The sequence below is a fragment of the Diadema antillarum genome, unplaced genomic scaffold (genome assembly GCF_040938485.1).
Source record: "Diadema antillarum isolate AM-2024a unplaced genomic scaffold, OU_Dant_1.0 seq00001126_RagTag, whole genome shotgun sequence".
In the NCBI taxonomy this organism is placed as follows: domain Eukaryota; kingdom Metazoa; phylum Echinodermata; class Echinoidea; order Diadematoida; family Diadematidae; genus Diadema; species Diadema antillarum.
Genome location: NW_027271940.1, coordinates 314,981 through 459,159, shown reverse-complemented (window position 1 = coordinate 459,159; position 144,179 = coordinate 314,981). Strand labels below are relative to the sequence as shown.

The 144,179-nt window shown below is 39.2% G+C and overlaps 4 protein-coding genes across 4 annotated transcripts; 3 read left to right on the top strand and 1 right to left on the bottom strand.

Moving 5' to 3' along the window:
- The first annotated feature begins 727 nt into the window (after window positions 1-727).
- LOC139743972 (lysosome membrane protein 2-like) lies at window positions 728-13,832 on the top strand. Its single transcript, XM_071654439.1, has 12 exons — window positions 728-844; window positions 1,201-1,358; window positions 1,987-2,128; window positions 5,898-6,101; window positions 7,285-7,426; window positions 9,012-9,081; window positions 9,711-9,892; window positions 10,396-10,514; window positions 11,085-11,158; window positions 11,864-11,915; window positions 12,766-12,963; window positions 13,743-13,832. Exons 1-12 carry the CDS (start codon window positions 728-730, stop codon window positions 13,830-13,832), a joined length of 1,548 nt encoding a protein of 515 aa, XP_071510540.1.
- A 25,406-nt stretch (window positions 13,833-39,238) lies between these two features.
- Window positions 39,239-52,991, bottom strand: LOC139743971 (multifunctional protein ADE2-like). The gene is made up of 7 exons (XM_071654438.1): window positions 52,985-52,991; window positions 47,688-47,876; window positions 46,895-47,073; window positions 45,123-45,330; window positions 44,599-44,768; window positions 43,795-44,131; window positions 39,239-42,187 (listed from the first exon to the last, which is right to left on the bottom strand). The coding sequence occupies exons 1-7, from the start codon at window positions 52,989-52,991 to the stop codon at window positions 42,018-42,020; spliced, it is 1,260 nt and encodes a 419-aa protein (XP_071510539.1). The 3' UTR covers window positions 39,239-42,017.
- An 8,357-nt stretch (window positions 52,992-61,348) lies between these two features.
- On the top strand, window positions 61,349-70,217 carry LOC139743987 (amidophosphoribosyltransferase-like). Its single transcript, XM_071654453.1, has 7 exons — window positions 61,349-61,548; window positions 62,737-63,004; window positions 64,135-64,375; window positions 64,713-64,943; window positions 67,146-67,273; window positions 67,879-68,100; window positions 69,951-70,217. Exons 1-7 carry the CDS (start codon window positions 61,349-61,351, stop codon window positions 70,215-70,217), a joined length of 1,557 nt encoding a protein of 518 aa, XP_071510554.1.
- An 8,277-nt stretch (window positions 70,218-78,494) lies between these two features.
- Window positions 78,495-137,859, top strand: LOC139743997 (putative Ras-related protein Rab-33). The gene is made up of 2 exons (XM_071654465.1): window positions 78,495-78,794; window positions 137,332-137,859. Exons 1-2 carry the CDS (start codon window positions 78,573-78,575, stop codon window positions 137,815-137,817), a joined length of 708 nt encoding a protein of 235 aa, XP_071510566.1. The 5' UTR covers window positions 78,495-78,572; the 3' UTR covers window positions 137,818-137,859.
- The last annotated feature ends 6,320 nt before the right edge of the window (window positions 137,860-144,179 follow it).

The following is a 144,179-nucleotide window of genomic DNA, read 5'->3' as shown; positions in this document are numbered from 1 at the left end:
GTGCAGAGTGATTTACTTCTGTGTGCGAGATGGTTAACGCCTGTCATTCTCTCCTGTGACTATCAGAATTTGTGATTACCGAAGCAGGATAGAGTAAATAATAACACAAAGAAAACTGATATGGACAGGTATGCCTCGATGATTTGACTGAGTGTATCATCAGAGACACTCGATTTGGAGTTCGATTTTTAGATTTGTTTGCTGGCACGTGCAGTGTGAAGAAATGTTCATGTAGGAAGTGAGTTGGTTATGACTTCAGTGCGTGACATCAGTAATGACAACAACGAGTCGGCAACGAAAGCTTCTGAGCAGTTAACTTGCATACGGACAAGGACCAAAATTCGTCTTCTCAGATATCAACCTACACAACCGTATACTACAATTAAGTAATCATGTGCTGAAACTGGCAGTGTTCTGATTATGGGTGGCATAGCAGAGACAAGTGTTTGTTTTCTGTACTGGAGTCTAAATCGCTAGCACCTTCGGAAACATTGTTGTAGAGCACCATTGTTTGGTGTGTTTTTTCCCCAAAATAATCTGCATTCATTCTATCGTTGATATCACGTCGCAATATAATGAACGCTGTATCTACTTGCTACGTGTAACACTGCCAAGTTACAAACTGTCGGACATCGCCAATGTACTGATACTACCCTCAAATAAACAACATAAGGTAGTTTTTGTCAGTCTATGCATCGCATGATCCAGGCCCTACCTACGGAGGACTATGGCAGTGTCAACAAAGAAGCTGGTGTCATGGACGGTAGTGGGCACTACCATGACAGTTATTGGTATCGCCTTGATCCCGTTGTCTGATTTCACCGTCCGGACAATCTTGGAAAAGGTATACGAGGAATGGCCACGAGCCTTGTAGATCTATCCTATGTGCACCCGAAGTGTTCTGACTTATTACGGTTTAAGATATTTGACAGAGCAACAAATGCTTTCGTTAAAAGTAAAATCGTGACAATACTGGTGTTTCATGTAAAGGTTAGATTTTGTTTATGCTGTTTTCGACGGCATATTGATAATCACTTTTACTGTTTTCAAGGACCTAATGAACAATTGAGTAAAACGCATGCAACAATAATTAATGACCATTATGATCATATGGAGCTACAACACTCCCATGAAACTACTACATGTATACTGGTAGTATATAACAGGTTTAGTCTTACCTCCACCTGTTCTCCCCTAAAGGAGGAAATCCTGGTTCCCGAGGCCATGGCGTACCCGCTGTGGAGAGACGTCCCCTTGCCCATCTACATGCAGTTCTGGTTCTGGAACCTCACCAATCCCGAGGAGTTCCTCCAGGGAGGGCCCGCTCGGCTGGAGGAGTTGGGACCCTACAGCTACAGGTACTGCTGCATGGGACTCATGAATTGTCGTATGCAGGTGAACCGAACGAGGGAAAAGATCCCCTCCTATAGTAAAGGAGACAGGACTGTAATGATTGTCAGGGTTGGACAAAATCTCTTGCATGTTTGTCTTTCTTTATATCACAGATTTCAATTCAATATTCAGTTCAATGAAATAATACTTTATTTCCATCAAACAAAAATTAATAGATGATACAAAATAAGCATCAACTCATATTGTTGAGCAATTGGAAAAAAAGTACAAAATGTACAGATAATTGCATAACAGGGAATTACATTTCACATGATTTGATTTGACAAGATTTCAATTAAGTTCACTCTACTCCAGATCGACTTCTTTTGACATTACTTGCCATTAGAACATTTGAAATGATGTCATTAGAAATCTCAAATACTGCCATGACCAATAAGCCTATATAGGAGAAAATGTTTAGCAAATGGATCTATTAGATATATGAAATATATAAAACATGTTATAAATTTATGTTGTCAAATGTTGATTTCGAAGCGAATTAATAAAGAAGAGAAAAGGAGCAGGAAAGAGGATCTCCTTTCATGTCTCTGTTGTAAGATGATTAATCATCATCCATTTCTGTTCCTTTTGAAGAGAGTATCGGCCGAAAACGAACATTACCTATCACGACAATGGAACAGTGAGCTACATGAACCTGAAATCTTTCGTCTTCGATCGAGATATGTCAGTCGGACCCGAATCGGATACCTTTGTGTCGATTAACGGTCCCGTTTTCGTGAGTACATTCCTCAGATTCTAATTCCCACTTTATCATTTATGTTTTTAGAGGTAATGATGACATTAGAAGAAGGAGCGTTTGATTTATTCAGTCGTCCGAAAGTAATAAGCATAGAGAGTGGATGGGAGAGGGGAAAATGGAATTGTATAATTGACAGTCTAGACGAGTGTGAGAGGGAGAGGTAGCGAATGGCAGCAATTTACCCAAAACGGGGCGCTCAGTTGTACCAGAGAGGACAGCATGAATTGTGATGCTGTGGAACATTTTTGCCCTTAGTGTAAAGGGACCAGCATGAATGCAGGCCCGTAGCCAGGATTTTTCAAGGGGGGGTGCGGTCACTAAAAAAACGGACCTTCGGTACCAATACCAATGATGACACACACACACACACACACACACACATAATATATATATATATATATATATATATATATATATATATTCTTTGGACGACCGAACTACAAAAGTTGTATAAGAATTTGCGCGCGAAGCGCGCCGCAAATTGTGAATTTTGACTGTTTTAATGACGTTTTAAAGTCTCGAGGAAATTTGTATTTTTGTCTGTTGCATGCAATCGCGTTACGGTATTTCATCTAAGAAATAGTAAAAACTCATTTTGCCAGGAAGTTGCAAAGTTTAATTGTGCTCGAGACTCTGCGCGCGTAGCGCGCCGCAAAATTGAGAATAGTGATTTTCCTGGTGTTGTTTTAACTTTTATTTTTTCTATTGTATATACCCACGTTAGCAGGCCTGAAGCCAGGATTTTTAAAGGAAGTGGGGATTGCGTTAATTAACAAAACGGTCCTTTGATACTGTCCCGGGAGGGGTAGCGACAATTAAAAGGTGGACACCATGCTCATACATGGACTTTCAAAATGGCCCCTAAACGAGTAATGATCATATGATTTTTTCGGGCCTTAAAAACAAGTATTCCTTAAATGTTTCCTGCACCCTAAAGAAGTACTTCATCATGATTGAACAATATACCATTTCCCCAAATTTCGGCCTTTTTGATACCCTTTGATTATATACGCTCGTACATCACACTTTCCATCTAATCCGTGAGAAAAAACGACCCCTATTACGCGTTTTCTTTAGCGAGTATGGTCACGGGGTCCACCTTTCAGTTGGAGTTTTCCATCCCATTGGATGCTGTTTGGAAGATGAAACATTCACTTTACTATACAGTATATCAGCCGTTGGTATGCGAGTTTGTCAAAAACGAAAATAAATAAGAAAATTTTTGAAACAAAATGAATTGTAAATGTGAACCATTTATATTTTGCCTCCTTGTGGTAGGATATTTCCAGCATTTCCGAACTTTCAAATAATCATTTTAGATTTAATAATATTAAAGGTAGTAGATCCGATTCGCAAACATCTCCAATATCAGTCAAATGTCATACTAACCATCATGCTAAGAAGGTTTTCTTTGTGAAATTTGGAGGTCAGTGAAATTCAAAAATTAAACATCCGTTAGCCATTGGAAGAAGTTGAGTGCAAATTCAGACCTCAGGCTTAGTGCTCAGATGTTTTCCTATTTGATTTGATCTGTCTTACTGTGCACACTAAGATACATACTGGAATGGTTATTTCTTATTTATTAAATTATAGTAGCATATTTGGTTACTAGCTGTCTCTAGGCATTTTCGAATTTGGGCTGCAAAGAGATCCACTACCTTTAAGTTAGAAGAGAGATAAGTAAATAATGATAAAATAAACAAACAAAAAAGAATGAGTTTCTTTTGTAATACTATCTGACAAACTTTTTACTTTACCATTTTACTTCATAGCTCAGCACTTTCCATTCTCTCTCATACCCTCTTACCCATTACATTTAAATGAAATACAACTAAAATGAGTTTGCGTGCCTGCATAATACTCTGGAAATTATAAGTGAGAATGTTCTTAGGTTTTGGCTCACTTTAAAATGAGAACCAATAGAACTGTCACAACATGAGAAAATGTATAAGTAATAATCAACAGTACATTTCCGAATTTGGCCTGCAAAGAAATCCGCTACCTGTAAGTTAGAAAAGAGATTAGTAAATAATGATAAAATAAACAACAAAACAGAATGAGTTTCTACCGCCGTATCCAGAACAGAGCCTGAAACGGTGCAGGCTCAAGAAATCGTTTGTACTAATAAGTCTTGAAGTACTGTGTGATACTGTTGACTCAGACTTCTACAAAGCTGTAAGTGAGAATTTTAACCCAATCCGGCTCATTACCTGTGTTTTTTATGAAAAATATGAATAAAGAATGTAAATTAAATAACGACGCGTCACAATGCAGTCTAACGCTCTCACAATGTTATCATACATAGGGTTTTTCCCTGACTGTTTTTACTCCGGAGCTCTTGCAATATTCAGGCTTTTGTAATACTATCTGACAAACTTTTTACTTTACCATTTTACTTCATAGCTCAGCATTCTCTCTCATACCCTCTTACCCATTACATTTAAATGAAATACAACTAAATTTAGTTTGCGTGTCTGCATAATACTCTTTGGAAATTATAAGTGAGAATGTTCTTAGGTTTTGGCTCACTTCAAAATGAGAACCAATCGAACTGTCACAACATGAGAAAATGTATAACTAATAGAGAACTGGAGTAAGACAGGCCTTTCATTTTGTTTTGTCTCTCCTGATCGTTCGTAAGAAATGCTAATTCATGACCACCTTTTCACAATTTGATTGGAGCATGCATTCATAATGGAAAATAGTTGACATAATAATCTATCCCCAGGCATTATCATGCCAACATGTACTTATATGTACATGTACTATATCTTTGTGAGACGTAGATATAAAATGTCTCAGGTTTTCGATTATAGTAATTTCGAGGAAATTTCTTTAATTTTTATCATATATGTAAACTTGAGGCTATTAGATTTTCATCCACTTACCTCTGTTCCTGTGAAAAAATGCAAGTGTCAACCTCAATGTCATCCACGAATCGCACGTACTCAGGCGGCCAGTGGAAAAAAAAACACCGGTCACACGCGCCAAGGGCCATGGCATGCAGTGCCAATATAATAATAGCTCGCACAAATTGATACATAACATGATTTTGTGTTTGTGTGCATGGGGACGATCCGATGGTTCATACAACAAAAGGGTTTCGTACAATTATTTTTAACATTGTTAAACGTACTCGTCCACATTTACGTAGCATATAATGTGTCTTTATATTTATTTGGATTGTTATCTTGAGAATTGCTACAAACCGTTATTATGAAAAAGTGGACCTTTCAGAATTTGGGGGGGGGGGTGCGTACGCACCCGACGCACCCCCCCCCCCCCCCCCCCCCCTGGCTACGGGCCTGATGAATGCCGTCGTTGGTCAAACTGATCTTTAGCGTGACCTTTCTTCTCACAAATATTTTAGAGGAATAGTTAAGACTCAACGCAGTCCTTGCGTGAGTTAAATCAAACCTTTGTGCGTGTGTGTGTGTGTGATTGTGTGTGTGTGTGTGTGTAAAGTGCTTTTGTTTATCGTGTCCAAATTAAACAATTTTGTTAATTTGCACAGTAATACAATACATTGGAATAAAATTAAAAAACAATGATATCATTGGGGTAAAAAGTGTGTGTGAATGTGTGTGCGTGTGTTTGTTTGTTTGAGTGTGTGTGTGTGTGTGTTTGTGCATGTGTGTGTCCATAGGAGCATAATGTCTCTCACTTTATATAATTGTGATGCAGGTGTATATTGTGAAGTGACTCTCTCTCTTTACCCTATCCCCCCTTTTTCTCTCCCTGATAGACAATTGCCTATTGGTTGAGGAACCAAAAGGATCCTGTCCAGCGGATCTGGGAGCTCGTCCACGCCATCTCCGAGGCGGAGCTGATCATTGAAATCCCGGTGGGTGGCTTCGTGTGGGGCTACTCCGACAAGTACCTGGAGCTCGCCCAGGATATCCTCGGCGAGGAGAGGGTGCCATCCACAAATTTCGGTGTACTGATGAGTGTAAGTCTGCTGTTCTCACCAGTGCTCCATGCCAGCCAGAAAGTCAGTCGTATTACGATATTAGGGATTGTGGTGGCTCAGTGGATTAGACCATGAGTCTCATTCATGAGGTCCTTGGTTCGAGTCTGCTCTCAGACACAGTGGTGCCCTTCGGAAGTTTTTTTAATGCTCATTGTCCCGTCCAAGGGCCTCTTGGTTGTTTTTTTTTTATGTATGTCCGTTTATTACAGACCGCGTATAATCAAATGTCCAGACAAAACAAAAAAGAGGGAGAAGAAGAAGAAATTTTGACAGTCGGCATTTTGCGTTCAAGACGTGTCAACACTTTTTAAGAGTTTCTTTCATTAATGGTTTGCCTTACTTTATGCATAATGATGCAAAAACCCTGTGTCGACGGTTGAGTCACACTGTCGGCTGTATTTGTATACAGTTCCTTCCCAACCGTGGCTCGTGTCACCGTTGACTTAGATTTTAAACTTAGTGGAATGGTTTTCGGAATGCAGAACCATTATCAATTTGTTTCCAGCATTATGAGTGATTTTGCCATATTTTTCATCTATTCGTGTGTTCATTGACAGCAGGTCGCAGGTGAAGTGCAGGCCCATTTTAATGCCAGATTTACGAACTTTATGATTCACTTGCAGAAAAGTGATTCTACCATCCTCCTTGGTGCACGTCAAGAGTTCGACACCCATGAATCATACAGCCCACGAGTCATAGAGCCATTAGTTCGACACTCAGCAAATAATTCACCTGAGGCCGACACTATAGGCAAACAAGGCCCACGAGTTCGACACTAAGCAAACAAGGCCCACGAGTTCGACACAGAGCAAATAAGGCCCACGACACAGACACATTAAGCCTCGTGATGAATGTCGAACTCGCGAGTATATTTTACTCAGTGTCGAACTAGTGGGCCTTTTTTTCCTTGCATATTGTCGAACTCGTGGGCATTGTTTGCCTAGTCTTAAACTCGTGGGCCTTAGTTGTTTAGTGTCGAACTCATGGACTGTATGACTGGTGGACTGTATGAGTCATGGACCTTTTTTTTTCAATGTCCAACTTGAGGGCCCTACGACTCATGGGCGTCGGTCTCGTCGGATGACCTCTCCTCCTCATCACTATCTGTGCATAACATCAAGTTGGTGATTTTCAGACCTTGATTTTGTTTTTCTCTGTGCAGTACAACAATTCAGACGATGGAATTTGGACGGTGTACACGGGAGAAGATAACATCATGGACCTGAACAGAATGGATATGTGGAACAGAGAGAAACTTCTGCCTTACTGGACTACAGACATTGCCAACGCCCTCAACGGCACTGGTGAGAGATATAAAGCAACCAGTCGGGTGATCTTGCGCATGAGTGCAAGTATGGCCGAAAGTAATGATATTGGTTCAGAAATGCTCAATCTTTTACTTCCTTTCATTTGATTATAGTTGTATGAGATTGTTCTCCATAGGCCGGGTATTCTTGCAAGAATGTTGCCTTGTGTGATTTTACACTGATGTCTTATAGTATTTTGTTTCCCTTGGAACGAATATTGTTTGTCCCATGCTTTAAATAATTCATAAGCCGATTGCATGCCAAACCTATCACACTCAGACTATGAGCTTTGCGTATATTATGTGGTGCATAGTTGATATTCTGATGGCATTTTAAGATTTAATTTCTGAAATAACGATAAAGAGGGTACCATAGTGATGTAATATTACTTAAGACAGCTTTAGCGTGATTTTTTATAACGGCAAAGTGCAACGTTCAACGATCACGGTTTTTTTCCAATATGAAGCTTTCCGTCATTGAAAAATCAAAACGCCATCTTTGAAATACACATTGAAAAGTACAGAGAGGAAGATCGACATGAGACGAGCTTACTTCATACCATCTTTTTGTTTTGTTTTGTTTTTTCCAATAGAAAGCATGCAGATAATCATTGCTAGTTGATCTGGCTCCCTGGGTGTCGGGTTGGGTTGGGTACGTTGAGTTATTATATCTAGTTATTTATGATGGTTTTTTTTTCTCTCTATCTTCTTCTCTTTCTCTTTTGCAGTTCTGTTTTTAATTGTCCAAATATAATGAAGTCAAAATGAAATGCTGTAAGGGAATATGGTTTACATGGAAACTTCAAATGTATAAATTGTGCATTACCTGTATATATTTGTGAGTTAGGTTTTGATGTCTGTAGCCATTTCAGAGTAGACAAACATATGCAATGTACAAAGTATTATTAATGTTTTTTTTTATAGTTTTGTTATGTACATCGTAGGAAATTACCTCTGATATTTGAATGAAATAAGAAAGATTGGTAGTTACACGTATCTTAAATTGTCACTTATAAAGAAACAGTTGTTTTGTTTTTGTTTTTGTTTAAGTGAATGCCTGTTAATCAAATTTGTATTTTTTTTACATTGTAAACTGACTGTTTTGGGTGCACCAGGTGGGTTGGGGAGGATGGCCTGTGGGCCCAAGTCATTCAGTTGGCACTTTCCAGACCCGGGCTGCCCAACCTGTTGCACCCTTACCACTCCAGTGTATGTTTTGATTTTGAAATATGTATTATGATATTTGTGAATGAAAGCCGAATAAATAATAGTAATGATAATCTAAAAAGAGAACGACAGAATGAATTTCAAAATGGTCTTGACCCGGTATCTGGAAATCGATGTACATTTTTGTCTGTTGAAGGAAAGACGAAATTTCATGGAATAGAGGAATCAATTATATAGAACAAATTTTCATGTAGGTTTTGTCAACATTAATGTCGTAATAAAAACGACGCAAAGATCTAGGCACGGTAGGCTTAGATTCTTCCAGAAAAATCGCACACAGAAAACGAATACAGGCCATCCAAAGATTAAAAAGGATTTTTGACATGTTTCCGTGCCTATACCTTTTCACTACTCAGATGGTACTATCATGCATCCATACGTCGAAAAGACTGAGGAAGTTTATGTCTTTTCTACATACGTCTGCAGGTAATGACGTTTTACAGAACATTACTCCGCCCCTTGTCGTGTTGAGTTGTGTTTGTGCTTACAGAGGCAACGTCTTTAGATTGTTAATAGAGTGCTCCTTGAAGGTAAACTTGGCAACTGCGCCAAGATTCCAGAATGGCAAGAGCACGAGTACATATGTATTGTGTTTTGTTTTAGATGCATGGAGTCATGATGAGCAGAGCAATCCACATTTTAATATTTTGGTGCGTGTGGCATCCAATACTTCATATCGTTATATCAGTGTTACAAACTTCAACACGCAACAAACATGTCGTTTGAAAACTATAGTAAACTTTTATTAGAAGAAAGAGTGGCATTCCGATCATCTGCAGACTTTTCATGTCAACGCTTTACGCCAAACTTTATCATTGTTTATCAGATGAATTATCCAGCAGCTACTGAGCAACTCTGTCATCCAAATTATGAACACGGCAATGTTATTTCGTTATATAGATAATGCACATATCATTATCACAGATATATTGATCACGTAATCTAGATTTTGCAAGAAAACATTCGACCAAGAACTGAGCTTTGTGAACTTTTTGAATGTCATCCATCTAGGATTGACTATAATACTTTGATGTCACGTGTATTTCAACACACAGGTCCGGCTTTGTGGTCTATGAAGGGTACCGAAATTTCAGAGGGGCGTGGCTGTACCACTTTAGTGCCCCCGAGTACCTGTATGCCAACGCCACCATCTTCCCACCCAATATCGACTTCTGCACCCCTAACCAAACAACTTGCCCCCCTACTGGCCTCCTCAATGTCAGCGAATGTTATTTCCGTATGTAAAGCAGTGGCATTGGAAAATAGTGTAAAATATGTAAAAAGTCTGATAAATGTTCTTCTTCTGTATCTCGACAGTGAAATGCAATAGATATGAGAGATAGCTTCCTCGGGCAATGCAATCTTCACATTAATCTTTATTGCAAAGAAGTATGTGAAAGCCTACATCTCTAATTTGTAATGATGTTTGCGGCGCAACTCGCAGATTTCAAAAAATTTCACCCCCACACCTTGTACTGCTTTCTGTCATTGTGTTGTTGTGCAGTATATATTTTGGAGGCAAAATAAAAATGTAAATGATGGATAGGTAATAGAATGTTTAAAATATGGTTTTGACTATTGAACACTTATTCATGCTGCCTTAATTTCACAGTTTTGCATCAACCATACATAAAACCTGTTTAACATCCCACCCCTCAGCCACACACAAGTATAAACGGATTTGTAGTCATATACTTGTCGAATACTAAATATCGATCATCTTGCATTTCAAACCAATAGAGGCCCCAGTGTACCTATCATCACCGCATTTCCTGTACGGGGATGAAAGCCTGTTCGAATCGGTTATCGGCATGAAGCCTGACAAAGACGAACACGAGCTGGCAGTTGACATCGACCCGGTAACTATTATGATACACATGCAGGGCTTCTACTAAATCTACTTTCAAATTGCTAGAGGAGGCTAACCCATCAATACGTTTCCAAACTTCAGTGATAATATCTTTTTGTTATGTGGTTCTAAAGTATAGTCTGGCATGGTTTACAGTAACAGGAACGAAATGTATATCGATAGAATTATGATTATCGTCATCATCGTCAATTTCATTTCATAATCATTAATACTCCTTCATTTGTTATCATCACTGTCATCTATATTAATGTCATTCTAACCACTAAGAGTGATTATCATGAATGGATTTAACACATGGTGATTAAAGATTTACTTTTTAAAAAAAGCAAGGTACATCCCACAGCCCATATCCTACCAAATTAAGCCCTTTTATTTTCCCCGACTTCCTTTCTTCAAATGTTTATAATTATATTTCGTGTTTTTTTCTAGTTGAAAGGTGTAACTATACTTCCAAAAAAAAAAGAAAGAGACATCCCACTGCCCACTCCCACTAAATTAAGCCCTATTTCCCCCTAATTTCTGTGCTTCAATATTTCTTATTGTTTTTTTTCTTTTCTAGTTGACAGGCGTTACTTTTCGAGGAGACTTGAGGGCACAAGTCAACATGAAAGTCGGACCTTATGATTTCATAGAGTGAGTCTTGTACACAGGGGGAATATCGCAACATGTTTACATTAATGTTTCGAACCAACGGCAACAAACAAACGAACAAACAAAAGCAACATTAATTGATAATACGGATGATAATGATGATAACTATAATGATGATGATAACAATAATACACGTGTAAAAATAATAATAATAATAATAATAATAATAATAATAACAATAATAACAATGATAATAATAATAATAAGATGATGAAGAAGAAGAAGAATAATGAGGATGATAATGATAATGATAACAGCATTTATTTCTCCTGACATCACATCAGCCGATCAGCACTTATACTACGTACAGTGTATATATGTGAATATTTGGACTGCTAAAAAGGAGATTCTGAGTTCGAATCCTTTCTGTTACGTATATCCCCTTCCAGCAGGTTGTTTTAACCGGTAAAAGTAAAGGTTTTAAATCTTGTAAAAGTTTTAAATTTTGTTCGTTGTGTTTAAGATATTACAGGGCTATTTAATGAACAATTATAAGACAGAGAAACACGGGGCATTGTGTTGTTAATAGATTGCAATGTCAAATCCTTTTTTTAATTAAATCAAGTTCTGCCAGAAAATCTCTACAGGTTGGTAGAAGCCTGAATCTCCTATTGTAAGTTCTGCAGTATTTTTATGTTATATTATGTATTGTCAAGCTGTTGTTGCTTTTTTCATGTTGTTTCACAGGGGTGCAGCAAACGTGAGAGAGATGTACTTCCCGCTGGTTTGGCTGAATGAGGTAAATTGCCCATCATTGTTACTTTGTTTCCATTTGATGTGCCGAAAATTTCCGTCATTCCCGTCTGTGCCGCATCCTCTCATGATAGTAAACACGAGTAAATTCAATTTAGTTTAATTCATTTTTTTTTTTGTATTAAACGTTCTGAAAATATTTCGCAGTTGCAGGCATATAATAATGAACACCAAACAGGAAATTTGGGTATAAGAATAGATAAATAAGAGTGAAAGACATGGATACGGTCACAAAGAATGAAAGAACATCCTTATAGTCAGGTCAATTCGTGCAGAGTTTAGAAATACGGAAAATTTCTTGAATTATGCATAGTACGCCTATGTTGCTATATTCATAATTATCTATAGTAATATTGATACGACAATTTCTTCTGATCAGACCGTACGTTAAATATCTGTAGCGAGAAAATCTTCACTTGGACAGGTATCGGCATTATTTTGATCTGGAATGAAACTCATACACACTCCGATACAATTCAAGATTACATTACGCAACACATCCAGTTTGTCGTAGTAGTATTCTAGGAAAGGATATTAATGATTAGTGAAGTGCTTAAATGAAGTGATATAAAAATAAGCTATTTTATGATAATATGCATAATTTCTTCCTTATATCCATTATATTTTCCATATCAAATTTACATTTTACAATGGTTGCTGAAAAAGTGCAGCGAGAAAGCGACAATGATGCAACTCACCGAGGCACTCTCTAACGAAAACTCTCGTGAAAAAAGGGACAGAAACCTGCTCTAGCCGAAAAAGACCCTTTGCGAGAATGCACTCCTAAGACACGCTGACAAAAATTTCCCATTGACTCACTCACTATACACTTGCAGTCGGCGGAGTTACCCGAGGAGTACAGCAGACTGTACCGTAACTACGTCCAGATCAGCTCCTATGTCGTGCTCGCCGTCATTGTCCTGCTCATCTCCGTCGGTGGCGGGATCCTGGTCGGGATCGCCAGCTTTCTCGTCTGGCGGAGGTATTGGAAGAAGCCGGCAAAGAAGGAAGACGAATCCATGAAATCAATGGCAGTGAGTTTTTATAACTTTTCTCAATCTGGCAATTAGTCAACTCCCCTTTTTATGAATGAAATATCAAGCGAATGACAAGTAAAATAATAAACCCGATAGACTAGTAATTTTGTGTCGTGGCTACTTCTGGAATGTTGGGGTTGGAATAAGTTCCCCTACAAAGGAGTAGGCCAAACCCTCCAGAGAAGTTAACTCTGACACCATGGTAACAACATGCACTCGATCTACGCGGTCGCAAATGCTCTATTTTGAGTTTGGTGACAATCAGCACACATATACAAATCTGAAATGAGTGGCCTCTAACTGTTATATTATGTTTTACATTATAACACCCTCATCTGAAAGACGCATATTCACCTTGATATAAACATTTGCACATTTTATTTTATTTTATTTGTTTATTTATTTATTTATTTATTTATTTATTTTTTTTTTGGGGGGGGGTTCAGCATTCCTGGTTTAAAACACTTTATAATTTCATATTTCTGAAACATTTTGCTCTGTCTTATAAGTATTTATTAGACCATCGTGATGGTCATGGATGATGCTGAAATGCAGTTAGCTTGGCTGCGTCAAAGCGGCAGGAGACAAACGTCCTTTAAGCAGACTGTTGTTTGTTTTTTATATATAAAAAATTATGGCAGTAATTAATCTCCTCAGTATTTTTCTTATTTTAATCATTGTATTGAATGTTATTTTGCATCATTATTATTATTAGCATTGCCACTGTTATTCTCATTTTCATTATTGTCATTATGATTATTTCATGTTCATTGCAGACTGACCAGGGAAAACAAGCAGAGGTTGAGATAACAAAGAGGACAGCAGACAAAAGTATCCAGTGTGGCGAAGCGTTGGATAACACCTAATCAAAAATAATTTCATATCTTCGTTTTTACACCTTGTGATTGTTATGAAAATAGTTTATCTTCAGGAGCAAGGTATCGTTCGGTTTGAAAGCCAAAGTCTTCATGAAGCTTCATACATCAATGTCAGTAACAAAGAAGTATGTATGGGACAAGACAACTTTACATCATTGCGCAAGTGTGCATTTCGTTATGAGCCCACGAACATGACGAAAACATCATTTTAAGCACGCAATTTATTTCACCATGAAGAGAATAGTAAGTAGTGATCATTCTCTAAATCAGTGTCATTGACAACAAGAAATATATGATCTTAGTATTTTTGTTTCTCGAGACATCTATATGTATGATATATTTTTGATACGTGTATATAAATATATGAATATGCGTGAAAATGATGATAATAATGATAATCATGGGGGCATTTCATCAAGCATTTTGTCTGACAACTTGTCGGACAAATTTGCTTTCAGCCAATCAGATGCAAGGATTTCAGTAGCTTTTAACAGTTTGTAAGACGAAATATCTGACAAAATGCTTCATGAAATGCCCCCCAGGAGGAGAAGAAGAAAAAAAAAAAAAGGAGGAGGAACATAATGATAATTATGATACATCCACATTATTTCCTACTTCATCGTGTATATAAGTGTTCAGGGCCGGCGCAGTGTTTTCCAAAGTGTGGGGGCCACTTCCGGGTTTCATGAGCTGACAAGCAAAAAAAAAAAAAAAAAAAAGGTCCACAGCTCATCTCTCCCCACTTCTCCAGAGAAAACACATAACCATACCGCCGCCATACTTCAAGATCTCCATCTATTTCTATTTTAGTGCCACTTACGTACTTCCGGGTTGAAAAAAGTGTGGGGCCCAAAGTGTTGACACCTTATGTATTCCTTTGTATGGCGCACAAAAAGTGTGGGGGTCCGAGCCCCCACGGCCCCCACGGCCCCCACGGCCCCCACGGCTGCGCCGGCCCTGGTGTTGATAAAAGACACCTTTTCGTTAAAAATAGCAGATCATTATAGCTGGTATGTGCAATCAATATTACAAGAAATATGCGTAATGATAAAATGTTTTCACTTGTCAGATGTATGGTTAATTATCTAGGAAAAATACCCCAACTATGCAGTAGAGCTATGTAATTCGCCATATATACCACAGAACACTGACAACACCGCATCAAAACACACGACGTGTAATCAGCGAGAAAAGGGCCGGTGGTCATAAAAATTCAAGTGGAGAAGATAAGAGGAAAATAAACGTGGACAAGAAGGAGAAGAGAAGAAGGAGAAGGAGGAGGAGGAAGGAATGAAGGAAGAGAAGCAGAAAAAAAAAACAAGTAAAAGAAGAATATAATAAAAAAAAGAATTAAGGAACACACTTATATCAAGAGAGATGTTTAAAAGGTAAGGGAAAAGTTCATATAACTGATGGAGCCGTGCTATCTTTACGGAAATTGATTTTTGTTCTTATCTGTGTTAAGATTAATAAACCTATGTGTGATGGTATAATCTGATTTTTTGGGGAGAAATAATGTGTCTTCTAATTAATTCCTTGAATTTTAGTATCTATTGAGAATTAAGAAAATGAGAGAGAGAGAGAGAGAGAGGGAGAGAGAGAGAGGGGGGGGGGCGGAGAGAGAATAATATGGGTGTAAACAATCAATTCAGTAATTCTTCTCGGAAGGTATTCCAGCTAAATGAATTGAAACAGGAAACTTATACGTTTTACATTTTATGTGTACGCATAATAATTATTTTACATGTATTATGTTTGTAATCGAACCATGCCCACCCCAAGGAGTGTTAGTCGTGTAGATCTACATGCATTATAATTTTATACAGACATGCAGAGCAATATCAATATGAAGACATAACGATATTATGTTCTCTTGTGTATTGTGTGTGTGCGCGCGCATGTTAATCATGTGTGCAGACCATTTTTTTTTTATAATGGTAATGGTAATGGTAATGGTTTATTTAAGAAATCATTTGCAGCCATGGAGATGGCTGAATTGTAGAATTTTGTACAATATCATTTCATTTTATGATAACATACATAGTCATACAATCATTCTTCGATCAAAATATAAAACTACACTATTATATATATATATATATATATATATATATATATATATATATATATATATAAACACCTGATGACCAAAATATCAAAATTAATCAAATACACTTGTACACACATACTGAAAAAGCTGTGAGAAAAATTTAACATAATCTTCATGTCACCATCATATTTCAATACACAAACTTATAGACTAAAATATATCAAATATACACAAATCATTATACTTCTCCAAAAACTTTCAAATTTTGTTTATACGTGTACTGAAAAAAAAATGAGACGGCAGTGATGACATAAGTAATATTAAACACTTGCGTATAGAGGCGGAGAGAGAGAGAGAGAGAAACACAGAAGGGGTAGGAAGGAGATAGCAAGAGAGATAGAAAGAGACGGAAGAGAATACTTGGAATGCGCACAGAGAGATATGAAATAAGGAATATATTTCTTTTCAATCTTATATTTCTATTCAAATCATCATTTCAATCCAAATAATCTTTTGACATTACTATCTTTTTAACAATATCATATATCGTTAATGATCAAAATTATACAAAAACCGAAATACCTTATAGATATAAGGGGGGGGGGGCTACCCACGCATATGCAATAAACATACAAACAAAACAACATTCATTTATATTTCACATTTCACTTATTCTCATAACAAAATTATTTTCTGATAATGATCTGATTACATAAGCTCAATCAATATCATACAGAATCTCAATTCAACTCATTATCATTATTACAAAAAAAAGTATGTGTGTTACAAAAATTGCACCATCAGAAAAGTATATATATATATAATATTGTCAATGCAGAAATACAGATCGGCCGTCATAAAGCAGTAAACAATGCTATGAGGTAGACTTTTTTTCGGGGTGGGGGGGGGGTGGGGGAGGGCTGTACAATCATAATCATTCAGTATGTACTCCGTGTGGTTTCCCACTGAAGGAGGTTCAAGAGATGGAGTTCCGTCTGGCTATCAAACAGCTGTCAGTTTTCTATAGTTGGTATGGGTGCATAATAGAATTTCAGAGGTGAGTTTGTGCCTTCGATGATCGGGGTTCGATGCCGACTTCTTAGCAATTTGAAGACTCATTTTAAACATAATGCCCGGTGTATTTTGCTTTTCAAATAAGATGTAACCTAATGATAAAACAAAACAAAAGTCAATTCCTTCCTGAAATGCGTGCAAAAGTGTAAATCTGATGAGCTGTGTGAAAGGGATTGAAATAACAGCCCTCCTAAAAGCCAATTTTATTACTTTCTGATCACTTCCCACTAATGCAAGTTACAAACTATATAGGCATATGGCATAGTTCTTCAGAATTTCATAGGTTAGATTTTTGTCCAGACGTATCGAGTCGAGTACTTTTGATTTTTGTTCCAGCAATATCAGCACATTTTGTTAACCATCTATAAATGAACTGCTTATCTTTTCATAAGTTGGAATGACGAAAAGTATTCCCATTACAAAGCCATGTAAAGAATTTGATCAAAGACATATGAAGAATTTGATCTCAAAATGGATTAAGCGCCATTTAAACATAATTTATAAAAGTGAGTCAATCATCGGGGTCCATCATCAAATAGAGCAAAAAACAACAACAAACAGACAAAAAAAAAACAAAGCAAAAAAAAAAAACACCTTCCCTGTAAATACCTCACCTGTATCGAACATGGAATATTCTTGAAGTAACGAATACAAATATTCCGTATTTCTAATTATCTTCTTCTTTTTCTTTTTGTCTAAGTTGACAGCTTGTGTCACAAATATCTCAAATTAACAAGAATGGGCTGAACTCGTTTTTAGATCAGACTCTTCATGGCCAAAGAGTATAGAAGCAAGCAATACTCGTTGTTCATGGCTATCTTCCTTGAGAGTTGCTGGTCCTAATGATACATGGATAATGAATCAGTCAAGGTGCCGCTGGTCTGTGACGCAGATCCAGTTTGACGCAAACTTCAAATACTTTTTAGTGGCAGCATCGAACATGGGTTCAAACGGATTATGACTCGATTTCTTGAACCTCCTTTTGTTTCCGAAGTACATTTTGTACTACATGAGTATCAGTATTACCATTGATATTTAAAACTCACGCCATCGACTTTAGCTTTAATTGGTTTCCTAGAAGAGAGCTCTAGAGGGCGACATGCCAACACCATCGAACTTCTATTTTGTGGACGCGCTCTTTCCGAACAACAATCAACCGGCTGGCCATATTACACAGCCCCACATATAGTCACAGCCGTTGGTTCGTGAGCAGCAGGTTCCGCAGCATGCACCACCGCAAACTGGTTGTTGGTTGTACACACGTAGTTTTGAGGCTATAATCAATAATAGAGTGTGGGGATTTATCGCTGCAGTGTGGTTGCTTCCCCTGTCGAGGTAAGTATCATTTCTTGACAATGGCCTGAATGAAATGCGTGAAGTGAAGGCTGGCTATTAAAGTATTTGCTATTCATGCGACTGCAGCTGAAACTGAGTGTTGGCAAGAGGGCAAATAAACAAAATTTCTAATTCTGATATGAGCTAAAGACAGTAACGTTAAAGTTTACTTTGTCGTTATGCCATGCCTATATGCCTAGCCCTTGTAATAAGGCCTTGTAGTTGTAAGATACACTGGACATTAGAGTAGCTAGTAGTCAGCAGATGTTTGACACTGTAGGGTAGAAGTATGGTAGCCCTATAGGTTCTAGCCCCTTCTGAAATCTCTCTTTGATGTTATTTGGGAAGAAGAACAAGTGCCAAAAGACTGGACAAAAGGCATCATTGTCAAAATACCCAAGAAAGGTGCACTAAACGACTGCAACAATTGGCGAGGGATAACTCTCCTCCCAGTGTGTAGTAAAATTCTGGCCAAGATTATTGTACAACGTATATCAGATACTGTAGATGGAGCTCTTAGGCCAGAACAAGCAGGGTTCAGAAAAAACAGGGGTTGCATAGATCAGATCTTCACATTGAGAAACATCATCGAACAGTGCACAGAATGGCAACGAACACTGTATGTTAACTTCATTGACTTTGAAAAAGCATTTGACAGCATTCATAGAGACAGTCTTTGGCAAATATTACGACATTATGGAATTCCAACAAAAATTGTGCAACTCATCAAAAGTTTCTACAAACATTTTTCCTGCACTGTTGGAAATAGCGACCTTTACTTTAAGGTGGAAACGGGTGTTCGGCAGGGATGCGTGATGTCTGCCATTTTGTTTAACTTGGTCATTGACTGGACAATGAGACGTACAATGGAGGGATCGCAGAAAGGAATCCGCTGGACTCTCTTCTCCATGTTGGATGACCTGGATTTTGCAGATGATCTGGCTCTGTTGTCACATTCGCATAGTCACATTCAAGAGAAGACTAACCGTCTGTCTACATTTGGAGGACAGGTGGGACTGAAAGTGAACCAAAGGAAAACGGAAACAATGATTCTTAATAGTGACAACCCCACTCCAGTCAAGGTCTATGGTGTCAACCTTCCCAGAACAGAGCAGTTCACATACCTGGGCAGCATAGTATGAAAGGATGGTGGAGCAGAAACTGACATCAGGAATAGACTGAACAAGGCAAGAAATGTTATGAGAAGTATGAACAGTATCTGGAAATCACAGCAGTACACCTTGAAAACCAAAATGAAATTGTACAATAGCTGCGTGCTGTCAACCCTTGTGTACGGATCTGAATGCTGGCAAATGACCAGATGCGATGCTGCCAAGCTATCAGCATTCCACACCACATGCCTGCGTAGAATTCTGCACATTTATTGGCCCAACAAGATATCCAACTGCTACCTCTTCTTACAATGCCGCACTGAGGACCTGGAGACTCTAATCACCAGGAAGAGATGGAGATGGATTGGACATGTCTTAAGAATGGATGCAAGCTCCATCCCCAGAGTGGCTCTTCGTTGGACACCTGAAGGGAAAAGAAGACGTGGTAGGCCCAAGCAGACGTGGAGAAGAACAGTAGAAGGAGAAATATCAGATCACAGACAGTCCTGGGCTTCTCTACAGAGGATGGCCAGCAACAGAGACGGGTGGAGAGCCTTCGTCGCTGCCCTACACGCCAGGGGGCGTAAAGGGTTGACCTGACCTGATAGCCCCGGAGACCGCGCGTGTGGCGGCTGTCGCAGTTAGGTAGCCCTACTACTATCATTGTTACATATCGACCACCTTCTTTAAACCGACCGCGTATAATTCGGGCACTGAACACTTAGTACTCACTTCTCTGCGCGCAAAGCACATAAAAATGGATTGGCTTTGAATGTAGATGAGGATGGTGTGGGAAAATGCGATAATTCACTGTTCATTAATGGTTTTAATCAAGGACAAAATTTCGAATGAATATTTTCATTGAATTGTAATGACAGCACAATGTAGTGTCTATGGAAGTTTCTAAAAGGCTTCTAAAAAGCTTTGTACTACACGGTGTTCAATACAACTCGATTTGCGTGCATTGTCAATGCAAAAACAGCGGTCGATCCTAATAACGCGATTTACCGCGGGGAGCTGAAACGAGGCCACGCAAGTTCATCGGCGATATTTTTGCACTGAAACTTCGAATCGAAAAGGGAACAACAGCATTTGATAGAGCTGGATTTTCTCAATCACGTAGGTCAAGTTTTTTATGTGAATTTCAGTGTTAAATATTCTTATCAAGCAAATACACATTAGGCGGTCGATGAGTAGTAGGTCCAACCCTACCTACTGGCACTGCAATTTACTTAGTATATAGAATTGTTTACAAATTACAGTCTCCAAACTCTTTATCTATGAGTATGACATGTTACTGAATTGATGTAGAAATCTAGATCTATCATGCATTAAATGTAGACCTTCCTATCCCAGCTACTGAGCTAGCTTTGTTTTTTAATGTCAGTTTAAATCATCTACAAAATCTTAACTATCACTTTAGGTAGTACTAGGGTAGAAACCGGGATTTGAATAATCTACAATGTTACAAATACAATTAGCAGCCTGGCATGTGTTTTGAATTTGTCAATCATTGGCTCCATTAGACCTTAGTCTCTTCAGTATGTGATAAATGCTGCATTTAGTACATCTACTTTATTTCCGCCCCCAGATCTCGACCTCAAGAGCAATACTCGTATCGTATTGTCAAACTGTACCATGTTCCATGCCAGTGGAAATAAAGACAGCAGGAGCGGCAACAGCAGCTCCAGCATTGGTTCATCTTCTCGCACATTGTCGGAGGACAATGACACGCCCAGCAGTGATGACGAGATCCAGACCATCCTAGGATCATCTGATGCATCAAAGGTGTCCTCCATTGTGCTGGGTCAGAGCTCAAGTTCTCAGGGGAGGATGACTAGGAGCTACGGAAGCACGACCTTTGAGAGTGAAGACGAAGAGACAAGCCGCTACTCAACCGCTTACACCTCATCCTTTGGTAAGAACTACCCTACTTGTGTAGCTTCCAAGTCCTACAACTTCTTCCACTTGCGTTTGCGGTGTGAATTTTTAGCCCTGTTCATATCCACTTTCTTCAATTTCACCCCACAAGTTTCTCTCAGCTGTCAAATGCCTGGGTGGTGACTGGTGAGACAGGGCAGAGGTTGAGAAACTTTTGGTTTAAAAATCATTTAACTTAGGAAACGCCAGACTTTCTGTGGATTCTGGTAGTAATTCTTCTAAAATGTCCCCCTCCCCCCCCCCCAACACACACACACAACCTCAAAAACATTCTGTCTATGCAGATGCTCTGATATGAACTATGTACAATGTTGTTCCTTGTTTTTAGGACCACTAGTCAAAAGCTTCACATACCCATTTAGTGATGCAGATCTCAAATGCAATCCTGGCTTTCCAATCACCTGTAATTGCTGTCTATACTTGCGAGGGGAAATACATTGTGTAAAATGTGATGTGGAAATTCCATGTAGTGTAAGCATTTACTTGGGTTAAACTGCTATACATCAAAGTACTTACTCCATTTGTTGCCAAATTTCTGGCCATGTCAATGTCATGCTTGTTTCTGCAGATTCTCGACAACAGTCAGAGACGTTCTACACAGCAACAAATCGAAGTGGTGGTACATCACAAATAGGAGCTAGTTCAACACCATACAGCGATACATTTGACACAGAGAGCTCGAGTACCACTTCCTGTGAGAATTCGGTGACAGTGAGTTCAAACTTTTTTTGCAAGAATCTGATGTCATGCCACTGTATTAATATGTTCTTGAAATTCAGTGCAAATAGCCAACCACAAGCACAGTTGTTTTATAATCCTAATATCATGATGCAGACAAAATGAAAAAAAAAAAAGTTTGCAAGCAAGCAAAAATTTAGCGCTGAGCTCTGCCGTGTTATTAAATCTTTTATGATGTGCGATATAAGACTATTTTATCAGATTTTACCACTTATGCAGTGAACTCAACACCGATCCAGTTTGAACAACGAGGAGACAGTTTCGAGGCATCGTTTGTGAGCAATGATTTTCATGTTGTCGGGCTTAAACTAGGGAGGATTTTAAGCTATGTTGCATTGTATGACACATACATGTCCCAAGTGCATAGTGTAGTTCAATTGTGTTTTAAAATGTATATGTCTAACAAAACAAAGAATCTTATGTTTTATTCAATCCTATTCTGTTCTTGGAATATCACACACACTAGGAATCTGACTTGGCAGACGTTGATGCGGAGAGGCGCTTCTTGAGGTTGAAACTTCGCTTGCTCAAAAAAGCCGGCAGAGCAAAGCCACAAAAGGAGCAAGAGGACAGACCTGTTGATGTAGAGTTTGATAGTAAATGCACCAAGTTCATCAGTACCCAGCTTAATGCTCTGAAGTACAGGAAAGGTATGTTATACAGTACCACCATTACGTCTTACTGACGGCTTACACAATGATTACTGAACAGACACGCTAATGACCAGCATGTAAGCTGTAAGCTGACATGCTTGGAAACACCGGCCAATCTGTAAACCATCGTGTTGGACTACCGGTTACGCGCCCGGCTTTTGTTCTTGCGCAACACAATAAAACCGCTTTCAAAACGGAAACAATACAGAACTCCTACAAGTACGTAGTAGATATTTCTCTATCAATTAGAAGCTTGCACCTTTGATGTCTCTGAATGTAACTGGATCTTCATGGAATTCTGATTTATGAGGGCATATACCTGGTAATGAAGAGTTTAGGACTCCTACAGTGTACAATACTTGCTTGTATGTTGATGACACCAGGCAATGAAAGCAACTGCTATGGTGACAAGAAGTGAAAAAATTGGTGTTGTCAGTGCCACTGCAGTAGTGGAACCAAAATCGCTTATTCTCATTCTTTTATTGACCATGAGGCATATTAAGAGTAATAATGATAATACTGATTAAAAAACAAAAAAATCATGCTCTTGACAGTCTTACCTGAAGGTTATGCTTTTATATTTCTTTTGCACTTGTGTCATTGATGGCCAGAGAGCTTCTATCATACCAAAGCTCTGCATTCCCCCCCCCCCCCCCCCCCCCCCCAGCACATGCAGGTGAACACAGAACGTCAAGGACAAGTCGTGTGAGGAAGCACCAATTGTTATCGGAGAGCAAAGATTCCCCGGCGTCCCCTGAAATTGTGTCCCGAGGTGTGGTGGATAGACTCAGGATAGAGAACCTGCTATGCAACATGAGGAAGGTATGATTGCATAGTTATCTTTGCATGATGAGACAAAGTCATCGTCATCTGCTATTCACCAAGAAATGAAGATGATGTGATAAAACTGTACTTATCATACATGATATGTTTGATCATGACCATTCACAAGTTGAATGTCAGCATGAGGAATTTGTCACTTCTCAGCTAGGTCTGAAATTGTCAAGTTTTTGCTCAAGAATCTCTTGATGCTGTAGTTAGGAATTTGCAATTTCTAAACTAAACCATGAAGACACTCTTGTTGCCTAGCAAAAATTGAGTGTTGTGTTGTAGATGAAGGCTGCAGTAAGGGGTGCAGACTTTATTCTATGTAATACTTTCTTTTATTTGATATACATATGCACTATTGATGTGTGAAGGTCATATTATGCAATTCAGCCTGCAGTTAAATGGTGCATAGAGGTCTGAGATTTATGGGAGGGGATTCATTTTTCATTGGTTTTGCAAAGTATTCTTTTGCATCACTTTTTTTTTTGGTCGGCTTTTTACTTGGAATACAGTGCATTTCTCTCAAAACATAGTGTATGTATAATTTAGAGTTGGCTTTTGTATGTATCAGTATTTTCTCTTGCAGGCTTTAGATTGTCTTGAACTTAATGATTCCCATTAATCGATTGCTGATGAAGTGATTCTTTCTATATTTTGGGGAGTTTGATGAGGTTCTTTATGTTGTTTTTCCTCCCCTTCCAGTTTTCTGATGAACCAATGCATGAGCCTGCAAGATGTGAACATTGCAGGTAAGTGGTGGTCATTTTAATTTTTTAAGTTTAAAAAGAATATTCTGATTTGATAAATATAGTCCTTGCAAATGATCTGCTAAATGGACACCAGACAAAAAGTATGATATATCATCTCATTCTTATACTGCAATTCTTGTACAATACTCAGATATTCATTTCCAGATCTCAAATGGATAGTAAAAAATAAGAGTGTTCCAAACATGATGGAATGTCACATAAGCACACCAGTGGAGAGTTCTTTGCTGCTGTAATTTTGTGACAGAGCGATGCGGAGTGAATTCGATGAGAGGGACTTCATCCGAGAGAAACAGACACTGGTGTATAACAGACTCACTGAAGAGAGATACAACAAGCATGTTGTCGCCTTTGTGAGTATCACACATTCAACCCAGCCCCTACTCTGTCCAATCATTAACCCAGCCCCTACTCTGTCCAATCATTAACCCGTTAAGGATGGACTGATTTTGATACAACATGCATTTCCCATAGACATATGTCAGGGTGTACTCAGGACTTGTCCTTAACAGCTTGAACAAAGGCAATCACATGAATCATTACAAAAGCCCATGGTATCTCTTTATAAAGAGTGCTGATACAATAAACCTTCACCTAAATGAAGTAATTTTGCTGTTTCTTTACACATTATTGCTTTCAACCTCTGATATAATGAAATTCCGCATTGCAATGTTCAAACACTGGACCAGAGAAGTTTGATAAAAGAAGAGTCCACTGTCTATCCCATATATGAGCTTTACTATGAAGTTTGGACATCATTTTCTTGTCACATGAACTTGTGAATGAAGGTTTAGAACATGCATATGATCTGGACAAATCCCGGCAGGAAGTGACTTTCAAAATTTGAATCATGATGTGAGCAGAGTCATAGCCATGGTCTATAACATGGGGAATCTTCAAATGTTGTAACCAAGACATTTGTCATTATACCAATCAGCATTGAGGTAGCCTTTGTGTGTGCCATAATATTGAATAATTTGTTTTGGTGGTGTAACATAAAAGCTAATGCATTGTAGAAAATCAAGACTGCTCAAAGCAAGTAATGAAGCCAAAAGGCTGAGAGCAGAGCCATGCAATGTTCTAAAAGATGCAATTCCTCCTCCCCCCCCCCCCAAAAAAAAAAACAACAACAAAAAACCAACAACCAAGGTTGTAGGAATGTAAATGTCAGTTAATGTTTCTTCCCTTTTGTTTCTTGGCTCATAATCAGGACCCTCTGAGCCAGGTGGGAGACCTAGCTGCAAACCTGCCCAAGCTGGGTGATGACCCACAGCGGATATGGGACAGGCTACTCCAAAAGGTTGTGACGTGATACGGGGCTGGTCATGAGAACATTTCCTTTGACAGATGTGCAGATGATCCGTTTAATATCCTTCTTTAGAGTGCACTCATGATATGGTGGATCAGACCTATGTGATTATAGCAAATGTCTGTAAATCGAATCAGGATGGAAATCAGGTTGGCAGAGATTGAAATTTTTGGATTTCTTTTCCTAAATGGAGTTGTACTCTTTCAGTGGACACAAACAAAGTTTCCTGATCTTGCCTGAAACTTTTCCCCACCAGATTCCGTGGTCCTGATAGACTTTTGTAGTTTTTGCACAATCCATCAGGTTTTCATGTGCAAATGGTTGTGCTTTTTGTTGAGCGTACTTCCTCATAGAACCATTTCCGAGATGGAGGATTAGCTAGTTCCATTCAGTTATTGTCCCCGCCGAACGAGTTCGAGCAGGGGACTATGAAACGGGCTCCGTACGTGTGTGTGTCCGTGTGTCCGTCCGTCCGTCTGTCCGTCCGTCCGTGTGTCCGTGTGTGCGTCCGTGTGTGATCAAAATCTTCAATTTGCTACTTCTCTGTCATTTATGAGCCAATTTTGATTCTGTTTGCTTTATATGATAGCACTACATGGGAGCTTTGAAACTTCTACACAGAATTTCAGTCGTGACCTTTGACCTTGACCTTTGACCTATATTGTACATTTTGCTACAAAATGCTACTCCTTCGCCATTTCTAACCCGATTTCGATTCCGTTTGCTTTATATGATGGCACTAGGTGAGGGCTTCAAAACTTCTACACAGAATATTGACCTTTGACTTCTTTGACCTTTGACCTTGATTTTTGACCTGTATTGTACATTTTGCTACAAAATGCTACTCCTTCGCCATTTCTAACCCGATTTCAATTCTGTTTGCTTTATGTGATGGCACTAGGTGAGGGCTTCAAAACTTCTACACAGAATTTTGACCTGTGACTTCTTTGACCTTTGACCTTGATTTTTTTACCTGTATTGTACATTTTGCTACAAAATGCTACTCCTTTGCCATTTCTAACCCGATTTCGATTCCGTTTGCTTTATGTGATGGCACTAGGTGAGGGCTTCAAAACTTCTACATAGAATTTTGACCTTTGACTTCTTTGACCTTCCACCTTGATTTTTTACCTGTATTGTACATTTTGCTACAAAATGCTACTCCTTCGCCATTTCTAACCCGATTTCGATTCCGTTTGCTTTATGTGATGGCATTAGGTGAGGGCTTCAAAACTTCTACACAGAATTTTGACCTTTGACTTCTTTGACCTTTGACCTTGATTTTTTACCTGTATTGTACATTTTGCTACAAAATGCTACTCCTTTGCCATTTCTAACCCGATTTCAATTCTGTTTGCTGTATGTGGTGGCACCAGGTGAGGGCTTCAGAACTTCTACACAGAATTTTGACCTTTGACTTATTTGACCTTTGACCTTGATTTTTGACCTGTATTGTACATTTGCTACAAAATGCTACTTCCGGCGGGGACATATATTACGCACCGCGTAATTTCTACTTTTCCTTGTTTTAACCTTGCGGTAACTATGCAGTACATGACATGCCAATTTACTTGTATTCACTGCGTGAAAATGAATATGTGGGACTAACTCAACTTCGAGGCAGCCAACAATGATAATTGAAGAGTTGAAAAAATGAAATGACAGATTGTGTCTTAACTTAATTGTCCCAGTGATAGACCTATTTAAAGAAAGTACAACATAACATGGCTTAAAATGCATGTACTTTAGTTTTGATATATTCTGCACTGTATTGAGTTTTAGCGATGCCGCCGGCATGATTACAATCCTGTGTGATTGAAAGAACAAGTTACACTGTTTCCTTTTTCTTTTTCATCCGTATGGGTGTGTAGATTTATGTTGGTGTGTGACCATATCCAGGCAACCACCCCCTGGACAACTACCCCCAGACAATTGCCCCTTTAGGTAGGACAAGGACAACAACCCCCAGACAATTATCCCCTAGGATAGCAACCTCAAGTAAATTACCCAATTACCATACCTAAGGACAGCTACCCTACCCCATTGGAAGGGATTCACCTTCCCCGCTTGTGTCACTACCTTACCCGTCGGGGCATGGAGGGTAGTGGTCATCCGTGAAAACCCAGCTGTAATAAACCTTCGATAATAGGATGCAAGTCCAAGAAAGGATCACACTTCTGAGGTATTTGTGGGTCTCCGCCATGTCTCAAAACACGTACGTTGGATCTTTTCTTTATCCACTGCCACGCCATCTTCTGACACTACATGTCCCATATACCTGCGGTATGCTACTTCCCGATGGAGGAAAGCACACTTTTTATCCTTCACTTTCTGTCCATGGCCATGCAGACGTGACACTACTCGATTGAGACAACTGATGTTCCCATCCAATATCTTTGAGAATATGAGTACATAATCCAAGTATAAAACATGGTCTAGGGCAATTACCCCGGACCCTTCCCCTGACCCTAACCCTAATCCTAATCCCGAACCTAATCCTAACCCGAACTCATACTCTAACCCTGAACGTAACCCTAAACCTAATCTTTACTGTAACGTTGTCACTAAACCAGTATTTAGTTTTAACCAGTATTTGTGAGGGTATTGCTGCACCTCAGAATAGGCCAGTAGATCGATGGTGCCTTACAAATGCTGTACTTTCTGCTGTTGTCATACACGGCATTCCTTGATCACTGGTTGCTGAATCGTACGATGATAGACCGTGGTCATCGCTCTTCTCCCTCCTTTAACGCTCCAAGGCCATGCGCGATGTCGATGTCGCTGGCAGTGATGGCGGGATAGATCCTCTGGGCTATTTGTAGAGCGATTTTCGCCGGCTCCTCTCCCTTCTTTTCAAGATTCATCCTGCGGTTGTACTGCTCAAGGTCAATGACCTGGCAGCTCAGACCCTCGACTTGTTTTTGCAGAGCTTGGTTTCTTTTTTCGAGTTCATCGTTGTCTTTCGCCAGCTTCTCCGTTGTCTTCTTCATTTTCTCAAATTTTTCATCGAGAAAAGATATCGAGCTCACTATTCCCGCTTGCCCTTCTCTGACCTCCTTGACCACCGTTTCTAGCAGAGATAGCTTGTTGTTCAGTACACGGGAGAGGTTTGCGATCTCCTCTCTCAGCTCTGAAATCTCAGCTTCCTTTTTCTCTCCATCTTTCTTGCTAGGGGCCGGGGTGGTAGAGTTGTTTGGCTTCTTTGGCATACTGTGTGGCGTCACAATGGTGATGTTGTGCTGTTATGGAGACTGGAGGCACAGTCTTGTTATTAGTACTTATTATTATTGCCTCCACATTTCTGTCTGGATGCTGCACTTTCTGGAGCCTCCTTGACCAGCTCTATATTGGTGCCTGACACTTGTATTGGCAACAGGACTGGCGGTTTCTCATGTGAGTAGAACTCTATTGGCCGTGTGTTAGTACGTTCCTCAGTTGGGGTATACTTCATCATCTGGTTAATGTGACGGCAAACAACTCTACCATCATCTTGTTGTACGTTGTACATGACAGGGTTGATGACTTTGGATACTCTTCCATAAAGCCATGTTGGACCTGCTTAAAAGTTTTTGACCATTATATGATCATCAACATGGAAGACTCTTTCCATGCTTCCTCGATATCCCGTCTGATTCATTGACGCTTGCAAATTCAGGGATGGCTTATTTTCACATGGAATCTCATCGTACAATTTTTTTGAGATAATAGTCCCCACCGATCCTGTGTCAATGAGCAAGTTTGCATTAACTTTAGCTCCTAAAAGCTTTTTTTCTTGTCCTTCTGACCACTCCCATTTCACATTTTTGTCCAGTAACTCTCTGAGTGGTGCTGTTTTGTCAGACAAATTTGGGATGAATTTGCCAAGGTATTTGATCATTCCCAGAAATTGCTGCATTCCAGCCTTGTTAGAAGGAGCTTGCAAGTTGACAACAGCTTCAACTTTGCTAGGGTCTGGTTTGAGACCATTTGAAATTATGATGTGACCCATGTACTGTACTCTACTTTCAACTGGTTGAATTTGCATTTATTTCTGTTCAACCAGATTGTCCTTTCTGTGCACCACTGTAGGAGTATTTCAAGGATTTTTTCATGATCTTCTTGGTCTCAAATGAGAACCAAAATGTCGTCCACAATCACTCCTACTCCTTCAATGTAACTAAATGTGTCTGTCATAATTCTTTGAAATAGCTCTGGTGCTACATTGATGCCAAAGGGTAGTCTCTCAAATTCACAATGCCCAAATTCTGTATTGAACACACAGAATTCAGAACTGTTTGCATCTAGCTGTATCATCCCGTATCGGCAATGGGCATCTAGTGTTGAAAACACTTGTGTGCCTGCCAAACGATCGCATATGGCTTCCAAAGTTTGCATGTGATAGTACTCCTGTTCTAGTGTACTACTGTATAAGCTGTTATTTTCATGAGTATGTGCATGTTCTTATCGGAGAGCACCTGTCCCTTTCTGTCGAGAATGGTATCAATTCTGGCTTCAGGGTTGGTGTATGTGGCCAGAAATGCCTTTCCCATCACCATTGCATCATGGTGGTATTTGGTTGCTGGCAATTTGACTATTGGAATTAACATAATTCTACATCTATTCAGAGAGGAATTGAGAGAAGTCTAGCATTATCATAGCTGAAAAATGACATTTCTGTCATCTTTGTATACAAAGTGAATGGAAAAATTAAAACGGGGTCCCACTTAATTCCAACTACCTCGTTAAAACAGGGTTTCCCTGTATTCACAGTTAGGATAGTTTGTACAGTAGGCTACTGTGCAATTGTATTTTTACCCAACACGCAGCTGTGTTGTGAAATGCTTTCACTTAACCTTGCAGGAGTGAATTGTGCACATTATAATACCGTTACGTACCTCACTTTGCATTCGCACATATGCACATATCACAGTGATATGTGCGTAGAAAAAGCCGCATGACCTGGTCTTCACTAGTTTCCCGAGTGATGAGCAACTGAGCTGGCACAATGTGTACCACTCTGTTGACTCACTGCACAGTCCCAAGCATAGTCACCCATTTCTCCACAGTTGTAGCAGCGAATGTGTTCTCCATGTCTTGGTCCGTATCCACGACCTCGCCCTCCTCGTCATCCTCAACCACGGTAGCTGCCGCTGTTCAATCCGAACTGTGCCATGCTACCTATATAAATGAGTGATGACGTTTTCAGCTAGAGAAGCAGAGCACTGCTCTCCAAATTCTCTTAGTCTACCCTATGTTTCCATGCTGTCGGACACATTGACTAGTCTAACTTGTGTCCTTGTGGGGTTATTTAGCATCTTCATCCCTCTAATGACTATACACCTCTACCATGTCTCTAGCCTCCTCCAGCGATGAAGGCTCCCGCATGCCCACAGCTACGGACAGTTGCTTGTTGCCAAGCCCTGGGATAAAATGGCAAACATAAATCGCTTTGATTGTCTCTGAGTTGGCTGTCGGGTATCCCTTTTTACTATTTTTTCTTATATCAGCCACATACTCCTCGATACTCTCATTCCCGTGCAGCCTCCGTGATTCTAACCGTGAGAAGAAAGAACTCCCCTTTTGTCGATTGCCGAGGTTTCCAAGGAGTTTTCCAAGGAGCTGTTAAGATGAAAGTTCTGAGAAATCTTGGAGCTGGAATATGTAATAAGCAGCTTCTTCCTTAAAGGAGCATGAGACTAAGAGTCTTGATCTCTTTTCTTCCTCTCCCCATCCACTGCATGGGGATAATCTCAGAAATTGATGTTTGAATGCTTCACATGATGTGCTGCCTTCAAATGGTGTCTGTTGTGGAAGATGCACATTTCCCACCACGTTGGGGCTTCCCTGCGCAGGCTTATGTGACAATTTCAGTTGTTCTATTTCTTCCTTCAGGATTATGACCGCCTCCTGGTCGACAGTATCTTGGTGCTTCTGCTTTTTAGTTTGTGGCGTTTTGCTGATGAAATCGTATGTGTTTCGATGGCATGTATAAGTTCTAATCCCACCGCTACTCACCAATGTTGCGTTCTTAGATATGGAGACTGGAAATTAGTCATACAGACATTGAGTCAGTTCAGATGCTGGAACAAACATTTATTCACGTCTTTGCTCCGAGAAGGCAAAGCTCAGACTCTCCTTCCAAGTTGTCTACCTTTGCCTTGTAAAGGCACTAATCCTTGCACAATCTTACAATGGGCTACCGCCGCCCTCCATAGAATGAATAGACTAGTGCAATGTTAAACATCAAAAGCTAAGCTATACAACAATGGGACAAAGGGACATAACACAGGATTATCACCAGGGGTGCCAGTGATTTTCTTAACTCCCAGTTTATATTGGGCTGGGTGGTCAATTACTGGTAATAGGATGTTGAACTTGACTGTAAGCTAGCTGCAGGAGGACAGGTCATAGACCTTAACAACACATCTGTATGGGTTGTCGTCATCAGATTTCACCGATTTCATCGGTGTTCATGTGTAGGCCGATGGGATTGGGTGCGACGTTAACAGCCGTCTGTCCTGTGACAGGCAAATTTTTAACTTTGTGTCTGTCAGTCGTCTTTGTTGGACATCGACCAAAAAGTGAAAGTGATGCAAAAAGTCTGCACCAAGTATCGGTTTCGCCATGTTGGCAATTATGAAGACCCATCTGAAATTACGGCGTGAACCCACATCGGTTGTCAACGAACGTTGCCCATATGTGGCTAGTTGAGAGCTGTTAATGGCTCGCAAGTGATAAGAGGATAGGAACACCGAAACTGTGGCACAATGTCAGTCAAAAATTGTCATCCTGTATCGCCAGTGACGTAGAAGTGGCAAGTTTTGCTATGGGAACCAGGCGGGGTTGTCGCGCCTACCCGCTTGTCATGTCGTTTCCCTTGTACGAACAAGGTTGTGTACATCGATGAGTGTTAGCACCAAATTGGTTATGGTAAAAGCATAACGCCCAGTGCATTAGCTCCAGGCTGATCAATGGACGCTGCATTCGCCCCTGGGCCTTGCTGGCCATTGTGCTGCAATGGGGTTTTGGCGCCCCTGCCTGTCGTGCTACGACTGTGACTATGTCCACGCTGCTGCATTTTCTTGATGCTAACCATCAGATCGATCAATACGTGCTTTACCTCAGCTAGCTCGCTTGTTAGCTGTGCCAGTGTCGCTGGAGGCACAACCCCTCTTGAATTTCCCCCACTGCTGCTAATGGATGCTATCATTGGAGGAATGGCTGTCATTGCGTTGATACCCGAGGCGGTATGATTCGATCAGCGAGTTCGGCCAATTCCTGCAAGGTTATAGCGTCAGAGGTGGATGCCAGAATTAGTCTAACGTTTTGAGGAAGTCTCAGCAAAAACAGTTGCTTTAGAATGCCCTTTTCTAACTTTTGGTCACCTATCAGCTGCTGTATTTTCCTGAGTAGCTGAGAAGGCTTATGATTGCAGAGTTCCTCCTTGGTTAGGAGTTGCTTCTTTTGGCACTGTTCGGATTCAGACATGTATGTTATTAGAGTTTCTTTCGGTGTGGTGTATTGATTGACAGAAGGTGGATTAACAATATAGTCACTCACATCTGTCGGCCAGGCCTTATTATCAAACTAACGGGGTATGTACTGCTCCAAGGTCTTTGAGGATTCTTTTCCTCATGTTGGCATTGTTTGGGATGACAACTCTTGGTCCCTGTAGGATAACGTCATCTTCCACTGTTAACTCTTCATTAATTCTTGTATGTGAATGCCTTGACATTTCCGTGAACATTCTTTGTGGCTGGCCATCCTTCTTGGATATATCTCTTCACCTGGGTAAGAACTTTGTCTTTCCTGGTAGCGCTCTTTACTTCCTGTGCATTAACTGGGCTCGTTTCGATATCAGTCAATAGGTTGATGTGTGCCCTTTGAGTTTTCTCCAGCTCTGCCAGATCTGGATGATAGAATGAGCTTCCCTCTTCTGGGATAGGCAGGCGTGACAACGCTGCGACGCATCAGCATTTGGTGATGTTTTCCGTCACGATGAACAATGTCATAGCTGTATGCTGACAGAATCATATGCCATCATGCCACTCATGCGGAAGCCATCAGACTTGCAGGCTTGTCCTCTCCGAAAAGTCCTATCAAGGGCTTATGGTCTGTGACGATTGTGAAATGTCGGCCATGCAACTGCTTGTGGAACTTTTCAGACCAAAAATGATCGATAGGCCCTCTTTTTCGTATTGTGCATAATTCATCTCACTGGCCTTCAGAGGGCGAGATGCAAATGCAACTGGGCGTTCCTCGATGACCGTCTGCATCTTCTTGGCTAATTACAGCACCGAGCACATACGGGCCTGCATCTGTCTGACGCAGTAGTGGCTTCTCAGGGTCATAATGTGTTTGGACACGATTCTTCTGCAAGAGATACTTGAATCTTTTAAAGGCAGCTTCTTCCCTTTTTTTTCGCTGCACTTCCCCGTACATCACCAGTCAGAACATGCACAGCCACACTGTCCACAATCATTCATGGGACTGTCACATGATGATTCTTCAATTCATATCAAATCAATATCACTATGTCAATTCTTTATTGATCAGCAGTCATTATGTTACCAAGTATTTAAATAATCACAATTGACTTTTCATACCAACCAGATTTATGCATCTTTATCCCGATTACCACTGTCCAATATCTGTGCCAACTCCACGTCCTTGCTTGTCACCCCGCAGCCTACTTAACTTAGCTGGCAGCAAACCACCAACCATTACACAACCCCTCTCTTCAGAATAAACTCATCCTCTAGTGCTCTATTCAAGATAAACATACATCAACTGATATCCCTTCTGATTGTAATTGTTCCAATACACCTACTGAACCGTTATCCTCTTATTATTTATTTTTTTACTTTAACTTCAATGCTGAACAGACAACTTGACACAACTCATACATCGAAGTAAACAATAAACAACTCTGAAAACATTAATCTACTCTTCACGGCAGCTCTATATCATAAGTCCCATTCTTCAGTATCAAGTCTGTACACTCTTCTATAAGGGTAAACAACAATCTCAGTTGTGAGGCGGTAATTATCACCTACAGACTCTTTCTGGCATCTCCCCCTCAGACCCTGCTGCTCCTTGTCTCTCTTTGCTTGCATCACAACCGAGCGTATGCTGGACTCTGGTGATCCTGCGAAGATAGACAACGGAGTCTCTTTCCTGGTCTCCCATGGGGACAGTTCTCTTTCGGTTTTCCATTCTTGCCGTTCCTCTCCTTTGCTGGAAGATCCACCATCAGGGGTTTGGGACTTTGACCCTCTCTTAGCAGAACCACTGCTCGCCCATCGCGACTGCTCTCCTTCGGTGGTCTCTTATCCGGCGTTTTAGACCTGGATGATCTCTTAGTGTGGCAGTGACGCATCTTTCTAGGATGTCGCTCAAGATCTTACTTCCTGTTTGTGCTATAAGAGCACAGCCGGCACTTATGGCTGCGGTCTTGGTGATCTCTGTGAGAGTGATCCTTCAGGTCCCTCACGTTGTGGAACTGGTTGTGGAACTGGTGGTGGCACTGAGTGCATCGCATCCATACATCAAGCTCCTTATCAGCTTCATTCAGCATTCTCATACACTCTTTGATGACCTGCAACTACTTCTGGTGTCACAAATCTGATAAGCAGTGACGTCATCTGCTAGCATGTAACCTTGTGCAAGCTATGTATGCACAGTTTATCTTTCTGGAAGATCAGGTTGGCTTCATCGAACAAGGGTACAGTGTTGTTCAGAAAGAGGGTTTCACATGAGGGTCAGTCATCATCTTTACTACATGCTCGAGTTTGTACTCAACTGGTAGATGTCCAGTTGCTCCTGCAACTTGTGGCTTTGTCATTTTTGCAGCTGATTTTGTAGTTGATTTTGCAGATTACTTTACAGGAACACATGAACTTCCAGACTTTGTGAAGAAGGGGTTGGATATTGCAGAAGAATCTGGTGTGCCCTTACTGGTGACAGTACTTCTAGCAGAACTTCATGCTTTTGGTCGAGCATGCACACAAAAAGTTCCAATCTTTTGACTGTATTGGATGCTTGCTGAAACCGAAGGAGCAGTAGGCCTCCTCATGGCAGTATATGCAGCAGAACTTGATACTGATAGTGCTGACCTGCATGGCCCACTTGAACTGCCAGTCTTTATAGAGGACACAGTTTTTTGATGGAGGAACTTGTGTTCTTTTTTTGGCAACTGTGGCTGAATTTGCAGATGCTTCTGCCAGAGTTTTTGGTTTCTTTCTTTCTATCTCGCTGTCTTGTATGTCTCTCTGTAATTTTTTCCTATTAGCCTTTCTTTTCTCTCTTTCAAAGAATGGAAGTAGTGCACCCCACTATTCAGGGAGTCAAGTGATGCTCTGTCCAAGCAATAACCATTATGTGCACATATGTTTGATGATTTTGTGATGTGGAAGATTTGCATCTGATATCAATAAAGGAGGATTTGAACTCTTACTTTCTCTTGCTGCTCTTTTTAAGTAATAGTAAATGTAAATCAGCAATTCCTCTACTTTGACATGTAGCTCTTGTGCTGCTTTTTTTCTGCTGCTATGTGCTATGGGCGGCCTAAACTGAATGAAAAATAAAAACAAAATAAATGAGAATATGGGCGATTGATAAAAATGTCAAACATTGCTACAGGTATGATATTTTCCAAATCAGAATTTAAATATGTGTATCTGCCTAGCATGAGAAGAACATGTAATGGGAAGGCTGGCCTTTGGAAATCTTGACATGTATTGTGTACATCTTGATACTCAGCCCATGTGCAGCTGAAGAATCTCAGCTGAAGAATCTCAGCTAACATCAGAGTTAGGTGCATATTTAGGACTTGAAAGAGGAGGGTATCAAAACCTTTGACTTCATGATTCCTAAATTGTTTCTTACTTTAGTATGAACACACCCTGCAACGTGGTGAATCTGTATCATCCATTGTTGAGTTATTTCATGACTTCTATGACCTTTATGACCTCTTTAACATCATCATCCCAAATTTAATTTATTCTTTCTTCCTTATGAACACACGCTGCAAGTTTGGTGCATATCTGTTCATCCATCATCAAATTATTTGAAGATCAAAGTTATTTCATGTCCTTTAAACCCTCTGACCTTTGACCTTTGACCTCATGATCCCAAAATTCAATTGCTTCTTTCTAACCTCATTGTGAACACACCCTGCAAGTTTTGGTGAAAATCCGATCATTTGTTGAGTTATCGGGAGATAAAGCCTTTATGACCTTATGACTTTGACCTTTGACCTCACGTCCCAAATGTTTTCTTTACCTCACTATGAACACACCCTGCTAGCAACCCTATTTTGTGATAATTTGTTTATCTGTTCTCGAGTTATCTTGAACACATACAGATAGACAGACAAAGAGACAGACAAAGATATTGTACCAAAATCATAACATTGGCCTGCCGTAGGTTTCACCTACTGTAAGAGGAAAATACAGTATGTTTCAGAACAGTCTTCACAGAGTTTTACATTTATTATAATGCTAATTGTTGTAGCTAAAATCAAGCTCTTCCTTTTGCGCAGGTGTAATGTGCAGTTTGACCCAGGAAGTAAAGGTCAACTTTGGCATGCTTTTATGTATGCATTTCCCTAATTTTCCTATTTTATCTTAATTTTTTTCCTATTATCCCTTCTTTTGACTTTTGTTTCATTAGCACTTTTAATCAATCCCTATGCAGTCATTCTTTTGCCTTTCCTTAAAGGGACGCAGTCCTCACGAAATTAAAAAAAATATGTTGTTGTTGGTACCTCCAATGAACTACTTTCATCAAAAACAAACTTTCAAATCACCAAATAAGCTCGTACATTTCGGTTAAAAAAGTGTGACTCTGCAAATGAGCAAGTCTTGGCGGAGAGTCATACGTCATCGATGCACAACTCTTTCCAGCGGTGTTCTGCTCGTCATCCCTAGTTATTTATAAATACATGTTTACTATTTATTTTTATATTAATTGTATATATAAATAAGCTTGAAATATTTTATTTGAAATAATAAAACCACATATTGTCACATTTTATGAAAAAATCAGATATGATCATTTTGAACACTTAAATTGGTTTTCTGAGGCACAGCTGTCAACTTGAGAGTAGGGCATCAATGACGTTGCACCTTTTGGCAGGCTCTTACACGATCGCTTGCAGGAATTATTTTTTAAAAATCGCGTACGGAGACAATTTTTGATGTCCACGCGTATAAATTGGTGAAAGGTTATATTTTTTACTCTTCTTAATTATCAGTACAGTGAAAATCTCAGGACTGCTTCCCTTTAACATATGTGTGTATCTCTCCTCATATAATTCATTTCATCTTCTCTATTAGTTAAAGGGACTGTACAGTACTGGTTGAGGTGGGGATTCATTATTTGAACATTCCTAAGTGAGATAATGAGAAACCTCTTATGAAAATATGAAAGAGCATGTAATTCTAAGAAGAATTCAACATTTATTTGATGAAAATTGGTTTTCAAATGGCTGAGATATCCAAAAAAGTGATAATAATAAAAGGCGACAGGCCACGCCTTTTATTAGGATCTCTTTGTTTCACCTTGTTTTTGGATATCTCAGCCATTTCAAAACAGATTTTCATCAAATAAACTTATTTGATACCTCTTAGAATTGCATGCTCTTTGACATCTCATAGAGTGGTTTCTGAATATCTCGTAAAACATTAAAAGCTAAATCCTCACCTCAACCAGAACTGTACATACCCTTTAACTTGTTTTTCCCCCTTCTGTTATATCTTCATAATGTGCAATATTTTCATCTCTATCTTTTCGCGTCATAAAACTTTGCATTGCTTCAGCTCACTGATTTTGTTCCCCCCATTCTTTCATGTCATTTTCATCCTTGTAACATTTTTCTATTAGTTTTCCTTTCCTTCTCTTAACTTTACTTCTATCATTCCACTGGTATATCTTTATGTTCTTCTTTCTCTTTCCTTTCTATTTTTGCATGTTTGCTCAAAAGTACCATTAGTTTGCTTCTGCAAGACTATGACATTACTGTGTGAATGAGACAATGTTATGAAGATGTGTAGACAAGGTGAAGATTCATATACATACATAAATACTATTCATAATCAATACAGTGTCATACGTTTTCCATGTATGTAACTGCATCATACATGTAGCTGAACATGTTCACGCAGTGTATATTCAAGGGTGAGGTCCAAGTGTACAGACACGAGGGTTTAGAATATGGGATGTAACAAGTAAATAAGCTAGACCTGCGACCTTATACATGTAATGAGATATCCCAGTACAATGTAATACCTTTGAAATAATGTTCACAAGTGTGCACAACCCCTCTCTGTATAAGAATGTGCAAAGTATCGGGTTGTTGCAATTTTGTATTTCTGAGATTTGTACGAGTTTTTCAAAATGTCTTTGTTGTGAAATACATGTATAATAATAAATAGCAATAATGCCAAAATGAAAATGTCTAAATGAGGCCTGTATAAATCTCTACCATTATTTGTTGAAGCACAAAAACAGTAATGATTCACACCCACATTAACAACACAACATCTCAGTCAAATCAAAATAACAACACAGTGTGGAGAGTTTGCTGTTGTAGATCATTAACCCACTGTTCTTTAGTCACATACAAAAGTCCAATGTTCATGAGACAACACGGTGTCATGAAGTACATACAGGTGCGATGAATTAATCTGGAAACATACACAGATTTGTCATTCTGACAATATCTTCGTTCTGTCAACATTTTTAAACTTTCTCTGCAACCCTCAGCCTCACAAAGCACATGATACCTGTAGAAGAATTTACCCAGAGGCAATAAAAGTGATTAAAAATACATCAAATCAATAATATCATGTATATTTTTGTAAGGAAACCTGCAATTGACTAGTTTCACCTCTAGCAAAAATTATACAGTAGGACTCTTGGAAGTTCAGTTATATTCAGCTGACAAGTTGTATTTGGAGCCAGTTAATGCATCTGTCTGGCCTGATTGAGTGCTGTTCAGCATTCTGCACATTTCTGTGACTTTACAGCAAACATGCATACACAAAGGAATACTGCGACATGTGCAACAGCTTAGTATAATTTAAGGTGGAAAACAAGTACTGTACATTGTGTTGTGATTGTGACATACCCAACAGCTAGCACGACACTGAACTTAGATTTGGTACAGTGCACGGTTCTAACGAAATTCCAGTCATAATGAAGTAGAAATTCGGGCCATAACGTTGTTCAATTTATGTATTTTTATTGTTTATTTGTTCGGTTATAACGAAATTTCGATATAATGAAAACTGCCGGTCCTGAGGACTTCATTATAACGGGAGTCCACTGTACAGGTAGGTTGGATTAGGTTGGATCATTTTAAACATGTAATCTGACTGGAATTTCACTGAGTAATTGCTTTTGGTCAATGCTTCTTTCAATCACACAGCTTTTCATTTCAGGATAAATTCTCCTCCAATTTACAATTCAATTCATTTCACTTCACAAGCGTTCCTATGGAACCACACTCGACACAAATAGCACTATGTACAATCTTGTTTGACGTAAATAAAGCAGTTTTTTCTGCACTTTAATGCAAAATTACACTGGGATAACATTCCCTCATTTACTTCTCATTGAACACATTCTCTCTGCCTTCCGTATATTTTGACATTTGAAACCCTGTAACACCATTTCAAAGATTACAAAATGCATAATTCAGAAAAAAAAAATACACGAGTAAAATGTATATGAAAATTAGTACTTTTGATGTTTTCTTTTGTACATCTGACAAAGAACAGAATGATTAATCCAATTTAAGAGGGTCACAGATAATAAGATAACATATCAATGTTCAAAAACTTATTTGAATTTATTAATCTCATTGTGCTGGCAGTCCAGGATTTCTTTCATTCTTTCCCATTTGAACTCACTGGAATGGCTCTTTAAACTGCTAAAAAATATCCCTTTTCCTTGAATAACACATGTAAGTATTTCAATGGAATTCTGCAATAAGCGTTGATGGTACCCTAACCATCCTAAAACTGTTAACAACACGTCACATAATACACCACCACCACCAAACAAAGCGACAAAAAAAAATAATCCTAGAAAGGACAAGAATAAACACAGTAGAATAACAATATCCCACTTCTCATCTGTACAAAAATATTTCCAATCCCACTAGATGCCACCATAGCCACTGGTGTTTGTGCTTATTTCAATTGATCAAGTGCAAAATAAAGACCGACTTTGATGATGGAAAATAAGAACACTCCTGAAAGAAGGCATTCACCTTGTGGAATAGCTGTAGGAAATGTATTTCCTTTCTTGCTGTCACCAATACTGGTTTCCAGCCCATGACCCATTTTGTGCCAGGGACCTGGCAGTGTGTTTGGGGTTTTTTGTGCCAATTATCACTCAAAGCACACATGGGCCCGAATTCACGAAGGTGGTACAAATGAAACCATGGTTGAAACCATGGACAAAAACCATGGAGCGCCAAGTGTCGCACGGAATATTTCGTTACGCAATCAGTCATTTCGTCGATGAAATGATCATTTTTTAACGAAATGACAACATTTTGTATCTAAATGAACATTTTGTCCACGAAATGATAATTTCATTAACGAAACGGTCGTTTTGTCGACAAAATGACCAATTTCTTAACGAAATATTCCGTGCGACATTTGGCCCTCCACGGTTTTTGTCCATGGTTTAAACCATGGTTTCATTTGTACCACCTTCGTGAATTCGGGCCATAGGGTTCAACATACCGGTACATTGTAACAAACAACCACTCATCAGCCACCGAGAGGTGTTAGCCAATCTAGTCTAATGCTAGGCATGTGAACTGTTTAACAGACAGCAACTGACATTTGAAAGGAGTGATCAGGTTTTTAAAGTACTGTAAATACTCCAAAGCTAATAGTCAAATAAAAACAAAAGCACCAAACAAGTAAACATGTAAGGTAAGACATAACTTCAACCATTTCAGAGAGTTTAACTGTCACATATTCATCCGCACTCGCACTATATTTCAAAATCTACTTTTTTGTCAACATTTAATGTTTAACAACTTCACTGGACTCCTTTGGTCTTAAAATGCACCCCTCCTTGAGAGACTTGCCAAACTTGGCAGTTGCAAACTTGCAAAACTCAGTAGTTAATGCAATGTCAAACTTGTTATGTTATTTATTCTGAGCAAGAGTCCATAATGACAAGGGTAAAGAGCTCTGGCAATGATGTGATGGGATACACACAAAAAGTACATACATTGTGCAAGACAGTTTGAAGAGAAGAGATTGTCTTTCGAAACAGAAAATTGTGACGGGTAGCAGGAGATGCCATCCCATATCGACCTTTACCACAGCTCAGAATAACAAACAGATCTCATCCCAGATTTCTACTTGTCCAGAGACTCTTGGAGTTTCCTGTCCGATTCCTTCAACCCAATCCATGTGTTGAGCTGGCGGGCACGGATCCGACCCCAGACGACGTGATTGGTCATCCCCAGGATCTGAGCTGCCTGCCACGCGGCCCCTTCAGGCGACAAGGTGGTGGTGCAGCCAAGACCTGGGTATTTGAAATGAAAAAGGGGGCATTGATTCCTTCAGTGGGTCTGGCCTGCCACAAACATCCACTTCATGACGTTCTTTATATCAAATTTTTGGTGTTCAATTGCTCTTTTATTAGAACAGCTTTGTGAAAACATCCCTATGTAATGATACGGTTTATCACAGTTGGATGTAAGGAAAAGCCACGTGATAACATCCCATCGTATCATTTTGAGTCATATGATCACATTGACCTGCACATTATCAGCTCACATAAACATCCATTTTATGTCAAGGTATTCTTATCATGTCCTATTGTAACATGCAAAGCTACAAAACATGTATTTATACTATGCTTGATATGTCTTGTCTCGGTACCTTGTAAACATAGCTCTATGAAAACATCCTTGTGTGGCAAATGGATTTGCTAAGTTCTACAGAGCACATTGCCTCTAACAGAAAATCGAAAGTATGATACAAAGAGGAAACAAGGCCGATTTTCATCCTTTCTTCATAAGTACACTACCCTCTCAGTCCTCTTTCTGAAAGCAAAACAAACCATTACTAGTACGGAACAGGGCATTAGCTCTGCTTTGGAAGAGAGCCTGAGGATGTCATTGAATCGTTGAGTACAGTTAAACTCGCATAAGTCGATCTTCTCGGGACTGAGCAAAACACATCGACTTAGGCGAGTTTCGACTTGTGCGTAAGTCGAAATAAAATCGACTTACAGTTACACCACGCATACACGTGTATAATGTACATGAATGTTGTCTACTTTGGAGCTGAGAGCTGGAGCGGTGTGCCCGATATTTGCCCTTCAGCAAGACGCTTTATCCACTTTGAATATTACCTTTATTCATTTCCAAAATTAAAAGCAAACATCTGACATTTCTTCTCGCATCTTATGGAGCCGATTGTTACCGCTGTTCATTTCCAAAACTGAAGGCAAACATCCGGCTTTTGTTGTTGTTGTTGTTGGCACGGCGTGCGTTTTTGGTGACCCCGGTCGCATATTAACCATTCGCGAAATCGTGATACGATTCGCGAAAAGACTCCGCTAAGTATATAAGGCATGGATCGCTACACTCGGCAGAGGCGATACGTCGTCCTTTCACCAGGTCTGGGTAACGGAAACCCAAATCTCGCGTGAGTTCTTGCATTACTATCGTTAATGTCAACGAAACATCGTTAATTTGCGCTTTGGATCGTTACTCACCATTACTACAAACGTTAATTTTCCAGATCGTTAGTTTGCGTTAATAACGATTCAGGTGAAACCGCTTGTGTAAATGAAACGTTAAATGTTTTTAACGCAAAGTTTCTTTTGGTATATACTGTATGTAAACAAAAACTGGCGTCTCATGATTTTGACAGTGATTTATTACACAATAAAATCTTATTCGACTTAGGCACAGTGAATTCAATGGTTTTTCCGTGAAAGTGTTCTTGGAATTTCATCCACTTAGGCGAGTATTTGACTTTAAAAATTCGACTTGTGAGTGAATTAATACACGTAAGTCAATGGGGAAAAATCGGGACTTTTTAAAATCTTCGACTTGCGCAGTTATTCGACATATGCGACGTCGACTTAGGCGAGTTTAACTGTAGTTTGAATTCACTCACCAGATGGCAGACGGAGAGAAGACCACACATCCTGAGGTCCCCAGTCGGCCTTCACTGGCGGGCAGTTGATGACCGGGAAGGTGGCATTGCCCGAGAGAACTGGTCCAAGGCCATTGCTCCTCCCAGCCACGGCGACGAAGACGGCGGGGATCCCCAGCGACTCGTAGTACTTGAGAATCCGCAGAGTCTCCTCCGTACCCTTGTGGGCAGAGGTCACCCGCAGGTCGCAGTGGATGCCGAAGGAGACGCATTCGTTCTTGATTTTCTCTCCGTGGGGGAGGTCGCTGGCTGAGCCCATGAGCACAACGACCTGGGCCTTGGGTGTGGGGATGAAGTCCTGCAAGGTGATGCATGATTAAAGTATAGATGGATGTGGGCTACATGAATATTGATCTACCGGTGTCTTTGCATCATGACTAGATACCAAAGAAACAATAAGTCTAGGAAGGTAAGGCAAATTTGACAAAGTTGGTAAATAAGTTTACAAGTTCACCATGACCAACTGTAGTCTCAAACTGTGGCCGGAAACACTAAATGTCCCCCTGTATATTGCCTCCCAGCCAACCATTTCATTTCATCTACATGACATTCCTTGACCACCATCTACTTTCACTTGCATCTAGTCCTTAAACATCCACAAATTTCCACCAACATCTGTGTTGACCACATACTGAATATTCAAGTATATTCATTAATCTACCACCCACTAAACCTAATTTAGGTCATTTTTTTTTACATCCAATTAAGACTGGCATGGTGACTTTTACCCTCCACCCCCCCCCAAAAAAAAACAAACAAACTTACATCCAGTTTGTTGGCAACCCACTCAAAGTTGCGCTTGACCTGCAGCAAAGCCTCGTCTGTCACCTCCTTGAGATTGCGGTAGACCTGCTTGTCCACCATGAGGCGTTTGTCCCCAGCTGGCCACAGACGCCACGAGTCGCTGTCGATGATGTCTGCCAGAACGATCTCTCCTGAAGGTTAACAACCAACACAAAATTACCACTCACTTAGACAGAAAGACTTTTGTTAACAAAAGGCATTTCTTTTAGTACTATATTTTTTTTGATAAGTGCCTTAACCCATCATGCTGAAGTACTAATCTGATAATGCCGATGCCCTTTCATGCTCTCATCATTTTCTTAGTATGTACACAAATATCTTTTTGCTTCCTCAGACCTATAGAAAACTTGAGAAATAAAATGCCTCCTTCATCCTTGATATGCATTGTGTTCAAATCTATTAATTATTTGCTAAGTGAATTTCAAACCCTGACACCATTATATTTACTAGGTCTATGAAAAAAAGAAAAGAAAAAAAAAGCTTGCCTGTCTCTGCATCCACACCAAACTCAATCTTCATGTCGATGAGTGAACAGTCGAGGGCAGCCCAGGCCTTCTCCAACACCTCAAACACTGTGACGGTGGCCCTCCCCATAATGTCGACCTCGTGGGGCCCAATGAGTCTGCCACCGGGCTTCATCTTTGACTCCACAATCTGGGCGTAGGACCATTCTGGGTCACCAGCCTCATCATCCTGGTGTGGCACAAAAGAGAAGAGGAGATGGGAAGGGAGAATGTTGAAGGGTTTCTTCTTGATTCCTCATTTTACAGACAAATCTTCTCTTTATCAAGCCATTCGATGAAAAGTCTAATCTGGTCACTAAAATACTGTATACACCGAATATTTTGCGAGGTTTTCTATTTTCGTGAATTTCGTGAACCGGGTACTATTCATGAAATTAAAGACACGCAAAAATATTGACTCTGATCCCGACGTGAATGTGATGTACATCGCCATGTCTTTTGTTGGTCACATTAATATCACAGAAACATGCAAGTTATGCTAAGTCGAGACAAAGGTGCATTCCAATGTCTTTTATTAAATATTTCAGTACTTTAGCAATGATTGACAGATGAGGTCATCTCAAGAATATTGGTTTGGAAGGATTTTTTGTGGGCGTTCCCTAGTAATCTGAAGAAAAATAGAAGAAAAAAATTGTAAAAAATATATGGAATGTTTCTAGATATTAATTTCACTGCAAAAGTGATGTTGAGGGTATCATAAATCAACATGCATTTGGATTTCAGGGCCCCTTTAAAGAGCTGACTCCCCTTCCACATACACTACGCCAAACAATATCTTATTCAGTCTTGAATAAGACAACCATATGATTGTGCCAATTTCCTGGCATGCACAATGTAAAGTGCTTATTCAGCTATAAATGTCAAGAAGGATAAAACACAATGGCTGATATAGACATACTGGTATCTAAATGAGCCTGATCACATTATCACATTGAGCAGGTAACACTAAGGAGATAAATGACAAAGTCTGTCATTGAGCAGGTAACACAAAGGAGATAAATGACAAAGTCTGTCTGAAAGCTGGACCATTATATCTATTATCATAGAAGTGTGTGCTGTTCTTAAATTTCTGCTCTATCTTTCTTTCTTTCTTTTTTCTTAAAGAGGAAGAGTTAAATATGTTGTGATTTGTCAATGATTTTCTGGGTACATTCCCATAGTCTTAGGGGTCACATGAGCCCACTTGAAAAGTGTGAATCCCTTTTTCCTGGTGATGATTCCAACCAGTTTGGTTGATCAGCTGAGTTTTCCTGATTAATGTGATAATATGAAAAAGCTTTTGTGTGATGCATGACAAATACCCTATTACAACCAAAGTGCATTTTACAATCATAAAGAGTGACTTATATGTCATAGAATGTTAACACTTTTTGTACTAAAATTTGTGCCAAATGATAGAGCTGCAGAGTGTCCCTGGTTCTACATGAGGCTCACTGAACACTTGAATATCTTTTCATGTCCTGACAAGAGGGTACACAAGGCATCTTAATTTGGAAATTATTTTCATATTGAAAGGCTTGTTACACTGCATGATCGCTAATTGTAACCCGAAGACTTAAATATGTGAATGTTGGCAGCCCCAAAATTATCCAAATGATCATATACAGGGAAAACTTGACATAACAAACACTGCTAACCAGATATTGGGTATAATGAGGAAATCTGTTGGGTCCCGACCTCTTCAATTTATAGTGCTTCCCCTGTACCAGTAAAAGCAGAGAAAGCTGACCCACCTTGTAGAAGTACTCTAGCTTGGGTGGTGCAAAGCGGTAGCCCTCGTTGACGCCAGGATTCCGCTTCAGGAAGGATCCCGTGGCGATCCGTCGCGTCACCCACTCGATGGGAATCATCTCGCACCGCCTGGCGACAAATGCAGTGTCTGTCTCCTTGCGGACAAAGTGATTCTTGATGCCTGTATTGTTGAAGGTTTATGAGAGAAGCCGAGGAACATTCCTACCATTTTTAAATATTATTCATGTACATGGATATCACAGGGAAAATAAAAATAAGTCACAGAATAAAAGAGACCATAAGCCTCAGTACACAGAACTATGATAATGTTGATACATGGTCGCCTCAGACAAAAAGATTTCCAGGATATAAAAAGTAGCTTTAGATGTTATAAATTCTTATCATCATAGCTCTTTACACATATGTGATCACCATAATTATCCTTATCACTACTGAATTATCATTATCATCACAAATAATGTCATCACTACTGGAGTATATAGCAGTCATATCTATATTTCATTTCTACATGAAACATTACAAACATAAAATTCCTAATTATCAGAGCAAATATAAGACATGTGAAAGTATTAGAGAGGCAGCAATTTTCAGGACAAGGATATTCTTATACAATTATGCAGTTAAAAATGAGCAGGTAAATGCTTAGTGTGAAGTAAAACATTTAAAGAAGCAAAGATGGATGCCATGTGATAGTAACAGACAGGAACAGATTTGGTCACAAAATGACCCATTTGATAATTTTGGGGACTTCATGGGTCAGAGGTCACGACTCACCAATCAGGCTGAGGAACTCAAACACTTTGGAAGTGGTGGCAGTGGAAATGGCTGCTTTGCCCACCATTTGGTTTACCATCTGCGCATTGTGGGCGGTGATGCGGTCCTTGGACTGCAGGAGCACCTCAAAGTTGGGCAGTTCGTAGACAATCTTTGTCTTGCCCTCATTGAGCTTCTTGCCTGGCTCAGCTGAAAGAAAGAACACATGTGTCCAGATTAATATCCATGGATTAGTCAGTTCAGGCTTCTTGCTATTTTACACGCACAAAATCCATACATGTGCATAATCAATTATACAACATTACAAGTTTGGTAGTATACAGATCACTCACTATCACTCCATATGACAATGAAAGCATTATAAAAGATTTGATTTGTTACCTCTCTTTTATCCCTACAAAAATTTACTAGATTTCTCTTTAATCAGGGAGGTTTTAGAAAAGGAGAGACAACTCCTGCTCTCCTTTGAAGTCATGCGCCGCACCGCTGAGAAGTTATGCGCTTAACTACAGGTGGAAATCAGGTGCTTTGACAAAAGAGAGCATCACTAATCGGGACTAGCGCTCTCACATCTAGAAATACTTGCCCCTACTGCATTTCACTCTCTCTCTTTCAATGTGATGGCAACAATGAATTTGTGTACCTTGAATTGGAGCAGCGAATCAAAATGCAGTGTAAAACTGACAATTTTAACAGCAAATAGTTTAAAAGCGCGCTGGTGCACGATTTAGCGGAGTACTTTATTTGAAAGAGCAAAATATCCCAGATTAAAGGATAGAAAACTAACATGCAGAAATGTGCGCATTATAGAAAAATGCATGTATCAGGTTTCTAAGATGGCCTAATTTTCATTTCATTTCAATTTGCGTATTACGAAGAAACTAGAAATACATGTTTATATTATTGAATTCTTTCCTAAACTACTCTTAATCAATTTGAGCATTTCATTTAAAATTTTATGAGGAAATAAAGCTTGTAATTCAACGAAAGATGAAATGCGTTCTTTGTCTCCGAACTTTGCCTTGCAACTAGAGCGGTGCAGAGCATGACTTCAAAGCGTGTACAGTGGAATGCTAGACATCCCATTGTAACGCTTTGAACCAAAGCATGTGTTTGCATGAATTAAGAAGAGTTGTCTCTCCTTTTCTAACACCTCCCTGCTTTAATCAATGCCTGAATGGCCACCTACGTAAACCTGCATCGCAACCATTCTTTTCTGCTGCCCAGACAATTATGGGAAAACTAGGGTGGTCCATGAGGGGTTTCAGCATGTCACTGCAACATGCTCAAATTCTTGTGCAATGTCCTCAAAAGCCAGCAACATGCTGTGCAACATGCTCAAAAATTTGCAAGAAGCTCAAAATGAAATGTATTCACACATATGAAAAGCATGTGCAAAACATAAAAAACATCAAACGACCTGGTAATTAGATATTTGTGTGCCTAATGATGTACACTGTATCATAAATCCTATAGAAACTGCCACATTTGTGAACAGATGGAAGCCCTCATAAATCTCAGTCATGTACATGCATGAATAAAGCTTTGCTTCTTGTTGCATTTTTCATATCATCTGCCTTTGAGATTGAAAACTTCTAGATACGTCCACTAAGGGAATTTGCTGAACATGAGAGAACCTGCTCGGGGGACCCAAATGAGCTCATCAGTGATGTTTATTGCCCTTTAAAATCAGGAAATGAGAGCTCACAAAGTGTGTTTTTTGTTTTCTTGAAATGTTGAGCTGCCTGTTTGTTCTCCCTCACAAACCAGGAGATGCAGATTTAATCACAATCTGAATCAGATGCAATAGGAAAGTGTGGTGAGTTATGTGCATTCACACACATGTGAGAATGGCTGAAAAAGGAGCGGCTCCTCAAACACATAGATTCATAAAATACAGAAAGATTAGGAAAATATTCAGTGAAGATTTGAGGAAAAGTGGATAATTTGTTAAAAATTTATGAAGTTCAAAAGCTCAGGTGAATTCCACTAGCCACCTCTCTAGATTAGAACTCTGCACTTCTTAAAGTTTCCCGTTTACCTATGGGAGCAGCTATTTAAAAAATATCCAAGATATCACATTTGTTGCATGTGTGTTGGTCAGTTGTATCACAAAACATCCTAACATATAAGAATTTGGGATAGAACCTAAAACATCAATAAGGAGATATCACTATCATTCTCAATAAACCATAACTGTAGACAGTTTAGTCCGGAAACATTTTTATCATAACCACTGTTCGCATTTCATGTATTGAACAATACTTAACATTGATTATACTAATTGAAATGTTTAATTGGTTGTTTCTATCCCTAACTCACATTTAGGGACTATTTTTGAAGCATCAATGCTGGGTTTTTATTTCATCTGCGAATGGTAAACCATGCCTTTAATGTAAAAATTGCAGAAAGACTAATTAAGAAAATATATGAGGTTTTAAACATTTGAAGTTACTTCAAATGCCATGACAACAGCCTATGACTTAATCAAGAAAAAAGTGGACGATGAATATTTGGTTTCTACATCAATTTCAGCCACAGGTCAAGAGAATGTGTGCTTTATGCAAATAAATAGATTTGTGAAATTCCTTCATCAATTAGTTATCTTCTAAAACTATTATAAACTGTAGAAACATAGAGTTCCTATGAAGGGACAGACCATGAATATACTTAGAATCCATTAACTTTCAGACTGTTGCATGCTTTTGCTCAAACTTTCACGGATTATTTTCACTATAATCACTGTGAGAAGGGAACAAAGGTTCTATGCACCCTGCGAGCTGATAGGGCGATAGGGAAACACGGCATTCAGGATGTTAAGTAGCAGACGGTTAGAACAGGCAGGCAGGCATGTAACATCCGATAGATAACAAAGCAAAAGTGTTAACTGATCCAGGGCAGCTCTTTTTGACTGCTTCCCATTTCAGACACATACAGAGCTGTGGGTGTAGATCATAAATACGATGAGAATTTCAAATCACTCTGCAACAATGCATCTTGCTCTCTTTGATACTTTGGCAACTCAAAATCCTCCACAAAAAAAAAAAAAAAAAAAAAAACAACAACCCTTAATATTGAATCTGCTTTGGAGTGTCTCACTCCATAAAATTGAGGTGGAGGATGGCTTTCTGCCTATCAGGGTAACTTTATGCAGTCCCATTCATCAGTATTCACATTCCTATTAGACACAAATCCTACATTGTATGGGTGCCCTTTTTGGGCTGTTACTTTATCTATTATGTTTGTATTTTAATCTATTTGTTTTTGGAGGGGAGGTTGCGATATTTTCATTAAATTTGTAAACACAATTGTTATCACTGAATCTCTTTATAAGTTCAGGGGATCTTTGATGAAGACATTGTGAACATGTAGGAGTGGATGATAGCATGCTAATCAATAATGGCTTTGACACTCCTCATGTCTGAGGGGAGGGTATGGGGTGGGGATTTGGGCTTGCTATGTAATAGAAAATCATTGTCACAGTATTGTCAACACAATTTACAGAAGATATGTTTCTTAGTTAGGCAATTTCAGAAGTTAGAAAAGAGACTACTCATTATTAGCACCAATGGGAAAAATCACTACGGACAGCTCTACTTGGGTGGGTGGACAGGATGAGACTTTGAAAGGACTTTGTACTGATATTTAGAGAAAGTTGTTTTGAAGTAAATGTGAGATACCACAGCAATAATCAGTACAAGTTTGCATATAATCAAACAGTATGAATACCATCACCAAACTACTACTACTACTACTACTACTTAACTTATAAAACTCCTCTAATTTTTGCCTGTGCTCCATAACTTTTGCAACTAAAAATTTCCCTTTCGTGTTATCTTTTCAAATGTGTAGTGGTACAAAATAGTGCAGGATTTTGTGGGGTTTTCCAAACTACAAGGCAAACACAGCATGCACATCAAATTAATCAAATCTGTCATACAAGTACCTTTCATTCTCTTGGTGGGAGGTTGGGCTGGCAAAAGCATGCACAAACAAACATAAAATTTAATAAGAGAACTTGTACTACAGATGTACAAAAGAAGTGTAGAGGGGGCATCCACATCACTTAGTCACTAAAAGTTGTAACATGTGTAGCCATTTTTTTTTTATCACACTTTGAATTATCAGCACAGCCTATCTGCACTGTACAGGACACTCACTAGTCATCTCAAAGCTACGTTCAAAGAGATAAATCCTGCCGAGTACGAATGAAGAAGTACTTGCAAGCACATTCTCAAATAATTTCAGGATAATTTGAGCAAAATTCCAATGAGCCGAAGCAGGCCATTGGTGCATTGGATGTGTCTGGATCCAAGGCAAGTGCATACCACTACCAGTTACCACTTTACTTACTGTCATCGACACATTCCTGACTTGAAGAGTTCCATTCTAAGACAAGAACAGTTTCAAATGTCAACCATTGTCATGATTGCCTATATCCCAGTCACGACTAAATGTAAGCGCTACTAATGTAAATGGTGGTTAAAATTATGGCTTCACACATATTTGGCTGGACAGATTACATCAACAGATCCAGAGCTACCAAGTCTCACGCATTCTGCGTGAGACTCAAGCATTTAGGGTCTGTCTCACGATCTCACACATGGCACCCATTTTTCTCACGCATCTGGTGAAGTCTGCAATTTGGGCCAAAAATAAGGAGCATAGCTCAAAGGATTAAAGTGATAGTTGCAATTGAAGGTATATTTCCCTTTTGCCTTTCAAAATTAGTAAAAAATAGTCACTTAAGTATGCACCAGATAGCATCATTAAGAGCTAATAATTAAAAAAAAAGCTCCCTACCATGGGAGGGGGACACCCTCCTCTTTCGCGTGCGCATTCGTGCGAGCGCCGAGACGCCGAGTCATAAAAATCTCACTCATAAAAGTTTTTTTAACTTGGCATCTCTGCAGATCAATTGGTGGCAAATAGCCGTGTCGCGAACTTGTGGATTGACTGACCATTTGTCGAATTGGGCATTAACCAGTCAACAGGAATAATGACTTATCAATATCATGTAAAGCAAAATTCCCAATGACAATGTCTGATAATAGAATTAGGGGACAAGATGTCGACCATATGTCTAGTTAATGAGTAAATAGTAACACTAGCAGAACAGGAGTCAAGAGCTGGACGAGCGAGCTGGTGATGAGGGATGGTGTGGTGTGAAGTAGCATAGCTCATGAGTCGACTTCATGTACTTTATATCTTGTCACTCATTAATGCCTAGCTAGAAACAACTAACGTTAGAGGTCTTCTCAGGCTAAATTAAGATTTTCGTGCAAAATATTTCTTACCTGTCATTTTGGAGTGGATAACACGAACGGTGAGATGACTGGTACGAGTGAGGGCGACGCTTAGCTTAGGCAGGGTCTACAAAAACGTACACTGGATTAGAGAAGTTCCACTTCTATCTCTCCTCACTGCACTGCACTCCACACAAGCATATGCGTGAATTGGTTCCAGGTAGGTATCTGTCTCATTAGTTTACATGGAAAATACCAGTGTGCACCCAACACACGCGTACGCGACCTCAGCCATGCCCCAACACATACCACGTGGGTGTTTGATGGTTTCATAGCGCGCGCTTTTACCATCAGCTGCCCACCGTGAGTGCGTCCATGCGTGGTGGTGCCCCTCCTTCCACCTCCCCCCCCCCCCTCTTCAGTCCGGCGCGTTGAAATTTGCTGTTCACCTTGTGATGTGACCAAGGAGGTACCAGGCGAGCTCGCCTAGTACCTCCTTGGTGATTGCAGATACCATCATGCACCCATAATTTTTTACAGATCTTTATACAGAACTTTTGCTATCTTTGTAAGGTTTTATATCATGGATCATCAATAGCAGTACGTTACAATGTGTAAGACTGTACGGTTGTAGACATGTTTCTGAGAACATTCGAGAGTACAAGAATCACTGTCAGCAAATTCAAAAGAGCGAGGTCTTCACTTTCTTTCCTTGCACAATGCTTGTTTGTTGCTGTTTTTTTTTTTCGTAAAGGGAAAGTCCCTCAAAACGGACCATTTGGATTAAACGAATGAAGAAATTAAACTGTGGCTTTCTTTTTGTTGTTTAATAGTTTGTCTTTGAATTGCTTTTAATTCTGTACCACTGCCACGAAGTATACTGCATAGTACCTGCAGTAGGCAACTACTGGACATTAGCTGTATGCCGTACGAATAATCCTAGGTCATTTCCCCCTGTTTTTAGCAATAATATTATACTAATATCGTAGGCCTAATGAAAATTACAAAATTAGTATCGTAGCTGAAAGGGCTACATTGTTAAACGAGAATGAAATAAATAAATAAATAAATAGATAAATAGATAAATAAATAAATAAATAAATCAAAGCAAATACAGACAATTAGTGATATCATGGTAACAATAGTAACGGAAAGCCTATATGTGGTTGTTTATGTATTATTTTCATCATCAATGGGCCTTTATAAGTATTATCATTATTGTCATGGCAATTGTAAATACAGACATTATAGGTAACTATAAAACAGGTACATTCGACTTTGTTTCTAGGAGTTTTCGACGAGAACTTATAATGGCAAAAACACGTTGAGTGTGTCTCTTCCTCAATGAGGAAAACAATTTGAATCAGATTTAGAATTAGACAACTTATGCCTATATAGACAAATCTCACAATTATCCTTCCGAGATTGTCTTATAAGAAATACTTATATCAGGAAAAAAAAAAATCTTATACCCCGATGACAATTTCGCCCCGTCGACATACCAGTTAGTGGTGGGGTTAGATTAAGGATTTTGGTCTTTGTTCTTATAATTATGTTTTACGATGAAATGCATTCTCTTCCAGAATATGTGGTCTCGGTGGCGGCGCTGCTTTTTGTTTTTGTTTTGTTTTGTTTTGTTTTGTTTTGTTTTGTTTTTGCGCTTGTTAGCAGTTTAGCTCATGAAACCCGGAAGTGCCCCCATACTTTTGAAAACGTCCAGCCGGCGGTGGAGGAGCTACCCTGGTCCCTGGCTCATGTCTTATAAAACTTGTGATAGAAATCAATCAATCACAAATCTCCTGAAAGCTGCAATCAATCGCAACCCGATGATTGATTGATTGCAGTTCTCCGTCTTAATTTCAATCATAACTATTTTATAAGATGGATTTGTATTCAAACGCAAATTTGTGATTGATTTGAATCAATCACAAGTCTTTATAAGACGAGGCCCTGGCTATTATTTAGGTTAGGGTCAGGATTAGATTCAGGATTATATGATTACGGTTAGGGTCAAAAGGAAGGGTCTGGGATAAAATGTTCAAGGGGTGCTAGTACATTGTCCTAGAACCGACTGGCCTGTTTGTTTATTCATTATAACCAGAGACTCCAACCCCAAGCACCTTCTAATCTGGAGATTCTCCCGCCTGAAACCACTAGCAAACGAGAGACTCCACTTTGATGTGCGCAAAGCCCACATCACGAGCGCGAAGTTCCTTGCGGCCGGGGCGGGGTCTAGGGCCCTGGAAGTTTTAGGGTTCTAGATGCTTTCTCATGCTATCTAAGGTTTATTTTTCAACATACGATGGTAATAAGTAAGAAATCATTTCAAGCGGGAGACACAGAGCCAGGGCGGGAGAAATTAAATCTCAAGCGGGAGAACGGGAGATTTTGCCAAAATGGGCATTCGGCGGGAGATCTCCCGTCGAAAGCGGGAAAGTTGGAGTCTCTGAATAACTTTTAGCCATCAGTATCTGACCTACAGCATCTTTTCGGAAAAATGGTACATGTATTCTAGGCCTAGACGAGCAAATTGTTACAATATCTGCAGCAAATACAGTGCCTTGATAAAAGGCTAGCGAGTCTCTGTTTTCACGTGCCATCCACATGTATTTTGTCCATAATTTGTCTGTGCTACCGTGAGATGAACTTCACAACTCGACGTAAAACAATTCGGCCCAATAAAGTACTAACCGACAAGAAAAATACATCGGTACGCGTATTGCCGCTGAAATTGAACAAAAAAAAAAAAAAAAAAACACTGTAAAACTGAGCTGTACATTCTTTTTTTTCAAAAAATTCTGCAAACAGAACAATTAATGGGAAAAATTATTTAGAAGACTACTCATAGAGAGATATTGGCGGAGATATCAGTTAGACTTCCTCTAGAAATGTTCTTGATTCAGTCGTTACCCAGAGTTCACATTATGTGAATGAACTCAATGACAAGATACACCTCAAATTGTTGTTATTTTGTTACATTGACATTGATTTTAGAGCATATGTTTAGTCTTTGTTTCGTTGTGGGTTTTAAAAAAATATATTTTTATCACCTCTTAGAGTTTGATTTAATTTTGTTTCGTTCTGCCATATTTGATTTGTTCTGTTTGTTCACGGCCTCTCTGATAAACAGCCTCTTGGCTGATTGAGGGCTTTTAAACCCGTGGTTAAATAAAATAAGCAAACAAACAAAGAAACAGACTTTATGATCATTATCTGATTATTTCTCAGTACTAGCTAGAGCATCCTTACCACTGACAAGAAACCATCTCACATTGAGTGTTTAAATGAGTAACACTGGGAAACAATTACATTAATTTCATATCAGGGACCTCATGTAGATGATGGAATCATAATTATGCCAAAAGAATTGAGAAATCATTACCAGTTGCAAAATTTTTGGTGGCTAAAAATGAGCAGTGGCGGATCCTAGAGGGGGGCGCAACCGGCGCACGCCTCCCGGTTATTTTCGTTAAAGACAAAAGAAATAAAAAGAAAAAAAAATGAAATGAAACCCGGAAGTGGCACCAGAAATATTAGTCACGCCCCCCCCCCTTTACAGAATTCCTGGATCCGCCCCTGACGAGGAATACACATTTAACAGAAAAATTCAGATCATTATGCAGCACTTTTTTTACTTCAAGCTCGCTTGATATTTCTTCTTCTTCTTCTTCTTCTTACTTTCATGGTTATTACTGTTAATAAATGTTGTATGTGTGTTATTCTTTTGAATTATGAAAAATAATTTTCAGTCAAATTGAGAGTGAGAAAACTGTTTCCAAAGTTTATCATAAACAAAATCAACTTTTCTACAATCACGTCGATGAATGATTAGCACTGAATTTTATGTCAGGAACACCGAAACAGAGAGAACATGTATGATTATTTAGAAGAGAGGAGAAATTGAACCATGGGGCTAGTTTTACTGAGCCTCATTAACAAATGAACATAAGACAGGGCATTAAGTCATACATTTCTTAGTTTCCATTACTTCTTTTCAAAAATATTCCGTCCATGCCAAAATGCAACTATCCATAACTTTTTCCCCTGATTTCTCTACACCATGTTTTCTTCAGGTAACGAGTGAGGAGTTTTTTTTTCCGATGCGGAATTGGGAAGAGAATCACTTTTTCTACTCTTTGTTTTTGTTGTTTAATTCCTCTCGTTTACTTTTTTTTTTTCGAGAATAAAAACAAGACTTTCCTACTTAGATTACAGAACTTTACTGGCCGAGTTTTTTTGTGAAAGGACTGAATTACTTACGGGCGAGATATAAAAATTAATTCCCACATGATTGCCCTTCGCGAATTCGGGTAGGAAGCCTACGGTTTCTTTGCTATTTACTACATACAGCCTTGCCAGCTAGGCGACAGTATAGCGAAGGCATTTTCTGCAGGCATACCGCCCAGAAGCCACCGAAGACCTGTGTTTTGTGTCTGCAATGATGTAGGAAGCTCATGTGCATGATGGTTACTACTGTTATCATGTAAATTAGTATATTGATTGATGTCTTCATGAGCTTCTCTCTTCAATCGCATTATACGCGCTATCGTTCGGCGAAGAACGGTCGAGCAATACTACAAGAACGGCGACTGACTGAAGGCACTGGACCGTGCATACAGCTTCAGTAGCCTGCTGCTTCATCGATCATTCCCTTCGCCGGTACCGGTTCGCCTCGCCACTGCCTGATGATGCATTGCAGGTTGGGGATATTTAAATCTGCATCTATTGTTACTTTTCAATAGATGGTAAACACAATATGCGGAAAGAAGCACATCATAAGTATCTCGAGTAGCATGCAGTTCTGGATGTGAGGAAGGGTCACGTCCCCTGCTTGGCATTCGACGCAAATTTTGGCTGTACCAATGTTAGTGTTTGTTTTTGTAGACCCTAGATTCTAATCCAACTCTCCACAGCTGCACAAGGGCCACAAAGCTAAAGTTACAGCGTCTTGACATCGGGGAAAAAGTGAGACTGAGACTGAGAGAACGTGTCGGTGTAGTCGACAGTCCGATATTGCGATATATTCTTCACAATGTGAGTAACTTTCAGAACTTGATCAACCAACTGTGGCTGTGCATGCATCTGCAGGTGTCGGGAAGAGCTTGCGAGCAAGAACCAATCAAACTTTAGGCCTATTTGCCTTTAATATAATTTTAAAATTGATATTAACATTAAAGTAATTTAATGAAAACGTTTGATCAAGAAAATGTCTAAGATTGAGATATTTGAGGGTTAACAGATCTAACAATAACATTTCAGCTGTAAACTTTTAGTGTAGGATGCATGAAGGTGAGATCACTGAGAAGGTTTGCCAAGTGGATGAACTCGGGGGCCCCCAGTACAGTGCGTGCATTAATACAAGTTGCAGAGTTTACCCATTACTATGGTACTTGTAAAGCAAAAAAATATGATGAGTTGTGGCCGTCGGAGTATGCTGGTTTCTGTTAACGCTTATGAAACACACGCGTGTGTCTAAACAATCCAGCCACACTCTCAAACTGCACACTCGTGTGGTTGTGTTTATCCATTACCTGAATTACCTACGATGACGCCCATTATAAGTTGGAAACTTGTAGAGGGCCATTCAGATTGCGAAGTGAGTTGTTTTGAGTGACGAAATGAAAAGTCAACATTGATATCAATGCTTCCCATCAGCACATTTGGTTCAAATTCATGTGAGTGATTTGAAATCAGCTTTTTAACTATTTCTTATATGAAATTTCTTAATGAAAAAATGCCGAAATTATACAGTTTCAGGTTGGTAGCAATAAAATGCAAATTATTAGCAAAAAAAAAGTTTGCTCGAAGTGTACTACTGTCTCAGAGCATACTCAAATAGTCAAAATGGGCCACAACAGTACCCACTGATCTTTCGCACCAGAATGAATCGCATGCAACTTTTTAGAAAATATGATTGCTCGGGCACAATCAATTATCATTTTACCTACCCACTTCTGAATAGGGAGGGCGCTTCAGGAATAAAAGTTGTACCCAGTATGCATACAATCCCAATTATTTTGAACTTTTGATGTCAGAGTGACTCCAAAACAAATTTCTCTAGCAATTGTGACAGCCAGACAAGTTTTTGACCCTTTTGATGTATTGCAAGCACGTTCCAAATAGTGGAGATTACGTTTGAGCCCAGGTTCTGAGAACTGTGGTTGGCTTTGATGGTGATATCTCATTAGGCGATTTTGTTGGCTCGTCTGTCATGTGACTCCTCGGGTGTCAATTTACTATATCTTTAGAGTCTACATTATATGAGGTGTTGTGCTTTATACTGGTATGTTTACTTGTTGCCTTGATTGAATTACAATGTACCTTTTGTCCTGTTTGAGTTACTATTCAAATGAATTTTTGCAGATAAGGGGCAAGTTATATCAACGATCAACTTCAATTGTAGTAGACGACTTGTATCCCTGAAGCGCCCTCCCCATTCTGTAGAAAGTAGGTAGAATGTTATAAATGTGTTGATGATCGATCAAGACCTAGCAATCATTACTGTATGCATATATTCCAACAAGCTGCATGCAGTTCACCCTAGTGCAGAAGATCAATGAATAAGTACTGCTGTGGCCCTATTTGTCAATTATCAATAATTGATTATAAATATTTACACAGCAACCATGATCGTGTATGCTCTGAGATTATAGTGTAACACTTTTGGCAAACATTATTGGGTGATTTTTGCATATTCATCAATCCTCAAATGAAATAGTGTTATTCCAGCATTATTTCATACATTTCCTATTCATATGTGTACATTTAAGAGCCAAAATTGACAGACCTGCAGGAATATGAGAACTATGTTTTCACTTAATTAGAACCCATCTCTTGGGGCCATCAGCCTAAAATCTTATTGACTTTGTATTACTGTATACGCCATAATATATTTAGCGAGTCTGAATTTTCGTAAATCGGGAATTCCCGATAATTTCGCAAGTGGTTAAGTTTGCGATCATGGAGCCCGTACTGAACGGAGAAGTGTACACACATACATCACATTCACATTAGGATCAGAGTCAATATTTTCACATGTATTTAATTTCGCGAATAGCACCTGACTCGCCAAATTTGCGAAAATAAAAACCTCGCGAAATATTCGGCGTATACAGTACATGTCACGTGTTGCCATGGTGGGACTGAAAAAGGTGAATGTCATTCACATGACTTGCGTCTGGACATTCATTGCACAACATCCTGCTCATTTCCTGGTATCACAGCCTGATATGACAATCATGGTCTAGTGTGGATGTACATGATTATCTGTGATGGTAAAGTCACCATTGTGTTAGCAGACAAACATAAGCATTACACATTCCATGTGCAGACAAATTTGTCTGAGCAGCTTCCAGTTCGGTGACCATTCCAAATACTGCGGAAGAGAAAGAAAGTTGTAGTTAGTACGCCAATCAAGTATCACTAGCTTTTTTCCTTAAAACGAAGGAAAACAAAATGAGCAAGTAAAGAAAGACATACTGCTCTAGCAAAATAAATAAAAAGTGTAAAAAGAGAAAGAAGAGATTTATTTTGTACAGTTACGTGCTCTGTAATTTTTATGATATAGTGAACTGATACATAATGCGTGTACAACCAAAACCAACAAAAATAGAAACATATAGCAAAATCTTGCATTGACAGGTGTTGGCATGAAATACTGAAGTGCAGACCTAGAGAATTATTGTTGTGTCAAGATAGCATGTATCATTAAGACACTACACTGTACTCTATCATTTCTAATGCAAGAGATTCAAGAGATTTTCCTGTTACAAAGGTGCACACTATTGTAGGTATGCAGGGGCAGATCCAGGAAATCTATAAAGGGGAGGCACCTTTACAAAATTAAAGGGGGGCACACCTCCCAATTTTTTCTTTTTATTTCTTTTGTTTTATAACAAAGAAATAAAGAGGGGGCACGTGCCCCATGCGCCCTCTCTCGATCCACCACTGCATATACTGTACAAAATTGTTTGTATATCATTGGACTAAGTTGAGCAGACCACTGTTGATATGGCAGCATGATATAATGATGACTCTAATATTAGTCTAGGGATAAAAATGTATGCCTGTTTTGTACAACAGTAGGCAATGAGAAAAAGAAAATCAAAGTGTATCAGGAAATATGATGTGTGACTGATGTGTGAGAGTGAAGTGTAATGAATGTTTGAGAAAATCTTTTGGTAGCTTTTTATATTGTACCTAATCTCAAGTTTAACTTTTCGCTCACTTAAATACATGTAGTTTCAAGGTATATTAATATTTTTTGCCTGTAATACAGATGTATGGCATCATCTTGTGAATGGTACATGTATCTTCCCAGCATACCCACTGTATATTACACTCAATATGCATGAATGTTTTATTTCCAGTTACCACTCCCCCAGTACTCCATGTCATTCAAACTCTGACATGAACATGGCATCCACGTTACCATCATCACCCCCGACATCACCTTGCAAGTCGCCGTCATCAGTAAAATGGAACGACTGGACAGCGGAGGACGGAGGACTTCACGAGGCCTGTGGGGTCTTTGGCTGCGTGGCCTCCGGTGAGTGGCCCACACAGCTGGATATCCCTCAGCTCATCACACTGGGTCTGACAGGTCTGCAGCACAGGTGAGACTCATGGCTCGTCACATATCAGGGAGGCATTTCATGAGGTGTTTTTGTTCGATATTTTTCTGACACACTGTTACAAGCTACTGAAATCCTTGCACCTGACTGGCTGAGATCAAATTGGTCCGACAGCTTTGTCAGACAAAATGCTTCATGAAATGCCCCCCAGAACCCTGTGATGTATTGCCTGGAAATACCACCATTTAAAAAAAGAAAAGAAAAAAGGTGCAACAGGAGATAAATTTTGACATTTTGGAAAAAGTTGGCAACTGTACCAATAACCACCAGGAATGTCACTGGCCAGGATGCCATTGTTATATCTTTGTTATCAGTTTGCTGTGATATTGTGCAATAAGTACGCGCACTGCTGAAAAATTGTGAAATTTATATTGTGACTTCTACTTGGTGCTTTGGATTTCCAGCCCATTGCATGTGTACATTGCTGTGGGAAAAACTTTTTTTGCCATATTATTAATGTGTTGTTGTTGTTTTTTTTTTTTTTTTTTTTTGTTGGGGGGGGGGGGGAGATGAGGTTTGATGTGAAATGGAAAGCTCAAACAATGCAGTTTTAACTGCATAGTGATATTTTCAAGAAAGAATAGGCCTTCTATTCTGGTACTTTCTTCCCTTTAGGACTATAACAAGCTATACATCACTCTTGATCTCAATAAAGTACAGCTTGGTACCTAGAACCAAATTGCTTGGGGGGTGCATGAGATCATATATCGTATCATCTGCTCTTTGCAGTATAGCATAGACTTAACTTATGAAATTATCATAGACAAGGGCTTCCATGACACAGAATATTGTAATGTACAATGCACTTATTTTATAACATAACAGTTACAATGAAATTCCGGTTACAGCGAAATGAAAATTCAGGCTGCAACATTATCCTCTCTATGTATTTTATTGTTTGTTTGTTCGGTCAAAACAAAATTTTGATATAACGAAAAAAGATTGCCAGTCCAAGGGACTTCATTATGGCGGGAGGTCACTGTAGTTCATGCTTACCAGAGACACTCCATCATTATTTTAAGCGGACCATTCAAAGATAATCATTAAATGATATCATAACACATGCACAGTGTAACCATGCTCTTACAATAGATTTGCTGTGTTATTGTGGCTGCTGCTGGAATGTTTGTGGTTGTAATTGAGCCTTTTTCTGTGTGGTTTTGTGGATAGGGGTCAAGAGAGTGCAGGCATCATTACCAGCAAGGGATCCACTAAGCAGTACCACAAGCACAAGGGCATGGGCCTGGTCAGCTCCATCTTTACTGACGAGGTCTTGGCCAAACTACAAGGGAACCTGGGCATTGGCCACAACCGCTACTCCACGGCCGGCGCGTCGGAGCTCACCAACTGCCAGCCCTTTGACGTGGAGACGATCCACGGACGCATCGCTGTGGCGCACAATGGTGAACTGGTCAACGCCGCTCAGCTTAGGATGAAGGTGACAGTGAAAGAATTGTGGGAGCTGATTAGATATTTGTGTCACTCAAGTGTATAAAGGATGTGGTGTGATAAGATTGCATTTGAGCAGGGGTGAAAGTACAGTACATTTTGGCAGCCATACTGATTGCATGAATGTGTCCACAATGGAGACATGTAGCATAATCTCATACCTGTTTCCTATCTGCTTTACCCCGCAAATGATATCTTTGTGTTGCAATGAATATGAGTTGTCCATCTTTAGAGTCGTGGTGATTGTGATATGAGAACACTGGATTGCCCTAATGAAAGAATCAAGGAATTCAAGCAAAATTCAGATAATTGATTCCCTCTTTCTCCCCCTCCAACTCACTCTCCTAAGTCTTTAAATCAGGTATTAGTTTTATAAGAGTTGCCATTATGCTGCACTCCCCAAACTTTTATTGAGCAGAGACAATACTTTTTACCATTAGAGCTCTGCCCATTGTATCAATGCACAGGATACATAGAAGTATTCAAACGGGATTAGCAAATCAAAGGCATGTATTCCTGTAAAAGTGGATATTTTTGCGTGACTAATTCTTCGCGCTCGGCCGGGCAAGAAGAGGTTCGTGTGTTTTTAATTCCACGGAATCAAGACATTAACTACTGGAACGTATTGCAAGCCAAAATATTTGTTTGTTTGGGGGTTTTTTTTGCGCTAGTTTCTGGTTGAGCGAAAATTTCCACTTTTACAGGAAAAGGTAACTGCTGCCTTGCTACTCTCACTATTCTCTCTCCACCAATCAGCAAGTCCACCAGTCCATTTGCTACACAGATAAACAAGTGATGGTAATCCTCTTTATATCAGGACCTTTTGTGGGACAGAGACACTGAATGGGTTTGTCTAAGAATAGGTCTGAATTTAAAAAGAAATCAGGAAAGTGCTTGATTAACACCTTTACAAGTCACAGCTATGAGCAGAGACGTATGAAGTCTTATATATACCAGTTTTCTACTGTTTTCACTTTTGATAGTGACTGAGCATAATTTCATTTCAGTGATAAATATTTGGATGTGAGTTTTAATGTTCATGAACAGTGTCAGATTTTGAAAGTAAAAATCCCACTTTCTGGTGAATAATCTCTAGAATTTGCTCTTGTTTGTTTCAAGGTCCTTAAGCACGGTGTTGGACTCTCAACAGGGTCTGACTCTGAGGTCATCACCCAGATGTTAACCCATGCCCCGCCCGAGGGGGAGCCCCAGGGCCCCAACTGGCTGGGCAGAATCCGGCAGCTGATGAGCGAGGCTCTGATGGCCTATTCATTGCTCATTCTACATGGCAGTACCATCTATGCTGTCCGCGACCCGTACGGCAATCGGCCCCTCTGCATTGGCAGGCTGATGAGGGCTGGTGTGATAAGTGAGTATTTGCTGGGATAGAAACATGAGGAATGTTACGAGTCATGAGTTGATGGGAATTAAGCACCAGCTCAAACTAGCCGGCCATTTCTTTTGTATTGATAATCATTGTAATGTATTCAGCGAGTGTATGACCCTTTTGAAATTAGACCAAACTCTTTTCTGCTTTCTTGATTTATCATGCCCATCTGGAGGTGAAACGTAAAGAATGCTCTTGGTGACAGGTATTACAGTTGAGATTAAGATTTCTCCCTGTGGTACAAATGTCTTTTTAGACTAGATCCCAGTGTTGACATAAAACTATGTCATCTTTGTACTCTGTGTGCCAGATTACCACATGAAAGATTCTGACGTGGAAGGCTGGGTAGTGTCCTCTGAGTCCTGCTCCTTTCAGTCTATCGGGGCCAAGTACTACCGAGAGGTCCTCCCTGGAGAAATCATCGCCATCACGAAGGAGGGCATCAAGTCCCTTGCCGTAGTGCCCCGCCCCAAGGAGGACCCCCAAGCCTTTTGCATTTTTGAGTATGTCTACTTCTCGAGGCCAGATACGATACTGGAAGGTGAGTAGAACACTATAAGAAACCTTTCTCTGTCAGACATGCTATTTTTTAAAAGCAGCCGCATGAGTCTGCATTAGGATTGTAAGGTTGTGGATACCCAGGTATTGGCTTTCTTCATTATCTTTGATACAGTGAATATGACGTTTTTTCCCTTTTACAAATGCCAACATCAGAAATATCCTGAACAGCATATTTATTTGTTAAAGAGTAGCTGTTCAAGCCAGACAAGGTCTGTTGACTACTTCACTATGTCCTCAATTTTTCATATGGGCACAGGGTTGTGTAGGTCTTGTTTTTTCCAGAGACATTTGTCGATTTATAGTGAAGCGAGACAAAGTCATCACGAAACCATATACCCAGGCACTTAGCTGTTAGTGAAATCTTATGATTAAAGAATATGCCCAGACTCTGTAAAGTGAGGCCAAGTGGGTAAAATATAAGGCACAATGTTGAACACTGGGGGAAATCATCATATTTGGTGAAACCGTATGTGACCCGCTACAACAAAAGGATCCGAAAGTTGGGGGAGGACAATTTTCTGAAAATGGCATGACATCATTCCCTTACTCTTCTACATTAATTTCATATATAGCACAACTCATAAAAGTACTCGGTTGAGGAGATATCGATGATTTTATTAGCGCATGTCGAGTGGTTGAGAAAATCAGAGTCTCGAGAAAAACGCCTTCAAAGTTTTCCTTGCGACGCTATCATGATCAAGGGAAGGCGAGACAGTTTTCACCGCTTGGCAATAGAAGGCATGCTCCTAGCAACCTCCGCGATGTTAATTCAAGCTTAGCGCCAGTGGTCTACGCACGATCAATCAGTAATCAGGATGCCACGCACTGACCAATAAGATCACTCCCTTGTTACTAGGGGCGGAGTCTAGCTGCGGCGCTAAATCCAAATCTTCGGACACGTTTCTGTTATGTTGAAAGTCAGAAAACCACGGCCCAGAAAAATGCTAATTTCTCACCTTTCCTTTAATATTTAGCTTTGAATTTTCGGCAGATGATAGACAACACATTGAACTACAAAATTATGTCAAAACCAGAAATCCGATTGTGTTGACCAATTTTGATGACGTGACTTCAAACTCGATTTTCTCGGCTCAATCGTCAGTGACTTTAGGATCCTTTTGTTGTAGCGGGTCACATATATAGTTCGGCCTTGATTAACTGGCCACGTCAGGACCGGTGGATGTCAGAATGAGCGATTTGGCCAGATAATTAAGAGAGATATGCTGTAGTACAGCAACAGGCTTTAAACAAGTGACAGTATTGCAACTGATTGACAAATTGCCCTACATCGACATAAATTTGTCAATCAGTTGCAGTGAAAACATCTTGACGGAAGAATTTCATGAATTGGAAAGTGACAGTATATATGGCTCCCTCAATACTTGGCAGCTGTCTGTATTTACGATAGCACTGCTGATTAAGATGTCTCAAGTACTGGCTGTAACTACAAATCTTTATAATCTCTGCTTTGAAAGAAAAATGTTGATTGTTTCAATGTCCATTTGTGTGGACCCATTTCACTCCCTGGTAGGTCTATAAACAAATGATCATCATACTAATCTTTCAGCTACAGCAGGAGTGGGATAAAATTACAGTCCACTGCAATGATTTGAATATGTCCCACCTTGTATTTTCATGATAGTGGTTGAGTATGTCTTTGTTTTAAGTGAAATTTGGCACTGAAAATGCATGAAAACAAAAAGAAGTCTGCCAGTCAGACAGAGAGATGCCGCATAATAGAGATAGGACTGTAGGTGAACAGTGTCACTTTAAGCCTCACTTACGCAGTTTTTTTTTTCCAGTTTTTCTTATCAGTATTAATTATTTACTTAAGTTTAAAGCTAGATGCGCTTGTATGGATTCATTGATACTGTATGTATTTGCCTTAATTTTCAACAGCAATGAAACTTGTTGGGGTGAAACACGGTATGCAATTGTATGTCTCTGCCAAGTAATGACCTCAATGTCCTTGTGTCCGTGCATCATTATCAGTAATAACTACTCATGATGTTGAATTTCCCCTTGTAAAATTCATCAGCGTTTGTTTTTATGAGAGGTTGTTGTGATCACTGCATGGAAAGTTTCCTGTGCAATTACTTTACTTCATGTGTCTGTATTCCATGGTTTACTTCACTCAGCAGATGTTGACCCGGGTATGTTTGTTTTTGCCATCTTCTTCCAGGTCAAATGGTGTATTCTGTCCGCAGGCGGTGTGGGCAGCGGCTGGCCCAGGAGGCACCTGTAGAGGCAGACATTGTGAGCACGGTACCAGAGTCTGCCACTCCAGCTGCCCTGGGGTTTTCTCAAGTGGTAAGCCATATTTTTGTGTGATTATTCATTAGGGATCTGCTTTATGCATGCAAAAACCCATTGCTTTAAACTGTTCTCTATATTTTGATGGATGGTTTCTTGAATGCACTATTGCCAAATCCAACTGTGCAATCATGTGATGCATACTCTACTGTTTGTGTTGGTTTGCAAAGGGAAAATTCAAGTGTGAAGAGAATGATATAACCTCTAATTGATAGTCTTCAACTTAAGCTTCAGTTGTCTCACATTTATTGAGAAATTGTAAAGAAAGTGCATCAGAAAAATGAAACAAATTTCTAGACCAGGTTTAGGGCAGATAGAACCTTATTCTTTTGCACCACAGGTAAAGTAACCAAAAAGCGATAATCACCACAGTACAATTTTCTTTTGGTCATTTTATAATTAGATGAAGATCAGTCCATTCTTTTCTCTGTGGGACTGAAAGATGGGCATTAAGTAAGAGGTTGGTGCTTTCAAGTCCAAACAAAATTTACTTGACATGTGTTTGGCTTTTATGCACAACGTTACCGCTTATTATCAGGACTCTTAGAAGTTTAATTGTAAGCTATCAGAAATACCAACCAGTGTTTTATCTTGTGCTGCAGTCGGGCATCCCCTATATGGAAGTGCTGACAAAAAATCGGTACGTAGGAAGAACGTTCATCCAGCCCAACCAGAGGTTACGGCAACTGGGTGTGGCCAAGAAATTTGGCGCCCTCACAGAGAACTTCAAGGACAAGCGCATCATCCTCATCGATGACTCCATCGTTAGGGGAACAACGATTGGCCCCATCATCCGCCTGCTCAAGAGTTGCGGAGCAAAAGAGGTGTGAATTCAGCATTTAAATCGTAGAGTGGTAATTTAATACTTCAATGAGGAATGCTTGAGGTTGGGTCAAATCAGGTTTGGAAAAAAGTTTTATGTGGCATTACTTAGCACTTCTTCCAAATGTTCTATTTTACCTTTTGAGGGCTTTTCTTCTCTTGCTTTATGACTTTTGATATTTCAGAGGCTTGATTTCTTTTCGAATAGCTCTAAATTATTATTTTTTTTAATGTATTAAAGGGGAAGTCCGGACGATTATCAGCCGTTTCGTGTGTAAAGAACAATATTTCATGAACCTATTACCCTTTTCCCGACGAGAAAAGACCATCAGATACATTTACTATGATTTTTTTTTTAAATAAGGTAATTCTTCATGTTCGAATCCGTCGTGAGCTGCCCTTCGTACTATCTGTCCCAGGATGCATTGCGCGTGACGTATCGGGCGCAGTTTCCTCAGCTGAGAGCACCGCGAGCGAAGCCCAGCTACGCATCGATCTCCCATTGCACTGCTGACTGCGGGCGGTATCTGCATGTGTGCCTTGTCGGCGCTACTGCAGGAGACCGTACACCGATTTAGGAGTGTTGTTGCCAAACGCTGTATTCCTTTATTCAAATAATCTTCGTTATATATCTATATATATTAATGTAAAGATTAATGTAAAATAGTTGCAATGCTATAACATTTTCGTTTAAATTGAAATATGTATGTATTATAATACTGCCGTACTTATTAGTGTCCACCCCATCACTTACAATGCATTAGCTGTTGTCGGGCTGTGCAGGCATACATTTACGTCTGCTGCTGCCAAGTGCTATCACAATCCGCGATCGTTTTTTCGACTTCTGAGTGTGAACAATCTGAAATCAGTCTGTCAATGTCAGAATTATTGCCTCTTTTGTTGTCCGAGACTGTTGAAAAGTGTGTCTGACGGTGATAAAATACGACAGTATACATGTAACTTGAACCGAGGAAGAAACGCCAGCGCCAGCTTGGTACCGCCGCCGCGCCGCGCCGGTAACTACGACCAGCAGCCCAATACACACAGCGTAATCGGGCTGCGTGTTGTAGCATTCAGGATCATGTAAAGGTAGTATCGTGGATAGATATCAATTTAAAATCGAAATATTTCTTCAATTTGAAGACTTACTAGTAAAGTTGAAGTATTGACAACACCCTAACACTTGACACATCGGCATTTTTTTAATGAAGCAATAGATCATGCCGCGTGCATCCGCTGTGTGGTCAGAGACTGTTGAGCGGTACGCTACTACCGCTTGCTTGGCCCGTATCACCGTTGCTCAAGCAGGGCTCCCCCGAGCCAGCTGACGCTCCAAGCAAAAAGCAATGTGAGGATGAAACGTCACGCTGTCGCGTGATCTTTCTCGCCGGCGTACAGAAATCGAACGGTTACGATTCAAAATTAGTGATGCTAAAAAATCGATTGTGGCGAGTTGGGAGGGTCTCTTTCAATGAAACTTAGTCATTATGGTCCTTTATTTATGTAGATTTTGGTTAATTTTTTTCAAAATCGTCCGGACTTCTCCTTTAATTACCAATATCCAGATTCCCATTGATACAAATTGCTCTATGTCGAACAAATAAGTATCTTTGCAAGAGCAAGTTAAATGCAAAGTAGAGGTCAGAGAAAAGAGTAGGTGGGGGATTTTTCCTATCCTTTTTATTGAGCTCACCAGGAAATATTTCTAAGTTTCTTCAAATAAGCTGCTAAGAAATACTGATGTCTGTTTTGTAATAGAGTCATCATACATTTGGTTTGCCAGAAAAAGAGTGCCATTATCATCATATTAACTGCAAGTTGTTTTATGCCCCACATCTCCGACTCCTTACAGGTACATATCCGTGTGGCTTCACCTCCTGTGAAGCACCCCTGCTACATGGGCATCAACATCCCTACTAGGGAGGAGTTGGTGGCTAACAAGGTCTCCGTAGACAAGCTGGCGGGTCATTTCAACGCCGACAGCATCACCTACCTGTCCGTGGAGGGGCTGCGGCTGGCCGTGAAGGAAGGCATTGAGATGGAGGAGGCCCGCAAGCAGCAGCACCTCCACTGCACGGCTTGCCTGACTGGCGACTATCCGGTCAAACTGGACTGGTGATGGCTGTAATGAGTGGCAGTTTCTAACGCACGCACAATTTGGACACCGTACTTCATATATCGAAATGTATTTATTCAAGGGGAAGGGAAATTCTGTAACCTCCAGTCCATATACAAGTGTGTGATGAGTTTCTTCATGTTCGGTTTAGCCAATGTTATGCATAAGGGTTCTTTGGTTCTCTTTTTTCCCTGCATTAGATAACAAGGGTGTGATTATCCTTTGACTATGATGAATTGCCACATGATTTGAAGTGTTGTGTCATGATTGCCGTGCCAGCAGGCTTTTTCTTGCACAGCAACAACTTCTCCCATCAGACTAACACTCAACGTGCAACGTTCACGTTTCCTGGTGTGTGGCAGAGTCCCATATGCTTGTCTGCTGGCAGTTAGCCAACAGTCGTTATGGATGGTGCCTGAAGTTACCATTTGTCTGATATCATGAATGCTCCATATTGAAATTGATGGGTCATCATTGAAGCCAAGACTTTGTGTATGGTTGCCATCAATTATTGGAAAGTATTTGCTGTTTTTTGCTGAAGTGAGCTTGCCCGTGTTTTGAAATGAGATAAATCCTATGGATTCTACAAAGATTGTCACTATGCAAATGTCACTGTGACTCACTTGAGTGGCATATCTGGGGGTGGAAATGGGATATTTACAGTTACTCTTTTTGTGTGGGGGGGGGGGGGCAGTTACTTTGCATTACTAGATGAGAGCTCATACATTTTTCACATATGTCAAACTCCAAATTTTATTTTGGGGAAATGTAAACACTTGGCAAATGTATGATATTCTCATGTGATGGTATTCATAACTCATTACTGTATATGTTTGCAGTCATTTTCTTTTAATGCCGAGGTAATTTATCATAACAAGTAAAGGGTACTTTTGTGTGTGTCATTTTTAGTTTTGGAAGAACTAACAGAAGACTCAAGAAGATGTTGGGTAAATGTAAAGCTGTTTGTAAAATAACAGAAACACAAGCATGTCAAGGCACAGATGTTGAGTGAATAGGACACTTGTTTTCAGAAACAAATGCCACTTTCAATATTTAGATCTTGTGTAGCTCATGGATGAGATTTCAAGACATTTACTAATCTATGTCCTTTCAAGTGGATCTTGATATGTTTGTACAATTTTGACAATTGAATTTTGTGACCCCACAGGGTATTTGTGAATAGAGATATATGTACAGACTCAAGTGAAATATTTTTAAAAGAGATATGTGTGAATATTCCTATTTCGTGATTAATTCCCTACTGAATAACTTTTGGTGTGATTTTGGTGTTCTTGTGACTTTGGTGTTCTTGTGATATGCAGCTTTTGTTATGAATGCCTTGCAGTCAAATTTTTGCATGTTTTCGGTCGGTGTGTTTATTCATATTCTGGTCAAATGTGAAAACAGAGAGATATTTGTGATGTAAATTGTCATCTAACCCATTCCAGAAGATGTAAGTTTCATGTAGATCTTATAATGACTGCATGGGTGAACACATGACCAGTGCTGGCCTCTGGGAATTTTTTTTTCATTTTTTCATTTTGATACACCGTAATCAAAATGTTTCCAACATTTCCAAGTGTGGCATACATGATGCCAATATTTTACCTACTAGTCACCTCTAAGATATTAATCATGTAATGAAGTAGCATCTTCACCATCATGCAATTGAAATACCACTGTAGTCAAAAGACTTTGTGCAAGAAGAACTCGTACTGTCAAACCACAAAGATTCGCCGATTGGAGCCAACAGCCATTTTCATGGCATGAAACCTTGGTGAACTGCCACTGCCATTTAATGCATTGTGTAGACAAAACTTTCTTGTGCATTTTGCATTTGCATATCTTGGCTCCTTGCAAAATCTGTGAAAGTTGATGCATGCAGAAATTTCTTGTATTACATTATTGCACATGTATTGTGTCACACTTCATTTATATGGAGAAAGTTTCAGGCATGGGTTGTCACGTGCATAAGCCCTTCATCAAGGATTCACCATTAGCCCTGTAACCAGTTTCTTTACTAAAATCTAAACTCTCACGAAGCATCAGTTAAACACTTGCCTTTTGTAACTCTGTTATCCCAGTGATTTTTATTTATTGAGTAGTAAAAATGAGAAGTGCATAATATTTGATAGGTGACGGTGTTTGAAGTATATTGTTTGCAAGATCTGTGTATGTTTAGACATGAATATGCAAAGACATCACCCTTGTCATGTTTGAGTGTGGTGAAAAGATGGTGCGGCTTTTTTTGTGTGCGATTTAACTTAACTTTGGTCATGTGAAATTTGCTAAGTAGAGGAACAGTATATTATGTACACACACTTTAGGTGATTGTATAGTGTTACACGAGTGTAACATCCTCGGCTGTAAGTTGTAATAGACAGATTGAAGGGTTGCATGAAATGAGATATGTGTACATTTATGCTGGAATATAAGTGTGCATCTGCTACAGTATAATGGGAGCAGTATGTACTATGTATTCTACTCGTAGAACAGGAAGCTGCCTCCTTCCAACAAGAGTAAATCTTTGTAGAATTTTCATAACCTGCTCTCTCTATTTGATTGTCATATTTCGAGGACTACTCAAAGAGAGATTTCTTGTATGATCAGTAATGAATGCCAGTAAGTGCTGTGTATTTATGAAATTTGCTGAACTTTGCCATATTTTGTTGCCCGAGGCAGTGCACAAAGTGAATGTAAGGACATTTGGATTGATGCCATGGTATTCAGCGGCAGCAGCAATATACCATGTTTCATCCCCTACCCACCCCAACCGTTACATTATGCTGGCTTTGCTGAGCAGTCTTGATAGGAAAGACTGCTAGTGCTTTTGTTGAATGGTTACTCCTTACACATCTCTAGTTCTTCTGTCCCAAATTGTGAATGTTTACTGAAATATGTTTGCATGTTGTTCCTTTTCACTGAATGCTTTCCTCCTATTTGATATTTTGGTGATATTATTATACACTCGGTACTACTTTGAAATATGTGTATTAAGATTGCATATATTTATGTCTCATAGATAATGACACTTATAAATCCCTTTCACAATACACATTCAGACTATGTCATAAGTCATTTTAAAGTTTAAGATTTCAGATAAAGAGATTAAAAACAGTTGTGAAGAAAGACGATCCAAGATTTTTTTTGTTGTTGTTTTTTCAGGAAAGGAATGAAATGACAGTGAACTGACTTACTCTACTTTATCACTGAGCAATCTTACACCTCCTGTCATAAATACATTGAAAGGCATGGAAATGACTGCCAAAACATTTGCTACCACATCGCTACGAGAAAGACATATTCATCATTATATGTTGTATTTATGGCGTTACTACCGTTTGTGTCACCAAATGTGTTGCCCTAATGAGGGTAAGTGTGTTTTTGTGGAATACCAAGAAATATGCATACCATTTCAGTGCTGTTTGTGCAACTGTGTGCCACCTATAGTTTTAGGCAAGCTGTCCCTTTGGCACAAACATTGTTGTTGGAGGATTTTTCAAGAGGATTGTCAGTAAGCCTGTCATACTCATGTAGCTTAGGAGTTGTATTTCGACATGCAACGTACTTACAATGTAAAGGAGGTCAGTGTACCTGGTCTGTGTCATTTTTTGTTGTTGAAGTGCATCCTGAATACATGTAAGTTTTCTCTATAACAATTGTCATATCATACAAAGTGTTAAGAAGGGGTCACTCGAAGGAAAGAGAATGTGCATGTGGTGAGAATAAGCTATTTGGTCCAATATTTGACTTGAAGTCAGAAAAGAATTTGAAAGGACAATTTATTTTCTCAAAGGTGAAATTGTAGTGCAGTTATCACCGTCTTGGATGTCTTTCATATATGTTGCTAATGGTTACAGTATCAACTTTGATTTGCTGTGGGTGCCTTTTTGCATTGTGATTTGTGAAAGAGCACCGCAAAATTGTTGTGCAAAATCCTTGACAGAATGGTAGACCATGGTCCAGAATGAGTGATGTCCATATAGTATGTCAGCATATATTTCTTTTCCTTTTTTCTTGGTCTTGGGAGTCCTAGGATGCTGTCAAGAAGATATTATACAAATAGTAATGGGTTACGAGTGCTAAATGGTATGAGATTTCACATGAGGTGAAAGATAGAGGTGCTCTATTCAACAAGGTGAAGCCGAGTTGAATAGTGCGCCTCATCTTACAACGATTGTGAAATCTTGTCCCACTGTACGAGTGAAGACCGTACACTAGTTGTTTTGTACAACACCTCTGACATCAACAGATGTGGTCCACACAGATTCTTGAATTTAGAACAGCTAAGTAGCAGCCATTTTTTTTGAAAGGCAATTGATAGAGGTGCTCTATTCATTGAGGTGAAGCCGAATTGAATAGAGTGCCTCATCTTTCACAGTCAGTCATATGCAAATTCGATTGATTTGTTCACAGTAAAATGAGGGACAGAATGCTCAACCATAACTGTTTAGTGCGTGCGGCAAAGGTTTACTTATGGTGACATCGAAGCCGTGCAATGGAAAAAAAAACTACAAACCGATCACAAGTTTCAGTGGGGAGTCTGGAAATTTGTGACATCTGCTGTACAAATACTCTGTATTTGCTCAAACAAAATTACACAGCTGACAGCGACATTGTGCAGTGGTACTTTTAACAGCATGCCATGTGATGGGCAATTGACCAATCAGATAGCTACATTCTTTTTAGATGTTGTATAATGCCTATTTGTCTCTGAACAATTCATTGTTGTTTTTTTCTTCTCTGTGACTGGATACTGTATATTTATTAATAGGTCCATGGTCATTCTAGCGTGATTAATCTTTAGAGTGTGCAAATGAACTTTTGATTTAGAGGAGATTTTTGCACATTGTACATGTATATGTCAATAAAATTGTTGTGATTGCACAAATTACAGGTACTATTAGATTTGATAGTGATTAAGATGAATATTGATTTCATAAATCAGTGAAGTATCATGATGGTTAAATCTGACACACACAATAAAGAAGCAATGTTCATCACCATTTATCAGTAAGTCACATGAAATTAACTGCTTTAGATTGAAGAGTTTCTAATAACTGTAGCATTTGTGCTGCTGGATATTGTTTCAAATTACTCTGTACTTGTTATTTTTTGTCAGCATGATTTGTTGCAATAAGGTAAATAAGTCAAATCAAATCATATCAAATCATATTTTGTGAATAGTTGAATTCACAATTGAGAATTATAGAGACATAATGAGAGTAAATGTTATCAAGAGAAAAATTCAGAATTTTTCTCTTGGGAGACAAAATACATTGCATTTTTGTTGAGGGAGGGAAATCTTTAGTGAGTTGTCGATTTCTTGAATGTATGTGGACTTGCAAAGTTAACTTATGCCACGCACAGTATGCAGACCCGTATAGTGATTTTCCCAATGGTTGTTGCAGGACAGCTGTTTGTGTGGTTTCACACAAAGAAGTTTGACTCCAGATAGACACCAGAGTGATTGCTTTTCTATTAAAGTGAAACAGGATTAGTCCTGGATGAATGGTTCATTGTTTTATTTTGGGGAAAATTCTTAACCCATTGAGGACGGACTGATGTTGCTACAACACACACTTCCTATAGGCACCTGCTCGAGTATTCATGGGACTCGTCTTCAACAGGTTAATTGCTTAGGTGTGTGTGTTTTTTTTCTCTTTTTTTTTTAAAGTGCAGCAATAGGACACGTACAGTCTGTACCTGGCGGTCACCTTGAAATATCACTCTATGTCAATACATGTATGGTGACTTTGTATCTGTCATGTACAACCACTGTGGTTCATTTGTGTTGTGTTTTATTCGCCTAGAAAGTATGTATTTTGTATCTCTGTCTCAGTCTCATCATTCACCCAGGCTGACTTTTGAGCTGTAATAAATAAAAAAACTTTTTTTTTTTTCCTTTTTGCGATGCAACCAATCTTTTGTGACCCCTTGTAATTCCCAGTCCATAATTATGTGCCGTGTTTCCAGTAGAACAGCAGGAGATGTATGTGTATGTGAATGTGTGTATGTTTGTGTTGTTTTGGTTTGCTAAAATCGTCGGCGATCATCCGAACCGTCGTATATGCTATTTTCACATAAGAATGACATTTCAAGTTAATCGCGTTTGAAGTTTACCCATTTTTTTGATAATGATAGCTACACTTTTATGTCTGGAATTTGCAATTATTTTTGTTATAGGTAACAGTCTAATTCTTACTCTAATGTGTGATGTATTCATCAAATTGTATTGTTAGGAATTATGCGAGAAATCGCAGGAGATCTATATGTATGTTGTTTTTTTTTTGGTTTGCAAAGACCCTTGCCATTTAGCACGTATACGACAGTTTTGTAGACCCCGCCCACTGTACTTGCAGTCAACGAACCGTCGTATATCAAAAGATTGCGCGCAAAGTCAGTACGCCCGATATACGACTGTTCGTTGACCGCACGCACCGTGTTTGCGGTCATCTGAACCGTCGTATGTAGGAGAGGACGGCGTATCACTTTCTAACACGTGCGCCTATGGGGAAATGAACCAACTGAAATGACATGACTCTATAAAAGTGATAATTACACCAAATTTACATCAAGTTAGAAACTGAAAATTCCAGAGTATGTATAACGGAATGTCCACTATCGAAATGACTGAAAATCTGAAAATTGAAAATTTGACCGAAAATCGGTGTATACGACGGTTCAGATGACTGCCGATGAAATGCTCAGGAAGAAGACAGATTAGAGTGGAAAGTGTTATTGTCAACCTAAATACATTGCCATAGATACAGCATTACTTCTAGATATGCTTGTGTATGTTTCTTTTTTTTTGGGGGGGGGGGGGAGGGAAGTGGATAGGGGCAGCATGTGGATGTTGCTAAAACGATGCTTGATGCTTGCTTTTGTTTTTGGGGTGAGGCACAAGAAATGTGTGAACTTAAGGAAGACCCCATGAGGAGTTTATATGCAAAAGAAATGTAACATTACTGTGCAACACCATGACAAAAACCTTCAACACACCAAACCTAGTACCAGTTAAAGAATAGTTGCGAGTTAACTGCACCAGCGACCCCAGTACATACCGAGTCACAGCGCCCCGCGCCGGGGTTAATCGCGAGTATACTCTGGCAGATGTGTATGGAAAATGCATGTTATTGCAGAATTAGCTTGTCTTGAACGGGTTGATATAACAAATGCATCATGTATTATGTTTGTGCATACAGTATATGAAAATACATAGAATAACAATATTCTCCCACCCATCTCCCACAAGGGCCATGCATATTCATTCACAACACTTAGGCTGCGTTTATCAACTTTCCCGTTTAAACGGCTTTCTAAAGCCCTTTCCAAAGCCCTTTCCAAAGCCCTGTACTATCAATGTGCCACTTGTTTTCTGAGAAGAGACGGCGAAAAGCAATTACCATCATAAAGACATATCTTCCTTTGAGAGTGACGAGTCATGATGCAATGCCACATGAATCAATTGTCTTCCTATCTGTGAGGGAGCTCCAGTTTAGCACATACAGTACCTTAAATATTTCTGAGTGGCGGCATGAGACTTTGGCTGCGTTTATCAACTTTCCCCTGTTTAAACGGCTTTCCAAAGCCCTTTCCAAAGCCCTTTAGAAACGGCTTCCAAAATAGTTGCGTTTATCGACTCTCTTCGCGAACAAGATAACTGGCCTGTCACTGCACAGCTGCATTGCGCAATTCGACCCGAGGAGAAGAGGTCATATAAGGCGTGCATTGTTCGTAACTGCAGTACAATACTACAAAGCCATTTCAAAACAGCTTTATCAACTTCAAAAGGCTTTTACAAACAGTTTTCTGAAAACCTGTTTTGGAAACCTGCTTGGAAAGCCACAAATTTGCGGCTTTCGAAAAGGCTTTCCGAAAGGGCTTTCAAAACAGCTTTGCGTTTATCAACTCGTAACAATTCCTTGAAAGCTTTTTGGGAAACCTGTTTTTGCCGAGAAAAGAGAGTTGATAAACGCACCCTTTCGAAAAGGCTTTCCGAAAGGGCTTTCAAAATAGCTTTGCGTTTATCAACTCTTAAAAATTCCTCGAAAGCTGTTTGGAAAACCTGTTTCTGCCGAGAAAAGGAGTTGATAAACGCACCTACTCACATGGTAGCCGTATGTGATGTTACTTTTCTTTCTGTTTGTTATGTCTCCCTCTTGTGGTAGGATATTGGTCAACTTCCAGCACAACATGACCATTCTGTGTGTCTATGTCGCAAAAAGGCATTCAGCGAGCTCAGTCCATCCGTCAGTCAATAACAAACATTTGAAACACATGAACAAACCAGGGTTTACCTCTGCGCAATTGGAAATTTACCAAGGATAACTGTAGAAGGAGCCCAAATTTTCTGGAATGGAGCAGGATAGAGAGCAATCGAACGGGAAAGGAGCTGTTGCCGATTCCAGCGACAAGAATCGCCGTATTTTCAAAATCATCGTCATCGGAGATTCGAACGTGGGGAAGACATGCCTCACGTACCGTTTCTGTGGCGGCCAGTTCCCCGAGAAGAACGAAGCAACGATCGGTGTCGATTTCCGTGAGAAGAACGTTACAATTGAAGGCGAAACGATCAAGGTTGGTTTCTTTATAAAGCATCCTAGGATTTGAATATTTGTAATTCTTTAAATGTGAAAATCTTGACATTAATCCTGGAATGTACACTTTCTTGAAACTTTCTTGTGACTATCTTACCGAAGATGCCCACAAAAACACAATCAACACGACAAGGATATAGACCGGGGGCCCAGAAGATTTATTCAGCTGAAAAGGGTCACACTTTTAAATGGTCTCATCGTATAAGGATGTGGCCAAGGGTCAATAAAATGAATTGCTGGCAAGTCACATCCTGTACCATAAGCCTAGGGACCACAAAAAGGGACCCCGAAAAATGGATTTATTCAGCCGAAGGGGGTCACGGATAAAAGTTGGTGGATATTGTTCCTTTGGGTGTACTTATCATGAAAACAGCAATGCCAGCTATTTTATCCTGTACGGGGCCCCAGACAGTAGCCCCAAAGGGCCTCACAAATATGGTGTTATTCAGCTGTAAAGGGTCACGGCTAATTTCTTTTGCAATGGAAGTAGTTCCCATCAGAGATATCCCAAACACCAATGCCAGCTATTTCATCCTGTACGGGGCCCCAGACAGTAGCCCCAAAGGCCCACCCCCATAGGCCCTACGTACAAACACACACAAACATTGATTTTATTCAGTTGAAACGAGTCACGGCTAATTTCTTTTGCAATGGAAGTAGTTCCCATCAGAGATATCCAAAACACCAATGTCAGCTATTTTATCCTGCACGGGGCCCAAGACAGTAGCCCCAAAGTGCCCCACCCCCATAGGCCATACGTACAAACACACACAAACATTGATTTTATTCAGTTGAAACGAGTCACGGCTAATTTCTTTTGCAATGGAAGTAGTTCCCATCAGAGATATCCAAAACACCAATGTCAGCTATTTTATCCTGCACGGGGCCCAAGACAGTTGCCCCAAAGTGCCCCACCCCCATAGGCCATACGTACAAACACACACAAACATTGATTTTATTCGTGCAGCTGAGAAGAGTCACGGCTAATTTCTTTTGCAATGAAAGGAGTACCCATCAGAGATATCAAAAACACCAATGCTAGCTATTTTATCCAGTACGGGGCCCCGGAGAGTAGCCCCAAAGGAGCCCCCCCCCCCCCTCCCCCGGCACACACACACACACACACACACACACATTAGTTTCAATCAGCTAAAAAGGGTCACGGCTAATTTCTTTGGCAATTTAAGAAGTACTCATCAGAGATATCCAAAACACCAAAGTCAGCTATTTCATCCTATACGGGGCCCCAGTCAGTAGCCCCAAACCGCTCCCTCCCCCCCCCCCCCCCACACACATTGATTTTATTCTGCTGAAAAGGATCATGGCTACATTCCTTTGCAATCGGAAGTAGTAGGCATACTCATCAGAGATATCCAAAACACTAAAGCCAGTTATTTTATCCTGTACGGGGCCCCAGACAGTAGCCCCAAAGTGCCCCCCCCCCCCACACACACACACACACATTAGTTTCATTCAGCTGAAAAGGGTCACGGCTAATTTCTTTTGCGATGGAAAAGTACCCATCAGAGATATCCAAAATACCAAAGCCAGCTATTTTATTCTGCACAGGGCCCCAGTCAGTAGCCCCAAATTGCTCCTCCCCCCCCCCCCCCCACACACACACACATTGATTTTATGCAGCTGAAAAGAGTCATGGCTACTTTCTTTTGCAATCGGAAGTAGTAGGCATACTCATCAGAGATATCCAAAACACTAAAGCCAGTTATTTTATCCTGTACGGGGCCCCAGACAGTAGCCCCAAAGTGCACCCCTATACACACACACACACACACACACACACACACACACACACACACACACACACACACGCACACACTCACATTAGTTTCATTCAGCCAAAAAGGGTCACGGCTAATTTCTTTTGCAATGGAAGTATATAGTACCCATCAGAGATATCCAAAGCACCAAAGCCAGTTATGTTTTCCTGTACGGGGCCCCAGACAGTAGCCCCAAAGTGCCCCCCCCCCCCCCACACACACACACACACATTAGTTTCATTCAGCTGAAAAGGGTCACGGCTAATTTCTTTTGCAATGGAAGTAGTACCCATCAGAGATATCCAAAATACCAAAGCCAGTTACTTTATCCTGTACGGGGCCCCAGACAGTTTAGCCCCAAACACGGGTAATTTCTTTTGCACTGGAAGAAGGAGATATTTAACACACCAAGGCCAGTTATTTTATCCTGTACAGAGCCCCAGACAGTAGCTCCACAGTGTCCCATCCATTATACATGTACTGTGAATCAGCTGAAAATTCTAAATGGTTTTACAAATTCTTTTGTAACGTAAATATCAGGGCCTACTGAACAGAGATATCACAAACACCAAAGCAAGTCATCTTATCCTGTATACGGGGTCCTATAGGTTACAGAAGCAAAACACCCAAGAAATTTGCAAAGGAAGCATACTTCTGTATAGTGCACAACCGAGATGACCATATTACGAAAACCAGTCATTTCATCTTCATTTGCATACTGTACTGGGCCCGGTACAGTAGCCATATAGTGCCCCTCCCCCACATAATTATTATGACATCATTTAGCTGAAAAGAGTCATAGTTGTTTTTCTTTTACAATCGAAGTAGGCCTTAGTTTACATCATAGATACCCAAAACATCAAAGCCAGTTAGGTTTTCCCAGCCAATTTCGCACTTTTGTCGGTTCATTTGATAGAAGGTTCGAATTCGTAAAATGGGTATTCAAATTGGCTAGTACCCTACGTTCATTCAAATTCGCCTTGACTTGATGAGAAAGGTATTTCAGTCATTAAATTTCGCGAAAGACAGTCAAATTCCAAACGTGTTCATTCAAATTCAAATCATGCTATTTCTTTGTCTCAGATCATTTTAACGTGTCTTTCTATGTGTGTTTTCGTTTCATAACTACTGTTATAAAGCAGTAAAAGTATTATATTTCTTATCTAGTATAACTGGATTTGGTTGTTCTGTAACCAGACTGGTAACGCTCCTTCTCTTTCATATACATGTCATTATAGGCCTATACGTGTACCAGTAATGCAGATTAACTTCATATTTTATAGTCATGACAGCACAATAGATACAGACGTATATCTCTAGAAGACATAGAAAGAATTATAAAAAAAAAAAAAAAAAACATTTGAGGATCATAACCTTGACTTCCTGAACTGGCCGACCGCTCGTAATAAAGCGCTCGTAACGGCCAGATAATTTGTGGCTTCTTACTTCTTCGGATTCAAAAAGCGCGTTAAAAAAAAAACAAAACAAAACTGGTGTCAAAATCTCTTAAACGAATACGAAAACATGAAATGCTATGATGCGTACAAAACAATAACTACGATGAAAGAAAATAAGGAAAGAGGTCAAGCACGAACATATCTGTTTAATTGACTGCAGAACATGTTAAATTAGATGGCCAGAAATCAATTTGAATGAACGAGCGCAGCATGTGATCACGTGACTATATCATTATGAATTTATGAATGAACGGATAGTGGAATGGTGTTTGTCTTATATATGGATTTCAGTTGAAAAAGTGTTATTTAGAATAAGGTTAGAGGTAATGTGAATATTTCAAAATGAATTTGAATGAAGAGATTATGACATTGAGCTACTATGTCATCTAGGCGAATTTTTTGCTAAATTTGATTCAACCTTAAAAAATTCGATTAAAAGAGGTGCGAAATTGGCCCGGATGCAGGGCCCTTGACAGGTATAGCGCCAAGGTATTCCCACCCCATATGAATTAAGTGTTTTTAGGTGAAAAGAGTCATGTATGCCTATTTTCCTTGGCAGTGGAATTAACAGCTGAGATACGTAAAACACAAACCCATCCAGTTATTTTTAGTCTTTCAGGGGCCCCCAGCCAGTAGCTGGAAAGTGCTCCCGTATTATTTTATTCTAAGTGAAAAGAATCACTGCTATAATTTCTTTTGCAATGGAAGTAGTACTCAACGAGGTATCAAAAACACCGAAACCAGTTATATACTGAACGGGGCCCCACGGAGTGTTCGTATTAGTGTCCCCACATGTAATTCCACTATCAAGATCTGCATCCCGATCTATTCAATCTGTCAGATCAGGAGAGAGCGGCAAAAGTGTACGGGGACCGGGAGCATCGTACCAGCAGCGTTTGGGTGATGGGGTTGGATCTGGCAATTTTATAGATCGGGAAGAAATTTTGAACTGGTTCAAAATTTCTTCCCCATCTCCCCATCAAGATTGACCTATTTTGATTCGTAGCTCAAACGGGGAGAGAGCAGTGACAGCGTAAATACCGCGGGATGAGCGTAACAATTCCAGGTTTTTCTGACCGTAGTAACAGCGGCACAGGAACGTGAAGTAGTCTAAACTAGACACCGACGACATGGTCCCGCTGCTGCGCCGCTTTCTTGATCAAAGCACGACCTTCCCGCTTTAACGACGCTCTCACTAAGTTCTCTACTCTCGTATAAAATCAAGGCCTGTTCCTACGACGCTTCATTCCTGCTTCGATAACGCTATTGGCCGTTTTAGCTACGCTGTTCCTACGCTTTCCCAGACTCAATTACGCATGTCTTCCACAAGCGCATTCGTCGCTCTAAAATCGAACGTAGCCGATACGCTTGAAAATGTTTGCCAGAACAGCAAAACTGATGATGATGAGGAGGACGTTGTCGTTGTCGCGAAAACGAAGACGATGGAGCGCATATTTATTGAAGAAGAAGAGATGCAAACAATAAAGAGAATAAAGCAAAACACTTTGGAGCTACTGTCTGGGGCCCCGTGCAGGATAAAATATCTGACTTTGGTAATTTGGATATCCGATGGGTACTACTTCCATTGCAAAAGAAATTAGCCGTGACCCTTTTCGGCTGAATGAAACCAATGTGTGTGTGTGTGTGTGTGTGTGTGTGTGTGTGTGTGTGTGTAGGGGGCACTTTGGAGCTACGATCTGGGGATCCATACAGGATAAAATAACTGGCTTTAGTGCTTTGGATATCTCTGATGAGTACTACTTCCGATTGCAAAAGTAAGTAGCCGTGACCCTTTTCAGCTGAATAAAATCAATGTGTGTGTGTGTGGGGGGGGGGGGGGGGGGGGGGTAAGGGGGCAATATGGGGCTACTGTCTGGGGCCCCGTGCAGGATAAAATGACTGGCTTTGGTATTTTGGATTTCTCTGATGGGTACTACTTCCATTGCAAAAGAAATTAGCCGTGACCCTTTTCAGCTGAATGAAACTATTGTGTGAGTATGTGTGTGTGTGGGGGGGGGGGGGGGCACTTTGGGGCTACTGTCTGGGGCCCCTTACAGGATAAAATAGCTGGCTTTGGTGTTTTGTATATCTCTGATGGTACTACTTCCATTGCAAATGAAATTAGCCGTTACTCTTATCAGCTGAATAAAGTCAATGTGTGTGTGTGTGTGTTTGTACGTAGGGCTTATAGGGGGTGGGGCACTTTGGGGCTACTGTCTGGGGCCCCGTGCAGGATAAAATAGCTGGCTTTGGTGTTTTGGATATCTCTGATTGGTACTCCTTCCATTGCAAAAGAAATTAGCCGTGACTCTTTTTAACTGAATAAAATCAATGTTTGTGTGTGTTTGTACGTAGGGCCTATGGGGGGTGGGGCCCTTTGGGGCTACTGTCTGGGGCCCCGTACAGGATAAAATAGCTGGCATTGGTGTTTTGGATATCTCTGATGGGAACTACTTCCATTGCAAAAGAAATTAGCCGTGACCCTTTTCAGCTGAATAACACCATATTTGTGGGGCCCTTTGGGGCTACTGTCTGGGGCCCCGTACAGGATAAAATAGCTGGCATTGCTGTTTTCTAGACAAGTACACCCAAAGGAACAATATCCACCAACTTTTGTCCGTGACCCCCTTCGGCTGAATAAATCCATTTTTCGGGGTCCCTTTTTGTGGCCCCTAGGCTTACGGTACAGGATGTGACTTGCCAGCAATTCATTTTATTGACCCTTGGCCACATCCTTATATGATGAGACCATCAAAAAGTGTGACCCTTTTCAGCTGAATAAATGCTCTGGGCCCCCGGTCTAATATAACCGTTGGGCGTTTCGAATAGATTGATTATCATGCTCATGATGGCACTAGTACCGTGGATGCAGACCAAGATTGACCTGTCCTGCATTGACCTTCTAAACTGCTATTTACACTGTACAAATTCTTTTTTTTTCTTTTTAAATGCCCAATGGGGCAATGATGGTTATTTGCTGACCCTTGACATAAATACATGTCAAGGGTTGAAGTTGACCGAAAGATCGGTCTGTATCTGTCCGTCGGGGAATGTTCCGCGGAGACTGCGTCTGGCTTCACGGATCCCCTCCGTATACAGACCGAAGTCAATGATGCCAGCTCCTGTGTGGCAGTAGCGCACAGATCAAACGTTACGATAAACCAAATTTCAGACAGCTTTTTTACATTCAAACAAGTTTGACATGACATGACACATTATGCAGCAATATTTGGGGTTAATTTCTCACATTTTGCAATCGAAATACTCACAGTAACGCGGTTATAATGCAGAAATTTTATCCATATCGCAACATCGCCGTTCGCTAGCTGTAGGTCGCCATTTTGAATCTGTAAACCAATCACATGCGAGGTACTTTAGTAAAAAAAAACAAGTAGAAACTACCTCGCATGTGATTGGCTAATAGATTCATACTGTATGTTTCTGCAGTTTGAACATGACGACGCGACGGGCTGGTTGATGTGTGTTTTGCGTTGAAAATTCGACCGAAATATTGGATTATTCATTAATCTGGTGAGTGTAGTCTATTCTTGAATAGTTGATTTAACTATTCAAGCTTAAATTTGCCGACCTAGGGCCGTGAATTAGACGCAATCGAGAAGGGTGAGGTACCTCACCCAATTTTCCATAGAGACAGTGGTTTAGAACATCCACACAGCAATGGGTACTACAACCTTCCGTCTGTCTACGGAGGACGGCGTTAATGGCAAAATACAAAAGAGTCCTCCGGACAGACGGATCTTTCTGTCTAGGGTTGAAGTTGACCGACAAGTCTGTCTAATTCCGCGAAAAACTTCTCATTTATAATAAATGACATTTGCTGGGTCAGTTTTTTGCTTCTTTAGACAGACACCATTGATACATACGCTATTGCGACAGTTTGAATCGTTTTGATTCAACGCAACTGCGACCCAGTTCCCCCCGCATAAAAATGGTTATTATTTTTCCAGCTTGGTTTTCAAACCAATCTGGAAAAAATATATACAGGATTAATCAGTAAACATTTTGACTCACCTCTTCCACTGCTTCCTCCTGTTTTCTGGTCGTTTCCTCCACTTCTTTGCAGCGCTCCCCAATTCATCGCCGCCTTCGTTTGAAAAATTACCGCACGAACGACTACAGCAAGCCAAATGCTCCATACAATCACTATATCGTACGACTTACGTTTATTGACTAAAGTACTACTAGTGAGTTGTTCGAGCGCTGAATTTAACTTCGTAATATTGTGAATGAGCATAATAATGCTCATTCACAATATTACGAAATTTAATGAGCATAATAGTGAGCATATTGTGAATGAGCATGAATTTTTGAAGTTTCAGTGCTGACTAACACGGGATGAGAAGACTAAGTGACAGTTTGTGATATTATGTGTAAAACGATAGGCCCTCTATAAAGAACTTGTGTTTACAGAAGAAATCCACTTTAAAATTTTATCATTTTCATATGAAAGAGAATAAAATTCCCTGCAGAACAGCACAAAAATGATCAAAATTGGATAAGAAATTACAAAGTTTTGACATTTTAAAGTTTCAAAATTTTTCAGAAAACATTTCTTGACCAGTCGTTATGAATATTCATATCAGCAAATTGACAATGTCATGCTCTCTCTCAATTTCTTATTCATTTCATACAGAAATGACACAAATTTCATACAATTACATGTTGTATTTCAGCCAGGTATAAATATAAAACTTGCCTGAAAACCACCCAAAATAAAAAGTACAAATGTCAACTCAGATATATTTTGGTATGGAAATCTGCTTTTACGTGTAAAAAGAACATTTTTTCCCGAATTTCAGAACATATCCCATAAAAATTGTGAGGGCATGACATCATTAACTTTGCTTATTTCAATATTCACAATATTAAAGGACTGGTCAAGAAATGTTTTCTGAATAAATGTGAAATTTCAAAATGTCATGTCTTCCTTTAAATCCAACTGTTGTCATTTTGGAATTTTCTGTTGGATTTTTTTTTTCTCTTGCTCCACTTTTTGGGTGGATTTCCTCTTTAAATAGAATTCCACAAATTTTATTTTCTTTTTTTTTTTTTTGAATTGCACATTCCCTCAACTTGCTACTGATGTATCCCCCTACCTTCTGAAAGAGGTACAAGTGCTCAAAATGTGAGAAAAGTGAAAATATGTTGAATTTTCAGTACATTGTTCTGTAGTGTAATGATATGACATGTTAGTTTTCTCATCCAGCATTGGCAGCACTGAAACTTCAAAAATTCATAACAGAGACTCCAACCCCAAGCACCTTCTGATCGGGAGATTCTCCCGCCTGAAACCCATAGCAAACGGGAGACTCCAATTTGATGTGCGCTTCATCACGAGCGCAAAGCGCGAAGTTCCTTGCGACTGGGGTACAGGGCCCGCTTTAGGGCCCTGGAAGCTCTAGGGTTCTAGATGCTCTCTCGCGCTATCTAAGGCTTATTTTTCAACATACAGTGATATTAAGTAAGAAATCATTTCAAGCGGGAGACACAGAGCCAGGGCGGGAGAAATTAAATCTCAAGCGGGAGAATGGGAGATTTTGCAAAAATGGACTTTCGGCGGGAGATCTCCCGTCGAAAACGGGAGAGTTGGAGTCTCTGTCATAACTTTTGAACAAGTTGTGCAACATTTCCTCAAACTTTCAGTGATGTGTTCTACTTGAAATAGTGCTGCATTCACTCAATCCACACTTTTATTACTCAAGGTGAACATATCCTTTAAGTTGGTGGTGATAAATCGGGTCTGCAGTTTCAAGTACATCCGCAAGATCATTACAGGACAATTTGAGGAGGTGTTATGATATCATTTGGAAAACTGGCCACCACGATAGTCTTGTAAGAATAGCAACATGACTTGAGAAATGTGACTGTGATGTCGAGAAACTGACTCTCGATGTTTGCCTATTGTTGAAAAATGAAATTGAAACCGCTGTGTTCCTTTAAACTGGTCAATATATTGTTCAACAGTAACATCAACTTTGTAACTTGTGCCTCAAGGATTGTTGCTAGGGTGAGAAAGACATTTTGCAATATTTCTGTAAGAGGGAATAGTTTGATCATCAGCCTTCAGTTCTGTCGATATGCTTTTTTATTGTACTCTTTGTCATATTCTGACTGATGTTACAACAAAGACATGGGAGTAAACACAGTTGTATAATGAAAGAATTGAAGTGATTTAGTTTTTTGTTTTTTTTCTGCTGTTATATTTTCAATTCAATTCAAATCAAATTTTATTTCCAATATCACGTTGTTTTTCCCTGATAAATGATTAAAAAAAATGTAATACAATATATTATCTATGATGCATAATACATGAAACCTGCTTGTTCAAAACCATTGCACTAGTGGAAAGGAGAGGCTGTCTTAAGAATTGACTACCGCCTGACCATTACTTGATCTCAAAGATATAATTGCATGACAAATACACATGCAAAAAGCCTGTTGCCTCATCCTCATTTTGGTATTTTTATCTCCTGTCGAAGTGCATGCTAGCATAACTAGTATCTCCCTCGTAGCTTTTTGGAACCTCTCCAAATTGATACAATGTGTCAATGTTGGTTGCAGTGCGGAAAGCACAAGAGCAAAACAAAACTACATCAGAGAGAGACAGCAAAACGAAACAAATTTAAATCTACGCAATCATGGCACCATAATAATGTGCTGCAGGTAATCATGGGTGAATGCAATGTAGAGCTCTACTAACCTGCTGTTTAGCTAAAACAGCCAGACAGCTGAATGCATTGATGGGCAGTCTGTAGGTTGGAGGCATGACATCGTTTGAAAGTTATGTGTAATATCTAAAATTCTGGGACAAATTCATTGCAAATATGTGAACATACTCTTCAAATACTTTGTGCACTGCCCACAGTGTAGAGCACTAGACTTGCGCAGCCTGCACCCTGTAGAGACATGCAAATACACCTGTACCATACAGTAGCCTATGTACCAGTATTAAATACAACCAGTGTCAACGGCTGGCACAGTATGCAGGTTCATAAAAAAGTTTACAGAGAGGTAATGACGAACAAGTTATGCAAGTTATGATGGCTGTATGCTTCCTGTGCTTAGGATAAGGTCAAGGACATGGGGCATAACATAGAACTATAAATTTAAAGATCCATCTTCTAAACTAGCATTGAGAGAGACAGAGCTACGGTTAAACAAACCGACAGGGACAGACAGAGGGATAGACAGACTTACAACATAACAGAAGAAAACTTTAAGAATCATATCTAGTAATAGCTAATAATCTGTAAGAGTTTAAAGTAGATGGTTCATGTATTTCTTTTGTTCATGCACATGTCAGTATTCCCACATGCTGCTTATTATTTGAACACTTTTTGGACTCATTTTCCATTTTGTTGTTGTTTTTTTTTTCTAAGAAAGACCTGTAAGGTAGTGTGAAATACCTCATACAGGACAGCAAGCAATAAGGTGCAGTTCGTGCAGCTTCAGTGGTGAGACAGACACGAGTTTGAAATGTCAGTGCATATTGTGAGACGCTTAATTTGAAAATGTCAAAGCATGTTGGAAGATTTTACGTGAAACCCTATCCAATTGTAGTCCGACAGATGTAAGTCCGTGAAAACACACACACACACACACACACACATACACACAAATTATCTCATTTTGTTTTTGTCTTTGTTTAAGGAAAGAGAAAGAGAGAGAGTTGTGTGGCATGAAGCATACTGAAAATTGACTCCTAAGTCCTAGGTTTATGTTTACTCCTTGAACAACCTTCAATTTCAGTTGTTTTTAGAGATGTGCAAAGTAAGCTTGAGTGCCTGGGGTATTTATTCATTAATGTATTGCACTGAAGGCGTCCTGACCAAATCAATTGCTGTAGAAATGTTTCAAGACCCTTCTGCTCTGTCACTTCTGAATTAAGAGTTGGTCTGTGTGTGTGTGTGGGGGGGGGGGGGGGGGGGAGGGGGATTTCATGAAGCGTTTTGTCAAATACTTTTTTCTGACAAACTGTTGTAAGCTACTGAAATCCTTGCATCTGATTGGCTGAGAGCAAATTTCTAAGAAAAAAATATCTGACAAAACACTTCATGAAATGACCCCCAGAGCAGGTTGATGAAACTGTTCTCACCAGGCCCATTCACGTGGGTTGTGGGTATTTTGTGCTGTACAGTTAAACTCGCATAAGTCGATCTTCTCGGGACTGAGCAAAACACATCAACTTAGGCGATTTTCGACTTGTGCGTAAGTCGAAAAATATCGACTTAACAACAGTTACACCACACGTACAAATGTACGTACATACAAATGTATGTTGTCTACTCTGGAGCCGAGAGCTGGGGAGGTGTGCCGCAGCATGGGTCGCCCGGCAGGGCCGCGGCTAACTTTGCATGGTCAGTGCATTAGTATTGGCACAGGTCCGATTACTTTACACCCTTGTTAAACCTTGGGGAAGTGAATATGAACGATATTTGAGCAGTGATTGATTCCAGTTTACCATACCGTGGCTTGAAATGCATGTAGAGGTGTAATTCTGGGGGGCGTTTCATCAACGAGTTCGTTGGAGGTTTTCACCGACAAATTTGCTATCAGCCAATCAGATGCAAGGATTTCAGTAGCTTTTAACAGTTGTCAGTGTAAATCACCGACAAAAAGTTTCTATGAAACACCCCCCTGATTTACCCGTGCCCGTAACTTTCCCCCTACTGTACTTTCTGCTTTGAAAACTCGGCAGCTTCATCCATCCACTGCACAGCGCAGACTGCAAACATACACAGACTATACACAGCCCAGTCGCTGTACGCACAACTATACACAGCCCAGTCGCTGTACGTACGTAGCGCGACAGGGCTGTCCAGCGGACCTCCAAACACGAAGAGAGTTCAACAATCGCATGCGATCGCTTTGAATTTTGATACTTTAGATCATTTTTTTTTGTCACCTGTCTGGTCGGGCCAGGTCTTATGTAAACAAAAACTGGCGTCTCGTGATTTTGACAGTGATTTATTGCACAATAAAATCTTATTTGACTTAGGCACATCGAATTTAATGGTTTTTCTGTGAAAGTGTTCTTGGAATTTCATCGACTTAGGCGAGTATTCGACTTACAAAATTCGACTTATGAGTGAATTAATACACGTAAGTCAATGGGGAAAAATCGGGACTTTTTAAAATCATCGACTTGCGCGATTATTCGACATATGCGATGTCGACTTAGGCGAGTTTAACTGTATATTATAATGTGATGGCAAATACACCGCAAAATGCTGAGGTATTTAGAGCTCTTGGTAGTTCAGACTTTGCACGAAATTATATGCAAACTTTCAGTGTGATTCATGCCACAAAATGCTACCCCCTGCATTGTGGTATATTTCTTGTGTGACATAACATACAGTGTACTTCCTTTCTTTTTCCCAAAGGAGATGTATATGTACGCATATTATGTGCAGCGTTAACCTCAGAGAGGTGTACATTCGGGCCAGAAATACTGAAGTACTGATGGTATATCATGAATGAGAATGGTCAGTATCAACTAAAGTACTGAAAAACTAGAGTTATCGAGGCATTTCGGTGATGAGATGGTGACAATGAATTATAATTTGGACCATGATATCTAATACCACAGTATTTCTAATGTAAATGCACCTAATGTGTACAGAATGCTGGTATGTCATCACTTTGCAAGTTTGTACAACAAACGCAGACAAACAAACAACAAGAACAAAACCCCACCCATGGGCCCTTCACGCCCCCCCCCCCCCCCCCCACTCCTTTAGTTCCACTGGTAGATCATTATATCAGGTCTTGTTCATCCTCCGATCACAAGACTTCTGATGAAATAAGTATCACTGACATAATATTATACAGCAGAATTACAGGTTATGATACTAAAGTAAATGGCATGGTAAAGCATGCTTGTGATGCAGGTAGATTAAGTGCAGTAAACCTTGACAGATTTACCCATTGCCAGTGCATGCAAAGTCTTGACAATGAATAAGACTACCAGCATGAATAAAAAGTATAAAACGTTTTAGAAGCTGCTTTGCCTCCACCACTGCCCTACCCCACCCATGTCTGTGAGAAGGGAACATTCCAGAAGAGTGTAAGGATCCCTAGCCATATTACAGGACACTTCCATTGGCTTTGCAAGCTATATGTGATTATTGTTTTGTATTTTGTTTTTTGTTTTTTTTTCAAAATGGGCAGTCTTGAAAATGTTCCCTAGTTAGTACACAGACCTTTGCACACACACACACACACACACACACACACTCACACACTCACACACTCACACACACACACATGTAGTGTATGTTTTTCAAAATGGGCACTCTTGAAAATATTCCCTAGTTAGTACACAGACCTTTGCACGCACACACACACACACACACACACTCACACACACACACATGTAGTGTATTGTCGGCCTTCACACATGCACACAAACACAAAATAACAGATTATACTGGTATTCCCATTTAATAGCAAGACATTTATGCTCAAGTTTGATAGAAAATTGTGGTGGTATTCCCTCACTTTGCACAAAAGGTCATTCTCTCTCACAAACTTTTCTTCTTTTTTTCTGTCTCTCTTTCTTTGTTGTACCTCATTATGTTTGCAGTAAAGTTACGCTTTCTTGGGAAACCCAGGAAGCGTACACCATTTCATGTGTGTTCTTGCCAATGGTTCTATTCACTGCTTGCAACCCAGTGCAAACAAAGTCATGGGCCCTGTGCTCAAATTCAACAACATCCATCATAAAAGCCGTCAATTTCCTATAACTAGTTAAGTTGACAAAATATAGCTTTTTTAAAGTTTCACATGTTTTTCAGATTCATTTATGAAATGCTGCTTATTGGATTTGAGAGAGCGAGAGACAGGAGATGAAGAGAAGAGCAGAGATGACCATTGTTACTTTCTTGTATTTTGTACTGTTTTTTCTTTTGCACTGTAGGTTTGATGGAAAATGTTTTCCCCCAAATTGTATTACAAAACATGTCTATGGCAGGAAAGATGACTCTACTGTATTTTCATGAAAAATATAATGCCTTGTCAGTCCTCAAAATTCTGCAATCCTGTTTTAAAGGTTGTCATTCCTGGAACAAGTGCCCTTAATTCTACTTGACTGTTTTTGTTAGCATTTATTAGGGCTTGAAGTTTTAGAATTCATTATTGAAAGTGCTGCAAGTTTGCTATACAGTGCAGTACTTGCATTTGAGTACAGTGGTTTCCAATCTTATAGGCTTTTGTTTGAAATGCAGATGGTTGGTTTTTAATATGCAGTGAGAGGATATTTTCAAAGAGTCTGTACCTGTGGAAGAAATTTCAATTAGTTAGGATTTTGTTCTCAAGTACAAGTACCTAAGGAGCCATAATGTCTCTTCCCTCTCTAATTGTGTGCATAGAATTCTTTCATTACGTATAATGTGTTGTGTAACTATATAAGAGATCTGGCATACTGTGTAGTCATAGCAGTTGTCACTGCCTGATTTTTTAATATAAATAGCATATGACATGCGACTTGAATTATGGATGCCGTGATAAAAAGATATTGCCGGCAAGCAGTGGCCATAAATTTTACAGAGCATACGTTGTGCTTCAACCAGCATTCAAAGCAGCCATGATATGTGGGCATGCTTGGCATTGCCAGTACACAGTAAATCCAAAGCGATAGTTTGCTGTAGATAATAAATTGCTGTCACTATACCCATTCACCATTCATACTGCATGAAATTGCTTTCCATTGATATAGGCTGGATACTTGATAGTTGTTTAAAAGCTGCTATTTGCACATACAGATACTGTATATGCAGATATTTGCACAAATAAGGTCACAGACATTTTTGTGAGATACTGCTTTTGTGATTTGACACCTAGGCTATTGTCTATAATATGCACTAACCTGTCTCAGGCACTCTATGTGATCAAGATCAGGGGGGCGTTTCATCAACGAGTTCGTCGGAGGTTTTCACCGACAAATTTGCTATCAGCCAATCAGATGCAAGGATTTCAGTAGCTTTTAACAGTTGTCAGTGTAAATCACTGACAAAAAGTTTCATGAAACGGTCCCCAGGTGACGATATTTTCGTATGTTGTTAAAATTGTGGCCCAACAGTGACTCGTAAAATTTGCAAAAATTAAACCCTCAGGAAAATGACAGCTTTTACAGTACTGTAAAAGAGGAAATTTTCACAGTGTTAAAATGTTGGCGCATTTTGCGCAATCAGAAGCTAGCACGAAAATAACAGCACACAAATATTTTTGCATGCCATATGTTCCAGTACTGAATGTCCTAATTCTGTGGAATTAAAAACATGCGAAATTCATCTTACCTGGCTGAGCACAAAAAATTACTTGTGCGAAAGGTTCAGTCTCTGCCCTGTGCAAAAAAGAGTTGACAGTCAAAATACTTCACAGTCAGTCAACTTTGAGAAACACAGTTGTGTATATTCAATGTACATTTTAACAAGCATTCATGTTGTCATTTTTTTATCAACAGTTTGATAGTGGACACAGAATTTGAATGCAATACTTCTGTAGGTTTTTGCATGGTGCTTTGTTACATGTTAACTGAACCGAACTGTAGCAAGTGATTGTTGACATTCACAGTCTCCTAAACCCAGCACATACTCCACTGTACCTGTCATGACTTCGAGTATCATATCTTTTGTCATGTTTGAATACTTGGGGGTGTGTGACACTTCCCATGACTGAGAGAAGAATACCCACAAATCCATGGTCTAAATATGTTTAGATCCTACTGATAGATACTGCGAATTCATGAGATACTTGCTGTTCCTTTCTGCTTATCTCTGTATGGCAAATGAAGTTATCATTATGATATTTTTACACCAAGTGTTTTGGGTCATGAGTCCAGGATTATTTTCACATTGAACTTGCCCCAAATGTGAATACATGTGCTTGTGTGTATACGTGCACATTGTCATTTGGCAATTTCACAAGGAGTCAAGCACTCATCAAATTGCAATTAACCTCTGGTGCACTTAAAGGCACATGACTAGTTTTGGTATCGTCAAGATTACCCAGTGTATGAAATATATACCAGTAATAAGTGCACTAGCAAAATATTTGGATATATGATTTGTAAACCACTTTGGTATCTGGGATTTTTTTTTCTTGGGGGGGGGGGGGGGGGGAGGGGGGCTTTTGAGAGTAGGTCATAGAGACACAGTGTAAGTTATTACGGCTGCCTCACCTTACATGCTTTCCAAAGAACACAATTGTGGTTAATTATTGCACCAATTTCATTCGACATCATTTTTGTTTTTTTTATTGGTAGACAGGTAGAAATGTGTCAGCGAGATACAATCTTTGCTTCAAATATATCCTACCAATGTGTCTCATTTTTGTTTTTGTATGTTTCATGTGCTCTCATGTAATGAACCGGTTTTCTATGCTACGTGTACACGTGGCTCAATTGACCTTCTTCCAATCAAATGGATTGATTGTTAGTGCATGGAAGGCTGTTGTCATTTTTTTTTTCATTTTTTTAAAACCTTTTTATCTTCTTCTCTCATTGATTTCTGTCCTGTAATTCTGTTGGTCCTTTGTTCATTAGCCATGCCTGAATAGCATGCATCATCCTACATTAGCCTTGGAGTGAGGGGCATTGTTTCTATTGGACAGCCAGGGCAGAGAGGGGATGGCATATGATATATCGGGCAGCTATGCTGCATGAGGGTGGGGCTAACAGTCCATCAGCTGGAGATTAAAGGGACTGTACAGTACTGGGTGAGGTAGGGATTCATATTTGAACAATCCTTGGTGAGATAATGAGAAACCTCTGAGAGCATGTAACTTTAAGAAGGATTCACCGTTTATTTGATGAAAATTGGTTTTCAAATGGCTGATATATCCAAAAAAATGATAATAATAAAAGGCGACAGGCCACGCCTTTTATTAGGATCTCTTTGTTTCACCTTGTTTTTGGATATCTCCGTCATTTCAAATTCAGTTTTCATCAAATAAACTTTTGATACCCCTAGATTGCATGCTCTTTGACATCTCATAGAGTGGTTTCTGAATATCTCGCAAGACATTAAAAGCTAAATCCTCACCTCAACCAGAACTAGTACTGTACACACCCTCTAAAGGGACTCTATAGCATTTTATTAGGATCGCTTTTTTTGGATATCTTAGCCATTTCAAGACAAATTTGTAATGAATAAACGGAATTCCTCTAAGAATTACACTTTCTTAACTTCTTTCATAGGAGGTTTGTCATTATCTCACAAACACACATACACACACACACACACACGCACAGACACACACACACACACACACGCGCACACACACACACACACACACACACACACACACACAAAGTTGGAAACCTGCAGCCCCATCTAAACCAAAACTGTACCATCCCTGTCAAGGTTTTAATTGTTAAACATTTCATTACGATGTTGGTTGGATTTTGTATTCTGACCATATATTGCTTGAATTGAATCCCGTTTGTAGTGAAAGTGTTCATAATGTGAACTATGGAAATCAAGGCAAATATGAGAAGAAAAAAAAATGTGTGTAAGGCCAAGCAAGCTAGAACTTCCAAAGTGGCTCTACTAGCCCACTGTAGTTACAGTACAATGTATGGTATACACCATATCGCTCGAGGGGTGGGGGGGGGGGGGAGCAAAATGGATAGAAGGGAGAAATTGCATTCATTATTGTAATATGGACCATCACTATTCAAATTCAAATTCAAATTCAAATTCAAATTCAAATGCAAATTCAAATTCAAATTCAAATTCAAATTCTTTTAACTGGCAACCATTGAGAAGAGAGTCTCTGTCATCCTAAGATACCCTAAAACCTGAAATATTTGTGGCATGACATTTTCCGTGACTTTGAGCCAACAGCCTTTTTCATGGTATAAAATATTCGTGAATTACGACTTGCATTCAATGCATTTAGTGTAGACAAGCACTTTCACATGCATTTTAATTTTGCAAAGCTTGGCTCCATGCAAAATTCACAAAATTTTGGGGTAAATACAGTATTAGGAGTGAAAATCGATAGGACAGTATCACAGTACACGTGTGGCATTTGCAGAGCTGAAAACTTCCTTAATGAGGGAGACTTCACAAAATAGATAAACCTCATGAGCTCCTTTTTACGTATCTTCCCACCTCCCTGGTATAAACCAATGTCTGTCCATCTGTCTGTCAATCCATCTATCTATCTGTCTATCTATCTATATCTTTCTATTTATTGTGCTCAAAGAGGAGATTTCTGAATAGTATGTATGTGTGCATCATGTCGTGTGTCAGTCCTTAGTTTGTCGAAAAGCTTCACGAACCATACTTCCATTGAAGATGCCTTCCTTCTCCTTCGTGTGCATGGAAGAGATACGCTCATTGATGCTGTCGGGCAAATCGATGAAAGGGATCCGCTTTCAACCTTTGTTTCTTGCCTCTCCAGCATCGCCGTCAATCCCTAATGCGACCACCTGCGATACAAGAGGTCGCAGTTAGAGGGCTCGGCGTGTATCAGGTTTTAAATTTGCCCCGACAATGGCGTGATGCATTGACGATGAAACTCCGTAGAGATGGGGTCCATTGGGGGAATTCAGGTTTCTGGTCCAACGAAGCGGAAGCTGTTTGACGAGGATGTGGAAGAGGCCAAGTTAGCCATTGGTACATGTACACCTTCTTCCCTTTGCTGTTCAAAACATCAGAGATGCGTATCAAGGAAAATTATGTTTTCTTGTTGGTATCGTGACCGATGTGTATTTTCTAACATTGCTCAGCCGCTCTATTTTTGTTGTTCCTAAAATTTTTCACTGAAACATTCCATGAAACATTCCATGTTTTGGTCAGCTTGTAGTTTGTGATATCTGATTATTGATATTGATTAAGTTGATATTGTATCTTTTTCAAATTATTTGTGCATTTACATGCTACAGATTCTGATGTCTGCATACAAACAGCAGCGACAAAACAAGCTTGTTGATTTGAATATATGTGTCAGTGTAGAATATTTCTTTGTGGCTCATTTTGCACTGATGGATACCAACACTAGATAAATAGTGTAAAAATTTTGTTACCTCCTTTTGCCCATGTCAAATAGATATACTATCACCATTAAAGCATCAACAGTTGGACAAATCAAATATGTGTAAAGTTTGCTCTTACTTGCTAAAGCATGAGCAATTAATTATGCAAAAAAAAAAATGAAGTCACATGCTATCCTCCTAAAATAAATTATTTTATAGACAAATCAGCTTGTACCATCATGCATCACAATAGCACTACCTCATATTGACTTACAAGTACTCTTGAATCCATAGAAGAGAATTAGATTATGAACTCCTCCTTTATGTAGCGACCAGAGCATGAAGTATTCCTGGTTTATGACACTGGATCATCTGCTATGGGTGTTAAAGAAGACGTTATAATCACAATCCAGCTGATATTATTGTAGTCATTATTTCTGTTCTAAACTTTGGCATGTGGCCTATAAGAATAATAGAGAGAGAGAACATACCTGTAATCCCCTGTCCCTCTACCCGTGAAGAAAAACAGTAATGCCAAGGTGAAAAGAGAGAAAAAATGCAACTTGTGGTTAAAAAAAAAATAAGATGAAAAAGAAGAAAAAAAAATCTGCTATCTTGTCTTTAGTCAAGACTAATCTTAAAGGGACGCAGTCCTCACGAAATTTAAAAAAATATGTTGTTGTTGGTACCTCCAATGAACTACTTTCATCAAAAACAAACTTTCAAATCACCAAATAAGCTCGTACATTTCGGTTAAAAAAGTGTGACTCTGCAAATGAGCACGTCTTGGCGGAGAGTCATACGTCATCGATGCACAACTCTTTCCAACGGTGTTCTGCTCGTCATCCCTAGTTATTTATAGATACATGTTTACTATTCATTTTTATATTAATTGTATATATAAATAAGCTTGAAATATTTTGTTTGAAATAATAAAACCACATATTGTCACATTTTATGAAAAAATCAGATATGATCATTTTGAACACTTAAATTGGTTTTCTGAGGCACGGCTGTCAACTTAAGAGTAGGGCATCAATGACGTTGCACCTTTTGGCAGGCTCTTATACGATCGCTTGCAGGAATTATTTTTTTTAAAATCGCGTACGGAGACAATTTTTGATGTCCACGCGTATAAATTGGTGAAAGGTTATATTTTTTACTCTTCTTAATTATCAGTACAGTGAAAATCTCAGGACTGCTTCCCTTTAAATCTGGAAGTTGTCCATCCAAAGGCCTATTAGTTTGAAGGTAAGGTTACCCCCATTATCAGGCAGTGCATAATGGGCATTGGAAAGGTCTTTGGTGTCCATTAGTGTTTAGTCCCATAATGTAAGGGTCAGGGGTGTAATGGACTCACTGCAGCTTGAGTCTCCCTTCATGATGTATGCTTTGCTTTGCTTTGCCAACATTTAAAGGCATAATTTACCATTATGCAGATGAAACAAAAACCCAGCATTAGTGCTTTAAAATAGTTCTAAAATGTGAGTTAGGGATAGAAACAACCAATGCAAAAATTTGAACCAGTGTAATCGATATTAAGTATTGTATACAAAATGTGAACAATAGTTATAATAAAAATGTTTCCAGACTAAACCGTCTACAGGCAGTTATGGTTTAATGAGAAAAATAGTGATATCTCCTTATATTTTAGGCTTTATTGCAAAAATTTTACATGGTAGGATGTTTTGTGACACAACTGACCTCCACATATGCATCAAATGTGATATCTTGAACATTTTTTATATCACTGCTCCCAAAGGTAAACAGGACCTTTAATGTCCTCTTTGCATTTGTGTCTGTCTCTTCAGCTGGTATTATTCATTCCCAGCAATGATACACTTTGTTCACAGTGATGAACACATTCAACAGGAAAGAAAGCATTTTACAATGTGTACCAGATTTATCTTGAGGTGCAAGTTCTCTGTCACAAGTGATTGCTTTAAATCTGTGCCGTAAATGTTACAAACTTCAATATGATGGATAGTTGGTATCAATTATCATGCTTTGTTTGCTATTCCTTGGGGGTTTTTACTATTAAAGCAACTAAATTGTCAAAAATAGAAATTATACATGTAGTACTCAACAATGTGTACCTGCCATCTTAAAGCCCGAACAAAGTTCTGGTACGCCTGCAAAAGTTGTCAAATTTCGCTCCCAAATGTGAATGTATGCCTAGGAAATGTGCAAAATAACGCTGTAATAACAAGATATTCGATGGGTAACGACGAAAATGCAAAATATTAACCAAAAAGATTCAGTCTCGGAACTTACCCGAACGGTGTCAGACTAAACTCGGACTCGGGGATAACTCAGCCTCGCTTTGACGGCGGGATGAACTCATCATGAGTTGTATTGGTTGTCCCTCAGAGTCTGGATTTGCAGTGTTGTACTATGGCAGCGGCCTGTATAAAATACATTGTAGCGCTTCGCGTTCTGGCTACTCGCAGTAATGGTTCGAGTTGTTACAACGCGCGCATCAAAAACCTCTTTGGCGCGCATGCAAAATTAGTGTGCGCCTATCAAGCACCTCTAAAAACAATCAAAGACGACTGGTAAACAACAACAAAAACTTCAAAGACCGCGCGTCTCAGCAACTGAGGTGATGTGCATATCTGTAGGCTTGAGGACCGCGCGCTGTCCATTTGTTTTGTACAGGATTAGCACGCACTTTCCTGTCTGTTCAGTTATGCCTCGTTTGTATTATACAGTAGAATATCGTGATCACGAACTGGGTGTAAATTGGCTGAAATAGGCGGTGACAAGCACTTTTAAGATGGAAATGTTTCATGCGGACACACAGGTTTAGGATCTACTGTATCACAGGAGTGACGACAAATGCAGAAGCTCACAAATTATTGTAGAGATGACTGTTCAAAAGAACTTGCACACATTTTGATGGTGTATCACAGCTTCGAAAATGATAATGAGAACTTGATATTAAAATTAATGTTCATCGATCAGATAATGCAGTCACATATTTATGCTTGATAATTTTGCTCTTCTTTATTCTTCACAGTGGTGTTAAATGTATTTTCTCGACACTTGGTTTTGGTGAGATATAATCTTGAGCTACTATATAGCCATGTACAAGTTTTTATGTAAGTAGCCACTGGTTAGCCACTGGTAATAATGCATACAGAATACAATGTAAGTAATTGCCCCATTCTGTAGTAATGATGGAAGTCCTTGGAAAGGAGACAAGTGAAGATACCCAAGTCACATGACCGCAATCCCGCAGAGGGGGCCGCTTCTTTGCCTTGTGCAAATTGTGCCGTGTCAGACGTCACCATCCTCAAACAGGCTCCGTCATGGATTGTGATGCCATCTTGGCTCAGCTTGAGAATGCTGTGTGTCCTCTCACAAAGCCCGTTCACACTGGCTCAAATTATTGAGATTTAGACATTGATGTGCAACTTTTCAACAATGCTTGAGTAAAGATACATAAAGTTTTCACAGTAATCTAATTTTGATTCAAATCCCATCAACAGGGAGAATTTTCTGGAATTATCCTAGTTATTTTCCACTTGAACATGGTGTAAACACTACCAGTCTGAAATCGTCTCACAGGCTATATTTGTATTGCATAATGTGTGCTTACTGTTTGCTTTGTGCACCTTTCTGTGTGTCTATGAAACAAGAGCAATGGATATGGACCAGGAATTTTTATCATTTAATGTAGGAATGTATCTATCACAGGCTCACAAGTGATGATAGTGAGACAAAACCAAATACTGTAAAACAAGAAATTTTTTCTTGCATTTTAATTTTGCGAGAGCCAAGATTCGCGAAATTAAAGTGCACAAGAAAGTTCTTATCTACTCTATAATGCATTGGATGCCAGTGGCAATTCACAAAAATTTCATGCCGCGAAACAAGCCGTCGGCTCAAAGTCGCGAAAAATTCCATGCCGCGAATAATTCTTGCTTTACATTTCACCAGTGTTTGAATTCCAGATTCATTTCCCAGGCCTTTGATCATGTGTGAACGGGGCTACCAGGCTTCCACCAAAGGAGCCATGGTATTCATGCCTATCTCTCCCTGTGAGAGTATGCATTCTCTGCTGATTTCTGTCGTGCCCACAAGATGTTTGTGTGAGGTAAATGAGCGATGACAACTTCTCCTGATAATCAGTGGCTTTTTACGTCTGTAATTTTTCACTGTCAGAAATTGGCATTATTGCACTAAGTTGATGATTTCCCACAAATTATCAGTGAGTAATTGCCTGTCACATACCATTATACTCCATGATATAGGAAATTGCTGTCATGAAGGAACATGCTCATCCTGATAAGAAAGGAAAGCTTGTAATGTCATCTTTATTTAAAGGGATGGTACCGTATTGGTGGAGATGAGAATTGGGCTTTTTTTTTGCGTGATACCAATTAAAACGCTTCAAATGATATAGTACAGAGCATACCATTTTAAGAGGAATTCAAAGTTTATTTGATGAAAATCGGGTTTGGAATGACTGAAATATCCAAAAACAAAGTAAAACAAAGCGATCATGATAAAGTGTAGGTCCCACACTTTATTAGAATCGCTCTTTTTTGGATATCTCAGCCATTTCAAAACCAATTTTCATCAAATAAACGTTGAATTCCTCGTAGATATGCTCTTTCATATTTCATAAGAGGTTTCTCATGATCTCACCAAAAAATGTTAGAAACCTGCAATTAGGTCTCAACCAAAACTGTACGATCCCTTTAAAGGTGGTGAGCTAGGTACAGTATTTGTGGTGTATAAGTTGGTGCACGAAAACCATCCTCATTGAAATAAGACTGTCAGCGGAAAGTTTTGAGCCCCTTGATATCTTGATATTCTTGTGTATTATCCTTTCATATGATTTTGAAGACGAGTGTTAATCATGCTTCAACTCTACCTCTCATAGAATGCCCTGGTCGTAGAAAGAAAATGTTCACACACTCCTTGAATAAAGTGATATTAGCTGATTTAAATTATTACAGACTACATTTCACAGTCACAGGATAAAACCATGTGCATAATGGAGAGAATGAAATGATTACTAAAACAATTAGCTACTGACATATTTGTATCATACTACTTCTTTAGGAATGTGAATGATCTGGAAAAAAACAAACAAGATAAACCTTAAAACACAGATGTTGAATCACTGGGCTTGGTATCTCATAGAGCAAGTACAGCTTTGGAATCTGGACTATGGTTTAAGCTAAATCAGGGATTCTTTTGTAAAAAAAAAAAATAAATAGGGTATAACATAGAAAAACCCCATTGATGGTAATCCACATAGCCAGCAGCTGTGATCTTATGAAGCTCCATTTTCATCATAAGAAAAGAAGCAAAAGACATTTTAAAAAAGGGGACAAACAGAAAGAACTGACATCAGGGATTGGAAAAATTCTCTCCCACTCTGGACTCTCTGCCCTTCTTGCAGGCCAATGTACGTCATGCATGCTTGATTACCATGGCAACCAGAGAGGATGGAAATGAACCATATACGTGCAGGAGGAGAGCGAGAGATAATGGAGTCTGTATCAGGAAAGTTCAGCGGCACTGAATCTCTCACTGCGGGACTACTTCAAAATGGCAAATTTATGCACTTCTGAGCTGCCGGATTTAGGTTGGGGCTAAGATAAAAGAAAAAAAGGAGAAAAAGTTGATTATCTGTTTTCTTCCTCGATGGTTAGGTGGGAGTCTAGCTAGATTCGTCAAGATAATAGGTGAATTTGAAATAACTAGCTCCTTTTAAAAATATTGCTCTTTGTGGCAAAGATGGTGGGGACATAGGTAGTGGAAGCTGAGATGTTTCAACTGATGTCTGACATTTCCCAGCTGAGAGAGAGAGAGAGAGGAGGGGAGAGGGAATATGACTGTTTTTACCTCTATATATCATGTTAATCCTTCAAATCCACTACAATCTTGCTACAGAAGTTATCTTGTCATTAAATGGGCACTGCTGATTTTCACTGCATATCTTAATATGGGGAAAGATGTCACAAGATGGAAGTGGTTACATACACTGGAATTTCAATAGAATGGAAAAACAATATGTGAACTTGCTAAGATTAGAGAGGAAGTAGAACTTAAAGTTTCTAATGAATGTGTTGTCAACTTGATAATGAATTATGAATTTAGCCATTAAAGGACAAGTTCACCTTCATAAACATTAGGATTGAGAAAATGCAACAATATTAGTAGAACACATCAGTGAAAGTTTGAGGAAAATTGCACAATCGATGCAAAAGTTATGGATTTTTTAAATTTTTGTGTTGGAACCGCTGGATGAGGAGACTACTACAGCTTGTGAGTCATATGCGTACAACAGCATAAAGAAAATGTAAAAGAAAATTCAACATATTTTCACTTTTTTGGCATAATAAAAGTGCACTTCACTTGCCTCTTTCTAAAGGCAGGGGGAATAATATTACCCATAACATTTGTCGGTAACGAGTCAGGGGAATGTGTACTTTTTTCAAAAGATGGAATTTTGTGAAATTCTCTTTATATTTTCCTTATATTGTTGTACGCATGTGACATCTAAGTTATTCATACACTGCAGTAGTCTTCTCATCCAGCGGGTACTGCACAAAAACTTCAAAAATTCATAACTTTTGAACGGATTGTCTGATTTTCCTCAAACTTTCAATGATGTGTTCTACTAATATTGCTACATTCTCTCAATCCTTATGTTTATGAAGGTGAACTTGTCCTTTAAAAGGCTTTTGGATACTCTGTGCAAACCAAACTAAGTAACCATTTCTAATTTCTAATGAATAAATAGCTCAAATCAAGCAGATCTTTTTCTTTTCTTTTTTTTTACTCTTTCTCATGAAACTGAAAACTAATAGTATAAATAGATAAAACAAAACAAAACACACACACACACAAACACAACCCAGCAGCTAACCACAGAAATGTACTCCCTGGGACTTGATGAATATTTCATGTCTTCACACTCACAGCTTCCTGGGTGGTTTTTTTTTCTTCTCCCATGATTTGACCGGCCAAACAAATACATTCTGTAAATTCTTTGCGGTCTCTCACACATTCCTTTGATCATTATTGTTTTGGTTTCATGCTGACATTTACATCATGCGAAGTACCCAAATTATCTCAAAATCATCACCGCTATTTAGATGTGAGATGGCTTATTCCTATTTCAGACTCAAACTCCGTAATGTTTAAATGACAATAATTGCCTTTATGATATGTAGGCATGCCATCACTCTAAATGGCCTTGTTATGAGTTTGATCACTGGGGTACCTTAGAAATATGCAGCAGTTTGTGAAAGTGGAATATGTTATGGCATATCTTCATCTGATATGAACTTTTGAAAAGTGTGTCTCAGGGAAAAATCATTCCACACAAACTGCGATGTTATGACTGTTTACCAACTACAAGCAAGGAATTATTTTCTGCTTTAAATGATGGTAGCCTACCCCCCATACTGCTGAGGAGACAAAAATAGATACTGACATGCAGGAAGCTGAAAGGAAACATGGGTACATCGTATGCCTCTGAATTACTTGATGTAATGAATGCATACAATAGTGTTTTATGATTCAGCTTATTTCATTGTTCTGTCATTCTTTCCTGGAAGCTCATTTCATTTCTAATCTTACAAGAAGCTTTCAAGAGACAGTTTAACTTTTTTTTAATGGTGTCTTAACATTTATATGTAGCTTACACTACCAGGGGCCCGTTTCATAAAACTTGTCATCAGTGACAAGTTGTCATAGATGTGACAAGCTACTGAAATCCTTGCATGTGATTGGCCGAGAGGAAATTTGCCATAGAAATGTGGCAGTTGTCACTTATGACAAGTTTTGTGAAACGGACCCCAGGTCGTTATCCAGTGAGGTGGGGGCGGGAGGAGATACAAAGATGTCATTTTTGCATACAGATATTTTCATGAGATGTCATTTTCACGATTTGACACCGAGAAAAGATAGTAAGTGCACTATCACCCTAGCGTATGATGACATTTTTGCATGAACAAAATTCCCAGTCCAACAGTGATTTGCGAAATTCACAAAAACTAAACCCTCGCGAAAATGTCAGCTTATTCATTAGATGATACACAAAGTTGGTTTTGTTGTTGTTGTAATGATAATAGGTTTAACATCTTGTCAATTCAAGGGAATAGCAAAACTTTAATTGACACTGTTTTAATTATTAAGTGATATGATGCATTATGTATTTGTGTAGTTTACACTGTGGGTGCCTTCATAATGTTGTTTGATCATGATGATCCTGTAAAGATACACTTTAGTGTGGATTTACTTGACACATTAACATTTAATATTTCAGAATGTATTGATTGAATATGATATTCTTTTCAAACCATGCCCAGTGATGTTCAATTGAGAGAACATTCAAATGTGGAAAATTATTTTGTTCGCACATGGAAGTAGGTCATGGAATTGAATTTCCTGGGTTATCTGTTTGTATAGGAATCAGAACAGAATATTGATCTGGGAATAACATTATGAACATTGGCCTAATTGAAGAAGTGGAAAGACTCACACTGATGCATTTGCTGTGTTTCAAAACAATGATTTTGGCCTTGTCTTTATCTGTTTCATTTTTATATTTACTATATTTGTCTGTCACTATCTAGAAGTGATGGCATGCAGAGAGGTCATGATGTTGTCCATATTCTGTGTATCAATTTCTATTTGCTGCTCATAAATATGCAATAATTTATCCAGGACATTTTGTCATGCACTGGCCTCGAAGCAGCATGGTGCGCTAATGGGTGTAATGGTAGAGTGAGAGGCAGGGGGGATGGCAGAAACACGATTTGCCTTGTGGTGCAAATTCGATCGGGCGATGTGTTGATTAACAAATAATTGCCCTTTCACACACTTGGCCCCGAGGACTCGGATGAGATTTGCAGATTGCGACAGGAGCAAAAAATCGTTCAGAAGCATCTCTCGTGGTGCGCTAACATCCCCTCATACCTAATCGGATGAAGTGACAGTGATGCTGGATTGGGAGGGGGGGGGGGGGGTAAGGTTAAAGCAGAGGGAGATGATGTACCATGCATATATCCAAGACTGAAAGGTTACCCCCGCAAGCATTGTCACAGCCTTCTCAAAGTTGTGCTTACAGAGATTCCTTTAACTCCACAGTTCAAAAGCAACGGGAGAAGAGGAAGATCAGACTTATTGTGAGCAGTGTTTTGATTTGCCTGGAAACAGAATGTGGATACAGGCATTAAAGGACATGCAAACAATATCATCATAATATTTCACACAAACACTGAATCACATGTTATTTTTAGAATTATACATGCCATCTTCAGACCCAGTGAGGGTCTAAAACACTGCCTCAGCTGACACGAGGTACAGTGTATGTTGGTATTTTGCACAATGGAGCTACATGGTTGCACTCATACCAGTCAAATTGAAGAATAGTCAAAGTGAATGGAAGTAAATTGGAGCTGTGGCTGTTTTGTATAGTCCCATCTAATGTGATTTATGTGGAGTTAACCACAACCTATCGTGCCTGAAAAATTGAGCCATGAGTCTGTAAAATGTGCTAGAGTAAAATAACACAATGTACACATAGTTGTAGCTATTATGCCATCTTTGAATATCAACCTGATTTTGATATCATGCATCATTGTAGAACTGTCCAAGTTGAGATGAATTATACATGGAGAAATAAAAGAAGTGAATAATGTTCAATAGATATGTAGTTAGTATACAGGGGCTGTATGGGGGGGGGGGGGTAGTTGTTATTGACACATTACTTGAGAGCCATTCTTTCATCTGCTTTTAAAGCATCTCATTTATTCTGTAATTTCCTTCTTTTTTAGATTCTTTGCCACCCTCCTTTGCAGCTAACAGCTTTTTCTGGTCGCGTCAGCCAACTTCATACTTTGATCACAAAACCCTTCACGGACAGAGTGTACAAGTAGTATATGGGGGGGGGGGGGGGTACATTGCTCTTTCTTCAGACACAAAGATGTCAATTTCAATCTAGAGTAGAGAACACAATACAGGCTTTGATCCCATGGATGCTTTGAATGTTGGATGCCTCAGGCAGTGGAAAATGGATCTGTCCGAGAAAATTGCTTTGTGATGTACCACTCTTCAAAGAAAAATGGATATTACAAGTATACAGAAGACCAAAACTGAGTACTGCTAGTTTCCTCTTAGATGTAATTGTTTTCCCCATTTTTTTTTGTTTTTTGTTTTAGTATATTGTGTTTTTAAGGATATTTCTTTGTTGGTCTGAAGTCTGAGTAGAGATGAAAAGATCTTGCAGGTATCATGCTATGGAAATGCTGTGCTATTGTTCTGGGTGCAGGGTGTGGTAAAAGACTGGTAAAATGAAGCATTAAAACAATGAGAACATAATGCAGCAGTAGAAGGAACCCGGTGCTTTTGACTGCAATACAGGTTAATTATTTTGATAACCTTATTCCCTTTTCCTCCTTGATGTGACACATTTGTGATTTTATATCAAGGGTACCTCGAGGAATAATGAAACATCATCTTTCCTTGTTAAAGGTACATGGTCCCGGTGTTTTTTATAGTCAAATGCGTACGTGGGCGCACGGCGCAAGTTTCCTATAGAGATCTATGCTATTGACTCCTCTTTGGCGCTTACGCTGTGGCCCACTTCCCCGAGTCCGAAGAAATCCGATTCACTGTAGTCAGTGGTCCGATCACAGTTCGGCTCATGATTCGGCTGAGGGGGATGACAGCTTTAGCAAACTTCTTTTGTGATGTCATAATAAGAAGCACATATGCGCGCAACGTGGCATTACTACAGACTGCGCAATGCGCAGAGAAGACAACGAAGGCAACGTTACTTAGCAACAACTACGCACTTTACTCTTGATGACAGCTCAACTTTGGTAATCTTCCTATCAATGCTAACGGTGATCGGCAGTATCATCAGCAGCGCCCTCTACACTACGGGGACTATGCACCTTTAAGTCTCCCCTTCAGTATTACATGTATACCTTGTTGTTTAGTAGTCACAACCTCCCATAAAACTTGAATGGACTCTGAAGTACTAGTAGTCAATGATTATGTGCAGTATCACCCACCATAAAAGCATTGCTAATGCTGTTGAGTTACAGGATATAGGTTACTGTGTGATAATGGTCGTTAACAGGCCTTTAGAAAGAATCAATTACTTTCGATTCCCACCCGTTTACATGATGACATAGAAGCAACAAAAAATTAGTGGAACAATTTTCATTTCTACCAAATGTTATAAGATTAAAATGATGAAATAGTATACTTTATAGCTTGACTGTGCCTGAAAGCGCAACATGCATACATCTACACACACACACACACACACACACACATATGTATATATATATATATATATATATATATATATATATATATATATATATAAATATAACATATGTTTCTTTTATCTATGATGTTGAGCTATGAAGAATTGTGATTTTTGTTTGTGATCCTCTTTCAAAATTTCATTAAAACCTCAATATTTATCAACTCTCAGTGTCTTTATCAGTTTTCCATATGGGAGTTATAGAGAACTTTGTTGGCATGCATAGTATTTAAAATTGCCATTTTTCCTCTCATTTATTTCTTGTGCCAGAGAGCAAACTTGCACAGCAAAATGTCATGGTAATATTTGAGGATAGAGACACTAATGAGGCCCGTACATCACGCTGCGCATAACGGGATGACTGTGATGTAACATTCTCTCGTCTGCCACGTAATGCGAAGTAATGACGCATGGAGTTGGAGGTTCATTACTGGTACGGCACAAGTTTGCGAGCAACAACACTGCCATATCATGCGCCTAAACACATTATTTTGAAAGAGGGAGCGGGCTGCTCAGAGAAATTTGCCTAGTAGTCGACACAAACAGAGTGTGACATGCAGTACCGTTCGTCATTTTCCTTTTAAATCTAATGTTGGATGATGAGCTTTATTAGCAAAGTCTGAAAGGACGTTACTGAGGTAGTGGAGTGTTGTTATCCACCCAGACTTCTTGTCTGAGAGATGATTATTGAATCTTGGTTAAAGTTTTGTCATTTCACAAACTCAAACACAGGTAATGCTTTGCACCCATACCATTGTCACTCTTCAGTATGCATGACCACGTACTCAACATAAATGGCCCAGGGGTGATGTTTCCAAATAAGATACTACTGTATTGGGAATACTCATTCCCCAGACAAGAGGAGATTTGGGTTGATATGAAGAACCGAACCCTCTACAAATTAGTGAAATCTAAAGCATAGATGGTATCCATATGTTATCAAATTTAATGCAAAACTATTAAAATCTATGTATACGGACCATCACCATACGCTCATCATCTCCATATGCCCTCTATTCCTCGTACTGGAGGGAAATCTGATTTAAAAGAATAATTTGTTTTGAAGGAAAGTAAGTGTAAACTAAAGACCCCAGCTTTGTCTGAAGTCTGAAAGTCTGAATACTCCTCATGGATGCATGACCAAGAATGCTATTTAAAGGCATTATTTCATTTGCAGATGAAACAAAAACCCAGCTATAGTGCTTCAAAATAGTCCTAAGATGTGAGTAAGGGATAGAAACAACCAATGTAAAAATTGAATCAGTATATTCAGTATTAAGTATTGTGAAATATGCAAAATGTGAACAATAGTTATAATAAAAATGTTTCTAGACTAAACTGTCTACAATATGGTTTAGTGGAAAAGTAATGATATCACCCTTTAATATATTTTAGGCTTTATTATACATTTTTTAGATGGTAGGATGTTTTGTGATACAACTGACCTACACACATGCATCAAATGTGATATCTCTCAACATTTTTTTTTAAAATCACTGAATAAATACCCAATGGTAAACAGTACCTTTAAAAAGCTCGTTGGATACCACTTGAGATATTTGCTAATCTATAGTCGAAACCGTCTGTTTTCTTGTACAATTCACTCTGGAGTTTAAATACTCCTTTACTAGGAAAGAAAGTTTTATTTCATCATTCAGAACAACTCTTTCCAAGAGGTTAACCCCATTAAGGCAGCAGGTGGAAGTGGAGGGGGAGGGGCAGCGAAGAGAAGCAACATGTTTCTCAACAATTAGGCGAGGACAATTGAGATCGATAACTTTTGTGATGTAAAGTTGCAACGTGTTGTTTGTGCGACATATGCATGTGTGAACGACCCCATTTAATTGTAAACTTAAATGAGCTTACAAATTCCATATTTCTGAGAGTCTGTGATAGATTCATTCGTAGTCTAATCAAGTATCTAGGAGACTGGTAATTTATGTTTGCCAGAGGTAATCTAGCTCACTTCACCCCAAATAAATTGTTTCTATCTAGATACTCATTCCACGTAATTCATGTGGACAAATATGAACAAAAGCAATCTGTCTTCATCTACCCCTGCATCTCCTCTGCCATGCTCTAAAACCAGAAACATTTGCTGCTTGAAATTTTCGCAAATTGGAATTGATGGCCTTTTCGCAGCATGAAACTTTTGTGAATTGCCACAGGCATCCAATGCAATTTGTAGACAAACACTTTTTGTGAACATTTTAATGTTTTCAGCTTTTCAGGCTCCTTGCAAAATTTGTGAAAGTTTCATGCATGCAAAAATTTCTGGTTTTACAGTATTCTGTGTCCCTGTGTGAAAAGGTATGCATTGCATTAGCCTTTTTTGATGCAAAATTGAAGTTTTTAATGTGTGAGTTGATAGCGAAAGATCTTTAAAAGAAGGGTCTTGTGACACAAAGACTAACGAGTCTATATGGAACCAAGGCTACCATATGTATGATATAGCAATCAATATCATAGGTAGATGATGATTGTTTGTAATATTTGCATGTGAAACCCTGAATAACAATACATATATGGATATAAACGAGGTTTGCCATACTGCAGGCAAAATGAAATGCTTAAAAAGTTATCTAGTGTCAAAATGAATGAGAGCAATGGCAGGTAGAGTACACTATTGATGCTTATTTGCAATAAACGTGATTAAATAGAGGAAGATGTAATTATACTACAGTGCACTGCGAGGCTGTTGCGACCATCGGCCAAAGCTGTGTAATTTGCTAGTGCAGCGGTGATGTGCTCATTATCATGGTCACTTTCAATAATGGACGACAGGGCCCGTGTTTGAGAGAATACCCAACCAACAAGAAACATATCACATAATGATTGATGGGTAAAGTAAACCGTTGTTAACATTTTTAGGAAGACCGTTTAAAGTAGCACTCTCTCTCCCCTCTCTCCCTCCCTTTCTCTCCCCTATATGTTTCTCTCTCCCTCTATTTGTTTTTGTTTCCCTCTTTATGCTTTTATCACCCCTTTCTCTCTCTCTCTGTTCGTCCCATAAACAGCCTCTTCACTTTTTTTTTTGTACTAATATACCAAAATGAATCTTGAAAAAGAAAGAAAGAAATAGTACACACACCCTATTCAAAATCAATTAAATGTGGCTGATGAGGGATAATCCATCAACAAAGTACACCTTGTTTGGAGGCTGGACTCACTTTCTTTTAAATAAAGAGGGACTTTAATTGTTTCAGCGTAGATTGAGAAAACACATGAAATTGTACAGCTCTTGGTAAACTTTTAGTCTTTCTTTGAGGACTTCTTGGCAGGGTTTGAGCTGAAAATCTCTTCTTTGCTAATTTCAGGACTGGAGTGAAATAAGTTTGCTTAGACATGAAACATGTAAAACACTGAATCTTTCTTGCATTTCATGTGATTTCTTTTATTTTTGTTTTAACGTAAGTATGCCTATGGAGAATAATTTACAGGAGTAAGATCTAGTTCTGTGAAAATTGATATTGTTGCACAAGTAATTTGTTTTTGTACTTTGCCGCATAAGATGAATTTTGCATGTTTTTAATTCTGCGGGATCGGGACATCAATTACTCAGCGGTACATATAACATGCAAAAATATTTGCATTTGTACTTTTGCGCTAGTTTCTGGTAGCGTGAAATGTGTGAAAAATTTCCACACTGCAAAAATGTCCACTTTTACAGTAAGTGAATCCTTTTGTCAGGTTATTGTAGCTCAGTGCATTTGCTCATTGTGTGCATTTGTTTTTGTTTTTTTCTTCATTTTTTTTTTCATCAAACATGCAACTCAGCCCTGGTCAGGTTTCCTGGAGGTTGCGGGTATATGCGTGTGTGTGTGTGTGTGTGTGTGTGTGTGTGTGTGTGTGTGTGTGTGTATGTGTGTATGTGTGTGTGAATAGTTGGAGCAATGTTAATGCAAGAAATAGATTAGATCACCAGAAAACTTACATCACCATAAGGTGGAAACTGCATTTGACAGATTCAATGACTGGAATATGATATTTGCCAGCAAATATTTCACGATTGGCTGTGACTGATCAAGTCTAGCCCGTCGCTAAGCAACAGGAATTTGTTTCAATATATAGTTATGTACATAATGTACTTTTTTTCTCACTGTGACTCTGAAAATATTTGAGCAGTTGTTTGAATTGTTGAGACTGCAGGATGTACACATTTTTTTTCCCCCAGGGTAATGTTTATTCCATAATGGTGAAATCCATGTTACAGTGTATATGTGAAACTAAAGCATTTCTTAAATGCTGTACATCAGATGAAAAAAAGTTAATTGTTGTTTTGCTTTTACTGGCATACACAATTTTATCATGCACAACTCATTGTGTATCCATTTATGAGAATTGTTCTTCCTCTTTATGAATCTGAAAATCTTTTAACAGTCATTTGAATTGTTGAGTTTCAAGCATGATCACCTCTTCTTCCAGGGTAATGTTAATGTCATGTTTGTGAAATTCATGTTATATGGGGAATTCAAACAGTGAATGCCTTATATCAGGTGGCAGAATGTCAATTGTTGTTTGCTTTTAGGGCATTATCATACAGAAGTCATTATGGTTGTGTGTTTTTTTTTTTCTGAGAATTTGCCACAGCTCAAACAACCTGTTGTTAAAGTAGTATGAGCAACTTGGGCAGAAACTTATAAAGATTGATACTGTATTTGATTGATTGATTGATTGATTGATTGATGGATTGATTGATTGATTGATTGTTTTAATTGTTGCAATGGTATCAATTGAATATTGAAATATTTGAATTTTATTTCATATTTCATTTTTTTTTACTGCTTGTTATTGTTTATCTGACAGATTCTTAACATGTATATATCAAAAATTGTAAAATCAGCATTGGAGGTATTAGTCAATATCAGGGTATTTAAGTTTTTGTAATTTTTAACTATTTTTTTTTTTGCCAGTACTAAAATTGTATGTAATTAAGGCATGACTGTCTGTAATTCTTTCCAAAGAAAAGGTGTCTTATCAGTCTCAAATGTCCAATGAAAGTGCAAAATGCTCAAATCTAATTTTGGCATGTTAGATAATGATTCATTTTGTATGTTTATCTACGCTGCCTTTAATTTAGGCATGCCATTAGATATTGAAGTGGATTGGCCTTTGATGCCACATACAAATATTGAATAGATGATGGACTTTTTGTTGACACAAAGAGATAAACAGCGTGATAGTGTACAATTCTTCAGAATGACAAAGATCTTGTTTGAAGACTACCACAGTGCAAGCTTATAAATCAGAACATTTTGAATGGAAGACCAAATACTGCCGGTTATAACAATCATGTGGAATGTCTACGCTGTTGAGACATGTTTTGCAATGGAATTCACTGACTTGAACTACATGTATATGTAAACAGAGTCTACAATGGACTGGAGACTAATGTATTGCCTAATTCTGTATACCACATAAGTATCCGTACTTGGAAGAGAGACTGTTTGAGTGTGTGTGTGTGTGTGTTTGTGTGTGTATGTGTGTGCAAGAAAATTTTGTATGCAGTATGCCACGGAGTGGACAGGGATATTCAGATTAGGCAATTAGGCATTTGACCAGTTTAGATGTTGGCAATTTCTGCCCAAGAACTTCATGTATGTGAATACGTCTGAGTCAAAACTATGTTTTTGCATCATTGAATCCCTTGATGACAAACATTAAAGGGGACTCTGGGTCTAGAAGTATGTGTTTACTCAAAGTTTTTTATGCCAGTGAATGACTGAAACACAGAATAAGGTGGAAAATGACTTTCAAGAAATCCCTCAGTGATCAGTGAACTTCAGAGGACTATTTCTCTTGCAGTCTTAAGTATGTTACTGATTTTTATCAAAGTTGTAATAAGAGATAAAATGCTGAGGGTCATTGGTGATGATATTGCTAATAGTTATATGGGCAGACAAAATTCATGACAGACTTGTTTCACAGTATCGTAAAAAGATCTTACAGCGTAGAACCTGAATATAATTATGTTTTCATAATAGGAGGATATATACTCAGCCATTACAGATACATCACCACAAAGAAGTACTGTAAGACGAGGAATGTTCGCGTGCATTTTAATTTCGCAAATTTCGCGAGCGCCAAGATTCGCAAAATTTAAATGCATGCGAAATTTCTTATCTACACTATATGCATTGAACGCAAGTGGCAATTCGCGAAAATTTCTTGCCACGAAAAAGGCCGTCGGCTCCAATTCGCGAAAATTTCGTGCCGCGAATTATCATGTTTTACAGTAAACTAACATACATTCATGAACAAATCAAAATGCTATATAGATCTGATTCCTAAACATATCTTTCTATCTTAATTGTAGAATTGTCTCTCATTATTCTGTTCTCTTCTTCCTTCTCCCTCTTGCTATCACAGTCTTTCTCTCTTCTGCCATTTCAATCTTCATCTGCTTCCTTCTCGTCTGCTTCCTGCTCCTCCCTTCCTGCACTCTCTCAATATCTCTCTAGCCCTTTTTACACTTGTGTTTCTTAACCCCGTACTTTCTGTGACCCAGGACTATCTTTAGTCCTGTACCAATTTTTTCAGCTTTTTACACTCGCCAATAAATCCCATACTAAGCTCTTGTCCTGGGCTAAGGAGAAAACTGACCTTTTTACACTCATATTTTGTAGCCCCATACTTTCGAAACCACATGAATATTCATGATTACGCTGCGCACTGTACAAGTACACGCACGCACCGGCAGCACTTGATTACCTCGTTTCTGATTGGTCAGTGGGAGGTCGGACTTCGTCTCCGTCGCTTAGCCCCGGATTATTTTTTCGTTTTGTTTACACTCGTTTACTTGGCACCGCAATTGCGGTGCTAACCCTGCTATTTTGCAGGGCCTGATAGTACGGGATTATCGGTGGGGCTAGCCCACTTTCGCCAAGCAAGTGTAAACAGAAAGTGGGCTAAGGAAAGTCCGGTACCAACGGTGGGGCTAAGGCCCCCCCCCCCCCCCCCCTTAGCCCTACCGTTGGTACGGGACTAAGCAAAAATTTGCAAGTGTAAAAAGCCCTTCAATTTTTGTGCCTCCTCCACAAAGTGTCACTGGAGGCATTATGTTTTCAGGGTTGTCTGTTGGCCCGTCCTTCTGTCCTTCCGTCTGTCTGCATGTTATATCAGATTTGTACAGGAGCTGCCACAAAACTTTAGTAGTTGATATTATTTCTTTATTTTTAGTTTCTTAGGACAGTGTACAGTTTCAGTGGGCAATTTGATAGAGATTTATTAGGAAGTACATGTAAGGGCTTTTTACACTTGTGTTTCTTAACCCCGTACTTTCTCTGACCCAGGACTATCGTTAGTCCCGTACCAATTTTTTCAGCTTTTTACACTCGCCAATTAGTCCCGTACTATCTCTTGTCCGGGGCTAAGGAGAAAACTGACCTTTTTACACTCGTATTTCTTAGCCCCGGACTTTCCAAACCACATGAATATTCATAATTACGCTGTGTACTGTACACGTACACGCACGCACCGGCAGCACTTGATTACCTCGTTTCTGATTGGCCAGTGAGGGTCGGACTTCGTCTCCGTCGCTTAGCCCAGGATTATTTTTTCGTTCTGTTTACACTCACTTGCTTGGCACCGCAATTGCGGTGCTAACCCCTGCTATTTTGCAGGGCCAGATAGTACCGTACTATCGGTGGGGCTAGCCCACTTTGGCAAAAACGAGTGTAAACAGAAAGTGGGCTAAGGATAGTCCCGTACCAACGGTGGGGCTAAGGCCCCCCCTTAGCCCCACCGTTGGTCCGGGGCTAAGCAAAATTTTACAAGTGTAAAAAGCCCTTTAGATTGGCAATGCATCACTTTCGGCAGTTATGCTCTGTGGCACAATGTAAAGTTTGTACGAGTGCATGCGGTATGTAGTAGCTAAGCTTGATTGGATTACATCATGAAACAAACACAATATCAATTTTTTAAGTTGTGAATGGTTAAGGGTTTCAAGTAGGTGAGTTTTTATTAGGCAGCAGTTTAGATATGGGCTGTGGAGATGTGATTATCAACCAGAAAAAAAAATAACAACAGAAATTTGAATGACTAAGTGCTTAAGAAGTCTAAAAATATTAAGAGACTTTCAAGAGGAGAAATCAACACATGACTATTAAAGTGTTATTCCACATTCATATTCAAGTTGGCCTTTGTAAATGGAGTTTAATCAATTGTTACTATAGAATGGTTTAATTGAGATAAAACATGAGAAAGTAGTGGCATCTTTACACAAAGTTTGATTATGTTTCTATTAAAAAAAAGTTATATAAGTCACAACAATGTATATGAACGATGCAAATAGATGAAGCAATGATATTACCAAATATCTGGGTTACTAGGTTGTAAATTTACATATACATTATAGAAATCAGGCTTTTTGTTGATACTTTAACCCATTGAGGACGGTTTGATTTTGCTACAACACGCATTTCCCATAGACGCTTGCCCGAGTATACTCAGGACCCGTCCTCGGCGGGTTAAAGGGAGAGTTTACCTCAAATAAACTTGTGGATTCAATGAATACGGAAAATGGTAGTACACATTAATGTAGTTTGAGGAAAATCAGACAATCTGTTCAAAAGTTATGAATTTTTAAAGTTTTGCAGAAATCTGTGTGTCGTCATCAATGGATAAGAAGATTGCAACACTTTGTGATGTCACAATAGATCAACAGTAAAAAGAAAATATAGGAAGAATTCAGTGAAATTTCATTTGTGTGTGTGTATGAAACATAATTATACACTCTTTCAACTTGTTGTGGAATATATTGACAGTAACATTCCCCTGTCTTTTGAAAGAGGCAAGTCAAATTCAATATATTTGTTAAAAATGAAAATATAATTATTTTTTCATCCAAATTTTCTTCATACTTAGCCTTGTACGTGGAATAAATTTCCCTTTAAACAAGAACAGCCCCTGTACCTTACAAAATCATCATTGTGGCATTCAGCTGATCAGCTGTATAATGAACAATTCTTTGACTTCATTTCAAAAGACAGAAATATGTGTGTGCATGTGTATTGGGGACTTGTGAGTTGATGACTGTGCTAACTATTCTTACTTGCATGTGACTACGATTTCATGAAAACATATGATTTTTTTTTTTTATTCCATTACTTTCCTTTATTGTATTTGATTGTAAGAAAGCTTTCGCTTTTATGTTTGTTTAATTTCTTTCTGTGTATTATAGCATAATTCTAGAATGATGTAGGTTTTCTCTTAACAGCTGCCCAGGACAGGAATCCCTGCCTACTCCTGCCCTCAGAGATCAATATGTTTATGTGTGTGTCAATGGGTGCAGTGGCGGATCCAGAGGGGGGCGCAACCGGCGCACGCCACCCCTTTATTTTTCGTTAAAAACAAAAGAAAAACAAAAGAAAAAATGTAATGAAACCTGGAAGTGGCACTAGAAATATTAGTTGCGCCCCCCCCCCCCCTTTACAGAATTCCTGGATCTGCCCCAGGGGTGTACATCAATTAACCCTTGAAGCACTGCTAGCACAGGTTTTATCTCTGGCAGTTAGACATAGTGTCTTAAAAGGGTTAAAATGTCTTCATTTCAGGTGTCCTGTCACTGCTAGGATTCCAGCTACCTGGTTGGTAAAAAGAGTTGCTATACTCCCTGTAGATGTCCCCAGCTCCTGAATGGGTGTGTTGGACTGTGGATCAGTTGGACAAAGAGTAGAATAGGAAGAAATGCATGTGAAATGAATCCCTCATTGGGAGGGGATATGAGATGGTTCGAGGCATGAATGCATGAAATCAGGTGTAAAGAAGGGCATGAGGTCGACAGTTTCTTACACATAATCATTCCTGGGGTCCACAGCAGGGGTAATATACCTATACCTGAGACAAGCACACTAGTGTGAAAAGTGTGTACTTGGGTAGATATAGGCTTACAATATCTTATAACATCATCGTATCATGCAGATGTGTATGTGGGTGCATTTGTATTTGTATGTTGTATCTATTTATTATTTTGTGTCTCAGATGTTTGATATGACTGTAGCTCTTGCTCAGCCAGTGGGAAAAAAATCAATGGTAGAAAAAATTTTCAAATCCCATATGATCATTCAATCAGTTACACAACATGGAATAAAATCAACTGTTCTTCCAAAGATGGTATGATGCTGATAGTGCACAGGCATTTTGTAGGCCATTAATTTTGCAGCGTGTGGCAGTAGGGTCATTAACATAAATTTGTGTCCTTCTGCCCTGTCTGAGAAATCTCTGTCCAAGCACGTATTACAAATATTACATTTTATAACGTGTGGGGGGGGGGGGGATACTCTTTTCCCGCTATTCCAATGAAATGGCCCATGCTGGGTCAAATGTTTGCTGTACATGTTCGTGCCTTATTTGACGGGGCTGTAGGAATATTGTCAAGCTGCTCATGTTCAGTAAACTGCAATTGATATGGTTTGTGGTCTAGCGCTGGCTGCACAGAATGTTTGTATGCAGCTTATATAGAATGATACTCTTTAGCAGTATTTTGAGTGCAGTATTGAGTGTAGAATTGAGTATGGCATTAAGTTAATCATAATCATATTGATGAAATATGTCATAAAAGCATTATGATTTGTGTCATGCGAGCTCCTTGGATTTTATAAGGCACAAGCGTGTACCTTGACTGAGGTCAAAGGTCATGCCATATGCATGTGTCATGTAAAAAAGAGGAATAAATTCGCTTCATGACTAGTGACCTAAAACCGATGAAAATTATTGTCTCATTTCTGTGACATACACCTGCTTGAGGACTTTTAAGTTTAATGCTGTTAAACTTTTTGTCTGTGCTCAGACATCACCTCAAAGTAAGAAAAAAAAAAGGAATAAGAAAACTTTGATAGCATTAAAGGGGAAGGCTAGTAACTGATCAGTGGGAATCAGTGGAAATGCTGGGAGATGATTGTTCCAATCCTTATGGGATTCATTCAAGAGTTCATTGTATATCTATTGTTGTGTGAAAATGATTTGCTGCAGAACGGTCTCATATTCAAGTAATGTGCAGATTAATGCTCCGTCACTGACCAGGGACGCTAACCTGGAAGCATTAAACTGCACATTACTTGAATATGAGACCATTCTGAAGCAAATCATTTTCACACAACAATAGATATACAATGAACTCTTGAATGAATCCCATAAGGATTGGAACAATCATCTCCCAGCATTTCCACTGATTCCCACTGATCAGTTACTAGCCTTCCCCTTTAAGGTTACCTGTATGACCAAATTGATGTATGGTGACATGTACGCAAGATGGAGATCTGCAAGATATCCAGTGTCAGGATATATCTTGGTGGAGCCCAGGAATGAATGCAAATTGAGTGCAGCACCTGTCATGTATGCTCTGAGGCAGGAGCTTCAATGCAGTCTCGGTCATTTTCATGGTAGGCCAGAGGCCTTGAACTCAGACATGAAGGAGCTTTATAGGTGTGCACCGCAAGTCACATGGGAGTGCCAGCTCTCCTGGTCGGAGCAATCTCACGTGCGTATTCGGCGGCGCATTATATGTCGCTCGAATAATTCATGTGCCGTTCACGTTTCATGGCAAATTCTGAAGTATGCCTTCCCTGGAACGCATAAATGCATCCTTGGGGTATTACAGCCTTGGCCATGTGCACTTACGGGGAATTCCTCCCCCCCCCCCCATCCTATTTTGGATTAATGTAGATAAGGAAAAGCATTGCATCCACAAAAGTTTATTCAAACTTTATGCACATTCATGAAAAAAAAGGGAGGTGACGTGCATTGAATGTCATAATTATGAAATGTATTTCCTGAAGAAAGTAAAGTCAGTTGAAAGGAATAAAAGTAGTAGCAGACTTAATCTTGCTGTCTTTATACAGAAGATTATTTTTCTGTAAGCCTTTCCTTGCCATGGACTTTCGACAATGTGTACAATGTCAAAATAGTGATTAATTCTCTTTAGCTTTGACCATTTAGTAAAAATTTTTGAAATTGACTAATTAGCTTTTTAATTTTGCATTTTGTTTTTAATTCACTTGTAGAATTTTTTGTGTATGCTGTTTCCATCTAGATAGACATTGAAGGTCACACACACACGGTACCTAACGCTCTCTTGTACAGGTGCCTTTATACTCTTGACTCTGCTTGTGTAAAGTGAGCTGCCTCATCCATGTGTTAAGTTGGTCATTCTTCTGCCTTCGAAGTGACTGTGCTTCCCCAGCCCCCTCACCCTTACCCCCCCCCCTCCCCCCACAAGTGAAATCTCTGCATATCTCCTATGCCTCGCACTCGACGATACTGCCGGAGTTAGCATCTCGTGAAATATGCATGGCGTGAGAAAGCGCAGGGACGAGGAGCTCGTTTTAGGTAGATCTATAATGATGTGTTAAAGAATCGTGCATATTGCAAAGACATTGCTGGTATTCATCAGGAAGGAGTGAGCTCAAACATACACCCCATCCATTCTGCAACGCCCTGTACACAGCATACAATAATCTTCACCTGACACCTTTTTTGTTTTTGTTTAAAAAGGAAAGTAGATCCATCTGTACCAAATTATTTTCAACTCAAGTGTACCTTCATGCTCTTAAAGTTTTGTTTTGATATAGACAAGTTGCATTCTGGAAAACAATTGTAGAATGTACTTTAACCCACTGTAACAGGCCGAGATTGTTTTTTGTTTTTTTTTAAGGGGGTGGTGAAAATTTGTGTGCTCCTTTTTTATACCCCCGCCAAACGAAGTTTGAAGGGGGTATATAGGAATCAGCGGACGGTCAATCGGGCGGTCGGGCGGTCGGTCGGGCGGTCGGGCGGGCGGTCGGGCGGTCGGGCGGTCGGTCGGGCGGTCGGTCGGGCGGTCGGGCGGTCGGTCCGTTGCAAATCTTGCGTCGCGAACTACTTCCTCAGTTTTCAGCCGATTCCCATAAAACTTGGCACAGATGTGTGCCTTGGGTTGTAGATGTGCAAGACGTATTTTTTGACAGTACCCAAAAGTACGTTGCCATGGTAACGGCATATTATGGGTAAAAATGGGTACAAATCTTGCGTCGCGAACTCCTCCCACAGTTTTTGATCAATTTTTATGAAATTAGGTACAGATGTTCATCTGAATATGTTAATGTGCAAGACACATATTTCCGCAGTGGCAAAAAGTGCGTTGCCATGGTAACGGCATGTTATTTGTAAAATATAGGGCAAAATGCTTCATGGCAAAACTGCTTCATCAGTGTTCTTCCAATTCTCATGGAATTCATATTGAATGTTTGTCTTAGGATATAGGTCAGCATGACACATTTCTTGACAGTGACAAAAAGTATGTTGCCATGGTAACAGCTCACATATTATGAGCCAAAATGATGGAAAATTTTGTGTTGCAAACTACTTCCCCAGTTTTTGCCCAATTTCCATGAAACTTGGTACAGATGTGTGCCTTCGGTTGTAGATGTGCAAGACGCATTTTTCGACAGTACCCGAAAGTACGTTGCCATGGTAACTGCATATTAATGGCAGAAGATCAAGGAAAGATCTTGCGGATTTAACTACTTCCTCAGTTTTTTGACCAAAGCTTATGAAATGTTGTTTTGACCAAAGCTTATGAAATGTTGTTTGGTGGGGGTATAACCAGTCGCTGTAGCGACATTTCTAGTTTCCACTCTGTCTGTCTGTCTGTTTGTGTGTCTGTCTATATTTCTATCTCTCACTCTCCTATGTGTCTGGTCAAAGCTTGTGCTCACCCCTTGCGATGAACCTCCGTGATTAGACTTGAAGAGGCATGGTCTGGAGAGAATTGCCGTCTCCCGGTCCCTGCTGTCGCCATGACAACATGCTTCCTATGTCTGACAATCATGGGTCACATGACTCCCCTGGTCGGGGTCTGTGTATACACTGATTAAACAACAGACCCAACAACCAAAAAGGCCACCGATGTCTTACTCTGTCTGGTGTGTGGGAGGACACTTCACTGTACGTTGTTCAGCGTCAATCGGCCAACAATCTCTGCAACAGAGGTGACACGAGATTTGTCAACGCAGACAGTAATAACGTGTATTTAGTTTAAGATATTCAGTATGGAATTTAGAGTGAAATGCGTGTTAAGATGAATTTTAGGCAACAGGTGATGTATTGTGAAAGTTGCTTCGCAGAAATTATATACTTCACCAGTGATAGTGTGATATTTTATCAATTTTGTCTGTAGTGTGAAAGTGAGGAAATTTTTCATGGACCAGAAAATAGATTGAGAGGCAACAGGTGATTTTTGGTGTAAAAGTTGCTTCGCAGAAACATACTTCACTAGTGAGAGTGTGACATTTTATAGATTCTTTCTGTGATGTTTAAGTGAGGAAATCTTTGATTGACCAGAAAATATGGACCTTCAGCCTAATGATGTAATGTGAGTGTATTGCTAAGAGTGTGACTTTGTGCATTAGAATTGAGAAAAAAAAATCATCAGTACCTAAAGTGTGAATGTGCACTCTTATCATTCATATCTGGTCTTTTTTATGTGTTTATATGCTGCTTCCAGAAAATATCAATTAATCAACCAATCATGAGGCCTCATTATCAGACTTATTGGCCACAGTGAGGAATAAGGCAGAGTTATTGCTTCCATATGGGAGTGAGAGAACAGGGTAGGCATCTCTTTCACTTGATCAGCCTGTGCTGTGTCTTGGAGGGTGTGGAGGTGACAAATTAGATTCCAGCACAATTTGCTCCAAGGAGGATTGGGGGGGGGGGGGGGGCTGGCAGTCATCCTCCACTCCCAGGCTACTTACGCCTGTCCTGTCGATGCATTTTGGAGAGCATTCATTTCACCCTTGAAAGTGATCCTTTTTTTTATTAAAAACAAAACAAAAAACATAGCTTATCATTTGTGAGATGTACAGGGGGGCTGCTGCTTTCTTTCTCCTCTTGAAGGTAATGATGATAAAGCATAATTTGCTTCATTGCAAGCTTTATTATCATTGTTATTGTTATTTTTATTGTTATTATTGTTATTATTATTTTCTATTATTATTATCATTATCATTATCATCATCACCATCATTTTAATTAGTATTATTGCTACTATTATTGATATTGGTATTGTTATCATATTGCTGCTGTAGTGGCTCGATTAGCCACTCATTACTTTATGTGTAGCAACCCTGTGTAATGGCTAGTTTCATTTGTCACTGTTTCATTGTTGAATGTCACTAATTCTCCAGCCTTACATAGCTAGTGGAAATTTCCATTGTACAGTTTGTTGACCTTCCAATCTAGTTCAGACCGGTTCACTGTCATGTTATGTCGCAATAATGTAGCACACGTTACGTAGATTTTATTATTCATGATGTAGTGTTAATCCAATCACTAGATTTTAGTGCGTATGAAGTGCGTAATTAGTATCATTAACGCTACTTTTGACCAATCGCGACCTCTATTCCCGCGTCACCTATCGCACGTGTGAGATGTCACACGATCCTTCGCGGCATCCACACTCCCGCTTCAACCCCCGTTGAGGAATGACCTCCGGATCTGTCCTGCGGTAGAGTCACCTTCCACCTTAGAACTGTGTTTTTATGGGCCCGCTGGCTGTTTAAAGTTTCTACCCGGCCGCTGTCCTCTCTGTGCACCGTACCAGAGATTCGGGGATGGAGCTTTGCAGTTTTGTTGCCTCCGACACAGAACTTTTATTAGTCGTCCTCCGACACGTTTCATTTGATATTGTCGAGTGACCTCATCTATTCATCGCTCCCGCCATGGACGACCCGCTGTCCGGCTGAGCATCTAGATCAACATCTACATCGTTCCAGGCGACTCACTGTCCTGTCGAACTGTTTTCTTTAGCCTCCTGCCGACGCCCGACTCACCGCGCTGGTAGAGAGCTGCACTCCATCTCAACCTCCGTTTGGCTCTTCAGCCCCGTACGACGGAGTGTCGCATCAAGTCTCCGAACGATCCCCGCATCGAGCTCTTCATCGCATCGCGTCCGCTCAGCTCCGCAGGATCCCGTTCGTCGAGCCCCTTTTTCTGTAACCGTTCCAGTTCATCATTTTGGTCTTCTGCTACAGCGATTCGCTTACCTTCACCAGTCGGCACGATAAAATCGCTCAGTTAAATGGACCATGGACTGTGGACACTAATCCGCCAAACACTTGTTTGTATCTGGACTTCATGTACCCTGACTTTCATTTAGTTGGTATGTCCTCGTTTTTATGTTGATTGTACATTGTGCTCTGTGGCGCTACATTTTACATGTTGTAGATCTAACATTTTACATTCTACAGGTTGTACGTGTGAACTTTCACATTTCTCGATTTTGAGTGTTTTACGATGTCAAATTACACTCTTCTGACTGGTGCAATATTTTGTTTTGAACATACCTACCAGAGTTTATATTTTGTAATAAAAACAGAAAAGGGAATACTTGACTCATTTCAATCATTTGTGTGAACTGCTCTCCAGGTGGATCCTAAAGTTAAAAAAAGGGAGATTGATTGAGCACGCCTTTAGTTTTGTTTGTGTGATTGAAGCTGTAATGTTATGTTAACCTTTTGACCTTCACTACAACACACACACATTCTATTACTTACCCAAAAATCAATTTTTCCCACACTATCATGTAGGTCAGGATTCCCTTAGTGATTCACAATATGAATTATGGATATTCATGGCAAAGCTGCGATACGAATCTGTATTTCCACTGAAGTACAATGTGATGTTAAAATCTTTTTTTCTGTGTTTTTTTTTCTGTTTTCAGTTTTGTTTTGTTTTTACCATCCTGCAGTGTATAGTCACTATTTCACTAAAGACTATGATGAACCATTCCATCGAACAACTGTACATTGTGAGTTATTGATGCCAATGGCAGTGGCTGCTCTTTGCAGCATTACTCTCATAACCACAATTATTTTCTCTCTTTGCTTAATAATATTACAAAAGTTTCATGGCCATCTCCAGAATTATCTTCCTCAACGTCTTCTTTATTCTCTCTGTCACCATCCTGCTATTTCAAACAGGCATGGAGATTTGCAGAAGGCAGAAAAAATATAGGCAAAACCAAAAGCCCCATATTGCAATGCCTTGCCTTATGAGCAAAGTTTGATGAGCTCTTGGCATATGTGCCATCACATCAAGAAATCAAACAGAGTTTCATATTTTTCATGGTAGGTATTTAAAAGCAAGTAGTCGTACAATGTCTGGAAGATGAACTTACCTTGGTTTTCCACTGACATAAAAGTGGAGAATTTTCTCCTCCTCCCCCCCCCCCCCAGTAAACATTTAAAATTTCCTTGTTAGGTGATCCGAGTATCCTCTCGGATCACCTTCTGTATCTGTACGGATTCTTTGTTTTTCTTCTTCTTCTTCTTCTTTATTTCTCCTCAAAAGTTGTGCAGAGGTTAGCTCAGAAAGTGCATTGCCTCTCAATGTCAGACTTATACCATATATGTATCATGTCGCAAAGACGACAGCGCAAGTAAAATCATAGTGATCAGTCGACCGTGACGTCACTATGACGTCATTATATGAAAACACATTTTCATGCATATCTCATTAATGGAATGGAATATTTCAATGAAATTTACGTCACATATATTTCAAGTCAAGCGCATTCTACTCATATTCTCAAAATTCATTTTTATCTCAAAACGCGCGCGTACGCGCGCGTTGAAAAATTTGTATGCTCAAATCCAGCTCAAATTTTTTTTGCATACGTTTCAGACCATTTGGAGCATTTTTTGAAAAATTGAAAAAATTGGACGGACGCGTACGCGCGCGCACATATACGCACGCACAGCTAATATGAAATAGAAATTTTCAATTTTTTCACACGGATCGGATGTCCGAAATTTCAAGGAATATTTCTACCAAGTTTCAAGTCGATCCGACTCAATATGACGTCATACGGGCCCGTCAAATTCAAAATTCCGCGCGTGCGTCAATGGGGATACACAGTGCAACTATGCCAAAAAACCGCCAATTTTAAATCGGATTTTACTCGTCAGGATGGACGTTGACCCCCCATTTTCTTTACATATTCTGAAAGGTGATGAGTTGTACATGTCATTTCATGGGCTGGCTATGCTGATAAAATGATTAAAAGATTTCAAATTTCTTAATAAAGTAAAAAAAGTAAATTTTCAAAATGACGTCATCAAATTTCAAGTTTACTCGAGCGTATCTCACTAATCCTTTGCCAATTTTCACCCAAATTTCAATATGTTGTAGCTTATGAAATGTTCTTTCATAAATATAATTACACAATTTTGATTTGATGACGACATCACCTCGAAAAAATGGATTGAAGGTAACCTTGTCAAATTTGACCAGTTTACGTGTAATCTCTATGGGAGTGCAATTTTTATGGAAATGAAAATTGACATGACTATCTTTATCGAGCACTAGCTCACTTATGCTTCGGTGAATTTCTCTAAGATTTTAATATGTTGTAGCTGAGATGTAGGGCTATCGTAAGTGTGCCCTTCGTTTTTTCATACGTTGTCGGGATCACGTGAAAAAACTTGGTTGAAATTAAAGTTTATCTTCGATGTATTGAAATATTTCTTTCTTTTTGCAACTTTCTTTGCAATTACTCAAGAAAAACAGCCCCTATCACCGCAATATTTTGCACATGTTTAGTTCATGTCACGAAAATTATTTCATAAAATTACAACTACTTGATCAGACGCCATCTTGGGTATGTAAATTAGGGTCAAAGGTCATAGATGTTTCATCCTGTATCTTGGTGAATACATGTCCTATCTTTCCCATATTTTGCACACGTAAAGACCATGTTACAGGGATCATTTCATAAAATAACCACTTTTTGCTCAGATGCCATCTTGTCTGTGCAAAGTGGGGTCAAAGGTCATATGTACTTCTTTTTCTATCTTTGCTATGACGTGTTATCTCTATGGGAGGGAATTTTTTAGATGTGAAAATTGACATGACTCTCTTTATCGAGCACTATCTTACTTATGCTCCGGTGAATTTCTCTCAGATTTTAATATGTTGTAGCTGAGACTTTGCAGTATCAGGACTCGAATCATTGATTAAAAAAAAGATCGGATCACCTTAATTTGTCAGTGATGACAAATTACAATCTCTAGTTGTGTTTGGATTACAGCTAGATGTTTGTTCTTGTTTTTAATTATGCATGTGCATAAATTGGCATTAAAGGTAAGTTCTTTATTAACCGTACGTATTCTATACAGTTTTCGAGGGACATTTTCAGCTACAATGCACTGGGCCTGACCAGTGCATTTAAAGTCTTTCAGGCATTCCGTGCATTGGTTCAATATAATCAATTTCTTCCTATTGCATTTAGTGCGAGGCGCTCTTTGACATTTAAGCTTGACTTGACAGACTGAAATGTCTTTGCGCAGTGTAAACATTAACCACCCTTGAAGATGCGTAACATTTGAACAGTGGCGTGCATTCATTTATTCCAACATTTCTCTTTTGCTCACCTAGGAAGTTTTCTTTTTCAGCCACCTTTCATAAATTAGGAAATTTGGCTACGAAGGCGCATCATTACAAAATATGTATTAAATTGAGTATGGTTACCTCCTACATAACAGCAGAAATGATTACTGGGCCCCATTTTATCAAAAGATATAATCGATTATAAATCTCCTTAGTACTACACAAGCTGCCATAGACTTATCATAGAAATCAACTATATAATCATTTATAACTCTTCATAAAACACAGCCCTGGAATGTCATAACTGAATGGAGATATTATGATTGTAGCTATATAGCTGTTCAGGAATATGTGATTCTGACTTTAGAGAGTAGGGTAGATTATCATTATGTGCATTTTGGTAACACACCACAAAACTACTTTAATATCATCATGGTTCTTGAACACAATTGAACTCACAGCATTTGTGAAAGGGTATTTCAAACCAGACAAAAAATTCATGGAACTATTACAGATACTGATATGATACCCACAAAGGATGTTGAAGCACTTGGTTTCAGACTGTCATGACATAAGTCACTGAAATTTACAGTTCCATCTTTATGTTTCCAGCCATGAATAATTTCAGTGAGGGTTGCCACTGGTAGTATATAACTGGATAGGAATGGAAATAAATAATTGAATAACTTTAAAGGAAGTGGCAAAGGTTTAATAGAGGTATAGATATTTCAAGGTTAGAGGTCACTGAACTTTTGCTAAGTATATTTACTATTCACAATTTCATGTACAAAAGTGCAAGTAGACTGTGAGTAGATGTGAAAGATAGAAAAATCGATGTGAACATCATATCAAGGAGCTTCATGCAAAGGGCATTACAGGCCTGGTTACAGGTCAACATCGTTAAACTTCATCAAAATGCAAATGAAGGATCACACTTATGACGCTGAACATTGATCAGGTAAGAAGATGCGGCATCCCAGTCAAACATGCATGGCAGTCCAATCACTCAATTTTCTTTCTTTCTTTTTTTCCCCTTCAGTAATGACATCAGACTACACTGAGCAGTATAATGGAACAGTCCTGTGATATTAGATTTTATAATACCTTTGTGGTACCTAGACTAGGTCATTCATTGCAGACAGCTACTGTGTATACATACAAACCTGTACCAGGTAATCTTGCCTTCATGGTTGAGCAGGCAATTACAATCGGAAGTCAATTTTGTCAGCTGGAAGATAATGGGATGGGGCTACGTAAAGCGATAGTTCAATGAACTCTGGAATGAAGGGGGAAAAAAGTTTGTGCACAATTTGCATGACGCTTCAGGCGACTCAATTTGAATTTGCCGATTTCCCGTCTGATGAAATGTTGTACGTTTCTGGCACACCTTTAAGACTCCTCAAGGGAGTCAGTCCTCATTATTGTGGATTAGATGTTGGCTTTGATTAGAAATGTTAGTTTGCCCACAGACAGGATAATAATTGCTTGAATGTACTTAAAGGGAAAGTTTCCTCAAGCATGTTTTGTGGATACGTAGCCAATGCAGAGAATTAAAGTTGTAGGTGACATGCTTAGTAAACATTTGATGAAACCTTTTTTTTTTGTTTTTGTTTTTGTTTTTGTTTTTTTGAAAAGCGAGCATTCCTTTGACCTTTCACTGAGATATGTTCGGGTGTGGTTTTTTTTTTTTGTCCATGCCTTCTAAAAAAGCTGAGCCAAGTGCTTTGTCGATGGCTGAGGAAAATTAACTTTAGTGTAGTTGGTTTTTCTATTTATTTATTTAGACTATTTCTCTGATATGAGGACTTGTTAAAGAGTTCTACTCAAGAGGGTGGCACATGGCATTAGGCACAAGTTTAAAAATTCATAACTTTTGACAGGATTGTCCAATTTCCCTCAAACTTCCATCTGATGTTTCTTGGATCTTTCTGAATTCCCGAATCAACCTGATTGAGTGGGGAAACTTACTGTTCTACCTTTACACATGGGGAATTTCCAGTTTGGAGTCGGCATCCTGGAAAAAGATGTGGGTGTTATTACACAAATCCGCAATGTCCGCAGTTAAAAAATCGGTCAGCAGCAACTCTGGGATTATGATAATAACAAGCAACTGTGTTAGAGCAGTGGTATAATGTGGAAGCAGGTTACTATGGGCAAATTATTTCAGTTTCTTGTCATTATCATTATCTTTAGTACAATGTAGTATTATCATCATCTTTAATATTAAGACATATTTATGCAAAGTATTTCTACTTAAACCACTGCTGCTACTTGTCTAACTTTTACTATGGCTTTGAGTGACAAACCATGGGTTAACCTACTGTAAAAGTGGATTTTTTTTTTTGGTATAAAATTTTCGCACATTTCATGTGACAAGAAACTAGTGCAAAAATAAAATTACGCAAATTTTGAGACTTGTTACATGTGACACTATCATCTACCAGGCTGAGCACACAAAATTTGCTTGTTTTACAGTATTTCATAATTTACAATCTGGTACAGTCATTGTATCAATTACTTGTGGAAAAACATTAATGTAATCCAGCTGTAGATCTACAACAGCTATTTTGATATAATAATTCATTTCTTCATTAGTCAAAGCATGTATGGTATTGACATTCCTAGGTTACTACCTGCCCACAGGCAGGTAAGTACAAGGAAAATTTGATAAACCAGTTGGAGACTTTTTCACTCTTTTTTCCCCTTCTCTTGCATTCCATATAAAAGATTATAACAGCAGTCAGAGAAATAAATTGATATTCAAAAGGCATATGATTGTAGGTTAATTCATTACGTCTTTTTTTTTCTATTTTTGCAGTTTGAAGTTAGGAAACTTGTCATTAACTTATATCCCTACCATATGACCTCATCAGGCAAAATGTGAATGGGCTATTAATGGTTGCCTTCCGAGAATAAAATCATATAATTTGAATCCCAGGAGTGCATTCCAGACCTCCTTATTAGTCATTTCATATTTGCAAAAGAATTTGGATCATTGATCGCAAGAATCCCATACAAATGGCAACAAAAATGTGTTTCATAGAATTTTTCCATGATTCCAGGACGAGGGAAAACAGAAAGAATAGAAGTGCTTATTCTCTCCCACTTCCTTCTTCCCACTGTGCTTATAGTTTCTGGAATAACACTAGATTACTATGGTAGCATATTGTCCCAATTCAAATTAATCAATCCAGCCCCGTGGGCGATATTGCCATCTTAATGAGACTGGCTGGGGTGAATGACAGCTTTTCTCATTATGTCTTATGTACACTGTCGTTTATGTTCCCTTAATACACACATCTGTCCACTGGGAGAGAAAAAAAAAGTGTGTTTACAATTTACAGTGCAATGTATGTTTGTTTGTGTGTGTGTGTGTGTGTGTGTGTGTGTGTGTGTGTGTGTGTGAGTTGTGTGTATGTAGGCCTACAACGTGTTTGCCACATGACATTGTCAACTTGTTTGTCATATGCCACTAAGTCATTGCGAGAAAGTTCCGGACATTGACCGCCGGAAAACTGCAAACTCAAAATGACTGAGCTGAAAATGAGAAATTTGATATTTGTTGGAAAATTGAAAACATGACCTCTTATATTCAGAATTGATAAGCATTCCTTTTTGTCTGAATGTCATCGTCTGTGAATATTTTGAAATTTGATACTTCTTGTTTTCATGACCTATTGATATATACCCTATATTGCATTCAGAAGTCTTATCTTTGCCAGTTTTGACAGCATCTTGTACTACCAAAACTTGTTTTCTCACAGCTGTGCATATTTTGTGGACTGGCCTTCTAATCACTTCTGTGGTAGACTGTCAAGATGACAATCATTCATCAGTCAGCAGAGAGTTTAGATTCTGGTTATTCTAAAAATATCATGCTCAGGAAATCATGTTTTAGAGACTTGTCAGGCTTTCACGAAAGGTCATATAGGGGTGCTTTTGATGGACTGAGAAAAAGAAACAGATGTGTTTACTCTTGGATTTTTTTTTTTTTAACCAAGGAATTTATTTCCTGAGTGTGTAGTGATTTTTTTAAATGTGCTTATCTGTTATTTGCCTTTTGGGATATGGGAAAACATTTTTGCCTTCAGATATGGATTTCTCTCTTTTTCCTTTCTTTTTTTGTGTGAACACATTGATGTTGGCTGCTGCCAATGGACAAAGATCAAAGTGTGTGTGTGTGTGTGTTCCTGTGGATTTTTAGCATAAATTGACTTTCTTTGTTTGTTTGTATGTGTGTTTGTTTGTTTGTTGCTGCTTTTTGTTTGCTTTATCCTGGATTTGTTGTTTGTAAACACAGCAAGGGATTTACCATTTTTCAACAAATGAGGAATGTTCCACAAGCTATGTAATAATCATGTGACAAAGACAGATTCTCTTAAAAGCCATGACCTTGTAGAAGATGGCAGATCTACTTTTAAAGCGCATTTAGCTTCTGCGTTGCATCTCTCAGTTTGTAGCGTGGGCTGCTTTTGTTTAACTCTTGGTATCAACCAGACTTGAAGAGTGGAATTCAAGTGCAGTTCTCCTCTTTCCATGCATTGGCGTGAAATAAAAAAAAAATAGAATGGTAGAAATGTTAGCAAAAATCAGACATGAAATGTGATAATTTTCACAAGAGTATCACATGTTTGCATTAATTTGTAATATTAGTAAAAATTGCATGTGTATGCATAATGACAAAAGACGATCATGTCATTATGACATAAGTTTCCCCATTGACCCAAACATGTCACCACACTGAATTTCCCTTTTTACATGAAATCAGGATGGATAAACTTGTCACTTGTCAGATTGCTGCTTTGTTAATAATTTACAAAGTATTGTTAGCTTTGAGGGGTAAGGGGGCTGAATTTGCCACATTTCCCAATTTAGAATATGGTTTGATAGTGGTTTTTGTATACACACTAGTGAAGGAGTTGAGGGACGAGAATATCATTGCCTCATGCAATTTGTATTTATGGTTGTGGCTTGATGCCACCTTCCTTGAAAAGATCTGAGTATTTAAAATTTGAGAACTTTTATTTTTAACATTTATTGGATATATTATCTGATTTAGAGTTGCCAATTTAATGGGTAAAAGGTGATAATTTCTGGAACAAAATTACTCAATGACTTGTTGGGTCAAATTGTCTCTTTTTATTTTGTTTTACTGTCATTCTAGCTTGTGGTGACTATTGTTTGAATATCTTTGTTTATTTGGGTGTTTTTTCCCCTGGAGTATTACTCGTGATTTTGGAAGGCAGCAGTGTCATCATTACGGTGCAAATTTGTTGCATTTTATGATAGTCAGAAAGAATAACCAGCAATTGTTTTGTCTGGGTCCTAAGTATAGATATAATTCCCTCACACTCTCCTTGAAAATATAGAGCACGAATGCAAGACACTTCTGAAGGGAAACCAGATTATTCTAAATGCATTTTTGCTTTTTTGTTTTATCTGTGTTCAACTGGCGCCATTATCATTACCCCTGCAAAGTGCGTAAAGTGCTATTTGATTGACGGTTGGGCGTGCAGGGTATTACCTCGTAAAATCTGTCGCGGATGCCGCGGGTAATTTCGGTGCCCTCCATCTCTGATTCTCATCCCGATGCCTAGTCTAATGACGTAAACTTGTAGATTTGATTGACTTCATGACAGGACTCTGTGCATATTTTGAATCCTGAAGATGGTTCTGCATTCTTTTAAGGTCCAAACTCAGAGAGATCTCTTTACTTTATGCAATTTCTCATCCAAGAAAATGTAACTGAACATTATTTCTCACTACATTTCACTCTTATAAGCATAATTACATAATCACATTGTACCCACATTTATACATATGCGTGCATGCCATGGATGCAAACTTACATTTTATACACATATGAAATTATACATACAATGTACGTATACAACCATATAGGACCTACACACAAACACATTCATCCTGTACACATACATACATCACATGTACATACATGTAGGCCTATGTGCATGCGTGGAAGAATGTTTTCTCTTCCATTAATCCGTTAAAAATGAGGAACATTCCAGGGTTGATTGCAGTCTCCAACAGATTAGTCGGTCTATAAATTCTGCGCCGAGTGGTGTAAGAACAGCAAGCGTGACATTTAGAATGTGTCAGGGATGCTGTGATTTGTAGCGGCCATTGAACAATTACAGGATTGGAGACGAAACATATGGCAGTGTGCTTGGTGGTTGTAGAAGTTATGGGGTTATACTCCAGTTGAGATTGCAAGTTCATGATAAAAATGATTAAACATATGGTTTTATGAATATCGGAGTAAAATATCCTGTAGACATGCACATTTTATGTGTATGCATGTATGTATGTTTGTATGGGTGGACAGATAGATGTTATATATTCCAAAAGCTCGCTCTTAGCAGTATATAACATATGTTTTGGTCATTAACTGATTTAGTGGCGTAATAAATATTTGCTTGCCTTGCTGGCGTCAAGGTTAAAGTAACATGAATTACAATTGTTGCCAGTTGTCATTTTGTGAAGAATCTTATCTTAGTTTATTTCATGTGCCACGTTTCTTTTTTTTTCCTATGAACAACACAGGGTTTTTGGCAAGTGAATAATTTTAAATGCCCTGTTTGTATAATCACACATATGTGTTGAATTAAGTCAGTGGTATTGACTTGCAATATTTCGTACAGTTTTGGGTAGGATCAAATATTTTGCAGCATGTGCATTGTGATTTAGTCAGTGGATGGACATAGCAGCAAGATCATTTTCATGTTGTGTAAAAAAACATCAGATCCAAGAATGGGAAGGATGAGTTTGTGAGACTAACCAACTGATGAAGACTCAGATACAATGTATGGCCTTGGGGCACTTACAATACAGTTGGAGATGGCCAAACAAGAAGATTGATTGCCATGTCATTTTTTGTATTCTTTATGGGTCATGTCATCGAGTTAAGACTGCAATTGAAAAACAAAGCTGTACATATATAATTTTTTTTTTCTTTCTGCATGACAGCAGATTCAGTATTCTCTTTGTTTCCTGCAGATGCTCATATTATTGCCCTGTTAGTGTTAGATTTCCTTGAAGTAGGATCATTTTAAGGGCTGTTGTTTTCAGCAGAGGTTTATAAGTCTTTGTCCTTCCTTCAACTTTGAGAGAATGCTCGAAATCAATTTTAGATAGCTTACAGAGTAGTCTGCCATGTGACTGTATCAAGTGTCTTTGAGAAGTAACCAAGCTTGAAAGGCCTCCTGTGAAAACTTGCATGCTGGATACGTGTGTATGAGTTATCAGTGCATATTGAGATGTTGTGAAAGGACATGAAATCATGTGATGAATTCATATGTTTACTTTTTGGGTTAAAGTGAGTTGATCATGCTGAGGATCTTTTGTGCTATATGTATTGGAGCCTCAAGCAGTGACCACATCTTTCAAGCTTTCAGGAAAGAGCAGAGAAGAAAGGCTAGATTATGTCTGTCATCGTCATGGACTAACCCCCTTTTAGATGAGAGAGCTCATCTCGATATATACGACCTATGGATATGTGACGTATGGATATAGACTTTTTTTTTTGCATCTGAATGCCTGCATATTGATACGTTGTTTCAGTATACATTTACAAGACATTTTTCAGCACTGTTTCATACGATAAACGTAGATATCCTTCCAATTTTTTTTTTTGCTTCTGAAAGTTCTCATATCAATTCGTCGTATATTAGTAGGTGGGGCGTATTCGCAATGTGCACTTACATATTGTAGGGCCCGACCTCTACTACAGTTGAGTCCAGCACAAAGTATAAACATGAAGGGCAAAACCCGCTCAACCATACTGCACAACAGAGAGACTCGTACATATTCATGAGCTTCCCATGAAAGTTCAACTATTAAAGGGGAAGGCTAGTAACTGATCAGTGGGAATCAGTGGAAATGCTGGGAGATGATTGTTCCAATCCTTATGGGATTCATTCAAGAGTTCATTGTATATCTATTGTTGTGTGAAAATGATTTGCTTCAGAACGGTCTCATATTCAAGTAATGTGCAGATTAATGCCCCGTCACTGACCAGGGACGCTAACCTGGAAGCATTAAACTGCACATTACTTGAATATGCGACCATTCTGAAGCAAATCATTTTCACACAACAATAGATATACAATGAACTCTTGAATGAATCCCATAAGGATTGGAACAATCATCTCCCAGCATTTCCACTGATTCCCACTGATCAGTTACTAGCCTTCCCCTTTAAGCACTAGGTCTAAATGCTTCCATACGATTATCAGATAACGGGGTGTTGCATCTGAATGAACTCATATCAGTACACCGTGTATCCAAACATTGTATGAATATACTATATGATGGTGTGTCTGAAAGCGCTATTAGAGTTGTGTGGATCAGAGAACAATCTTCCATTTGTTCCTTGATACACACCACATCATCATTCACAAATGTACTATCATCATCAAAGTTGGTAAACAAGCATATTTCTTTGAAATTAGCTCCGAATGAAAAATTACAAAGAAAGTTTCTTCTTTTACAGTATTTGAACTTGTACATTATTAGATAGATGGCACAAGAAGGTGTTATGCATTGTGATTAACTTGCTGTAAATTTGGTTATCTTCATTCCTGCAGCTACAATTGTGGGACACCGCTGGGCAGGAGAGGTTTAGGAAGAGCATGGTGCAGCACTACTACCGCAATGTCCATGCCGTCATCTTCGTCTACGACGTCACCAAGATGAGCACCTTTGAGAGCTTGCCCACGTGGATCGACGAGTGCGACCGGCACGCCCTCTCGCCAGACGTCCCGCGCGTCCTCGTCGGCAACAAGTGCGACATGGAGGACAGGAAGGTGGTGGCGTCAGGCATCGCCCAGAAGTTCTCCGACGCCAACAACATGCCGTTCTTCGAGACCTCGGCCAAGCTCGAGGAGGAAGAGGGGAAAATCACCAACATCTTCATGACCCTTGCCCACAAACTGAGAGACCACAAGCCCATGATCCCTTCCAAATACGACTCGCCCGACGCGCCGCGTGGCAAGTCGATCAAGCTGCGGCCAAACAGCACTGACATCGACGGGGACATGGACCAGTCAGACTCGAGCTCGTGCGCGTGTTGATGGCAACGATGCGGGACACGTAGAGATAGAATTTTTATCACATCCAGAAGTGCAGTATGAATGGCTGTTTTTTTTTTTAAAGGAAAACGGTTCTTGTACATAGTATAAATAGTAACATATGAGATATATCTATATATTATGATGCGTACACTCTTAAAGACACTTGATGATATAATAACATGCATGTTGTGTGTAACTTTACTTCTGTCAATCACAATCATGAATCATGTGTCATTGAATTTTTCGAAGGAATTAGAGGGAAACTTTACTATTGAAATTTTTGTTGATTGCCTTAAAGGGAAAAAGAATGACTTGTTTGCAGCTATAGCGGGTAACTGAGTTTTAAAGAGCTGATTTTTCATGGCAGAACTAAATGTGGAATGTCTTAAACTACACAGGACTTACTTTGTATTTCTTTTTTCTTTTGGCAGGGTTTCAGTCCTTACAAACTTTGAAATATTTGCATATATTATAAAGTGAATTTGAGACTGCATTTTTACTTTTTTTGTAGTATATCAAACTTTTTTGCCATCTAATTTCTAAGTATGGCACACTCATTAACAAATTCAATTTAGTACTAGATGAATCATGTTGCTAAAGCCGTTATTTGATATTTAGCAAAACTGCAATGATAGTAATAGTAATAATAATAATAATAATAAAAAAAAGAAACAGACTAGCTGGTTACTTGTAAGTTATTGTCATGGCATACCAAGACAGTGAGAAGGCAGATAAAAAGCTGATTATCAGGAACGTTCTTAGTTACATTTTTAGACACTTCACATAGCGAAGAATCAACAACCAGTGAGACCTTGAACTCCATGCAAATACGCACACACACACACACAACACACACACACACACACACACACACACACACACACACACACACACACACAATAACACATACATGTAAACACAAGATATGAATGTATGCATTAGTGATGTCAAAACTTTGTTTGCTTTGGTCTTTATGTACACTGTGAATGCAGTACCCTTCGCTTGAAGAGCTCGACAGCAGATCTCTAAATGTAATAACAAAATGGACTGCAAAATATCACGTGCAAACAAGATGATTCAGAAAATGACTTTAGTAAAGGAACCCTGGCCCGGAGGAATTTAAAGAATAAAATGAATGGATGAAAGGAAGTACAGCAAGCCGATATTATGAGTATTTATCAGTGCATGTAGTACACTGGTTATTCTTGGTCTGTAACATTATGAGGTATGGCTTTATTACCAGACTATCTCTTAATCCTTAGTCTAGGTGATTTAAACCAGACAAGTCATATTGGACAGATGTAAAGGCAGGAGCCTTACTCTGCACGCCCCTCACGATTTTTGTGAAATATCGCCGACTTGAGGCAATTTGTAGCAGAGAACAGAGTGCTTTTTACAGGCTATCTTTTAGTTGTGTTGGCAAAGAAGAAAGATTCATTTTCCAGAATGGAATGTTCTGTAATGGCCAGTGCACTTGTGGCATATGTTATATCCACATGAGTCATTTTCTAGGGGAGCATTGCATCCATTAATTTTTAACCCATTAAGGATGGATTAATTTTGCTGTAACACGTATTTCCCATAGACACCTGCCCGAGTATTCTCAGGACTCGTTTTCAACGGGTTAAGAACAATCTGACCCTGAGGAGAGCAACTGTCTCTGCCCCTGCATTAAGTCAACATACACTGATATGCAGAGCAGTAACCCTTTAAAAGTAACCTGATGGGAAGGGATGGGGTGGGGGGGGGGGGGGGGGGGCTTCGAAGTTACATGAAATTTCAGAATCCTGAAAAGGTCAAAAGGACTTTTGTGATTTGTCTGAAACTTAACCTCTTAATCAGGATAGAGTTTCTTGGTGTATAATCATGCTAAGAGCTCTGCTCTACTGTGCAGGTCCCAAAGACAATTTGATATTTCCTGTAGGCAGTTGCATATTTCATGGTGTCCTTTTGAGGGATCTGTATTTTGATATCTTTGCACGGGGTATGCTGGGGTGTGAGTAACTCTTCCTCTGACACTGTAGTCTGGTGATGAATCTTGTGGACCAGGTGGCATTATGATATTATGAAAGTATCATATGATATTTAACCTCTGTTGAAATTATTCCATCTTGAAATCATTAGCAACTGAAAATGAAGTTTTAGAAGTGATTGGCAGCCACACTTCTTATGCCTGCAGGCTAATGCATTAAACTTTAAAGGTTGTCAAACTTTATCTTTTTCTTTCTGTAGCTAAACTTTGATCATAGTTTCCAAATGCATTTTCAATTCTTGATAAGAGAATTATTTTGAATAGGGATATACTTTTGTTGCAGTTGCCCTGTAGTAATCATAGCATCTCAAGACAAGTGAAATTTCATCCTCATTGTTTAATGTCAAATAAATGTCTACAGTAAGAATGAAACCTTCAAGTAGTACTTGAAAACCTTCCAAGAATGACAATGAAAATCTTGCAAGTGTTTTGATTATCACTTTCTGAGGCAAGAGTGCGGCTGGCCTGTGCAGATTTCATTTCTCTCTGTGTAAACAGGAAATGAGTATGTTTCAGGCATGAGGACAATTGAGCAGTATAGAGCCGACAAGAATTGTATTGGGGCAGAGGTAAATGCAATCCAAGGGAAGGGATTTCGAATGGAAATCACAAAATCGTGTCTAGAGGGAGGTCTGATTTGGCTGTTTTTATTGTGTGGAGTAAAAATATACTTTTAAAAGCTTTGACAGCATAATCTGCTTATTCTCTGAAATGGCATCCAGATATGCACAATGCATAATACACATTCCTCCTTGAAGGAATGATGATATTGCAATAAAAAAATGTAACATTCAGGAATGTGTTAATAGGGGAAGATGACCACTCTAGATGAACATCTATAAATCAGGCGTGGGTCAGTGCACATGTAGGGCACGCCACCTGTTCATCACAGGCAGAGAAGTGACAGATAAAGGGCTGCAAACAGTCATCGTTGGTCATAGGAAAGGCAAATATTTACAAATCCAGACTTTGGGTTGTTGGGTGTCTGTATGAACATGCTGGTGATTAATGATCGGTTTCGTTTGGGATCTTTTTTGTTGACTTTGGGTGTGAAATGGGCGTGAAATGCCGATAAATGAGGCTAGTGGGGGGAAAGATAAATTGCATTCAAACAAATGAGCTAGAGAAAGAAACATTTAGACATGTGCAATACTGGCCCTCTGCTGCTTGTGGTTCACCTTACATCATCAATTTTTGTGTCACGCAAAAAAAAAAAAAAAAAAAAAAGAGAGAGAAAGAATAGGGAACCTGGAATGCAAAGGACACTGTCTTTCTTTTTTGCAGTCATTGTATACACTGAAGTCCCAGCAAGAAAATGTCCAGGTCTAATAATCCAGGCATTAGAGTGTAGAATGCTGGTCTCTACACTTGACCTTTCTTTATCAAAAGTATGAGAACTGCATCGTTCTCTGTGCTGTACTGGTATTTTGCTTTGAATGTCAGCAGCGCAAGAGGGGACGCAATCGTGTAATCTCTACAGAAGCTACAAAGCCTCTTTCCATCTTGTACTAGCGTCAAGGCTTGATAGCCTGCATGAATACAGAAGGGCAAGATTACACAGAGGTGTTTGTTTCTAGATTTTGCAGTTTTGTCTGTACAAAGTGGTAATACATGCACTTGGTAACAGTTCCTGGAGCTGGGTAAATAGCTAAAATGTCAAGTGCCCGGTCTTTGCCTCCTCCCTGCAACCCCCCCCCCCCCCCCCATATCTCTCCATCATTTGCCCTCTTTCTCTGTCACTCTGTACTAACAAGCTCCATCTATTTGACTTTAACGGTGTTGTAAATGTGATTAATTACTAGCATCAAGGAATATTACCACATGCGCCCTTAATGTTACTCTCAAAGTATTTGCTGCTCTCCCACCAAAACAGTTTTTATCTAAATGAGTCATCTAAAATATGCCACAGTAGTCAATGGTGACATAGGCCCGCCTTTCCAGTTTAAACTCTTGTTAATTGCTACTAGTTGGCATGACAATACCACTTGGCCAATTTCAGATCATATTTCGTTCTGGTTGAGCAGTAAAAAACAACAAACAATACAACAAATGCCTGTGCTCTTCAAATGTTAGGGACGTTCTACTTGAAGCTAGTCCATTTTCAATTTCCACCATTTTCTTTTGTTTTGTTAAGGTGATATTTGGTGTCATTAGAGGGTGTGTCACATAAAACTCTGTATTAGGTGTGTCTCTCAGAAAGGAAACTAGACCTTAACATTTCTTGTGTAAATGTTACGCTAAGAATACAGATCTAATGTTATTTGTAGAACATATGGGCTGATGTTTAAACCACAAAACAAACAAAAAAATCCTGTTCCTGTGGTAAACTGTTAAGAAAATGTGGCACATAAGGGCTCCTTTTCTCAAAGACAGCATCCCGGATACACTGCATACCACAGTACATGAAGCATAAAATGGACAGACAGTCTTTGGAAAAGATGTTGGGGGGGGGGATGGATAATTGTATTTTATTCCTATTTCTGTATCAAAAGATGCTATCATTGCTATAGCAATCACCAGCTGTAATGGCCACCTGTCTGTTGAGACCACTAATACCCCATTTTTATAAAGCAGACAGGGGGTTCTGAAGCCTCCTATAGCAGCCTCAGCAGCCTTTCAGTGCAGTATAAACAGACAGAAATTAAGAAAAGGAGATCCAATCAGATCAGGTTCTGAAACCACATACAGGCAGTGGTTTCTGAGTCTCCAAGAGCAGCCTCCAAGAGCCTCCGCTGCAGTGGAAATGGGACAGGGTTTGTGAAGCGGCTTTTTTGCTGACACAGGAGTTATCAACTGAAGGTCATTGCCAACTATTTTTGTTAACAAACCGCTGCTGATAGACGTCCCACAACTTGCAAATTTTTGCGCTCAATTACGTTTGTGGTTACATAAGAAATTCGAAAAGCCCATGTGATGTGTCGAGGGGAATTCTGTTACCATGGGAATGGAGACAGTCAGGTCTGCTTGGGCGAAACCAGCCCAAGCGGTATAAACAGACAAGAGACCACTTTTTTGAGTGGGCTCTCAAACCTCCGAGTGGAAACTCTGAAACCCGCCAGCAGTATAAACTGGGTATAAGTTTGCTTTACTTCAGTTCATCATACATGTATATAAATCAACTTGCCTCTGGAGACCACCTGCCATTGAAAGAAACATGAAAGTCTTATTGTGTCTTTACAAGAGACTACCAGAGTCTCCCTGATGCAGGAGTTGTTGTTGACCATTCAATAGTGTATTCAATAGTGTATTTATTTTCATCATCAACACCATTAAGGTAAATGCAACACACAAGTATATCCCTGATTGCTCTTTTGGCCTTCTCTGCTTCTGCTATTGAAATATCGGCAGCCCTGTAACAGTGCTGCAGTTTCTTTTCAGAATGTCTCTGTTTTAACCCGCTCCCCCCCCCCCCCCCCATGAAAAAAAAGAAAAGGGTAAAAAGGGTATGATTCCAGTTTTTCTAAGAAACTTAACCAAAAGCAAGGATGGAAAAGTATTAGAAGCTCTTTATGAGGGTGAATTTCATGCAGACTCAGGTAAAATGATATACATAAAACTTTAATGTCTTGTTTATGTCGATCAGTCACCCGACAAAACGACCAATTGCAGCCCATGTTATCACCATCTCCTAACACCAGTTTGGCACGCAATGTGTAGTTACTCTTTTATTGTTCCAACCGCTTTTGTTATCACACATACCCGTAGGATATGGGTGACTACAGTCTGCCCATTGCCGTCATAAACCATGTAGACATTCAGACTCCAACATTTGTTTTTATTAATTCTCGGTTATGTTCAGACTTTATCAAAAAGTAGTGATTTCTTTTTTTAAATCGTAAATCATGGTCAGCGTTCACACTTCATTGTGTGAACGTAGCCCCATCGTTTGTGCTGCTGTGTTTCTGTACTTGAAATCATTCTCTGCAGTCATGTGTATAGAGCAAATTCAAAGCAAGCCCATTCTTCCAAGTCGTTTACCTCCTTACTTTGTTTCTACCCCAGATTTGTTGGAATTCAAGTTTGAATTGCAGTGTTTAAGTTCAGGGAGGAAAAAGAAGAAAGGCAAGGTCGCTCCTTTTCTTTCGTAACAGGGACCTAGTTTCCGCACCACTAAAAGAGTTGCAGTTCAACACTTTTGGCAGAATTATTCACCATGTTTTCTGCGTACCCAGTCAAATCAGGTGCCTGGAATCAATGCTGAGGATATTCAACATTGCACTTCTGGTGGTAAATAGTGAAACTTTGCCCACAGTTCCACCTGGATGTGACTTTGGCAATTCATGGAAAGAAAGTACAGTGGTCTCCGCATAATTGGGTACCACTTTATCGG

Excerpts from the sequence above, each read along its gene's own strand:
- LOC139743972 (XM_071654439.1), top strand. The coding sequence starts at position 728 with ATGGCAGTGTCAACAAAGAAGCTGGTGTCATGGACGGTAGTGGGCACT. Across the intron at positions 845-1,200 it reads TCCGGACAATCTTGGAAAAG|GAGGAAATCCTGGTTCCCGA; the intron begins GTATACGAGGAA and ends TCTCCCCTAAAG. Across the intron at positions 7,427-9,011 it reads CAACGCCCTCAACGGCACTG|ATGGTACTATCATGCATCCA; the intron begins GTGAGAGATATA and ends TTCACTACTCAG.
- LOC139743971 (XM_071654438.1), bottom strand. Across the intron at positions 45,331-46,894 it reads AGCTAGAGTACTTCTACAAG|GATGATGAGGCTGGTGACCC; the intron begins GTGGGTCAGCTT and ends GTGCCACACCAG. Across the intron at positions 44,132-44,598 it reads GGGTTGCCAACAAACTGGAT|GACTTCATCCCCACACCCAA; the intron begins GTAAGTTTGTTT and ends ATCACCTTGCAG.
- LOC139743987 (XM_071654453.1), top strand. The coding sequence starts at position 61,349 with ATGGCATCCACGTTACCATCATCACCCCCGACATCACCTTGCAAGTCG. Across the intron at positions 63,005-64,134 it reads CCGCTCAGCTTAGGATGAAG|GTCCTTAAGCACGGTGTTGG; the intron begins GTGACAGTGAAA and ends GTTTGTTTCAAG. Across the intron at positions 67,274-67,878 it reads CCCTGGGGTTTTCTCAAGTG|TCGGGCATCCCCTATATGGA; the intron begins GTAAGCCATATT and ends CTTGTGCTGCAG.
- LOC139743997 (XM_071654465.1), top strand. The coding sequence starts at position 78,573 with ATGGAGCAGGATAGAGAGCAATCGAACGGGAAAGGAGCTGTTGCCGAT. Across the intron at positions 78,795-137,331 it reads TTGAAGGCGAAACGATCAAG|CTACAATTGTGGGACACCGC; the intron begins GTTGGTTTCTTT and ends TCATTCCTGCAG.